A 129461-nucleotide genomic window follows, 5' to 3' on the forward strand; every position below is an offset into this window, starting at 1 on the left:
TCAACTGGATTTTTAGACCCCAATTAATCTCAGACCCCTCCCCACTGTCTTAAATACATAATACTGTATTTAAACAAACAAACAAACAAACAAACATCTTCTTTCCATTGTCTCTCCCTTTACATTTGTGGATTGCTTGAAATGTTTCCTTGTACTGATGTATCTGAGTGTCTTAGTACCCTGGCAAGCATATGATAAGTACCCAAAGAAGGTTAGCTATTATTAGCTTTTCATTTGATAACATTTTAATTTTATTTTCTAACTGTTCAATCAAGACGTTTGCAGAGATCATGGTCAGTATGCTGGTTTTGAGAAGGTTGGGGAAAGTGGGTGGCCAAGGATTGATGAAGGAGGAGCTGTTTTTATCCCGTCTTCTCCAGAGCACTACCAGAGAAGGGCTGTTGGCCTGACTAGGGTTCATAGCTCCAAGTTTTAGATGGGGATGGCTGCCCATGGCGAAGTTGGCAGAAAGATAATGCAGGAGGAACATTCTGGAAAGGGCAAACACAAAGAGAGGCAATCTAATAAATCTGATAGTTCAGAGAATGCTACTTTTCAAAAAGGATGAATAGAGAACCGGTGGACATTCAGATCTATCAGTATAAGGAACCACTTCAAAATGTGCTTGTTAAATTTAGGAGGATTGTATCAGGTAACAGGTTGGACTACGTAAATTCAAAGATGGCATCTAGTCTATCATGCTCCTCTTCCTGAGTCCCCTACTCTTTCAGACTATTTAAGGTTCTTTTCATCTCCTCAGCCCTGCTCTCACACAGAATCAGAAGTCTCACTTGTCTCTAATCTCTGTCCTCTTCCATTTCAATCTACTAGATCTCCATATTCATTTCTCCAGCTTTCTGCATTCTTCACATTTCTCTTTCTTTGTAGACTTCAGTGGTGTCTGTGGCATACTAAGCCAAGACCAAAGAGTTCTCTTGGGCACTTAAGATCTAATTGAATTCAACAGGTTCCCATTTACCTGGGCAACACTTTAGATCATTCTCTATTAAAGGAAAATGCTTTAGTGTTTGTAAAAGAGGCCCCAACTCCCTTTTCTCCCACACCTTCTCCATCATTCAGCATTGACTGATTTGAAATGTGAACTTTGAAGTTCTTTTGACCATTAGCACAAGCCACTCAATTCTCATGCATTAATCTGCCCATAGCTCCTCTCAAATTGTTCTACTCTTATAGAAACTCTTTATTCTAATCTAATGATCGTTTCGCCCATGATCATTCTACTTACCTAATTAGAGCTGCTTAAGCTTTTAAATATCCTTTTCCAAATGGGATCATTGATGAATTACATTCCCTTTGAATATCTGATCTTTATAAGAAGCTCTAAATTTGGGGTCTGTACATGTAAGAGTTTATATTATCAGATTAATCACTAGTAAGAATAAATTGTCCCACTGTTTTGAAAAATAGAAGATCAGGGAAAGAAAGGACTATTTTCTTGACATATTAAAGGACCATTTGATCATGAACAATTTAGCCAAAAGGAAAAAATTAACTTGGATTTGAAATATGTCATTCTCATTCTTAGAACACAGAGAAAGGGCTTATTGCTTGAGATCAAAACTCAGAATGCCATTTTTCTTGCTATTGGTCTATTTTATATTAAATCTTTATCACCAAGTTATTTGTTGATTTTTTTCCTGTCAAAGAATATGCCCATAAACTGATATGAAGCTTTAGATTCCTCTATTGTTTCTCATCTAAATATAAAGCCAAGATTTCAAAGGGAAGTGAAGTGAGTCAATGCCTCCCTAGCCCTTGATTTCATTTATTTTGATTGCCAAAGATAAACAAGAGTAAAATTACTGTGAAATTTCCTTTATAGAAAAACCCATTTTTTGAGTGGCATGCTCCAAAAGAAGACATGAGGATTTATTCAAATACAATAGCCTTAAAAGCCTATTTTAAAAAGTTGTTAAAAGCTTCTTTAGTAAATATCCACAAATTCTCCAAGTAAATAAACTCAACAAATAAATAATTTTGACAATATTGAAGGATGAGTCCCCAGTGGTATGAATCAACATAATTAAACATAAAAAAATCTCTTCTGAGAGTTCCTAGGTGGATTGATTTAATATTACATGTTACTTGGATGGACCACAGCACTCAGCCTTTGATCAAATGCTAGTCTCAACATTGCTGTTATCAGTATTTTTTAGATGAGTTGAACATTAACTCAGCAGACTTCAAGAAAGCAGAAAGCTCTCCACAATGGGCAGGCCTCATCAAATGATTGAAGTCTTAAGAGAAAAATTGAGGTCCCCAAAGAAGTGCCTTAGGATCCAAGACTACAGCATCAATGCTTCCCTGAGTCTCCAGACTGCTGGCGCTGCTCTGCTGTTTTGGATTTGCTTGCCCCTATAATAGTGTGAGCCAGTCCTTAAAATAAACAAATCACTCCACCAGCTCCTGTGTGTATTTGTGTGTTTGTATATGCCCCATTTTGCTACTATGACAATTTATTGTTCCATAGAAATAATATCTAAAATACATATGTATACATAGCTTTTTCTTTTTCTGTAGGGAATCTTAATAGAGTAGATATGTATACTTATAGCTGAGATCTGCAAGTGAGAAAAAAGCTAAAAGTAGTAGTCTTGGGGCTGAGGATGAAGTTCAGTGGTAAAGCACTTGTCTCACATGCATAAGGTCCTGGGTTTCACCCTCAGCACTGTCTAAGTAACTACAATTGGAGTTTGATAAACATAAGATAAATAGGAAAACTTGAAATCAGGCTTTCCTCCCCCAAGTAAGAGTCCAAATGTTGTCCAAATTTGTCCAAAGTTGTCCAACTATGACAGGATTTTTGTTTTTCTCAAAATCATTTTTAAAAATTACTATAAAAGCTTAAATGAAGCCAGGTGTGGTGGCACATGTCTGTAATCCCAGTGTCTCAGGAGGCTATGGCAGGAGGATTATAGGTTCCAAGCCAGCTACAGCAATTTAGCCACATGATAAGCAACTTAGTAAGACCCTGTGTCAAAATAAAAAGTAAAAATAGGCCTGGGGATGTGGCTCAGTGGTTAAGCACCCCTGGGTTCAATCTCTGATACAAAAAAAAAAAAAAAAAAAGATTAAAGTACTGACTTATGCCACAACATGATTAAATTTAAAAACATTATATTGAATTAAAGAAGCTAGACATAAAAGAGGTCAGACTGAATGAATTGTATTCACATAAAGTCCAGAACAAACAAAGCTAATTTATGATGAAAAATTCAGAAAGCAATCACCTTTGTGGGCAGGAGTTAAATGGGAAGTGACACAAGGAAACTCTCTGAGATGGGGAAATACTTTACATCTTAATCTGAGTAGTGGTTACTCAGGAATATACATAGATGGAATTTCATTGATCTGATTATAATTCAATAAAAATAATTTTTTAAAAAGATTGTGATATAAAATCCAAAAACTTAATTATATAATACATTTGAAATACCATATTTCATCAATATTAAGTCACATTTTCCCTACATTTTAACATTTCTGAAGTTAAGACATGCCTTAAGATCAATGTAATAGTTTAATTAGAATTTTTTTCTTTCTGTGAAGTATGCACAATAACAGAACATTAGATTCATTGAAAATTGGTAGCTTCTTTCTAAAATTTTTTATTTTTCAAAATCCTTGTTAAAAGGGTTGGCATTGTAACTCAGTGGTAGTGCACTTGCCTAGCACATAGGTTCAACCCTAGTACTGGGTTCAATTCTTAGCACTGCATATAAATAAATAAAGGTAATCAACAAATATATATATATATATATATATATATATATATATATATATATCTCCTTGATAAAGTCATTGAAACTAAATATTTCTTATAGAGTTACTACTTTATGCCTGAAGCACATACTTGGTCTATTGGGGAATCTAGGTTTGCTTTAGTTTTTTTTTTTCCCCCCTTTGGTACCAGGGATTGAACCCAGGGAAGCTTAACCACTGAGCCACATCCCCAGTCCTTTTTTATATTTTATTTAGAGACAGGGCCTTGATGAGTTGCTTAGGGCCACACTAAGTTGCTGAGGCTGGCTTTGAATTCCAAATTCTCCTGCCTCAGCCTCCCGAGCTGCCAGGATTATAGGCATGCGCCACCATGTCTGGTTGCTCTAGTTTTATGTGCTATAAAATGACATTGTTTTACAACTGCACTTTTGAGTCATTGAAAAAAAAAAAAAAATAACATGGTTGTCTGGCTCCAGCCCAATGTTTCTACAGCTGGGACTCAGCTTGCACTAATAGGTTTAGCCAGGTCCCGACCTTAAGGCCTCACTAAACCAAAGACAGGAGAAACATGAGATCAGTCATGACTCTGCAGTTCAATTACTCTTGCTGCCAGTCCCACTCTGTTCTCATAGTCCTACTGACAAGTTTCAAAGAATGGATGGAAATGTCAAGTGAAGTCTTTATCTTCCCCCAGATTAGTGTGAAACGGACTCTATGTTGACTCACTTAGTATCTTTTCCCAATCTCTTTATTCCACATTATCCTCAATTTAGGAGGTTGGAAGGCCAGATGTTAGCTTTACAGCTTCCACTGATATTTGTGGTAGCCATAGGAAACAGTCCTGCCAAGTGAAACATATTAGAATCTGCTGGTACAGGTGAGGGGAGGAGGGATCTAGGAAAGCTTTTGATTTCTTGCTACTTTGCCTCCTTGTGTCTTACCTTGAACTTAGATGTGGTGGTTAAATCCAGAGACATTCTCCTGCAACTGTTAAACAGCAAGTATGAAAAACCACACTGTCAAGGAGGCAGAACAGAAGAATATGAATAGCTTTGAAGCTGTGGTCAAATTTTTAATGAGTGTTAATGAACATATGGCTATTTTCTTAGGAGTCCTTATCTTCTAGTGATTGATGTAGAAATAGTCATTGGTTAAATGTGATGTCTAGAATTTGCTTCCAAATGGCCCAGAAAGGGCTGGAAAGTAGATGGAAATATAAATGAAATAAGACCATTTATCATTGATGCCACATACAGATAAGGGTAAACTAGACCATTCTCTCTACTTTTGTGTATGTTTCAAATTCTCCATAATAAAAACAGCTGGCAGATATTGCTTCAGTGATCAAGTTTAACATTATCACTTAACTATCACAAGGTTACCTGTTGGATGTGTGGGAGGCCTTACCTTTTGGTTTTATTTCTCCCATTAGGTTTCTCCCCACTGAAGTTAAGTTTCCATCACTGGAGAAGAATATCACATAATTCCTTACCCCTCCCCCTCCTCTCTGATGGGCGCCAAAGTCAAAAGTTTTCTCAACCAATCCCGGCAGAACAAAGTGTCCACTTGCCCGTTCCTGAGTCACCCTGCCAATCAGCATCTGCCAAGTCACCTAAGCAACCCTTCTTAAGCTGAAGCTTGCAATCTCAGGCTGCTGCTCTCTTCCTCTCTTTTTCTTCCCCTTCGGAAAGACCCCCAATAAAATCTTTTGGTTGAATTTCCATCTGGAGTGAGTCACTCGCCTTTCATTACCATCACTAGTGACAAGTCATGTTGAAATTATGTACCCCTCGAGACGATACAATGAGAAGGGCACTCCACTTCTACATTATCCCCTCTCCCCCCAATACACAAGCTCATTTTAATTATGAGGTCTCATCAGACCAGCCCCAAATGAGAGACTTTCTACAAATACCTGACTAATACTCTTCAAAAAATGCCACAGGCATGAAAAACAAAGAGTGAAAAACTGTCAGAGCCAACAGATGCCCAAAGGGACATGAAAATGAAAGCTAATGTATTATCCTGAACTGGATTCTGGAACTGAACAAAAGCATTAGTGGAAAAACTGATGAAATTCCCATTAAAAATTTAATGTACCAATACAAATTTTTTACTTTTGACAAATGTACCAAAGTGAGAGGAAACTAGATGAAAGGTATATAAACGCTTTTTGTCCAGTCCTCATAACTTTCCTGTGAATTTAAAATAAAAAGTTTTTTTCTGAAAATTAGTCTGAATTAATGGAAGAGTAGATTTCTGATTCCTGATGGCATTTTTGAGTAGTGAACCAACACCAGCAATGGCTCACTTCCAAGTGTTCTTGTTGTGTGAGAAAAATAAAACATTCTGGAAAACAAATGTCAGCTAAGTAGTCTGGTACTTGCAGCCAAATAAATATGAACTGATAAAACGTGTTTATTGTTTGATGCAATTAGCTCTTAAAACCCACAACTGAGAACAATAGCCTGTAATCCTAGGGGCTCAGGAGGCTGAGACAGGGAGTTCAAAGCCAGCCTCAGCAATAGCCAGGCGTTCAGCAACTCAGTGAGACCCTGTCTCCAAATAGAATATAAAATAGGGCTGGGGATGTGGCTCAGTTCAATTCCCAATACCAAAAAAAAAAAAAAAAAAAAAGCAAAAAAAAAAGCACTAAGTACTTTACAGCAATTGGATCCAGTTCCTGACCCTCAGTGCTGGCCAGAGGTATCATTTCAGTAGACCTCACAAACCCAACCCCCAATCCACTCCCAATCCCTAGTTCACTGAAGGGAATGACAGGAAGTGAGGAAGAAGTTGTCTCTTTGGGAAACTGCTCAAAGCAAACAATTAATGATGCTGTCAATATGTAGTTGTGACACTAGATCAAGACTTACAAAAACAGCTTTCTTTTCAATTTCAATTCTTCATCTTCAATTCTTCCTTTCCAACATTAATTTTTCAACTAGAGTGAATTAGTAACTATAATGGAAAACAAACCTCATTCAATAGCAACAAAACTATAGAATACCCATAAATAAAGTAATAAAAGTGTGAGATATATATATGAATAAAACTATAAAACTTTATAGGACATGAAAGAAGATTTAAATAAATGAAAAAACCATCATAATGCTTCCAGATATAAAGATACTGCATTGTAAAGATGTCAGTTCTTCTTAAATTAATCTATAAGTTAAATATATTGCAAATCAAATTCCTATATAAAAACTTAAATCTCATAAACTATATAAAAATTAACTCAAAATGGATCATATATCTTAATGTGAAATAAAACTACAACACATTTACAAGATAACAGAAGAGAAACTCTTCATGTTTCAAAGAGTTCCTGGATTCATAAGCACAATCCATCAAAGAGAAAATTAATAAATTAGACTTCACCAAAATTTAAAACTTTGTTGTGGGAAAGACATCATTAAGAGAATAAAAAGAAGCTATGATCAGGAAAAAATATTTGCAAATCATATAGCCAACAAAAAGGACTCATTACCAATTAATGGAGCCCAGTACAAAATGAAAATACAGGACCCCTTGTTGAAAAATTATTAAGAATTCTGAAACTGCAACAGCTGAAAATTAAATGAAGCATGGGGTCATTTTAAAAGTAGGACCCATGTGACTGCTTAGATCATGCTCCCATGAAGATATCCACGCTAACAAAGGACTTGTGTCCAGAATAGAACCCTCAAAACCCAATGGTAGGAAAACAAGCAATGCCTTTTATAAATAGGTGAATGATTTCAACAGAAACTTCACCATAGAGAATATAAGGACAAGAAATAAGCACATGCAAAAATGTTTAATGCCATGGAGATGGAGGAGCTGAAATTCCCATATGCTTTTGGTAGGAATTCAAAATGGTATAGCCATTCTGGCAATGTTTGGCAGCTCTTACAAAGCTGATCCTACATGTATCCTTCAACCCAGCAATTCCCACTCCTTGGTATTTACTGAAGAAAAATTAAAACTTATGTTCACACAAAAGAGTTGCATGTGAATGTTTAGGGCAGCTCTAGCCCCAAACTGCAAACAATCCAAATGCCCTTTAACAGGGAAGAGGTGAGCTGTGGTAGGTTTACACAATGGAATACTAGTCAACAATAAAAAGGAACACATTACTGATATAATCAAAAACTCGAATAAAATCTCAAGGGCATTATACTGAGTGAAAAAAGTCTCAAAAGAGTATTTATGGTATGAATCCATTTTTATATATCACTCTCAAGAAGACAAAACTATAGTGACAGAGAATAGACAGGTTAGGGTTGAGAAAGGTGTGACAATAAAGAGGTGGTAGCACAAGAGAGTGTTTTTTCTTTGCTTGTTTGATGAGGGATGATGAGACTGTTCTGTGTCCTGATTTGTGGTGGTACTTACACAAATCTACACATGTGCTCAAACTCATAGAACTATGCATTTCCCCCCCCCCCAAAAGGTCAATTTTACTACATGGTAATTGCTTAAAGTTTCTAGCATATTTTTTTTAATGGAACTTAACAAGGTAATACTCACATTTAGTCAGAAGAAAAAAAATGTGTAAGAACAAGAACAACCAAAAAACCACTAAAACAAAGGAATTAAAAAAAATTCTGTGTTCAGAGACCTGTTCTACCAGATTAAAAACATTCTTTAAGACTCTACTAACTGGAGCATGGCTTTAGTACAAACAGTTCTGTAGGCAGACAAAAAAAATCATTGGAAGAATTGGAAGCATGTATACATGCAAGTTAATGTGATAAAGTTAATATTTTAGATCAAATAGGAAAAGATGGACTGTAGTCAGCCCTCCATATCCCTGGGTTCTGCATCTATGGATTCAACTAATCACAAATGGAAAATATTTGTTAATGAATTGTATCTGTAATAAACATATAGAGACATTTTTTCAACATTATTCCTGATACAATACAGAACAACTATTTATATAGCATTTGTGTTGTATTAGGTATTATAAGTAATCTGGAGATGATTTAAGGTATAGAGTGAGATGTTCAAAGGTTATATTCAAACTCTACAACATTTTATATAAGAAACTTGATAATCCACCAATTTTGATATCCAGTGGGGGTCCCGAATCCAAACCCCCTTAGATACCAAGCCATAATCACATTTAATAAATAACTGGGAACTAATTTATCTGTCTTTTAAAAGTTTGATTTGATTATCATATTTATAAAAATAAATTTCAATTGCATTAAAAATCATATAAAACAAGATTGCAAAAGTACTTTTCAGGAGTGTGTGTGTACATGGGTATATACAAGAATGTTTGCAGAAGCATTGTTTGTAATAGTAAAGAGAATAGTGTCATGGAGCATGTCCATAATTCTAGCAACTCAGGAGGCAGAGGCAGGAGAATCACAAGTTCAAGTCCAACCTCAACAACTTAGCAAGATCCTCAGTAACTCCACAAGACCCTGTCTCAAAAATAAAAAGTACTGCTTATGCAGCTCAGTGATAAAGCACCCCTGATTTCAATCCCTAGTGTCCACAAAAATAACTGGGGGAGGAGTGGGGAGGGAGAGAGAGAGAGAAGAGGAGAGAGAGAAAGGTATGACCATCAGAGGTTAAATAATATTCATAGTATTTAACAGGTACATCAAATATATGCTGTGACATGGAAATATTTTTAAGCATAGAAAAAAATGTACAGAATAATTTTTTATTATGCAGATAGAATTAGAGCAAATTATATTCCATCCTTGTATAATTATGTTAAAATGAGCCCTAATATTGTGTATAACTAAAATGAGCTAATAAAAATATGTGTATAAAATTTTTTTGTATGTGCCTATTAAAACTGCATACAATTTGATCTAAAGGGCTAGGCTCTAACTGCTAACAGTGGAATGAAGGAGAAAGGAAGGAGAACATTCTCTTTATATCTCCATTGACTTACATACTTAAGTTTATCAATGTATAGAGTTATATATTATTTTTTAATAAAGAGTCCAACTAATAAACTTCACTACCACATAAACAGTACTAGGAAAGAGAGCTGAAAAAGAAGTCTTGGGAAATGGGAGAAGGGCTCTCTCAAGTCTATGAGTCTCCTAAGGGAAAGGACATTTAGAGCTAGGTCATGCCAGATCCTTCTTGGCTAGTAGGGCTTTTTTTCAGGCCAGAGCTGTTCCTTTGCCATCCAAGGCCCCAGTTCCCTAGTATGAAATAGTTGTCCAGGAATAAGGGCACTCTTCTAACTAAGCTCCAGGGTTAGTGTATATTTACTGATTTGTATTTTGATAAGAAAAAGCAAAGCAAAAAAAAAAAAAAAAGAAAGAAAGAAAGAAAGAAAGAAATTGAAAAGAAAGGCAGTGATAAAGTATGAAAAGAGAGTTTCTTGTGATTTTATATATGATGACTTGCCAAGTTAGAATCAGTGTTATGAGGTTTAGCGAGTAAATAGGCAAGACTGGGTCACTGAGATCACTCAATAACCATTTTCCATGGGATTTATACAAGTAAGCCGATAAAAAAAATCAGTAGTAACACAGAAAAACAGACAGATGATAGACAGGTACATGAGAGAGAGAGAATATGTTTTTATTTGCAAAAATCCCCTATATGCAACTTTGCATTTGATTTGTAAAGCATGACAAGTATTATTATCTTGACCTTACATACATGACAATAGAAGCTTAGAGAGTCAAGATTTGACTAGAGTTCCCATACCTGGTCTCAGGATTATCCAGCCATCTCGCCTCAAGGAGGGACTCCTCATAGAACACAAGAGAAAACTTTGCAGCTTCTTCAGAAATATAAAAAGAAAGGACCATCTCATCGAAGCAATGGAAAGAAAGACATGGTTATAAAAATAATCATTTAGTGATTATATGACTATATCCCATATATTTATACCTACACATAAATTCCTCTTGTTGTAGTTTACTGATGATTAAATAATAAGAATTAAAAATTACTTCAACAATGCTGTCACGGTAAGTAAAATTCTGCCGGTGTCTTAAAGTGTTTCGATGCTTTAAATTTTAATTGTAAAACATATTGCTATCAGAATCAAAAAACAAAACAAAACAAAACATTGCTATAAGGAAGAAATCCCTTTAGCTGTTCTCCTGACTTTAAAAGTTCTTTAATATTGCTTGAGCAAATTGGACTTATATTTGCATGTCACAGTGAGTTAATTATCAAAAGGTTGCTGGGTAAAATTATCTTCTTATGACAAACATAGTTTACCATTTTAGGTCAGCTAACATAGCTCTTTAAAAATTTATTCTTTTTAGTTATACATGACAGTGAAATGTATTTTGGCAAATTATACATACATAGAGTATAACTTATTCTATTTAGAATCCCATTCTTGTAGTTGTACATAATGTGGAGTTACCCTGCTGGTGTATTCAAATACAAGGCTAGGAAAGTTATTCTGATTAATTCTAATTAATTACTGTCTTTCCTATTCCCCTCCTCCCTCCCTTGCCTTATTCCCCTTTGTCTAATCCAATGGATTTCTACTCTTTGCCTCCCCTTCCTCCCTTATTTTGGGTTAGCATCCACATATAAGAGAGAATATTCAGCTTTTGATATTTTGGGATTGGCTTATTTCACTTAGCTTGATATTCTCCAGTTCCATCCATTTACCAGCAAATGCCAATATTTCATTCTTCTTTATGGCTGAGTAATATTCTATTGTGTATGTATACTACATTTTCTTTATCTATTCATCTGTTGAAGGATACCTATATTGGTTCCATAGCTTAGCTATTATGAATTGAGCTGCTATAAACATTGATGTGCCTACATCACTGTAGTATTCTGCTTTTAAGTCCTTTGTGTATAGACCAAGGAGCAGGATAAATGGTAGTTCCATTCTAAGTTTTTTGAGAAGTCTCCATACTGCTTTCCATAGTGGTTGCACAGATTTGCAGTATCACCAACAATGTGAGAATATTTCTCCCCACATCCTCACCAACATTTATTGTTATATGTGTTCTTTATAATTGCCATTCTGACTGGAGGCTAACACAGCTTTTTACAAATAATAACAAGAACAACAATATTTAAAAGTGTTCACATTTAACATGCATACTTTTTTCATAAAAACATTTATAGCTTCAAGATTAAAAGTCAACAGTTTTTGGAACTATTAAAACACATATTTCAATATTGCAGGGAGTTGATTTGCTTGTCTTAACAAAGAGACATGGAGATATTAAACATCAGGTGAGAATGCAGAGTATTTGTTGATATCCCTTAAATTTTATGTAAAATGTGCTAATCTGTTTCTGTCTTCCTGCAAGATGTGAGGGCTAGCTGAGGACATCTGATCTTCTCAAACGTGCCTGAAGACATCTTTGATATCTTTTCAAAGCACCTCAATCAACAGGCTCTTATTTCTTCAAGACTTCTTTTGAACTGCCAAATGGAGACCTTTATTTCCATCATCAATGATTATTTTTTGCTAGGGATGAATTAGAGATGATGAGGCTTAAAATGTTCTGATTTCATAACAGCTAACACACTTAGTGCACTGTGCCAAGTGTTTTATCTCCATTGTGTCCTTCAGTGGTCACACTGTTACAGTGGAGGAAGTGACAGAGGTTGTCAAAAGTTAAGTAATGTGGTCAAAGCTACAGGATAATAAATTTCAACAGTAAAACTAGAACCTTTAGGATCCATGTGAATCCAGAGCGCGACTCTTCCTCAGAAAACATGAAAATGAACACCTAAGTGTGGAATCTAATTTTTGAAAAGTAGTAATTCACATGTTTAATTTTGTGTTTTCTTCATCAGCATTCTAAGAAATATTTATTGTGTCCATCATGCTCTAGGAAATAATCTCGCTGCTCATCAAAAATGGTAGCAGACCAGATCTCTTAGACTTTGGTTCTAGAAAGAAGGGCAGACAATAAATTTACAGACAAGAATACAGACAAATAAAAGATATATTGGACAAGGGCTCTGTAGAGCACTAAGGAGTGTGAGGAGGAATTCTAGTTATTTGACTTGCTTGTTCTCTTTATTTATTTATTTATTTATAACAGCAGAATGCATTACAATTCTTATTACATATATAGAGCTCAATTTCTCATATCTCTGGTTGTATACATAGTATACTCACACCAATTTGTGTCTTCATACCTGTACTTTGGATAATAATGATAATCACATTCCACCATCATTAATTACCCCATGCCCCTCCCTTCCCCTCTCACTCCTCTGCCCTATGTAGAGTTCATCTATTCTTCCCATGCTCCCTCTCCCTACCCCACTATGAACCAGCCTCCTTATTATCAAGGAAAACATTCGGCATTTGTTTTTTTGAGATTGGCTAACTTCACTTAGCATTATCTTCTCTAACTCCATCCATTTACCTGCAAATGTCATGATTTTATTCTCTTTTATTGCTGAGTAATATTCCATTGTGTATATATGCCACATTTTTTTTATCCATTCATCTATTGAGGGGCATCTAGGTTGGTTCCACATTTTAGCTATTGTGAATTGTGCTGCTATAAACATTGATGTGTTCTCATTTCTCTTCTGGGTTGTGAGCTTTCTGAAAATAGGAATACCTATTTTTGTATTCTCTGTTTTGTCTTAAATGATTTTCACATAAGAGGATCAACATATCAGTGACACACTATGTAAAGAGCAAAGTATACTGCTCATTTGAATATAAATCATGGTCTTTTGGAAATTACAGGCATTTGTAGCTTTAGGTTATTTTACCTCAATTTAAAGATGGGATGCAGGATTTTCCTTTTTTATTCTGTAGGGTGAAAGAGTGCAGACCATCTTCATTGTAGTCAGAATGTTTGGAAAACCCTGGAGTGCTCTACATGGGAAGCTGTCCCTACAGGGGAAAATTTTTTTTAGTATAATTTGGTGAATATATTTGTGTTTTTAAAATCTGAACTGCTGTCTTGTTTTTCAAAACTATTTCAAAAGACAAATCTCTAGCTGGATTCAGTCATTCAATGAGCCACAAGTGCATCATTTGTTAAATAATTGATGCTTTGGAGTAAATGGCACCTTTGAAGGGAGTATTTATCTTCCAGAGGACTCTTTGAAGTTCTTTCCTAGAAATCATCAGACACTGAAAAATATAGTTGCACATTACTCAATATGTGGGCCTCAAAAGTTATATTTTTTTATTGTACTTAGTTTTAGGGATCCAGACCATGGGTCAGGCACTGAGGCAGGATGGAGACACAATGGTGAGCTAAACTGGACCTACCTTTGACTTCATGGAGTTTACCATGAATTCTCAGTTCTCTGAATTCTACCCTGTGTTATGTGAATCATAATTCTTAGGGGCTTGATTCTCAATCTTCAGTGCATATCAAAATCACAGATTGCTAGGTCTTATGCCTGGAGTTTCTGATTCAGTAGGTTGAGGATGGGACTGGATAATTTGCACTCCACCCCCCCCCACACCCCTCCACCCCCGCCCACCGTTTCTTCTCTTTTCTTTTTTTGGCAGTACTGAATTAAAGAAGGGCCTCATGCATGCAAGGCAAGAGCTGTACCACTGAGCCATATCCCCAGCAATAATTTGCATTTCTAACAAATTCACAGGTGATGCTGATGCTGGTGGTCTGGGGACCACACTTGGAGAATTGCTGGACGAGGACACAAAACTCAAGTGCCTGCAGGTGATTCTGATGTGCGTCTAGGGCTGAAGGCCACTGAAGCACCATGTGCCAATCACTGTGCTGGTTACAGGTGAAGCAGAAAATTACAAAATAAGCACAACTCCAGAGCCTGCTTCCAAGGAAGTTACATTGAGATAGTTCAGTGGAGACCAGAAAGCTGTGGAGTTTTAGAAAGTGAGCAGTCTTTGGACACGTTGTAGGAAAAAAGGAAGTTACCAGGGAAGATTAGCATGGAGTTTCTTTCTTTCTAATACAGTTTGGGCAACAAACTCAAGTACTAGCAGTATCGGTAATCCTGTCACTAAATTGGGGTTCTCCAGAGAAAAAGAATCAATAAGACATCAGAGAGAGAGAGAGAGAGAGAGAGAGAGAGAGAGAGAGAGAGAGAGAGAGAGAGAGAGAGAGAGTTGGCTGGGTTTTATAATCTTTATCCATGGACAAAGTCTTTTTGATGGCAAACTTTTGCTTATAGGTCCTGAGTAACTCAACCAACATCATAGTATTCAATTGAAGACAGTTCCCTGAAGTCTAATTTTCTTATTTCACCTAACTTAATTTATTTTTCTAAGTGCCAACTTAGATCAATTACTTTAGTAAGACCTTAGTGGAGAGGAGCTATCTAAACATGCAGTTACCCCATAATGAATCTGAGTCATTCAAAAAATACAGGTAGCTCTGCCATTCCTGTCCTTCTCCTAACTGCACAAGGCACTTTTTGTGAAGCACTTGCAAGTGTTATTCAGCTTTTTGTTACTGTAACACATATTTGAGATAATCACCTGATTATGAGAAAAGGTTTGCTTTGGCTCAGTTTTGCACATTTCAGCCCCATGATCTGTTCTCCTTATCATTTTGGGGCCTGTGGTGAGGCCGCACGTCAAGCACATTCGCTGCATGACAGGGGAGTGAAGGAAGAAAAGAGGAAGGGGCAAAGTCTCACTGTTCCTTTAGAGGGCAAGCCCCCAATGACTGAAAGATCTCCCAGTAACATTAACTCTTAAAGGTTCCACCACGTCCCAGTAGCACCATGTCGAGGGGAACATTTCAGATTCAAAATATGGTAGCATATATAGACACACATGGCACCCACACATACACATCCAGGCATTTGATTTTCAATCCATTAGTTTTTCACATAATTTCTGCTTTGAAAAAAATTTCAGGATTGATTAACTAATATTTTCCCTCTAGGATATGCTACGTCTTTGGGGGTTTCAATGATTATTTATTTTCTTTTTGCTCAAAGAACATAGGGCTTGAGCCTCCCACAGAAAAATCAAAACAAAGCAAGATTGCCTATGTTCATTGATGGTTTATAAAAGGGAAAAGGAATTAGAAAAATCCATGAAACCTGTTGCCAAGTTTTTAAGATGGTTCAGAAGAGTGACTGGGACTTAGCTTTTGGCTTTTTGAAGCTCAGCCTTTGGCTGTCTTCCAATACATATCCAATCTCAGCTTTTGCTGAGGAATAGTGCTGTGGATGACATTGCCATCCTTTCCTTCAGGGAAAAAAAAAAAAAAAAAAAAAAAAAACTTCCATAAGACCTAAAAATACTCCTGTGCCTTGGAGTGCAGCCTTGTTTTCATTAGCTCCACTCCACTGGACCAGTTGCCCGACTCCAGACAAGCCAAAGCCACAAAGAAAAAGAAGCAGTTTTGAGAAAGATGATCCATATGTGAGTCTCCTTGAAATGTCCAGGTCACAGAAAGCGCAAAAGTCCCCACCCCCAACTCACACTCCTTTTTTCTTTTCTTTTTTTTTAGGGGGGAGGGGGCATATAGATTTGGTTTTATTCCTTGCTTGGGGGATATGATCTTGGCAGGATAAAATAAAAATTATTTTAATTGAGTTTTATTCTTGCAATTGAGATAAAAAATTGGATTAATTAAAAACTTTTTCCAGTCCTCAAAACTGACTTTAAAAATTCCATCATAACAGTGATTTAGTCCCATCAATATTTATAGCAGCACAAACCACAATAGCTAAGCTATGTGTCTAAGCTTGGTGTGCTCCAACAGATGAATGGATAAAGAAAATGTGGTATATATGCACCAGTGATTATTATTCAGCCACAAATAAGAATGATTTTGTGATATTTGCTGGGTAATGGATGGATGAATATGAAGACTATCATGCTAAGTAAAATAAATCAATCCCCAAAAAATCAAAGGTCGAGTGTTTGCTATGTGGAAGCTAACCCACAATAAGGATGGGGGAAGAACAGAGGTTCCGTGGAGTAGGCAAAGGGGAATGAAGGGAAGGGAGGGAGTTGGGACAAGGAAAGACAGCAAATGAATCTGACAAACTTTCCTATGTACATATGTGAGTATACCACAGTGAATCTCAACATTGTGTATATCCACAAAAATTAATTGAACAATAATAACTGCAGGTAAATGGCAGAAAGATCAATAAAGAGAGGGAAATGGGTGGTAGGGAGAGGGAATGGGGTCTGAATTAGAACAAGATATATTCCATGCTTTTATAATTACATTAAAATAGAATCTATTGTCATGTATAACTAAAAGAAATAATTAAAAATTAAAAAAATCTCATCAGTCAATAAAAAATTTCTCAAATAAATATTAGGTTTTATTTTAAACCATTAAATTATTTCAGAGCTCAATGGTATACCATTCTAAATTAATGGCAGTGGTACTTTAGGATTAAATATGCTATTTAAGTCAAACCCTGTGTCTACCATTCAAGGCCCTTTGTGGTCACCTTCTGTGAGTGGGACTGGCAGAGTCATATGGAAAATGGATAGAAGTTATGGTTATTTCTGTTTTCAGAAGCATCAGTGGAAGGAAGGATATTGGTCAAGGAAGAGGGTAAAGGGGTAGTTACCCTGACAAAACAATCAAGTGTGGTTGAGAGAGGAAGTGAATAAGGGCAGAAGAAAAGTCCAATAAGGGGAGGCCTTTGTGCCTACTGCACATCTAGAGGATGTAAAACCAACCTGAGAGTGCAGCACCAAGGGAAAAGTAAAGAACAGGTGGGGGCATAGTAGTCAGTGGTCTGAGGACAAAGGCAAAAAGCAGGTGCTCTGGTCAGCCTTGTGACACTCTGGGATAGAGCATTTGTTCTTAATGAGTTAGTCATAGCAATAGCTTCTGACACATCTCAGCCTAATCTGTCCTTGGACTTCTCCCTTTTACTTATGTTAGACTCTGAGTCAGACAAGACTGCTTCCTTTTCCTTAAACATACTTTTCTTCCTTTCACCTCTGTTCTTTCTGCTTCCATTCTTGCACGTAGGACTTCTTTTTTCCTGAATCTCCACCTATCAAATCCTACTCATTCCTTCATGGACCACCCTAGATTGATCCTTCAACAGATGCTACCTCTTCATTAAGGAAATCTGTATATACTATCACAATGTACTGATTTTGAAAATACTGAGCAAATGGGGTAGCAAAAGGCTGGTGGGGGAGTGGCTATTCCATCCCATCTCCTTTAAAACTTGACATTTAAAATCTTCTGCATTCCAGAATGACTATTGGTATACTTATTATCTTACTTTCCCCAAAATATTGTAAGATTGCTAATTTATAATGTAATAGTCAACCTAAAGGAGTTGGAGCAATTATGAAATAAACACTAGTCCAAGTTACATCAAATAGGCATTAAAAGCAATGGAGAGTAGAGCAGGAAATCTTTGAGTTCCACTCTGATTAGGCATGCCATTTGATACTCTTCTGGATCATGGTTTTTGTCAAGGAAAAAGTGAGAATTCATCTGTGCTATCCATATCTCAGAGCTGTTGAAAAGAAAGAAAAGGTGATTCCTAGAAGATATTTACAGTCTATAAAATGCTATGTAAATACTGGCATTATCAAAATAATGTTCATTTATGTTTTGGCCATTCAACCAACATGTATTAATGCCTACTATTTGATATGCATGAGGATAATATAAACCATACACATACTGATTCTATCTCTTAATTGCATAATTAAATTAACCTAATATAAGCCAGTAAGTGAATACCTAGATCTGCAGAAGTGAATGCATTTTTTCCTATATTTACCATTAAGAAATAACTTGATCATACTGGAATATAGCTTGGTGGTACATGAAGCCCTGGGTTAGATTCCCAGCACTGGAAACACACAATCACAAACACACACACACACACACCCAAAACCCCCAAAAAAACCCCAAACCCCAACTTTTTATCCTTACTTTCACTCTTTTGTTGTTTTTCCCCCCAAACTTCTAGAATATCTATATACCTATATTACTTTTATAGTAAGGAAAAAACTAACAAACATTGGTTTAGTCTTAAGGGGAATTAGTTTTTCTTTTCCACAATTAGTTTGTGTTTTTTTTTTTCACAGAGTTCCAACCTTCCTTAATTACATCCAGATTATGTGTTTTGCGCTGGTGAAACTGCTGAGTGTGATGTTCCTAAGTAAGGTCCATTTTCTTTTCTCCTAAACATTTCACAGGATGATTTATATGCAAGCCTTTGGATTTTTGTAGGATTTTAATACAGCACTTCTAGAAATTTTCTGTACAATTTTATTCATGAGTGTTCATGGATACAAACTTTCCCTCTTCCATACCTATTTCAAATTAGGACTAAATAATGTATTCTTTGAAAACTAAATCTGGAACTATTACAAAGTCATATTATATATTATAAAACCAAATTATAAATGGTTTTTGAATGATCCCCATAATATCCCTTTAAATTTTGAATATTTACATAGTCCTCTTGCTATCTTTTTTTTCTTTATAAGTTAAATCCTTAAAAAATTCTATGACTGGACAATTGGAAGCATAGATTTCTATTGGTGGTATTTTATACGTGTGGATTGCTGATGCAAAGGGACACAATTTGAGTCAGAAAACCAGCATATTTCCTAGAAAACAATATCAGACCACATGTGGACTGACAATGGAGCTGGGATCTAGTTAATGGAAGACAGAAAAATGGCCACTGGAAAACTCACATCTTGGGTCCTGAATCCTCTAGGGCTTAATCTCACATCTCTTTAATTGTATGGTTACATTTCTTTCAGTCCCATCTGTTCTATTCTTTCAATTTGTAGAAGTGTCCATGTTTTGATGATTCATTACCTTTTATTTTTTAAAGTAATAATATATGCACCTAGCACAAAAAGTACAAAAAGGTATAGTAAGAAATGTCAGCCTGGGGCTGGGGTTGTGGCTCAGTAGTGGGGCGCTTGCCTTGCATGTGTGGAGCACTGTGTTTAATCTTCAGCATCACATAAAAATAAACAAACAAAATAAAGACATTGTGTCCAGCTACAGATAAGAATATATATATATATATATATATATATATATATATATATATATATAATTGCTTATATATAACTAAGTATTCTAATATAATAAAAACTTTTATGTATAAGTTTTATATATATAAAAGAAATGTCAGCTTCTCTTCCACCTTGCAATCAAGCATTCAGTTCCCTTCTTCAGAGATCACCAGTTAATCAATTTTCCATCACCCTTTCTTTTCCATTTCCACCACAAACTCCCTAAATCAAGTACTAATTTCCTCACAGAATATATTCAAGTAACAGCTGAAACAAGTTTGTGTTTCTTTCTGGGTCAAACTAACTTTCTTCTACCAGATAGAATAACTCCAAATACAAAAATGTCTGGGAGAGACAAGGGAAGTGCTGGAAAGTGACACTGGCCAAATGATATTGTTATATTGTGCTCATGTATCAATATGTAACAACAAATCACCATTATGCACAACTATAAGGCACCAAAAATTGTGGGGAAATGTCTGGGTAAGATCTGAAGTGGATTTAATGTACATAAGACAATTATAGAAAGATATTACATAATGTCAGTGGAAAGCTTATCTGAAGCCTACTATATAGCATAATATTCCATACATTTTTATTAAGTCATCGAAATGGTCAATGAACAAATATGTCACATTGTAGGGATCAGAAGGGAAAATAGTTTCATTGCAAAATAGAGTTCAGAATAAGAACTAACGAAATATGGGGGCCATAGTAATCTCACAATTGTTAATATCAAATGAATAAGAAATATATGCCAGGTGTTGTCATAAACTTCTAAGTACTTTTATTATTTATTTATCAATAACTCCTAAGAGGTAGCATTTTCTTATTTTATACAGCAGGAAACTGTATCTTGGGAAAGATTACAAATTTCCAAGGATATCCAGCTTATGTGTAGTCAAAAGTTAAATCCATTTTCATTGTTGTGAACAAAGATAAAGAAATCTGAAGCATTCTGGAACTTGTAAACTAGAATTTGGGGGTGCTAACAATATGGTAGCACCATCCAAGGTGTTAATAAAGATCAAAGAAATGCATTAAATATGGCTCCTTCCCTGAAAAGGATTTATTTGCACACAATAGTTTTTCAAACTTGTTATCATTTTGTTTTGAAGGTGACTTGAGCCTTTTTATTAGTGCTTTCTTGATTTCTCATATTATAACCCTCCTGAAGTACACAGGTCAGTTGCTGCTATTTCCTTTGAATCTTCTTCCATAGACTAAGATTAACTCTTGAATTTTCTCTCTTTCTGAATTATCACCAGTCTTAAATGTGACAGATATCCTAGGAGTGAGCAATGGAAAGTGTAAGTCCCTGACTCATTAGAATAGTGGTAAAAATATTAGTAAAATCAAGAAAAAGTAAAGCATATCTTTGACCTGTTTGCAGAATGGGAAAGTACATTATTCTGACTGATGTAGTCCTTGATCCCCAGTTCTTGGAAAACATTTACCAGTCACAAGTCATGAGCCAACTGGCATAGGGAAAAATTAAGGTGTGTCTCTCAACCACTAGAAATGAGACTTCACCTTTTCTTCTTTACATTCGAAAATAATACAATGGACCATTTCATCCTCTAGACTACAGTATTCCCTAAAGTAGTTTATAAACTGAAGAAACAGAATATATAACCAAGAGAGGATTTAAAAATGAATATAATTTCATAAACAACATAAAATAGGAATATTTAATAAAGCATAAGGACAATTCTTGCAGGGAGCAGGCATGAATCAAGAGAATATAAAAAAATATATCAGACTGGGCTCTAAAAAGGACTATTTTGTGGGGAAATAGCACCAGAGTTCACATCAAAAAACAGTTACAGATGTGCCACAAAATGATGATCCCTTTAATCTCAGAATGACTGGATAGGGCTGGATTCGGGGCAGAGCCTTATCTCCAGGTATGAGAAGGTTGAACAGGGGATTCCTCCAAGTGTAGTTTGGCCTATGTATAAAACTGCCCTTGACAGTTTATCTTCTAATCATCAAAGGAGGCAAGCACAATGGTGGCTTTTGGCATGTGCTAAGTGGAACCAAGAAGGACTTCAGCAGCCAGCTGAGAGTGTGGTGCTGCTTTCTGTAGCCAAGAGACCCCTGGAGTTGTTAGGAAGGTGATGTTCCAGGATGCCTGGGGCTGGGCATGAAGCCCAGAGTGCAGCCAGCCAGAGGAAAGGTGCTGGACGGCTGAATAGTATGTCCCAGTGAAGGCAGCTCTGAATGATAGCTCCAAATCTTGGACTTTGAATATTTCAAGCACTTCCGCATATCTGTGACTGATGTGCCCTCTGACCAACTTAGCAACTAGACTCTTTTTAGCACATGGATTTTTTGAAGATTAGACCTTCATCCTCTTTTGAAATATTTGGTATGAAAGTGTTCAAATAAATGGGTTAAAATTCTATTCTTATTACCCTAAAAACCCCCACAATATTATATTTTGTCAATGAAGGAAACAGAAGAGCCAGCAAATTTTTGAAATATAATTTCAAATTATAAAAAATGTCCTTTTACGTCTTTAGCAGCTTCTTGGGCAAAGATTGCCATGATAATTATCAGTGATTATCAAAAATACAGATACTATATTATTAAAAACACTTGGATCTGGAAATATGTGTCATATTTCAAGTATAAAACCAGATATAAACAAGTTTAATTGTGGAATCTAGCTCTAGTTTCTCCCTAAAAGTTTCAAAAAGATATTACTTGGACGTTTAAGATACATTCTGCATTTAACATTTTCCTTAATGCTGTGTATATATTTGCTATTTCGTGTTACATAAAGAAAAGTAAGAAAATGTAAAAGAAAAAAAACAACTCACGAAGTCATCTATATATACTGCCAAATCTCTGTTCCCTGTTCCTCTAGCATGCTATATTAATATTTGCATTATTTTCTTTGTGTGCAATGACATAAAAATACTGGGAAGTATTCTAAAAAAATCACCTTTTATTACTAGAAAATATTCAACCTTTCCTATCAAAGGCACATCAAATGAGGAAGGGAGAGGAAATGATGTGCTGCATGGAGGCAATAGACAAAAGCAGTTGTAATAAAAAACAAAAACAAAAATAAAAAACCCTGCTTTTTCACAAGAGCCAGGAAATTCCTAGAACTATAATAATACTGTGGGGAAAAAAAAAAAAGAGTACTTTCTCTTTTTAAATTGTGGAAGGCACATAGCTTAATTTTGCGCTGTTGGAAAAAAAAGATTAACAAGTGAAAAAGTAAGCCTCGTATAATTAAAATAAATATGTGTATTTTATTTGTATTATTTAACATGTGAGACATGCAAAAGTGATGCAAGGCAATGCTGAATGGTATGCCCAGTAAGGTCAAAAATCGGTTATGAGAGAAGCCAGGTAACCTGGCTGCCCAGCCAATGCGGTTATCCACGAGCCTGAATCTTCCTTTCAGATCATCTTCTCAAATTATCCATAGGAGATTTATCCACATACTCAATAAGAAAAATATTTCTAATTATATCCAACCATTCTTAATATGAATGAGAATTATGCAGGGACGCCAGATTGCCAACAGGGTTTTTGCCAAACAATTCCTTTTGACTTAAGAAAGAAGAGGCAGCTGCATTGTTTCCATAACTATCCATATAAAAGAGCCCTCGGAATGAAGCTGACTCGTCCTGCTTTAAAAAGCTCCAAGGTAAGTGGGAGCAGGACTTTCAAGAGGGACACTGGGGACACTGGCTACATCGCCTGAGCTTCGGCTGCTGGTTCTGGTACTGCTGTCTTGCTACTTGGCCTTTTACACTTATGAATTCTGTTGCTTTCTGCTTATAATAGCAAGCAATTCAAATAGGATCCCCATCCCTCTTTGATTAACTAAGTGCTTTTCCTTTTTCTTTTACAGAACTGCCTTACTTTCAGGTTACATCTTTTCACTTGCTAATAAGGTAAGATTTGGACTAACCAGTTCTTAGAGGTGAATGCAAAAGGCTCTTGGATGGGTTTGTGTCACTTAGCAACCTTTTGAGAAAATGCTTACCTCAGTAAATACCTTCCAGCAACAGTAAAGGGATGGAGAGGGAGAGAGAAGGAGGGCTTTCAAACTCTTGTTTATGACTCAGGTACTGGTGAGGTGACATTTGAGCTAGAGAATCATTTATAATAGAAGATTATTTTACCTCCGAAGGAGAAGGACACAGCACTCAAATTCCCTTGCTAAAATGCTCAGATTTGATTAAAATGTATCCTGCTACTAGCATTCATTCAGTAATCATGATGCCCAAGAAATAAGAAAAAAAGTATCCAGGAAGATGCTCCTTTAAACTTCTTTAAAGCCCTTATAAAAAGTTACTCTGTGCAATGCTGAGTGCTATATTAAATGAAAAAAACTGTAGAATTTTAGTTTTCAGTAATAAAGGCATTAAGCGGCCCCATTACTACACTCTGCATTTCTAAAGAGAGAGACTGGAATAGCAGATTAAAATGATTTCAAGTAATTTGATCATGCAATGACTGTAGTGGCATTCTTTGCCAAACCAAGCATTCTACTGATGCCACTGGCAACCTGCAGACAGCACAGTCTAAAGCAACCAAGGCCTGCATTCTTTAGAAGGAAATTCATAACAGCAAAGAGAGCAGTGCTTTCGGTTTTATCATTAACTAGTTTAACTGGGTTAAACTGATTGACTGGATTTGCTATGCAAGGAAATTTTGTTAGAGTGACTCTATTAAGACTCCACTAAAAGGGAAAACAAAGGTAAATAAAACTATAATCCCCCCAAATCCACTTTGAGCAAGTTTGTCTATACATCTAAAGGAAAAAATAAAGTTTTCTTCTTTGCATGGCAAGACGTGGCATTTTTAGTGAAATTATAGTAGATTGACATTTTATACATCAATGATAGCCTAAGCTATTTCAAATTACTACTTGTTCAGTAGTAACTTGTTTTTTCAAAGTATCATCATGATATCTCATGGGCTGTGAATTAAGAAAGAGATATTATAATCCCTAAAGACAATGAGATCAAGTGACTTATCCAAGGACACAAGCAACTTAGCAGCAGTTTTGAGACAATAACCCAGTTTCTTGATTGGAATGTGAGCCTTGGAGTATGAAAGAAGATAACGGATGTCAAGCTCTAAATACAGTATTGCATGCATAGAGATCTTTGATGCATTTCAGTTTTGGTGATTACGTTTTTTTTCAATAACTCGCTGGTGTACAGTAGAAATGCCTAGTGGAAATTCCAACTGGGCCCATGGAATACAACCAATATGAAGATCTACTGGTATAACAGCCCTTCAGAGTCTATAGTGTGAAATGTTTTATCCCTTTAGGACCTCTGAGATCAGTAGCCATGAGTTCAGACTCAGAAATGGCTGTTTTTGGGGAGGCTGCTCCTTTCCTCCGAAAGTCTGAAAAGGAGCGCATTGAGGCCCAGAACAGGCCCTTTGATGCCAAGACCTCAGTGTTTGTGGCAGAGCCCAAGGAATCCTTTGTCAAAGGAACTATTCAGAGCCGAGAAGCTGGGAAAGTGACAGTAAAAACTGATGCAGGGGCGGTGAGTAGAGACCCAGGAACCTGCCATATTTCATTGAATTGGGGGAGGGAGGGTTTGGTCACTCGATTGATGTTAATGGTCATCCTTCTTGTTTACCAGACTCTGACAGTGAAGGATGATCAGGTTTTTCCCATGAACCCTCCCAAATTCGACAAGATCGAGGACATGGCCATGATGACCCACCTGCACGAGCCTGCTGTGCTGTACAACCTCAAAGAGCGTTATGCAGCCTGGATGATCTATGTGAGTGTCCCCTACCAGGGGTCTTTATTACCATCACTGCATACCTTATCAGCCCATGGCCTCCACTGCAGCATAAAGAGTCCCAAGTAGTAACATATTTTCATTTTCACTATTAGCATAACTAGTTAAGCGTTCATACTATTATAATGAACTACATAATAAATATTACACTTTAGTAAGGCACAGTGCAAACACCAGCCCATCTTTTCATTCAAAGCCAAGGAAGGACATTATCTTTGTTGACTAAATTGACCACAGATCTATAATTAAATATTTGAGCAGTTACTGATTATATCTCAACTATCTGCCTACATCTTCCCCACCCCCCCTCTCCACATTCCAGTTGCAGAATCATTCCAAGGAGGGAAAATATAAACTTATATTTTATCACTTAAAAATGATTTTTAGGGACAAATTTCACTCATTTTCACTCTGCCCAAATAACAGTAGTTTGCATCTATGTGTTCTGGTTCCTTCTATTTGGAATGCCACCTCTTCTGTGAAAGCTTTCCAACTTCCCCAGGCAGAGTCTGGTGGTGTGTCCCATTGTTTCGGTCCCTGCAATCACATTGGCCATGTTTTTCCTGCATCATTCATTATATCACTGTCTCCTGCGTTGACTGGGAATTCCTCAAGGGACACAATCTCATTTATGTTTTATTTCTACTGCCTGGCAGGGACCTGGAACATAATTCACTTTCCAATAAATATTTTAAATTCAATATATTATGTTACATTCATACTTTTTTTAACCAGTGCTGATATTTAGCTGGGTGACACCTATACAGGCGTATCTGGTGTTTATGGTCTGTTTTAACTGGTTGTTCTGTTCTGGACTAGTTGTCAAATGTTTTAAAACTCCTCTGTTGTAATCATAATATATTTACATCATTTTTTCTTGTGTCTTTATAATTTAAAATAGTTTGAAAACTATATTCCCAGTGTTGTTATATACTGTCACGTTTACCTTTTTAAAGATTAGAAAAATAAAAAACAAAAACATGTTTTATGTTGCCTTAAGATTTACTACAGTTCACCTAATCACTTCCTTATTGTTAAACATTTAGCTAATATCCAAATTTATGTTGTTATAAATTTGAATTATCTTAATTCTGCAAAGGAAGTATATGACTTTCTTTAAAAGAGTACAAATGTCTCATAGAACACATTTTAAAACAATCAAACAGACAAACATGTTTTTACAGTTCCTGCCATGTAAAAAAGCACTGTGACAATTTCTGAGGGGAGAAATAAGAATTCTGAATTATGGTCCCTTCCCTCAAGGATGTTGCTATCACATTGCTGAATCCACCAACTAGTTTTCATGTTGATGCCTTAAAGAAATGTAGAACATTCACTTTAATTCCTCCTTTTTGTTACAACCCAATTAATTATGGAACTGAGCAAATAACAGAAAAGGCCTTTGGATAGTAATTCTTTCTTTCCTTGCAAAGACCTACTCAGGACTCTTCTGTGTCACTGTCAACCCCTACAAGTGGCTGCCAGTGTACAACCCAGAGGTGGTGACGGCCTACAGAGGCAAAAAGCGCCAGGAGGCCCCACCCCACATCTTCTCCATCTCTGACAACGCCTATCAGTTCATGCTGACTGGTGAGTTGGTCAGATGTTTTGTGTGTACATAGTATTTCTAGAGCAGAACCATAGAGGAGAGGGTGGGGGAGAGAGGGAGAGAGAGAGATTTTATAACCAAACCAATTTCAACATACTTCAAAACTATCCCCTCGAGGTGAGACAGGCGTATTTATGAGATATTATATAATGGCTAATGATTTCTTAAATGTTTAAACTTCAGTAAAGGTTGTCCATGATTAAATAATTTACTTTTGAATGACTCAGAAATTCAAATAAATTTGAACAAAAATAAAAACATATCTGTGCACATGTACACACATGCACATTCAGACACAGAATCACACATACAAACTGGATCTCCACTTATCCTAAGCCAAAAAACAGGAGAGTAAACCTTGCCTCTGGGGTTTTATTCTCAATAACATAAATTGTGACCAATGAACATAAATTAAACATGCCACAAATGCTATTTCTCTTTCCCCGGTGCCAATTTGAACAGTCCTAATATTTTAAAGTATATAAGGTATTAAGACAGTTATGTTAATCTGTTTTTTACAATATTGTCTCAGATAGACTTATCATAAGTACCCAGAACTCCTCTGGAAAGAGCTTCAAGAATTCCTTGTTAGAATAAAACATCGAAACAAACTTTTATCCTCCCCTGAAAAATATGACTAAACCCATGAGTACTTTCACAGCAACCTGCTTTTACTATTTTTCTTACTTTTCCACATACTAAAAATATCTCCAACATCCATTTTTCATTACTTCTTTCATCCACAAAAAATATGTAACTTAACTAAAGTTGTCATCAATACTCAAATCATAATTTCAAGTCCGCTTTTGTTATTTATTTAATGGTAGAGTATTAAAAAGAAAGTCTGACGCTTCAGGAAAATAGAGCCATGTGATTATCAATTATACTCTGGCTTTCAAACATTTTCTTTCATCCCAGAATCTTCTCCTCAAATGAAATATTTCTTGAAAGACTTGAACATAAGACAGATAAAAGTGGCAGTGTTAATTTTAAATGGGTGCATGTGTGCAAAAGCGGGGGAGAGAGTAGAAAAGAGAGGTACTAGAAAGATGGTAGACCCAGTACCCACAAAACCCAAAGGATTGCAAAACCCAGGCTTAAAAATATTAAGTTCATTCCATTTTATTTTGTCATTCACAAATGTATAAGAAAACAGTACTAAATGTCTACATTTTCTCTTTTGTAGACCGGGAGAATCAGTCAATCCTGATCACGTAAGTAGATTTTATGCTTTCTTTTCATGAATGTGACAGCTGCTAGCTTTGGGACCTCATTTGATTTTGTTGTGATTTGACAGTGGAGAATCTGGTGCAGGGAAGACTGTGAACACCAAGCGTGTCATCCAGTACTTTGCAACAATTGCAGTTACTGGAGAGAAGAAGAAGGAGGAGGCAACCTCTGGCAAAATGCAGGTGGGTCTGGCTGCCATGGTCAGAATTCAGGCTCTGTTAGGGCTCTCAGGTATGAAATTCTTGAGCCCCAGATGCAAGAACTGCTCTCTCCTTTGCAGGGGACTCTGGAAGATCAAATCATCAGTGCCAACCCCCTACTGGAGGCCTTTGGCAATGCCAAGACCGTGAGGAATGACAACTCCTCTCGCTTTGTAAGTCTCTTGGACGCTATGATTGGCTCTGTTCACAGGTCAAAATTGATGGGATGCTTGTGAATACATTCTTTGAATCTTTTATTAACATTATATTACACTGACTTTTTTCTTCTGAACATGGATCAAAAATCCTGTTTTAAAAGATATGTGCCCTTTTCTGAGTTCATTCTTACCTGTCATTATATTATTATTCACAATTAAATTTTTCATTTATTTTCAATTGATGATAATTGATTACCTTTATGAGGCAGACAATGATGTTTTAATATATTTATACAGTATGAAATCAAACTAACGTATCACCTAGCATGTGTATCAAATGTACAAATTTTAAGATAAAAGAAAATTCTTTCACTTACAAAATAGGTTTTTTGTTTGTTTGTTTGTTTGTTTTTTAGTTCTAGACACAAATTGTCTCTAAATTGATTTAGTATTAAAGCCTTACCATCTCAAGTGTTTTGGAGTTTGCAAAGATTTGATATTATTGAAAAATAAGAGAATAATATTAGTTTTCCTTTCAAGGGTAAATTCATCAGAATCCACTTTGGCACTACAGGAAAACTGGCTTCAGCTGATATTGAAACATGTAAGTGCTCAAATATCCTTGAAAATAATTTCTGTTCCTTATGAGCTATAAAATTAACCAAAAACCAAATTTTTACATCACAGGAATTTTTATACTTTACCCGTGTATTGTTTGTTTTCTTCTAGATCTGTTAGAGAAGTCTAGAGTTACCTTCCAGCTTAAGGCTGAAAGAAGTTACCATATTTTTTATCAGATCACATCAAACAAGAAACCAGAACTAATTGGTAAGAAATATCATATTTCCTTTTCAAAATTCCTATAATATTACCTCTGAATTTATGTCTGAATTTTGTTGAATTTATACATACTTTATTTTAATTTTTGTGATACTAGGAATGAACCCAGAACATTTTGCCACTGAGCTACATCCCCAGCCCTTTTTATGTTTTTATTTTGAGACAGGATCTCACCAATTTACCAGGCTGGCCTCAGATTTGTGGTTCTTTTGCCTCAGTATCCTGAGTAGCTAGCTGGATAAAAAGCATGTGCCACTCCACCCAGCTTGTTATTTAATTTTTAAAAGAACTTTGCAGGCTAGGGGTATAACTCCACGGTAGAATGCTTCCCTACTATATGCAAGGACCTGGGTTGGATTCTCAGCATGGCATAAATAGCTTGTAACTTTGTTAAAATGTGTATGTGCTCACTAAAAGAACTTATAAGAAAGAAAAAGGAAAACTGAAATAACACTTCCAATTTCTATCACTATAGTACTAAAATATTATTCTAGTCATTTTCAATATGTAAATCATAACATGGATACACACATACAACTTACATAACTGAAATAATAGTTACATTCCCTTTTGTAATTTTTTGCTGAACCTATCATGGTTTTCTCTATGTCAATAAATATAGATTCACATTATTACTTTTAATGGTTGCATAATATTCCACTCTAGAAATAAGCATAATTTACTTAATCATATCATACATTTTAATGATATTTAGGTTGTTTTCAAAATTAAATTGTAAATAGTCAACACTGTTACTACTACTTATAGATACAACTTTTTTCATATGTAATGATTTTTGGATTATAATGGTGTTTAAAAATAGGGAATGATAGGAGATACCCTGACAACAACTTTAAGGGATTTGAGATGGTGTTAAATATCCTTTAAGAGTCCCTTCACTGCCCATCAAGCATCTTTTAACCAAGCATCATAAAGTGATCTTAGAATTTGTCTAGAAATCTCTTGCTTTGATGAAGAAGATTATTATGCTTATCTTTGCTCTTTTCTATGTATTTAGAAATGCTTCTGATTACCACAAACCCATATGATTACCCATTTGTCAGTCAAGGGGAAATCAGTGTAGCCAGCATTGATGACCAGGAAGAGCTGATGGCCACAGATGTAAGTAGAACACACAAAAACTGGAATTACTACATTGGGTCAGAGCAATGGTCCATTTAGATAAATATTTAGTATCCCATGGAAATAGCAAAGACTGAAGTGTTAGGAGCATATGCATGCCTCCTGGAGTCTATGAAAATGTTAAGATCTGCCTCTACAACATTTTAATTTACCTTAATAGTCTAAAAATTTATTATTTTGGAATTTAAGCAATTTAACTATTTTTATGTCTATTTTCTATGGACCAAACCACCTTCAAAATAACAAGGGCCTTAAATTTACTATCCTTGTTCCCTAAGTTTACTTTTTGAACCCTCCGATGATACACACCTAAAATTAGATTGCTCTGTGCTGGTTTTTGATTGACCAAACCTTTTATGCCCAATCTAAGGAATTTCTTGCCCCCTATTCATACTGGTAGTTTCAGTTTGACCAATAAGTCAGGAGTGGGAATGTGAACTATAAATAGCAAGTGTGTGGACTATAACCTAACAGTTACATTATTGATTATTTGACAGAGTGCTATTGATATTTTGGGCTTCACTAATGAAGAAAAGGTGTCTATTTATAAGCTCACGGGGGGCGTGATGCATTATGGGAACATGAAGTTCAAGCAAAAGCAGCGTGAAGAGCAAGCTGAGCCAGATGGCACTGAAGGTATCAGCTGAGTTGATGTCATATTTGTTTGACTCACATTTTTAACCTGTTCCTGTGAGTTTTCCTAGAGAAGACAAATTCACTTTTAAGAAGTGTTAATTTATACCAAAATAATATATTGTGTGAAACATGGGCATTAGATAGTTTCTATCATTTCTAAAGTTCTTTAGGGCAAACTACCCATTACCAACGTCTTTAACTTAATGAAAAAATGGACAAGAAAGTTCAAAAAGTTATACATAAAAAACTGTACAAAACACATGTAGCTTAAAAAATTTAAGGAAGTGGGTATCTTTGGGCCATAATAAAATTGTTCTACCTTGATTCCCATTTAGTTGCTGACAAGGCAGCCTATCTCCAGGGTCTGAACTCTGCTGATCTGCTCAAAGCCCTCTGCTACCCCAGGGTCAAGGTCGGCAATGAGTATGTTACCAAAGGCCAGACTGTAGAGCAGGTAGGTACATAATTCAAATTCATCACCAGGACAAAGAACATTTTTATAGCCCTTACATAACTTTAAGAGCTCTGTCTTTGTCTTTCAAGGTGACCAACGCAGTGGGTGCTCTGGCCAAAGCCGTGTATGAGAAAATGTTCCTGTGGATGGTCACCCGCATCAACCAGCAACTGGACACCAAGCAACCCAGACAGTACTTCATTGGGGTCTTGGACATTGCTGGCTTTGAGATTTTTGATGTAAGTATGTAGCTGGCTGGTGAAGAGATTTTTATAGTAGGACATGGGAATAGTAACAACAAAGAATTTATGAATATCATGACCTTTTCTTACAACTGTCAGTTATATTAAGACTTAGATTGATTTGGCAGCTACAAATCATTTATTGTAGTGGCAATTCCACTTCTATGAGAAACAAAATGCTTAATGACAACCTGACTTGCTAAGTGATCCAAAGGGAGTTATGAATTAATCTGGTGTTGTGGAGGGAGAAGGATTCTAAAAATCCCACAAAGCAAAATGAAGCTAATGTAAAAATATCAAAATAAACCTTGTGATTAAGTATGCTCTGAAAATATAGTGGAGAAATCATTTGGAAATACTTAAACAGATAATAAAAGCTGAGAAAAACTTTATAATTTAGATTCAGCATTCATAAATGAAATTAGCTTTTAATGCTCATTAATGTGATATAATGAAATAAAAGTTCATATTTGATCATGAGATACATTTTTCCTGCTTATAGTTTTTAAGAAGTTTATCTTCTTCCTAATTATTAAAGTAAGATTTGGACATTACATAAAATATAAAAAAGTCAAGGGAAAAGATTCCACATAATTGGACTTTATATCTAGTTAATGTTAATGTTTAACATTTTGGTGGAGTTTTAAAATATAAGTGTATATTCTCATACTGCACATGATTTTTGGTATTATGATTTTTTTCATTTCACATTAAAGAATAGAAGTGGTAATTATTGCTCACTTGAAGTGCTGACCAAAGTGAATTCCTCATAATGTAGACTCCTAGACAATTTCTCAGGGGTTGCAAGTTGGCTCGTAAGTCCACTGAAAACTAGGAGCCCTCTAAAAGATGTAGAAGATAATGGGAATAAATATGGGATGATTAAGTAGGAACTCAAGAAAACACCTGAGTAAACTTTAGCAAATGCAGGGGAAAATAATACTAATAGGATTTTCTATAAAAACGGCAGTAGGAGAAATAGTAGATTCCACATGTCTTCAAACCTTCCATACATTTTACTTTTTATTTCAAAGGAATCTCTTTGGTCCAGTGATTTTCACATCTATCATCTAAAGGCTATTGGACAAAAAGTTTTAAATTTAAAAGTACTGTATTTTTTTAAATGCTCAATTTTTTTTAAGAGAGAAGTAAACACATCTATTTATTTAGTTCAACAGCCTGGAGCAGCTGTGCATCAACTTCACCAACGAGAAACTGCAACAGTTCTTCAACCACCACATGTTCGTGCTGGAGCAGGAGGAGTACAAGAAGGAAGGCATTGAGTGGACCTTCATTGACTTTGGGATGGACCTGGCTGCCTGCATTGAGCTCATTGAGAAGGTAACCTCCTCTGTCTACTTGGTCTCTACTGCCCATGTACTCTGCTTTTCACATTTACCCACATGCCTTTTACCTCGTCTTAAATTCAGCCTATGGGCATCTTCTCCATCCTGGAAGAAGAGTGCATGTTCCCCAAGGCAACAGACACCTCCTTTAAGAACAAGCTGTATGAGCAGCATCTTGGAAAGTCTGCCAACTTCCAGAAGCCTAAGGTGGTCAAAGGCAAGGCTGAGGCTCACTTCTCCCTGATCCATTATGCTGGTACTGTGGACTACAACATCACTGGCTGGCTGGACAAGAACAAGGACCCCCTGAATGAGACTGTGGTTGGGCTGTACCAGAAGTCTTCATTGAAAACTCTAGCTTATCTCTTCTCTGGGGCTCAAACTGCTGAAGCAGGTAATGCCCAAAAGTCTAACATTTTCTGTAGATATTACAAAATGAGATGTTAGATTGAGGCTGGAAAACTCATAGTCCTGGCAGAGTGTTTGCTGGCCAAGCCCATTATTCCCCTAAGCATTGAGTAGGCAGGCTGGTCTATAATTATACATGTGTGGCTGGAGTCACTACAAATAGGGGTCCTACTTGCAAAGAGTGAGAAAGGAGGAACTATCATACTCTCAACCAATGAAAAGCCTCAGCTTCTATGATTGCTTCTGCTTCTTCCACTACACTGAATAGCTGGAGATATTTAAGATAATGTAGTGACCAACTTCTGCCTCTCTATACTTGCTTTATTGATGATTTCTGAAGTTAATATATCCTAAATGTCCAAATATCGGGGTGTCCATTTCTATATGATAAAGGGAATGGCCTTCACATTATTTCCCAATGAAGAATGAATCACAGAAAAGTGGATGCAAACTTAGTTAAAAATGCAATTCAAACAGAGGCACCAAGAGAGTGAGGAAATGCTCCATTTGATGAACACAGAAAAGCACAGACATCTGCAAATTGGCAAGGATAGCCCTGTTGATTCAGAACCACACTGAAATGATACTTCTTCTTTTTCTCCAGAGGCAAGTGGCGGAGCTGCCAAGAAAGGTGGCAAGAAGAAGGGCTCCTCTTTCCAGACTGTGTCTGCCCTTTTCAGGGTAAGGAAGAAATTGTTTTTACATTTCCCAGTCACTTTGGGAATTTTGTTTTTCTGGTACTAGGGAATGATCGCAGGGCCTTGCATATGCTAGACACTGAGCTAAACCCCTAGCCCATAAATTCATTTTCAGAAACATAAGATCTTCTTTTCAAGAGACATTAGGAAAGAATTGACATTAGCTAATGACTTCTATTGATTTAAATTTGGAGAGAAAGGATTTAAATTACTCAGAAATGGTTATCTCACCTTTCATGCTAAGTCAAATAGTGAAGAATATGTGATAGGAAATTTCATAAAACTTAATGCTCTATATTCATAATCTAGTGAGTCTGACAAGGAACAATGACATGTACACAGAGAGACTAACAGACATTGGCAAGACTAATGATATCTAGCAGATAACTTACAACAAAGCTCACATGGTGTCCTTGCTCTTAAATTAATTCTCAATTATAACTGGTAGATTTGCTTACTTATAGATAATCTTATGTCCTAAAATTTTACAGAGCTGGAAAGAGGGAGCTATATTTATGAGAAAAAGTTCAATTGTGTGCAGGCTTGCATTTTTGTTTTGAAGAACTATAGAGTTTAGTAGAAGAGAGTGTGATCATCTAGTATGGGTAGCAGTGGCCTTGTGTCTGTGGGTGGCCAAGAATGTAGGTAGAAAGAAGGACAGTGCTGGTATAAACTGAAAAGAAGCACATTTGGTTGCTGTGAGTAACTCCTGCCTACCTAAATTCAGAAAAATGTACTGAGGAAGAAACCAATCTCAGGAGAAGCATTTGAGTTATTCTTTTAAATGAAAACAGTCCATTCAGGTCATTCAACCCAGCCATAAAGACTGGCTTTATAAACACTGCCAACTGTTCATTACCATGTCCACAGTCTGAGATGACAGGATTTTTCCTGGTTTTATAGGAGAATTTGAACAAACTGATGACCAATCTCAGGAGCACCCACCCTCATTTTGTGAGGTGTATCATTCCCAATGAAACTAAAACTCCAGGTAAGAAGTTATAGAATGAAAGAAGAAGACATTATTGCCACACCCCCTTATTCAGAACTCTGCAGTGAAATATATATGTATTTTTTAGGTGCCATGGAGCATGAACTTGTCCTGCACCAGCTGAGGTGTAATGGTGTGCTGGAAGGCATCCGCATCTGTAGGAAAGGATTCCCAAGCAGAATCCTTTATGCAGATTTCAAGCAGAGGTCAGACTGTCCTAATTATGGCATATCTTGAAGTTTTATACAAATAAATTTAGTACAAGAGAACAATTTAGTGAAAAAATTTTAATTAGCCAAAAAAGTAAAAAGTGTACACCTCAAATATATCTTTAAGGTATTTAATAGGTATATTATATTTTAACTACTGTGTAGAATTTTCATTGAATTTACCAAGCTCCCAACTAGTTTACAGATATGTGTGCATTAATTTCAATTTAGTTATGAGAACTATCTTTTTGAATACTTAGTATGTTTGAATTATCTCATTTAATCATTATAAAAACATAGTAAAGGTAGGCACTAACATGACTTCATTTTATAGATGAATAACCTGAGGTGTAGAGAGATAAGTTATTTGCCCAAAGTCAGACATTTAGTAAGTGGCTGAGTTGGTAACTTTCCCATGCATGTATAACTTCAAATAATTCCTGTTCTATTGCTTCCTTTAATTGTATCTATCTTCATTTTTCTCTCATACATAAGCTTCCAAGTGTTTCGCAGAAACAGAGGGGACATGTCACAATTCCTTAGATCCTTTTTCTCCTTCCTAGATAAGCCTGTCTTGTAAATCCAAGAATAAGCTTGGGTGGCAGCTGCAGGGAGCAGGTCTCTCCTAAGTCCAGGTCTGGTGGAATTGGACAGAGAGCTTCAGTGCTCAAGACTCGATGCACCCCTAAGTTTGATTTTAAGTGTTTAGGGCAGCTCTCCATACCTGAAGTATCTTCTACCAGATTTTTCAATAAAAAGCACTCTTGGACTCAGGATTTTAAAAAGCAAATTCATTAAGCAGGGATAACGTTATATTTTATAGGTCATCTATAGCTTAATATGAACAAGATTATAAAGTTCTTTTCTGAGAACAGGGTCTGATGAGGCAGAAAAGAAAATTGCAACTCTTTAAGAGATGGTAAAATGGAGTACAACTTGATAGCCAATAGGCTGACCATCCATGTAAGCAATGTCATCCCTCTTTGAACAAAGAATAATATTTTTAAGAACTTTTATTTTTAAATAAATCATTTAATATTTAGATATTATTTGTTTTATTAGTAAACCAAGCATTATTTTATTTTTTTAAACTGCATTTGCTTTACAGATACAAGGTACTAAACGCAAGTGCTATCCCTGAAGGACAGTATATCGACAGCAAGAAGGCTTCTGAGAAGCTCCTTGCGTCCATTGACATTGACCACACCCAGTATAAATTTGGTCACACTAAGGTAACATTCTCTAAATCCAATCTGATACCATTCCTGTTCTTTTGAATTTGATGCAACATTTCCAATCTGGAACACTGCCCCCACACAGGTCTTTTTCAAAGCTGGTCTTCTGGGGCTCCTAGAGGAGATGCGAGATGACAAGCTGGCCCAACTGATTACCCGCACCCAGGCCATGTGCAGAGGGTTCTTGGCAAGAGTGGAGTACCAGAAGATGGTGGAGAGAAGGTATAAAAATGTACTGTTTATTCAAGTCTTTCATCCTCAAAAACACACTTGAGTGGCTTACAGACTCAACTGTGCTGAGGACACTGAAGGAATGGTAAGAGTCCCATAGAGAAATGAAGGAAAACTTAAAGGATCATCACCATGAAATATATTCTGAGTGTTTGGGTAAAGAACTGAGAAGCATGAAGTGTTCATAGTTTTCATCTAACAAGAGAAAATGCATCAGTGAGAAAGCAGAGACAAATTTTTACTGTAGCACTTGGTTCTAATATGATTTATTAGGCAGATGATTAAAGAGAGGACATTGAAATGTATAGCATTTTCAAGAATGGTTTTATACAGGTTATAATCCTGTATTAGCCTTCCTCCATCTGATCATTTCTATTATTGAACTATCATGATTTAAAATATTAAGGGCATTTGTCTATGAAAGACTTGTAGTAAATTAATACAATGTCATCAAGGGATATGGCTTCCTGGTGATCTAATTTGTTGAAGGGACAGAATTCAAAGACTATAGTGCTAGGCTTCTCAGGCTGCAGGATATACATGACCAGGACCTATAGTGATATATGCATTTTACTTTGCCATTCTATGTATATCCACACATATGTGTAAATCTATAAACAATTTACATAAAACAAATTTTATTTTTACTATTTGAAATTATGCTTAAACTTCTGTGGTATTCTATTTTACTACAAATAATAAATTTGGGTCATATATACACACACACACACCCACACACACATATATGTAAATAATTGTCTATAAATGAGGGTAAATAATTTATTCAAATAACCTAAATTAAAGCAAATGTGGTATTATAGAGTATAATGCAAAATTCACACCACATTAAAATATAAAACTAGAGATTGTCAAATAAATTCTAGCGTCTTTAATCAGATACTCCACAATCTTTAAAGGTTGTGTTCACCTCCTGCTTCCCTTATGGTATTTTAGTAAGAATGTTTGAGAGGCACTGAGGCATAGCAGTACTTCTCAAAGTGTAGTCCATGATTTGCATTATCACCATCCCTTGTTAACCTGTTAAAAGTGCACAATTTCAGGTCCCACCCCAAATCCTCTGAATCTGACTCTTTGGAGGTGGAGTTCAAGAATCAGTGTTTTATCATTCCCGTCAGGTCATTTTTATTCATTCCAAAGTTTGAGAAGCAATGAGGTAGAGGAATGAGTAGAGGAATGGCAAATCCTCAACTATCACCCCCAAAATATCACTTGCTTAATCTGTGCATTTCAAAGAAGGTGAGGATTAGAGTGGGGACAGAACCTCCAACTCTTGCTGCCTAAATTTCAACTCATTACATCATCCACACAATACCTAATTTGCAGTCATTGAATTTTAGGGAGTCCATCTTCTGTATCCAATACAACATACGAGCCTTCATGAATGTCAAGCACTGGCCCTGGATGAAACTGTTCTTTAAGATCAAACCTCTGCTAAAGAGTGCAGAAACTGAGAAGGAGATGGCCACCATGAAGGAAGAATTCCAGAAAACCAAAGATGAACTTGCCAAGTCAGAGGCAAAAAGGAAGGAATTAGAAGAAAAGATGGTGTCACTGCTAAAAGAAAAAAATGACTTGCAGCTCCAAGTTCAGTCTGTAAGTTGGGGTACCATGTTGGGTATTGCTAATCAGAATGCAGGTGCTAGAACTCTGACCATTATGGGCAATGGACTGGATAGTCAGCAGGGCAGACAAGCATTGGAGAGAGAAAGGTGAAGCCCTCCATGTATCCCTTCATTGCCTGTTGAATCCCTTCCACACAGCACCACAATAATTAGGTAGAAATGTTCATCATCTTTCATTCTACAATTTTTTTAAACTCCAGGATTTATGTCTTTTCCTTTTGAAGAAAGTCCTTGGAAGCGATTTTAACATGAAGTAATCCCAGATAAAATATTAAGGGGAGGACATCACAGAGGGAGATTTTTTTCCTGAAGCTTCCTTGAACACTTTTTTAATGTCCATGAGTCTTAAATTACAATATTGACAGCTGGAAAATGGCAGCATTCAACACCAAATTTTATTGAATTATTGTTAATTATCGATATAAAAAATTCTTATCTACTCTTTACAATCTATCACCATAGTCAATACCCTATTACATCCACACCTAGATTGCTTCATCAGTATCTAAATTGCTCTGCCTACTTACAATTCTCTCCTATTCTTTCCAAGCTCCTCACTGCTCGATCTTGGGCCAATCATTTTAGAACTGCTTCCATCAACTTGGAAATGTAATTTATAGGACTGTTTTTCATTTAGAAAGAATTGAATTGGTCTGGTATAATTTACTCATCACAAAATCATATTTTTTTTCTGATAAGATTAGTCTCTGCTGTCAAGTTTGGGCAGTACAATAACTCCTTCAAGATTACAGTAGGAAAAAAGAGCCTCCCCTTGCATTTTTTTTATTGCTGCTACCCCCTTCAAATCTATTCCAAATTTTTTTCTGTTCTCCCCAAAGATTTACTCAGAATCTGTTCTACACCACTACATTCACTACATAGCTATACAGAGAATATATTCTTCTGTGTATTCAAAAGTTGATATGGAGGATCACTGGTGAATATAAATTTCATGTTTCTCTCATTTTCTGCCTGCTCTGTTCCCATTAATTGGAAACAGTGGGTTGCCAGGAATTTTTTGATTACTTTTTGCCTCAACTTGAATTTAAAGCATCATAACCAGGGTCATCTTTCAGAACTACAAAGAAATATGTTTCAGTAGCAGTTGCAGGTGGAAATTTTCTGGCAGGAATGCTTCCCCATCCCCCACCATGACTTTCTTCCTGATAAGTTGATTTCTGCAAACCCAAATACTATCCATCTCTCAAGACTTAACTCAAATACCAATTCTTTTATTAAGCCAAACTTGGCCCAACTTCTATGTTCTCTGATGTCATTAATTGCTTTCTACATTAATGGTAGCCTTTGAGAGAGAGGTTTTCTAATCTATTATGGAATATACTCTTCTAAAGGAACAGGTCAACTACCAATACTTTTTGGTTTTTCTACATATGAAAATGTACTGCATTTTAGTAAGTGGTCATGAAACAAAATCTGTGAAGACATAAACAAGTGAATACAGGAAACCCAAGAAAAAAAACTGTAAACATTTATACTTTTATCAGTGTAAAGCATTTTATTCTTTCTTCTCAATTGTAATTTCAAGGAAGCTGAAGGGTTGGCTGATGCAGAGGAAAGATGTGACCAGCTGATCAAAACCAAAATCCAACTTGAGGCCAAGATCAAAGAGGTGACCGAGAGAGCTGAGGATGAGGAAGAGATCAATGCTGAGCTGACTGCCAAGAAGAGGAAACTGGAAGATGAATGCTCAGAACTGAAGAAAGACATTGATGACCTTGAGCTGACACTGGCCAAGGTTGAAAAGGAGAAGCATGCCACAGAGAACAAGGTATGAAACATACTCTGTTGCACTGTATCCAGGTTCTTCTCAGTCAGTAGCAGAGGTCACCTCTTTCTTAACCCCTATAGGTGAAAAACCTCACAGAAGAGATGGCAGGCCTGGATGAAACCATTGCTAAGCTGACCAAGGAGAAGAAGGCCCTCCAAGAGGCCCACCAGCAGACCCTGGATGACCTACAGGCAGAGGAGGACAAAGTCAACACCCTGACCAAAGCTAAAATTAAGCTTGAACAGCAAGTGGATGATGTAAGTCCAGCATTATCAAGGAAATTATTTCTTCTAAAGGAAACTGGGAATTCTTAGTTCCTACTCAACATAATTTATATTTAGCTTGAAGGGTCCTTGGAGCAAGAAAAGAAACTTCGTATGGACCTAGAAAGGGCTAAGAGGAAACTTGAAGGTGACTTGAAGTTGGCCCAAGAGTCTATAATGGACATTGAAAATGAGAAACAGCAACTAGATGAAAAGCTCAAAAAGTAAGTATGAAAGAATAGCTCAGGAATTTGCTTCCACTGCAGGGTATGAATTAAATTATTGCCATTTGCTGCTTTTCCAAAAGGAAAGAGTTTGAAATGAGCAATCTGCAAAGCAAGATTGAAGATGAACAGGCACTTGGTATTCAATTGCAGAAGAAGATCAAGGAGTTACAGGTAAGTACATGATCTCCATCACTTTAATTCAACAAGAAAAATAAATGACTGATACAAGGTACTGAGTTTGTATTTTTCACCATTTCCAGGCCCGCATTGAGGAGCTGGAGGAGGAAATTGAGGCAGAGCGGGCTTCCAGGGCCAAAGCAGAGAAGCAGCGCTCTGACCTCTCTCGGGAACTGGAGGAGATCAGTGAGAGGCTGGAAGAAGCTGGAGGAGCCACTTCAGCCCAGATTGAGATGAACAAGAAGCGGGAGGCTGAATTCCAGAAAATGCGCAGGGACCTGGAGGAGGCCACCCTGCAACATGAAGCCACAGCTGCCACCCTGAGGAAGAAGCATGCAGACAGTGTGGCTGAACTTGGGGAGCAGATTGACAACCTGCAGCGGGTCAAGCAGAAGCTGGAGAAAGAGAAGAGTGAGATGAAGATGGAGATTGATGACCTTGCTAGTAATGTAGAGACCATCTCTAAAGCTAAGGTACAACAGATATGGGAAAACTGACATTAATGACACTAACCCATATGGACACATCATAGTTCACAAAGGACACATTATCCACATTAAGTCATTTATTATTTGCAGTTATCCAGGAAGGTAAGCATAAAATAAATAAAGCCTTTTTAATTATTTTCATTTAACATATAAATAAACAAAAAACCAAAGCACAGCAGCATATCACCCCATTTATAATAACAGTGCTAGCTTTGGAAAATAGGTCATTTGTGTTATTCAGTCCCCCAACTGGAGAGTACAACTCTCCCATGTTTTCAATTATCCAATAGCAAGGTTTCAGTGTATAGAAAGGCAATGCAGTAGTTTTTAATATGCCTTTAGAGTATGTACCATATAATTCTTGTGGAATCTTAAAATTGAAACCTACTATTTAACTTTTATATTAATACTGCACATAGCTTCATGACTAGCTTTTATAAAATAAAAATAAATAAATTCTTCTATATCACAGTGCATATTAGATAATTTGACTTATGAATCAAAACAATTATTAGATATTTCATTTGGGGAGAATTCTTAGCTGCTGTAAAGATCACTATCTTGAAGGGTCTCCACTTCCTTCTTTCGCTTTTTATCCTGTAGGGAAACCTAGAGAAAATGTGCCGAACTCTAGAGGACCAAGTGAGTGAACTGAAATCCAAAGAAGAAGAGCAGCAGCGGCTCATCAATGACCTGACAACCCAGAGGGGACGCCTACAGACTGAATCTGGTAAACCTCCCCTCTTGTTTGGTGCCTAAGAGTGGTGGTGATGATGATATGGTTAAGAACAAATGATTTGGTGGCAGTCTAATAAAAGCAACTGAGATCATGTGTGATTCATTGAAAGGCTCAGACTCTCCATCTAAGTGCAAGGTCATTTGGGGACAACACTGGAATAAATATTTTCATATAACTAAACTAAGCTCTGCTCCAGAAAGGCCTTGAATATTTATTTTTCACAAAGGGGATGTTGGAATAGAGGTCATTCCAGCATGGGTTCAGGACTTCTTTGTCAAGACACATTTTTTAAAAAAAATTTGTATCAACATTAAATTAACGACTAGGGCAATGGACAGGCCTATCTCTCAAAAGTCTATGGAAGTGAAACTATGTAGAATTGGACATTTTATCTCCCTTTTTGACAGCCTTCAAAAGGTTTTGCAACATATAAAAGGCTAAAATAATTAGTTATGGAGAGGACAAAAAATTTGAGCTATATTTATTCATATGGATTGATACGGAAGTTCTACCATAAATACCCAAATTTAGCATTGACTATGAAGATGCCAATATAGAATTCAATAATCTGAGTATTCATTTGGGGGGGGGATAAGGATAAAATTTATTTTTAACATGGGTTTGCAGAATATTTTCTTTATTTAAAAAACAATGTGCCATTTCTTTGTCTAGGTGAATTTTCACGCCAGCTTGATGAAAAAGAAGCTCTGGTGTCTCAGTTATCAAGGGGAAAACAAGCATTTACTCAACAGATTGAGGAATTAAAGAGGCAGCTTGAAGAGGAAGTAAAGGTAACAATTATTCTGAGTTGAACATAAACAGATCCAGTTATACCAACTTTTAGACGGTTTTGAATTGAAACTTAAAAATTAAACAATTAAACATCCAGTAAAATGAAGGCATAACTATCTCCACAGGCCAAGAATGCCCTGGCCCACGCCCTGCAGTCCTCCCGCCATGACTGTGACCTGCTGCGGGAGCAGTATGAGGAGGAGCAAGAATCCAAGGCGGAGCTGCAGAGGGCGCTGTCCAAGGCCAACAGTGAGGTTGCCCAGTGGAGGACCAAGTATGAGACGGATGCCATCCAGCGCACAGAGGAGCTGGAGGAGGCTAAGTATGTGCACAGCACTGAAAGAATGTGCTGAAAACTTGGCACAGTCAGTGAATTAGTTTGACAATGCTTAATTAACTAGTTTCTATTTGCCAGTCACTACCAGGTCCTAAGAATGATTCATGAATAGAACAAACAGTAGTTCCTACTGCACAAGACTAAAATCCAGTTAAGAAATCAAAAATGGCAAATGATTACTAATTACAGAGCTTAAACCATATGCCAAGCACACCAAGCTCATCGCTGCTTTAGGGTTTTGTGCAGTTCCCTCTGTTTAGAATACTTCCATACTGGTCTCCCTCTAGCTCATTGTGACTTCTTTCAGGTGTTGTGTCTTGACTCAGATGTTATCTCCCAAGGGAGGCCTTTCCTGAATACCTGAAGTAGTTGCCCATAATGTACCCTACTTTACTTCTCTTTGTCATACTTATATCTGAAAGTGTGGTCATGGATTTTTCTGACTTGCTTATTGTTTATCTCTCCCACTAGTTTGTAAGCTTTATGGCAGGGAACATTTTTGTCTTATTCATTGTTGTCTCAATGACTGGTTTATAAAAAGAGCTTGCTGATGTTTGTTGATTGAACTAATAGATCACGTTAGTGTGAAGTTTCCAATATGCTTCAGTGTGCTAACAATTCGTGATTGTTATTATGTTTATTTCTCCCTAAAATTTTATATAATTTTTCAGGAAGAAGCTGGCTCAGAGGTTACAGGCTGCTGAGGAACACGTGGAAGCTGTGAATGCCAAATGTGCATCCTTGGAGAAGACAAAGCAGAGGCTGCAGAATGAGGTCGAGGACCTCATGCTTGATGTGGAGAGGACCAATGCTGCCTGTGCAGCCCTGGACAAGAAGCAAAGGAACTTTGATAAGGTGATGTCTGTAGCATTCACTGCTCTCTGTGACTTTTCTCTGCCCTATACAGCAGGTAACCACTCTGGATTTTTCAGATCCTGGCTGAATGGAAGCAGAAATATGAGGAAACACATGCTGAGCTGGAAGCATCCCAGAAGGAGGCCCGCTCCCTTGGTACTGAGCTGTTCAAGATGAAGAATGCCTATGAGGAATCCTTGGATCAGCTAGAAACCCTGAAGCGAGAGAACAAAAACTTGCAGCGTGAGTCCCTTTCACTTTCAATAATATTCATGACTTGGAGGAATCTCTCTCTCATGCATGTGTTTGACCAAGTTCTTACCTGTCTTTTACCCAAACAACAGAGGAGATTTCTGACCTCACGGAGCAGATTGCAGAGGGAGGAAAACGTATCCATGAACTGGAGAAAATAAAGAAACAAGTAGAACAAGAGAAGTGTGAACTTCAGGCTGCTTTAGAAGAAGCTGAGGTACAGATTGAATTGTATCTTATACACCAACAAATCAGAAAAAAATTAAATACATCTCTGTAGGTTGTAAAAAGATAGACAGAATAAAATTAATGCCTTGCAGAAAAAATTCAGAATGCTTCTTGCTAATGTCATCTTTTGCGGTCTTTAAGGCATCTCTTGAACATGAAGAGGGGAAAATCCTGCGCATCCAGCTTGAACTGAACCAAGTCAAGTCTGAAATTGACAGGAAAATTGCTGAGAAGGATGAGGAAATTGACCAGCTGAAGAGAAACCACATTAGAGTCGTGGAGTCAATGCAGAGCACACTGGATGCTGAGATCAGGAGCAGGAATGATGCCATCAGGATCAAGAAGAAGATGGAGGGAGACCTCAATGAAATGGAAATCCAGCTGAACCATGCCAACCGCATGGCTGCTGAGGCCCTGAGGAACTATAGGAACACTCAAGGCATACTCAAGGTAAATGGCTTCAAAAGATGGACCCAGGGGGCTGGGGATATAGCTCAGTTGGTAGAGTGCTTGTCTTGCATGCACAGACCCTGGGTTCAATCCCCAGCACTGCCAAAAAACAAAAAGATGATTCCAGGACAATTGTAATGACTGCAGCCTGGGAATGTGATATCTCAATGATCTCTCATTGCACAGGATACCCAGCTGCACCTGGATGATGCTCTCCGGGGCCAGGAGGACCTGAAGGAACAGCTGGCCATGGTTGAGCGCAGAGCCAACCTGCTTCAGGCTGAGATTGAGGAGCTGCGGGCCACACTGGAGCAGACTGAGAGGAGCAGGAAAATCGCAGAACAGGAGCTCCTGGATGCCAGTGAGCGTGTCCAGCTCCTCCACACCCAGGTGGGATTTAGAACAAAGAACTCCCCTGTTGGTTGATGTTTACAAGCCCAGAATATACAGACCTGAATTTTTTATATGACGGCCAGGTTTTATACTTTCATCATTTTTTTACTGTATTATTGAGAAAACTTCCACTATTTTATGTTAAACAAATATTATTGACTCACTTCCTATAATAATCTAAGGCTAACTCATTGTCTATTATTTTTTAAGTTTTACTGACTCTTCTTCTTATTTATTGTGAAGAAATTGAATCTTGTGAACATTATTATTTTATCCCTGTGAATGGTTTCACTGGTAAATGATAATTTTAATATTATACAGCTATTTAGTCTGCTTATGAAGTATGTTCTTGAAGATGTTCAATATTCTATAACATTTCTATTTTATTTATTTGCACTACATAACAAGATTCCTTAATACTGAAAGCATTTCTTGTAGTTTTTAACCTAATTTTTTTTTCAAAAAATGGTACTTTGATAGCATAATAAGAAGATGTATATGTTATTTTAAAATAGAACACTAGCCTGATCAACACCAAGAAGAAGCTGGAAACAGATATTTCCCAAATGCAAGGAGAGATGGAGGACATCATCCAGGAAGCCCGCAATGCAGAAGAGAAGGCCAAGAAGGCCATCACTGATGTGAGTAGCAGGCATAGTTCTCCATTAATTTAGCAGTACGACTGCCTACAGCAATAGTTTTCTTGATTTTTTTGGTTTATTTGCTAACCAGGCTGCCATGATGGCTGAGGAGCTGAAGAAGGAGCAGGACACCAGCGCCCACCTGGAGCGGATGAAGAAGAACATGGAGCAGACAGTGAAGGACCTGCAGCTCCGTCTGGATGAGGCTGAGCAGCTGGCATTGAAGGGTGGCAAGAAGCAGATCCAGAAGCTGGAGGCCAGGGTGGGTCTCCCAATATCTATTTCCTTCTTCTTCCAGCGCCTGATTTGATTAAAGTTCTTTCTAAGAGCCTACCTATTTGCAGGTGCGTGAGCTGGAAGGGGAGGTTGAGAGTGAGCAAAAGCGTAATGTTGAAGCTGTCAAAGGTCTGCGCAAACATGAGAGGCGAGTGAAAGAACTCACTTACCAGGTACAGCATTAACTTTTATCACCTAAGCATTCTTCCAAATCAATGTGAAATGCTCATATACAATGATACAATAGTGCTTTAGAAATAAGGTCCTATGGTGTGTATGATCTTTCAGACGGAAGAAGATCGGAAAAATATTCTCAGGCTTCAGGATTTGGTAGATAAACTTCAGGCAAAAGTGAAATCTTACAAGAGACAAGCAGAAGAGGCTGTAAGTATCTTTAAAGTAGAAGGGAAGAATGAAGTCCTTGGGTTAAGAAAAGCTAATAGGTATTTAGATTCATTATCCTGTTCATTTTTGTAGTTTTATTTCTTATCATTTGTAATATCAAAAGCTTGGTTTTAAAAGTTAACTTTCACTTAACAAAGAAACAAAAATTTAAAAGCAGAAATAACACAGGCCATAATCTCTGGTCATTGTCTGCTAAAATTTCCAAGTGAGGGCTGGGGATATGGCTCAAGCGATAGCATGCTCGCCTGGCATGCGTGGGGCCTGGTTTCGATTCTCAGCACCACATACAAACAAAGATGTTGTGTCCGCCGAAAACTAAAAAATAAATATTAAAATTGCCAAGTGATGAGAAAATATAAACAAAAATCCCTATATTTAAATGCTAAAGAAGAAACTTTCCTTTATATTTCTTTAGATAAATTTAAAATAAAAATCATAATTACTGAATAATTAATTATAAATAAAACTACAAGGAAGATGCTACTTTTACAAACCTACATAATGAAGTCAAAGCTATTGACTGAAAGTTACTTCATTGCTGTATGTGCTTTCATTATGAGTCAAAAATAAAAATAAATTAATAAGTGGACAGTGTAATCCAGAAATTATGAATAACAAAACAATGGAAATAAGAAGCACTATTAAAAAAGGTATAAATTGATAAATTGATTAACTAGAGTGTAATATTTTCTAATTTGACTATTTTAGTTATATCTAATAACTTTGGGGAATTGATATACTTTTGAGTAGTTTAATCAAGGGGAAAGTGAGAGAAAATATAAACTCACAACATTATAAATAAGAAAAGAAATAAACCATGGACATAAAAAAAATTGGTGTAATTACTATGTAAACCTACCAAAAAAATTGAAATCCTGAGGAAATTTATGATTTTTTTAGGAGAATATAAATTACCAATTTGGCTGGATAAGTTATTTCAGAATTACTTCTGAAAATGGACCCAGGACCGGATAGGTCTTTCAAAATTTCAAGGGACAGATAATCCCCCAGCTATGTAAGCTGTTCAAGATCATGGGAAAAGACAGAGAGCTTTCCAATTCATGTTAAGAAGCCCGCATAACCCTCATACCAGAACCTGTCCAAGAGAGAACAGGGGGAAGAAAATACAGGCCATTTTATTCATGAGTGCAGTTGTAGCATGGGTAAATTACTAAGTTGTAAGACCCTTACTTTATTAAAGAAAATTTCTATTAGTATTTAAATAGGCTTAGTTCCTACAATGTAAGGATTACTTTATATTAGGGAGTCTGTCAGTACAATTTTTACATCCAAAGCAGGAAGAAAAAAGTGAATGTATTGTGCCAAAACATTCATAGCAAAATACATCATTTATTTCAATTTTAAAAACTATTATTAAATTCATCCTTAATATGATAAAGAATACTTAATTTTAGGGAACAGTCATCATCTAACATCAAGTATTAACAACTTTGACTTTAATATTCTTTCCTTCTCCTCTAATCTTAACATTTTTTATTATTCTATTTGTGGTACACATCTTTTAATATGCTTTGGTTTAAAAATTAAGGATGTGATTATTTATGAGGCACCAAGCCCCAGTTAAATCACAATATTAATTTCAGTGATAAGCAAAATCTAGGAGATGGTAAGATTCTGCTTATCTATAGATGCCAAATCCTTTCATCCCTTAAGTCTTTAGTCTAGAAAGATGTGCAGTATGGGCTTCTTACAATTCCATTTTTATTCTCAGGAGGAACAATCCAACACAAATCTATCTAAATTCCGCAAGATCCAGCATGAATTGGAGGAAGCAGAGGAAAGGGCTGACATTGCAGAGTCTCAGGTCAACAAATTGCGGGTAAAGAGTCGGGAAGTTCATACAAAAATTATAAGTGAAGAGTGATCAAGTCCGGATGCAATGAATGACCGAAGAGAGGCACAAAATGTGAAGTCTTTGGTCATTTTCCTCTGTAATTTTGTCTATTCTACCCTATTGTGAAGGAAATAAAAAGTACAGAATACTTTGCAAACCATATCCTTAGGCTTTGTTTGTTTTCTCTCCTAAAATGATGTGAAAGTTTAAATAATCTCAAGCCTCTTAAGCAATCACATTTAACCTGCCACTATGATAATACTTGAAAACTATGAAGCTGTCACTTATCAGAGAAGCCAGTTCTGGTGAACAGAAATCTGGATATAATTTTTCTTTCTAACCTTTCCTGATATTTGGGGTATAGTAAAATCCTAGAAAGTTCCTGCTTCCTCTAATTTTTCAGGTCTACGCAAAGAATGGCCCTAGCTGTATTTTCACATGGGCAATTCAGACTGAACCACATCATTAATTCTCCTTGCTTAATAACTGATAAAGAACACAAATGAAAAGTATTAGTTAGTTGGTACATGAAGATTTCCAATATTAATACTAATATGCTGTGCACATAGTGTGGGTACAGTTTGATATGATGAATGAGATGTGACCTTTCTCCCTACGAAAGACACAGGGTAGCAATCAAGACTGGAGCCCTAGAGATTATTACTTTATATATTATAATATTTCCAGATTTCATGGCCTCCTAGATTATCATGTAAAGAACCAAAATCAACAAGAATATCAATAAAATGTATACACACATAGTGATGAACATGAATTTGGTACAAAAAGTAGATATGGTGGCTATCTAAATTGAGAGAAAATTTCTTGGAAGATTAAGATTTTTAAAATAGATACAGCTGAGATACATAAGCCAAAAATATAAACTTCCTGGACAGTATTAAAGAAAAGCTAAATGCTAACTTCCTGTAAAAATAGAAAGCAAGAATAGCTTGGCTTCAATGGCACCATGTGAGAATGATTTAAATTAGACCCGTGGAGGCAATTTAACAGGTAAATTGGATTCATGCTGTAACACCAGATTTAGGAAGGGTGTGGGATTGCTCTTCTCACTGTATCCGTCCCTTTTTCACTTTGTTCCTATATCACCTGTGAATGCTGAAGTGCCTCTTAACTTGGCAGTAATTACCAAAATAAAAAAATAAATAAATAGTCTTGCTTTCCATTTACTGAATAGTTTTTCTAAAGTAGAACAAAAGTCTGTCTAAAATTCCCATCAAATCCTACTGAGAGCATTATTAAAATGTTCTCTCTTCCTGAGAATTATTAACTACATTTTACAGATGCCTAATAAAGAAACAGACATTTAAGAAAACAAAATGATGTACCTGTAGTAACAAAGCGAGTTAACAATTGACTACAAAAGCCCCTCTTGGACCCACATCCTTTGCAAGTCTCTTCCTGATGGCTTTAATTGACTCCAGATAGAAGAATTTCACCAGGAAGTGTTTGGGACTGCAAGTCAGATGACTGGGGTCTGGACTGCTGTGTGATTTGTGGAAAGTTTCTTCTATTCTTTGAATTTCAGTTGCTTTATTAGTAAAATGACTAGATAGTCTCTTAAAATAATAAAATAAAATGAGGATTACTACCAGCATCTCCAGAAATCTTTTTCACAAGGCAATCCACCTACTTCCATTACAACAATTGAAGTATAAGGACAATAGTACAGATATGGGTGCAAACGGGATACAGTGGGTCTCAGGACCAGTCAAACAATGTTGACAGAGATGCAAAGTCACAGAGACAATAAAACAAACATGTTTTAAAATCAAAAGTTAAAATAGAAATCAATGTCAAGATATTATTTTCAAGCAAAATGTTAAATATATACTTTAGGTATCCGATGGAAAAGAATTCATACACACTCATATTTACAGGGAGAAATGCTCCGTTTTAAATATTTTTCCTATGTTCAGTTTCATAGAGGAAAAAGGATTTAATAAACAATTTGCATTTTTAAATATGAGAAAAACAGGACATTTTCTGCTCAGTAAGGCAGTTCAATTTTGGAACAAGTCTGAAGTGGGAATGGAATGATTTCACGATGAATAAAAGGTGAATGACTGTAGGAAACAAAAGAAGCTGTCTATCTTTGGCTGCTCCTTGTGAAGCAAGTTTTAAAATAAGTTCTGAGGCATAATTGGAAAAGCACAATGCATTGCAAAAAAAAAAAAAATCTTTTTGGGAGGAACCAGCAAACTCCTTCTGATATTCTGCTAAAGAGCAGAAACTTTCCTCCCTGGTATAATATTACAATTGTAAGGCAGTTGAAAAGACTTTACTCAGGCTGCTCAGTGAAATAGAAGAGCAGTAGGCAACAAAGTCCAGGCATTCCAGAACTTGGCTGTCTTTGAAACAACACCTTACATTATTCCAAGGGCAGATCACTTTCAGATTGCCAACAACTCAAATTATTTATAGGAGATTGGTTCATATACTTAACCCAATGTGAGAGGAAATATTTCTAATTATATCCAGACATCTTTAATATGAGGGGAATTAGGCTTGGAGACCTTCTTTGCCAAAAACATGTTTTGCCAAATATGTTTTAAGAAAGAGGAGGAGGTTACATGTTTTCCATATTTGAGCCTATAAAAGTACTCTTGGAATGAGTTGACATGTCTTTCCTCATAAAGCTTCAAGGTAAGAGTGTGTGAGGACAGAGCTGTGTCTGGAGGACGTGAAGGGATGCTGGCTGCTTGCATGCATGCCACACATCCTGGTTCCCACTGTCCCTGGCAGCCTTGCCAGTGAAGCATCAACCTACCCCACAGCAATTTTAATTAGATGTTGTAGTCTTCCCAGTAACTTCCTGGTTCCAAATTAAGAATTATAATAATATTATTAGTAATTATTAGGATTTAATCAGAAGAATTTTATTCTTTTTCTTACAGTTCTGACCCAGTTCAAGGTTGCATATCTAAAGGTAAGAGCCTTCCCCCCTCCCCCATTCCTCACAGAGTGCAAAAGATTTTCTGCAATGGTTTGGATGGGGCATGGAGTGGGTGCTAAAAAATGAAAGTGTTTCAGTTTCACAACTGATCATACTTCTTTTGAAAAACTCTAAGGGGACTTTATAAATCATTTCTAATTAACTCAGATCCTTTGCAATATATGAAAATGTTTTTTCAGTCTTTGAGAGTTTCATGTAGAGTTTTTTTCCTATTTCTAGCATTGTAGTTTGTCTTTTAAATGATTATAACATGCAATGCAATACTTCAGAGGGGTATTCATTTATAGGGAAAATGTGAACTTTCCATGCTACAGTTTTTACTCAGAACTATATGATATAAAAACTGAGATAATATCTAAATGGATGGGCAGAATGGTCTAAATCCTTGCCTTGGAAAAGCTGCTTAACTCCATGTTGTTTCACAATGTGTAAAATGGAAATTTTAAAAAATATAGTGTTAAAATGGTTTTCAGCAAGAAAAATCATTTTAATGTGTTAGCTGAGTCATTATAATTTGAATGAAAAAATGTGAAATAGTTTATTCAAGTGAGCTTTCCTGGAAAAGGTATCTTTGTTATTACAAAATATATATGATGATCAAGGACAGTACTTATTAATGTTAGTTAAAGCAGCAAAAGATGAATTTGAAAGGAAAACGTTTGTAAAATTTTTATGAGAATATTAGTAATAAGGTAAGAAAACATGTGTAATATATTTTATAATAAATCTTTGAGAAAATACTAAAGACTGATGAAGAAGCTGGGTTTGTCAGAATTAAGGGGACAAGATAAATTGATGTATAATAATTTTTTTCCTCAACAGAACAATGTGAAGCATAGCTCTTCACAATTCCACTTTCTTATATATTAATCTTTGTAACTCCCAACTTTATAATAATAACATTTTTACTATGTACAAAATAGTTCCTAAAATTTTGCAACATATGCTTCTCATTCTTTTACCTCAGAAAGCCAGCCCTGAGCCCTTCTCTGCATCCAGCATTGTATTTTTAGAGGTACAAAGGATGTGTAAAGAGAAGAATACTCCCTGCCTGCAAATTGCTTATAATCCAATAGGGAAAATAAAAATCATGCCTGAAAGACCCCATAGCATCCTGCTGTCATCTTGGCTTTGGGTTCTGCATAAACCAGTGATAGGCAGCTTATAAAGATCAATATATAACAAATGAAACACAGACAGCAGTCAGGATAGATCTCCCAGTAGGTGAGCCAGAAACAAGCGTCTCTTTCCAAATGCATGATTGAGTAGCTGTCAGCACTGGCGCAAAACAAGGAGACTGATATTCCACCTTCAACTAAGCCAGAGAGGTGGTGATACCCAATGCAGTGCTAAGCACCCCACGGTCAGTGAATTTAAAACAAACAAAAAAACTCTTTTAAAATGTGATGAATCTAATGGTCTAGTTTATGAATTTCTATAATTTCCTTTCTTTCTTTGCCAGGAGGCAGGGTTCTTAATTGGGCTGCCATCAATAACCTACAGCCATGAGTTCCGACGCTGATATGGCCATTTTTGGGGAGGCTGCTCCTTACCTCCGAAAGTCTGAAAAGGAGCGCATTGAGGCTCAGAACAAACCTTTCGATGCCAAGACATCAGTCTTTGTGGCAGACCCTAAGGAGTCCTTTGTAAAAGCAACAGTGCAGAGCAGGGAAGGGGGGAAGGTGACAGCAAAGACCGAAGCTGGAGCTGTGAGTAAAACATCTGCAGTTGATTAGACTGTTTGAACTACGCCTTATTTGGGGTTAGGTTAGCTGACCATTATTTTCTCATCTGGTTTCTCCTGTTTTACTGGGTAGACTGTAACAGTGAAAGATGACCAAGTATTTCCCATGAACCCTCCCAAATATGACAAGATAGAGGACATGGCCATGATGACCCACCTGCACGAGCCTGCTGTGCTGTACAACCTCAAAGAGCGTTATGCAGCCTGGATGATCTACGTGAGTTCTTATGGCCTTCAACTCATAGGGAGCTAATATATATTTTTTAAAGAGTAAATGATTAAAGTTCTTGACAAATAATTATACTTCTTTAAAATATGTATTTTCTTTACTTTTTTGGTGCAGACCTACTCAGGCCTATTCTGTGTCACTGTCAACCCCTACAAGTGGTTGCCAGTGTATAATGCAGAGGTGGTAGCAGCCTACCGAGGCAAAAAGCGCCAGGAGGCCCCGCCCCACATCTTCTCCATCTCTGACAATGCCTATCAGTTCATGCTGACTGGTGAGTGGCTCGATTGGTTTTCATGTAAATTATTTTATCACAAAATGTTAGTGTTAAGAAGATATTCAGAAATAATCCAACCCAATCCTCTGGTTGTTAAGAAGAGGTGACCAAAGCCCAGAGAGGTATATGCTATCAACACTGGGACTAAATCTCAACTATCTATCCCCATGATTCTATCCCCATGAATTTACCAGAACTTGCTAATGCCTCATCTCTGTTTCATTTGTTTATAGGCTTCTTGCTTAGAAACACATAACAGATTTTATATATTTAAATAACAAGAGCAAGTCTAAGTAATATCTGAATCATATCCTGTCTGAATAGAAAAGCAAAATACATTTTAAATCCTTTTATTCCCTTTTTTATTGTTGATTATCAATTATATACTTTTAGAAGTATTAATTATCTTTTAAAAGCCATCAGAGTATATCTCAGGGGTGATAGCCTCTCCTTGAATGAAGATGATGTTTTGGGGTCACATGCGTACAAACAGAAGTTGTTCTATTCCCTCATAAAAAGATTTCCTTTTGATTGAGACACTCTTTCTCACCTGATCTTTCTTTAACACAATGGTACACTTTTGGGAAGGCCAATCATATTAAGGTTCTAATCTGTGCCATAAGGGGGAAAAAAAAGTTTTTCTTTGTGAGGCCAATTGCCCCATTTAGAAACTAAATCTCAACACTGGCTTGAAGAATGCTATTTCAGCATGTCAGATCATAGTTCAAACCCATAATATAAAATGAATTTTTCAGTATCATGCATTAATCAATAGACAGCAGGCCATTGAAATCTACAGATGGCAACTCTGGTAGTGTCTGGCTTTGGGGTATGGGGCTCTTTATATTAAATCAACAGGATATACTTCTTGTATTGACTTAAAGAATCTAAGATATGACAACATTTTATGTTTCTCTTTCCCAACTTAATTGGCTTAAGAGTAATATCATGTATAACATGACAAAACATTTTGGAAATACCATTGAAAATATGACACTTATATACTCAAAGCATGCCATGTTTCCCTATAGAAAATTTTATTTATGTAACTAATACATATGCTGATTGCTCACTATTTTTCTTTTAGATCGGGAAAATCAGTCTATCTTAATCACGTACGTATTCCTATTCTGAGACTTATTGGTATTTTTTTCTCACTAGAAAAATGACAAAAAAATAGTGAATACCCTCATACTAAAGCAATGGCAGGATCAGTAAGAAACTAGATATCAGTTTAGCTTTATTGTAGGATGTAGACTGAGTCCAAATGTAAAATAAAAATGCTCCAAATTATCTCATTTGCTAGTTTAGTCCTGAAAATCCCACAGGACTTCCCTGGAAGTTGGATATATAAATTACCTTCTATGATCTTGACTAGATCCTAATACAGGGCAGAGAAGAGCCCACAGCCTTATGGGAGGAAGAGTTGTTTGGAAATATACCAGTGACACATTTGCAAGTCCTACTTAGGGAAAATCTGTCTCTTCATAGATATAACTTTCACCTCATCTGTAGTCTAAGGAAGCTGAAGAACAAATGCACATTCCATACAGTTTTTTACTTAATGTTTTATTTACTATGTAGTTGTTGAGTGGCTGCTTTGTGTATCCCTCATAACCAGATCTAAAAACCTAGAAATGAATAAGGAACATTTTTAAGCACTCAAGCAATATGTGTTAAAATGAATAATGAATGGATTTCTCTATTTGTCAGTGCAAAGCAAGAGAAATAATATGAGCTATTTGTAGGCTGAAAAAAGATCTAGAAGATTCTCTGACAGAAACATATAAAAACATCTAGATGCATGAGGTAGTAAATGCTAATGGTAGACATTATTTCATTTATCACAATGCATATTTTCTCATGTATGTTGGTCCTTGTGGACAGTGGAGAATCTGGTGCAGGGAAGACTGTGAACACCAAGCGTGTCATCCAGTACTTTGCAACAATTGCAGTTACTGGAGAGAAGAAGAAGGAGGAGGCAACCTCTGGCAAAATGCAGGTGGGTCTGGCTGCCATGGTCAGAATCCAGGCTCTGTTAGGGCTCTCAGGTATGAAATTCTTGAGCCCCAGATGCAAGAACTGCTCTCTCCTTTGCAGGGGACTCTGGAAGATCAAATCATCAGTGCCAACCCCCTACTGGAGGCCTTTGGCAATGCCAAGACCGTGAGGAATGACAACTCCTCTCGCTTTGTAAGTCTTTTGGTCATAGAAGGGTATTCTCGGTCTTTAGATACCAGAGGAAGCATATTTAAATTATTCCAAACACATTTCTCTTGTCTACCTCCAAGTTTAGTATATAACATCATCTTTTTTTAACTTACAAGGGTAAATTCATCAGGATCCACTTTGGCACTACAGGGAAACTGGCTTCTGCTGATATTGAAACATGTGAGTAACAGAACCTTCTAAACAGAATTCAAGAATGATAAATGATGATTTGGAAGAACACTGCAGCTCCTGCTGAGAGTAAAGCCTATAAAACCCTAGTCTTCTGCCAAACATGCCTGTGATTAGTGCCAGTCTTATCTTGAGCCCACATGTACTTTACCCACTCCAGGCATGAGCTAATTATTCTGTTGAAATCATTGGGAACTAATGGGATTGTCTAAAGTATCCTGTTATCAAACTATTTTCACATTTTGCCAGGAAAAAAAAGTAACATTAAGGGTAAACGAATTGCCTATGGGTGGAAGTCAGGTTATTTTTTCCTCATCTGAGCCTTGATTACTACTGCTCTTAGTAGCCCCTCTGGCACAGAATGACAAGAGACCTTGGGGAAGGAGCAGTCTTGAGACTCAATTCATTCCAAATGTCAAGGTTCTTCTGTATGAGAAGTGAATGATGTCTTCAGCCAAGTATGTATCACTGCCTTTCTGGAGATGATAGGAGAAACTGCAGTGGTATTTGTAGAGACATTGTATGTGGTACCTCATGGGAACACTCAGCTGAAATCTTAAGGGGCCAATAAGATTTAACTGATGACCTCAAGCTCTAAAAATCACTCCAGAGCACTTTTTAATTTTCCCCAAATTCAATGTTTATTATCCATTGCAGATCTTCTAGAAAAGTCCAGAGTTACTTTTCAGCTAAAGGCAGAAAGAAGCTACCATATTTTCTATCAAATCATGTCTAATAAGAAGCCAGATCTAATTGGTAAGAAAAAACTTAAATACATAGCCTAGAAGTTAATTGTTGTACTAATATTATCTAAAATAAAACTTATATCCTCAATTCTGTGTGCTCAGAAATGCTCCTGATCACTACCAACCCATATGACTATGCCTTCGTCAGTCAGGGGGAGATCACAGTGCCCAGCATAGATGATCAAGAAGAGTTGATGGCCACAGATGTAAGTTACACATTATGTATAAGAATGACAATAATAGCCCACTGTAGGTGTGGTTAAGAATAAAATTCTCCTAAATAAGTTAGTGTCTTTCTAACTTTTATCCTTTCATCTCTCCTGGTAGAGTGCCATTGACATTCTGGGTTTCACTTCTGAGGAAAGAGTATCCATCTATAAGCTCACAGGGGGTGTCATGCATTATGGGAACATGAAATTCAAGCAAAAGCAGCGTGAGGAGCAAGCTGAGCCAGATGGCACTGAAGGTACCAAACCAACCTCCATCTGAGTTTAATGAAAGAATATAGGGCAAAAAGCTGAATCCAAACTTGTCTCCTTTACAGATGATCTTTGGATGAACATATACAAATTTACCCTCACACAGACCTTTTATAATAAAATATATTCACTACTCTCTCCCTATGAATTGTGGGACCCAAGAGTAGGTCATATTTTGTACCTGAATTATGTTTCTGCAGTTGCTGACAAGGCAGCCTATCTCCAGAGTCTGAACTCTGCTGACCTGCTCAAAGCCCTCTGCTACCCCAGGGTCAAGGTCGGCAATGAATATGTCACCAAAGGCCAGACTGTGCAACAGGTAAGTGCATGATCTCAATGAATCACACCCATCCCAGGCCTCCATGACATGTTTTTGATAATATTAACAAACATTACTGTTTGTGAAGGTGTACAATGCAGTGGGTGCTCTCGCTAAAGCTGTCTATGAGAAGATGTTCTTATGGATGGTCACCCGCATCAACCAGCAGTTGGACACCAAGCAGCCCAGGCAGTACTTCATTGGGGTCTTGGACATCGCTGGCTTTGAAATCTTTGATGTGAGTTAGCAGAAAGTTTGTAGCAGAAAAGTTAACAAATTTTGTTGCTGTAGTCATACATGGAAAAGATCTATAAAAAATATCTGCACTATAAACTTAATTCACACATGAAAAAGGTTCAAAAGATCATAAAAGAGCAAAAACTTTGAAATAATACAGAACTAAATTTAAACTCCAACTCTGCAATTCCTAACTATGTGATAAGGGGAATGGTATTTAATTGATCACTGAGCAATTTCAATGAAGACCCATAGGTAAAGCATCTTGCATTTCAGATAATACATTCATTCATTTCTGAGATCTTTTTTGCCAGTAACAAGATTTCTGAATTTAAAGCTACTAGACAGTCCCAAGCACATAGTGTTTAAGATGATTGTGATTGAGAAGATGGTGAAGGCAAAGATGGCATCAAAGAAATGGTAGAAACACAATGAAAAAATTCAAAGAAAGACTTTAAGATTCCTATATGACTAATTAAGGGAAGTGATATTTAAATACCAAGGTATAGAGAATGGAAATGGCATCGTAAATAAATTCAAATTTGTCTGCCTAGGAAAGAATACTACATAGCATAGGAAATAAGGCTACTCTTGGTCCTCTACCTGACATCAGTATTTTCTAAGGTACTATCTCATCTAGAGGACCCATTTCTAAACTTTTTCTATATGTGGACTGATAGAAACTGGATGAAATTTCAGTCAGGGCTTACCACAGGAGGACAAAACCTATCACCCTAAGAGGGAAGTCAGCCTACTCAACTGAGAAAGCCCCTTTCAAAGATAAAACTTTTGTTATAAATTTAACTTTAATTTGTTTTTTCCACTTACTTAGTTCAACAGCCTGGAGCAGCTGTGCATCAACTTCACCAACGAGAAACTGCAACAGTTCTTCAACCACCACATGTTCGTGCTGGAGCAGGAGGAGTACAAGAAGGAAGGCATCGAGTGGGAGTTCATTGACTTTGGGATGGACCTGGCTGCCTGCATTGAGCTCATCGAGAAGGTTGGTTTGCTTTTTTTTCAGACCACAGATTATACCACTGTACAGTGTGTAAAAGAAACTCATAAAACCTTGGTATTTTCTATGATAACATATTTTTATTTGTACCATGATAAAATATTTTTATTGGATTCTGATAAAGCTAATTTTCAAGTCATGCTTGGACAAATATTGTTCTAAGGCCCTTGGCATAAAGACACAAATGCCCCAAAAGCACAGCCCTCATCTCTCTTATTCTGTCATGTTCCAAAACCTGATATAACACCTTATTCTTCATAGACACTCAATAAATATTTGTTAAATTAGTGACATCTGACCAAAGAGATAAGAGTTCATTAACTCTGTGGAATTAAAGAATGAATTAGTCAAATGGATTATTAATGTCCCATGTTGTTTCTCCAAGCACACAGAATTCATGCAGCATTTGTTTCTTTTCATTCTCCCAGCCCATGGGCATCTTCTCCATCCTGGAAGAGGAGTGCATGTTCCCCAAGGCAACGGACACCTCCTTTAAGAACAAGCTGTATGAACAGCACCTTGGAAAGTCTGCCAACTTCCAGAAGCCCAAGCCTGCCAAGGGGAAGGTTGAGGCCCACTTCTCACTGGTGCACTATGCAGGCACTGTGGACTACAACATTGCTGGCTGGCTGGACAAGAACAAGGACCCCCTGAATGAGACCGTGGTTGGGTTGTATCAGAAGTCTTCAATGAAAACTCTAGCTTATCTCTTTTCTGGAGCTGCAGCTGCTGCTGAAGCAGGTAATTTTCAATAAGTCAATCTTTTACATAAAACATAAGCAAAGAAAATGTGTATTATGATTGCTTTGTGCTTTCTTTGCCCCACAGAGTCTGGTGGAAAGAAAGGTGGCAAGAAGAAGGGTTCTTCTTTCCAGACCGTGTCTGCTCTCTTCAGGGTAAAAACTTCATTTTCTCTCTAACTGAATATAGGACATTAAATTTTACTCTACTGTGTGGAGAAGGGGATATAAATCTTGCAAGAATTTTAGAACTGAGCATGACTCAGGGAAGCTGGTCAGTCAACAGTGGTCGAACTGAGTTTTAGGGAGCATCTGGATAGTTTGGAAGAGAAGCCTCAATAAATAAGAAAGGAGAGCCAAGAAGTGATGCAAGCGAATGACAAAAATATCAGGTGGCCAAATTCAACTTTGGGGTTTGGGAAGGTCCCCAAGGGAATAGGATTTAGTGTAGCATGAGACTTGCTTGAGCCTCTGGGAGCCTCCAAATGATTCAGGTACTTAAGCTTATATTAGGATAGCACTGAAATGAATAGATTTTGAAAGCCAAAGACAGATGAATAGTGGTGGGAACTGGAGGGTGAGTCAAAAGAAAGAAATAAAATAAAACAGACATGATAAGAAATGGCTCTTTAGGGAAACTTTACTCTTCTTTTGGCAATTCCATCCCAAATAACTGAAGCTCTGTTATTCCAACTGGAGGATTTCTATAGAATGGAAAACTTTTTACCCTGGGTAACATGGCCTTTGGTTTTCTGTCAATTCCCAGAATGAGATATTAAAAAGGCTACTTTCTACGGAACCAATAGGGGGACACAACTCTGAATCTACAACATAATATATGATAAAGGAATAAACATGTGATAGAGAGGTAGACAAAACTGAAAGCTGGGTAAAGAGAGAAATGGGAGAGCTGGAGGAAGACAATGAATTATTACTAAAACCAGACCATATATCTAGGCAGAAGACTAGGTGGAGTATATTTCCATATGTTTAAAGTGTCATACTAAATTTACAGCATAAGCTAGAAAATTCAACAGCATTGAACAACCACTTCGAAAGCTAATAGGAAACATATATAATGTACAAAAATACCAAATCAGATCACATGTTGGGAAAGTGGAAATTCCAGAGATAACTCTTTTGAAAACTCTAAACACTATTCAATAGAACTGAACCAATGCAAAGAATGGGATCATTATGTCTGTATATATAAAGGTACAAAACACTGCATTTTAAAATCAAATATTCATGACTCTACAGGAGAATTTAAATAAGCTGATGACCAATCTGAGGAGTACTCACCCCCACTTTGTAAGGTGCATCATACCCAATGAAACCAAAACTCCTGGTAAGAGATTTCCAATATCTATCCAGACAAGCTCCAACATGTTTGCTGTAGTCCATGAGATATGGCACATGCATTCTTTCTTTTAGGTGCCATGGAGCATGAACTTGTCTTGCACCAGCTGAGGTGTAATGGTGTGCTGGAAGGCATCCGCATCTGTAGGAAAGGATTCCCAAGCAGAATCGTCTATGCAGACTTCAAACAGAGGTCAGATGTTTTCATGTGCATAATTTAAGAAATTTCTTTAATTTTTCAATGAAGAATCCTTTATGCCTTCTATTAAAATTGAATAGAAGAGAAAAACTAAGACTATTTATGGACATATAAAAAATATAAAATCCTTTGAATATACAGAGAATAGATATAAAAGTAGATATGATTTCTTGTTTAAGTTAGACCACCCAATGGCTATGTTGTTCCTATGCTAGGAAGATTTCTTGTTGGTGACAATAAATATATTTGATATTATTTATTTATTTGGCTTAAACAGATACAAGGTATTGAATGCAAGTGCTATCCCTGAAGGACAATTCATTGATAGCAAGAAGGCTTCTGAGAAGCTCCTTGGGTCCATTGATATTGACCACACCCAGTATAAATTTGGTCACACTAAGGTAACATTCTCTAAATCCAATCTGATACCATTCCTGTTCTTTTGAATTTGATGCAACATTTCTAATCTGGAACACTGCCCCCACACAGGTCTTTTTCAAAGCTGGTCTTCTGGGGCTCCTAGAGGAGATGCGAGATGACAAGCTGGCCCAACTGATTACCCGCACCCAGGCCATGTGCAGAGGGTTCTTGGCAAGAGTGGAATACCAGAAGATGGTGGAGAGACGGTATTAGCAAAGATAATGTTACCTAACCTATCATCCTAGCATTTTAATATCTGATTCTTGTTATAATCTAATTTTGAACATTTCTTTTCCTATCATAGAGAGTCTATCTTCTGTATCCAGTACAATGTCCGTGCTTTCATGAATGTCAAGCACTGGCCATGGATGAAGCTATATTTCAAGATCAAGCCCCTTCTCAAGAGTGCAGAGACAGAGAAGGAGATGGCCAATATGAAAGAAGAATTTGAAAAAACTAAAGAAAGCCTTGCAAAGGCTGAGGCCAAAAGAAAAGAACTAGAAGAAAAAATGGTTGCTCTAATGCAAGAGAAAAATGACCTGCAACTCCAGGTTCAATCTGTGAGTATCAGAACTCATTTTTCCCCCAATATCATGCTAAAATTTCAGTTCAGTGATCACTAAGGAAAGATCTAGATTCCACATAGCAGAGTGACTTGTTATCAGTCTTTTCTAACTCACAATTTCTTTGAATGTTCTATAAGATTTCATGTACAACATTGCTAAAAATCAATGTGGTAGGGATTCCTTGTTGTTCAGGAAGCAAAAATAAACAAACAAAAAAAATTTTTCCTTTCCTCTAGTTGTCCTTCCTGGAAGAATCCTGGATAGAAAATAAAATCTTGGCTACCTAAAATTTTCCCTATTGAAAAAAATGCAAATAAAAACAGAAAAATTGACCAATATAGTCAATGAAGAGAGAGAATTTGTAATGAATTATGTGCACTTGAAAACAGTGTTCTGAGCTTTTATATCTCCTGTCCCCTACAAACTTTCTGCTCAGTTTTATTTTTAGAAACTTTCTACTGCCTGAAAGAGTAGGAGTGTATCAAGGATAATGGCAAGGCTTTCTAGAGATAATGTCAATTTTTATACAAAGCATGAGACACAGAGCTGATAGTCTCTTTCTAAAGACCCAATAAATATTCAGAGGCTTGAGGAAAAATATTTGATGAAGGGCCATTGTCTAATCTACTATTAGGCCCCAAACTGGCATCAAAATCAATAAGAGAAACATTAAAGTTTACACCCCAGTTCTCTGAATTCAGAAGAGAAATCTATTGGGCCCTTGGGTCTATAGATTTTCTACACATAGTTTAAAAATTGAAAGAAAGATGAATTACAAAACAACTAGGTTGGTCTATAATTTTCTTGCACTTTGAATAAACTAGAATTTTCTAAATTGAGAAGAGGGTCATCATACTTTCAAGAATCAAGAGATAATTAAAGGGAATATGTAAGTGTGATTCATGTATTCTCTTCTTCTTTGGGTACAGTATGACCTCTTTTCAACAATACTCCATCAAATACCAATTCAGTAAATATTTTATGTATTACAAATACTAGGGATACAACTTTGAGCAAGAAATATTTTCCATGGTGTCACAGATTTTGTTTTTAAACTCTTCTTTTTTCTCTTGAGCAGCACACCTATTACTTACCAAATATCACAGTTTAACATGTCCCCTTCTCCTTCATTCTTCCGTGTGTTCTCTTTAATTCCAAACTATTCTGTCACTGGAGGACAAATCTTCTCTTTAAGTCACTTTTCTGTTATCACCCTTTCCTCTCAGCTGCTTCCTAAATACTCAAGCCTTTTGTTTACTGGTTCTTCATATTCTAAAGTTTTCTTAAAATAAACATTAAACAAAGAAAACTGATCTGAAATTATATGCCCCACATTAAACATAGGTCATAGCAAATATAACAATATCAAAATTTAATCAGGAACCATGATTTAAATTTCTTTTTAATCTCCAATTAATAATTAATGGCCAATTAGTGTTTTCTTAATGGTGAAAAGCTAAAAAAACAATGCAATGCCTTAAAACGTAATTTGCTTATTTGGGTTTATCTAAGAAACCCAAATCTAAAAGTGTCTATTGTCTCTCCATAGGAAGCAGATAGCTTGGCTGATGCAGAGGAAAGATGTGACCAGCTGATCAAAACCAAAATCCAGCTTGAGGCCAAGATCAAAGAGGTGACCGAGAGAGCTGAGGATGAGGAAGAGATCAATGCTGAGCTGACTGCCAAGAAGAGGAAACTGGAAGATGAATGCTCAGAACTGAAGAAAGACATTGATGACCTTGAGCTGACATTGGCCAAGGTTGAAAAGGAGAAGCATGCCACAGAGAACAAGGTATGAAACATACTCTGTTGCACTGTATCCAGGTTCTTCTCAGTCAGTAGCAGAGGTCACCTCTTTCTTAACCCCTATAGGTGAAAAACCTCACAGAAGAGATGGCAGGCCTGGATGAAACCATTGCTAAGCTGACCAAGGAGAAGAAGGCCCTCCAAGAGGCCCACCAGCAGACCCTGGATGACCTGCAGGCAGAGGAGGACAAAGTCAACACCCTGACTAAAGCTAAAATCAAGCTTGAACAGCAAGTGGATGATGTAAGCCTAGCAGCATGTAAAAATAATTTTTCATTTTATAACTAAGCACACATGAATTTTAATTCTTATGATTCAATGAGTACTCACCAAGTGCTTCCTATGAATAAGAAGTATAGAACATAATCCTCACTGCAAGGGCCAAGATATACACACAAGTAATTTTACAAAGTCAGTAATGATAGTTAGCTATGAGTAACATATAATATGGTTAAAAAGAGTTAAGGGGAAGAAAGGTTAGTGTGTTCATCAAGAAAATCTGTACAAACAAAAACAGATATTTGGCTAAGATTGAAAGGCTAATGACTATGGAAGGATAAGGAACAGGACTGTATTCTAAGCAGGGAACACAGTAAAGAAGAAATAATGGTCATTAAAGTTTAGACTATTAAGAACAAAGGGAACTCTAAATAAATAATTTGGAAGATAAATTTGGCTTTAAATGTGATCTGATATCTAATAAAGAACCAATTGAAAATGCATGAGAAAGGGAAACATTAACAAGAATCACTGTTTGAAATATATTGCCATGGTCTCCATCCCATATGGTGAGGTATTGATTACAAGGGATTCGAATGGGGAGAGAGATACAGAAGACATGATGTCTCACTAGTAGTTTGTTGTATAGTTCAGCACATTTCACCTTTTAAATGCTGAATCCTTGGACTAGGTAAATATCAACAAGCATGGAATTGATGGGATAATTTTCCTAATTCATATAACAACCAAAATAATTTGCTGATAAGATATGAATTAATATTTAAAAGTTCAACCTGAGACAAAAAGTGATGCATTCTAGGAACTATATTCATATATTACTAACTTTTAGCTTGAAGGCTCTTTGGAACAAGAAAAGAAAATCCGGATGGACCTAGAAAGGGCAAAGAGAAAACTGGAGGGAGACCTAAAATTGGCCCAAGAATCCACAATGGATATAGAAAACGACAAGCAACAACTAGATGAAAAGCTTAAAAAGTAAGAAGCAAGTGACAAAAGTTTCAGGACCTGAAATTACTATTAGTATTTCTGTGATTGACATAAAGTGTTCTTCTAATAGGAAAGAGTTTGAAATGAGCAATCTGCAAAGCAAGATTGAAGATGAACAGGCACTTGGTATGCAGCTGCAGAAGAAGATCAAGGAGTTACAGGTAAGTACATGATCTCCATCACTTTAATTCAACAAGAAAAATAAATGACTGGCACAAGAAACTGAGTTTGTATTTTCCACCATTTCCAGGCCCGCATTGAGGAGCTGGAGGAGGAAATTGAGGCAGAGCGGGCTTCCAGGGCCAAAGCAGAGAAGCAGCGCTCTGACCTCTCTCGGGAACTGGAGGAGATCAGTGAGAGGCTGGAAGAAGCTGGAGGAGCCACTTCAGCCCAGATTGAGATGAACAAGAAGCGGGAGGCTGAATTCCAGAAAATGCGCAGGGACCTGGAAGAGGCCACCCTGCAACATGAAGCCACAGCTGCCACCCTGAGGAAGAAGCATGCAGACAGTGTGGCTGAACTTGGGGAGCAGATTGACAACCTGCAGCGGGTCAAGCAGAAGCTGGAGAAAGAGAAGAGTGAGATGAAGATGGAGATTGATGACCTTGCTAGTAACATGGAGACAATCTCCAAATCCAAGGTATAATTATGATTTAAGTCTCAAGGAGGTTTTTGTAGGACAGAAACTTTCAATAATTGGGAAGAAGAGACTTGGGTGTGAAACTTTCAATAATTGGCAAGAAGAGACTCGAGTAATACAAGCTGGGGCACTTGGAGTAGGGAATTAACCCCAGCTTGCTCACTCTTTAGTCAACAATAGACATACCCAAATAATATGGAGGCTGAAAACTTAGCCAATTTCAAATAAAAAAAATACATCCAACTTGAGATTTTTTAAACACTTCATATTGATTACTGAGCTTTTATTTTCCCCTTAGACACAATATAATTTGCTATTCACAAACATCTCATGAGCTGACTTAGTTGTTATTAATCTCATATCAGTGAATGCAATTTACTAAAGATGTTAAATTCTTTTTAAAATTTTTTAAATACTTTTTTGATTGTAGATGGACATAATACCTTTATTTTATTTATTTTTATGTGGTACTAAGGATCCAACCCTGTGCCTCACATGTGCTAGGCAAGTGCTCTACCAGTGAGCCACAACCCCAACTCAAGATATTAAATTCTCAAAGCAATTTTTCTCCTCCTCCTCCTCTTCCTCCTTCTCCTCCGTCTCCTCCTCCTCCATTTCCTCCTTCTCCTTCTCCTCCATCTCCTCCATCTAAGGTCCTTGTTGTTTTATTTGTTTATAACAATAGTTTATTCTCAAAGTAAATGATTATTGCAGGTATGTAAGTTTCAGATTACCGAAATTTTCTTGGGGGCAAATACTTGCTTGAGATGCCTTCTACTACTTTTTGAATGCAGGGGAACCTTGAAAAGATGTGCCGTACATTAGAAGATCAAGTCAGTGAGCTCAAGACTAAGGAAGAGGAGCAACAGAGGCTGATCAATGAGCTGACGGCACAGAGGGCACGCTTGCAAACAGAATCAGGTGGGCCATTTACTGTTGCTTATCTAGAATGCAGATTTACCCTGGCTATGTTACTCTAGATCATATATTACTGCTCCTGGAGGTATTTACTAACATGAACAAATTATTGACCACTGGCATGTACCTGCTTTCTTTCATAGATTGATGAATCAATTGATGGTTCAATCATTTCAGGTCCTTTGGTTTGGGAACATTTTAAAGCAGATTTGGTTTTAATCAAAAAGTTATCAAATACCAAGAGTATCCCCACAGTAACCTTATCACCTTTTCAAAATGCTTTCACAAACTACTTGTTTGTTTTCCTCATTAACCTGTGTAATGTTACCTCTACTGTAAAGACAACAGATTATGGAAATGATGAAGTAACTTATCCAAGAATACTTACTCCTGTGTTTTTCCTGAAGTCTTGCCAACTGCTGATAACTAGCACAGTCAGGCAGGGCAATATTCTGGATAACAACTCAGCCACATAGAATTCAAGTAAGATTGTGTATTTTTGATTAACAAAATTGGAAAGTCTCTGTATTTACTCTTTTTACTACTAACTTGTCCAACTTTCTACCAAAGATCTACCTCCCTAAATAAGAGGTAACATGATGGAAATTGGGGGTAATTTCAGTTTTCAGAGAAATAGGCAGGTGAAAGTGTTGGAGAACAACTTGACTCTTTCCCAATTATGCAATTTTTGGCAGGGAGGGGTACCAGGATTGAACTCAGGGGCACTCAGCTGATGAGCCACATCCTCAGTCCTATTTTGTATTTTATTTAGAGACAGGGTCTCACTGAGTTGCTTATTGCCTCACTTTTGCTAAGGCTGGCATTGAACTTGTGATCCTCCTGCCTCAGCCTCCCAAGCTGCGGGGACTATCATGCCCATCTTAAATGTTTTTTATAACAAGATTCAAAGTAAAGTTTTTAGTTATAAAGGCAGGAAGTACATTTCCTGAAAATAAAAACTATATTCTCAAAGAGTCAAAAAAGCTCCTTGTGTTTTTTTCATTCTTAATACATGTTTATTCCTAGTAATAATTAATTGCTTATTAGTAAGTCAATAATATGAAAGAAATAAAACTTGTGATTCTTATTAAAGTCAAATGAGATGTTTTCCAAGTGACTAGGTTAAAAAAAAAATGGTGCTGAAGGTTTTCCTCCTCTTCTAATATAATCTAGTGTATATTCTGAATTACAGCACTTAAAGAATTGAAGACAAATTTAAATGCCATTTCATTTAGGAACTGATTAGTTATTCAGAACTAACTCATCCTGGGCTTAGGAGGACCACTAATCATTTATTAATATAAAAATGCTTCCAAACTTTTCTTTTGAGCATCACTTCTACTTATAGAATCAATTGTTTAGAGCCTCCTACATTTCATAGAATAATTTTTGTTTGTTTGTTTCAATAAACTTTCAGTGGTCAGAAAACCAACACCACTGCCTCAGGTAAAAAGCACTGAATGTTTCGTTGGTTTGATTTACATTTCTTTTCACAGGTTTCTTCATCACTTTCTACTGTGATCATATAATCTTAAATGTCAACTGAAATCTTTGGGGTTGTTCATAAGCATGTAATATACTTTGAAGGTCTCCATACTTCTTATTTTTCCATAGATTTGCTCATCAGGGTTGAAGCAGATATTGGTGTTTTTTGTATTCATTCTCTCCAGCATGTAAGTCAGGTTGAGTTTTCTGGATCTTGGTGTTCACAGGCGAATATTCACGTCAGCTGGATGAAAAGGACTCATTAGTTTCTCAACTCTCAAGGGGCAAACAAGCATTCACACAGCAGATTGAGGAACTGAAAAGGCAGCTTGAAGAGGAAGTAAAGGTAAATCCTACTTGTCATCAGTATAGTTGTTTTTTGGTTGTTTTAAACTTACTTTTACAAATTTTCTACTGGTGACCTATAGGAGCTTGGGGAATAAACACTACTTTAAAGATATAAAATTAGGTTGCCAATCTGTATATTCTCAGGCAAAGAGTGCCCTGGCTCACGCTCTCCAGTCCTCCCGTCATGACTGTGACCTGCTTCGGGAACAGTATGAAGAGGAGCAGGAAGCCAAGGCTGAGCTGCAGAGGGCCATGTCCAAGGCCAACAGTGAGGTTGCTCAGTGGAGGACTAAATATGAGACTGATGCCATCCAGCGCACAGAGGAGCTGGAGGAGGCCAAGTATGTTCTGGATTTAGTTAAAATGGAAATACTTCTGTTAACAAAGTACATCTGTTATGAGTTCTAAATGGGCAAAGAGGATCCCTGCTCCCTCCCACCAAAACATAAATACAACCCTAAGCAAGAAATACAAGCGCCCTTGGATAGGGAAAGAAATGACAGTAGCGATTTGGAAGAGAAAAGGATAAAAGACAAGAGGAAGCTGAATAATTCATTTTTAAAGGGGGAACTTTGGACCTCATTTCATCTACACAGGAACTAATTGAATAAAAGTTACTTGTATTCTGCCATTTTTCTTCCCTCTCAACCACTAATGGAATAATTGGTCCAGGGTAATGGGTGTAAAACTTTAAAGCTCAGTTCTTTCTTTTTAGATGTAAAAATGTGATTAAATGTACATTTATTTTTTGTAGGGGAAAAGTAGAGATATGTTGTTAAAGACCAAAATGTATAAGAAAATGCTGTAACAAGAAAGAAAATATAGTATTTAAAAAGGAGCAAATATTCAAATAATTAAAAACTAAATTATAGTAAGAAGAATATGGACAAGAAAGGACCAACAGATTTGACAAAAGTTTAAGATGACATTGAGTCATTTTTTGCTTCTGGAATGAATGTGCTTAGGAGAGATTCTGAGATGAGTTTTCAAAGCAAAATATATATTGAGTTGGGAAAGCTTCTTTTAATTAGTGGATTAATAAAAAGCCAGTAAAACATAAGGGATATAATTAAACATACAAAATCAAGTGTATTTCATTTGAATCCAATATACCCAACACTTGAGTCCTTAATATGTATGACAGCTCACAAAGATACAAAGATTGGTATGATACAGACTCCACCTGCTTGGGATTAAAATTAAGTAGAAGCAGGCATGAATAATATTAATTCAAGGTAGATGTGAATATTCTACAAAGGAAGAATAAACCAGCTACCTCGAAGATGCCTCAGACTTGTCATGGATAGCCTTAATGGCAGACTCTGTGTCCAACAAAATTGAAATTTGAAAGTTTTCAGTATTTGTTGTAGGGTAGTAGCAATGGGTTAATATAGAAGTGGAAGCACAAACCAAGCCTGAGAAGTGAAGTGTTAAAGAGGTCTGCCCATGGGAGTTGCTCACTTGTCCCCACTTGAAACACACAAATCTGTTGGTAGTGAATCACTATCAATAGTGATTCACTTCTATCATTCGTATTTCACTGTTTAGGAAGAAGCTGGCTCAGCGTCTGCAGGATGCTGAGGAACACGTGGAAGCTGTGAATGCCAAATGTGCTTCCCTGGAGAAGACAAAGCAGCGGCTGCAGAATGAGGTGGAGGACCTCATGATTGATGTGGAGAGAACAAATGCTGCCTGTGCAGCCCTGGACAAGAAGCAAAGGAACTTCGATAAGGTATTCTATCGCATCTGCTTCCATATTCAACACATGATTAACCAGAGACTGTGACCTTCCGTGTGCCTCATTCAAACCACCTGAGGGTTGTTCTCAGTAGCTTGCTTCTCTGGTTCGCGGGTGTGAAGGAGATGTTCCTGTGCTTCCTATTCTTCTCGGTCACAATTAGTTTTCAGTCCCAGATCACTTCAATTCTGGCTGGGAGCTGCCAGAATAGATGGCTTTCATTCCATCAAACTTTCTCCCTAAGTTTCTGGATCATTTCTTGCCCTTTAGATCCTGGCAGAATGGAAACAGAAGTATGAAGAAACTCATGCTGAACTGGAAGCTTCTCAAAAGGAGTCCCGTTCCCTCAGCACAGAACTCTTCAAGATTAAGAATGCTTATGAGGAATCCTTAGACCAACTTGAAACCTTGAAGCGGGAAAATAAGAATTTGCAACGTGAGTATATTTTACCTGTTCTTTAATAAAAGATTTGAAAGAATGTTTCCCCTCTCAACAAAATTCTCTATTTGTTCACCAACAGAGGAGATTTCTGATCTCACTGAACAGATTGCAGAAGGAGGGAAACGTATCCATGAACTGGAAAAAATAAAGAAGCAAATTGAGCAAGAAAAGACTGAACTTCAGGCTGCTTTAGAGGAGGCAGAGGTAGACATTTTATTTTACACTCTAAAAGGAGTTAATTCATTTCTTTTATACTCTAAAACAATTACAAGAGGAATTAAGGTCTAGTGAATGCAAGGATTATTGAATCACGAGAAATGAAAAGTGATTTTTACTCTGTGTACTATAAAGATGAAGATGAAGAATTAAATATGTATAAGAATAAAATAACTATACATTAAGAACTGTGCTAGAGAATGAGAAAACAAAGATAAGTAAGTTAAGTAATGGTCCTGCACTCAAGGGCATGATCTAACTGTGGAGATAGAGGCATACAAAACAGTAACACATTTGTAGACATTTCTTGAACAATGGAATAAAGATGTATCATGGCAGCACAAATATAGGAAACTAATTCCTATTTCTAGAATATTACACACTTCTATACCCCTGCTAATGTTACTTTTTGCGGACTTTAAGGCATCTCTTGAACATGAAGAGGGAAAGATCCTGCGCATCCAGCTTGAACTGAACCAAGTCAAGTCTGAAATTGACAGGAAAATTGCTGAGAAGGATGAGGAAATTGACCAGCTGAAGAGAAACCACATTAGAGTCGTGGAGTCAATGCAGAGCACACTGGATGCTGAGATCAGGAGCAGGAATGATGCCATCAGGATCAAGAAGAAGATGGAGGGAGACCTCAATGAAATGGAAATCCAGCTGAACCATGCCAACCGCATGGCTGCTGAGGCCCTGAGGAACTATAGGAACACTCAAGGCATACTCAAGGTAAATGGCTTCAAAAGATGGTCCTAGGACAATTGTAATGACTGCAGCCTGAGAACGTGATATCTCAATGATCTCTCATTGCACAGGATACCCAGCTGCACCTGGATGATGCTCTCCGGGGCCAGGAGGACCTGAAGGAACAGCTGGCCATGGTTGAGCGCAGAGCCAACCTGCTTCAGGCTGAGATTGAGGAGCTGCGGGCCACACTGGAGCAGACCGAGAGGAGCAGGAAAATCGCAGAACAGGAGCTCCTGGATGCCAGTGAGCGTGTCCAGCTCCTCCATACCCAGGTGATTATAATACTAGAATGGTAAATAAAGTACAAAGGAGGGGCTTAGGGTATAGCCCAGTGGTAGAGCACTTGTCTAGCATGCATGAGGCCCTTGGTTCCATCCCCAGCACCACCAAAACAAAAAATAAAGGAATGAAGATGAAATTCTTGCTCAGATCTTAGTGCTACTTAGAAATTTATTCATAATGTGTTATGGAGAATTAAGTTTAATACTTCCAATATTTTTGCATAACAATATTTTTGCTAATCTGAACTAAGACATACAGAATTATCTTTTAAAAATATATTTAAAAATTATCTTTTAAAAATATATCAGATCCTTTATGGAACAACAAAGGATACTAGTTAACTAAGAGTTCATTAGAGCATTGGACATGCTAATTTTGCTTTCATGTACTTAATATTTCTAAATTTGATATTTTAACCAGAACACTAGCCTGATCAACACCAAGAAAAAACTGGAGACAGACATTTCCCAAATCCAGGGAGAGATGGAGGACATTGTCCAGGAAGCCCGCAATGCAGAAGAGAAGGCCAAGAAGGCCATCACTGATGTGAGCAGAGGACAACACATTGGTGGGTAAACTTGAATCCCACTGTGCTCTCTCAGCTATTAACTGATTCCGTTTTACTACTAACCAGGCCGCCATGATGGCTGAGGAGCTGAAGAAGGAGCAGGACACCAGTGCCCATCTGGAGCGGATGAAGAAGAATCTGGAACAGACAGTGAAGGACCTTCAGCACCGGCTGGATGAGGCTGAGCAACTGGCACTGAAGGGTGGCAAGAAGCAGATTCAGAAACTTGAAGCCAGGGTAGGTCTTTTCAACATGTATTCCTATCACATTCCCAACCAGCTTATAACTCTGAATAACTAGTATTGCTAGATGATGAGGGCATCCTAAGATAAAGGAGAGATATTCCCTACAGTCTGAGAGCTCATAATGGGGCAGTTGGATGAGGACATCAAAATCCGCATATGAAGGTGATAAAAGAAATATGTGGATCATTTGAAGAAGTAGAAATTCATTGAGTAAATGGATGATAGTAAGTTTTTCTTTTCTTTTTTTTTTTTTATTGTCCACTTTCTTTCAGGTACGTGAACTTGAAGGAGAAGTTGAAAATGAACAGAAACGCAATGTTGAGGCTGTCAAGGGCCTGCGCAAACATGAGAGAAGAGTGAAGGAACTCACTTACCAAGTAAGGAAAATGGCCTATCTCGGTTCTTACCCAACTACAATAGATTAAAAACTGTGTACAACAAAAGATGATGATATTGATAGTTTCAAGAAATTCACTCCTTAAAATATTATTTCAGACTGAGGAAGACCGCAAGAATATTCTCAGACTCCAGGACCTTGTAGACAAACTACAATCAAAGGTGAAAGCGTACAAGAGACAAGCTGAGGAAGCGGTGAGTTTAGAAGCCCTGGGCAAGAGTGACTGGGCAGCCTCTAGTTCTCAGATGTTACTAGGCTGATTTAGTCAAAGGGATAAAATAAAGGATGAGTAAAATGAGGAAAAAAAAATCAAAGAAAAATGATTGAGTGAAGGCCTGACAATGAGATGAAACCAAACATTTGACAAGTCAGAGAAAATGTTCTATGGAATATGTAACTCAGTGGTGGAGTGTGGGCTTGACACATGGGAGGCCCCAAGTTCTATTCCAAGTATATGCAAGAACCCATACACAGACGCACACAACATTTCTAGGAAGGGGAAAGAGCAAATGCAAAACTTTTTTTTTTTTTTTTTTTTGTACCAGGGATTGAACTCAGGGGCACTCAGCCACTGAGTCACATCCCCAGCCCTATTTTATATTTTATTTAGAGACAGGGTCTAACTGAGTTGCTTAGTGCCTCACTTTTGTTGAGGCTGGCTTTGAACTCGAAATCCTCCTGCCTCAAGCCGCTGGGATTACAGGTGTGCACCACCACACATCAAACTCTTTTGAATGTAAAAGAGTTTGATTCAAGAAGCAGAAGGATAAGGAAGAGAGCAGCCTTAGAGGGGGCTGGAGAACTAGGCAGAAGGCAGATCACAGTGTCTTCCAGACCATAGCAAGACATCTGGATTTTATTCTAAGTACAATGGGGTACTGGTTTTCACCTGGGTCAGTCATGACTTGATTTATATTTTTTTTGAAGAATATGTGGAGAATACCATATATCCTGAGTAACATCAGTGGGCACAGGGAGACATATCAGGAGGTTTTCCAGGTGGTTTTGTGGCTTGGATAATATAGTAACAGAGCAGAAAGAAAGAAGTAGAAAGATTCAAAATATGTTCTGGAGGAAACACAACACAAGATATGGTAACAGGTTGCACTTGTGATGGTGAAAGAAAGGCAATCGAGGGAACTCATCAAGTTTACAGTATAAGTAACCAGGTGGATAGCGTTAACAATGGCTAAAATGAGGAACTAGGGAAAACCAGATTTGCAGGGCAAGAAGGAAACATGAATTCTGTTTTAGATACATTAAATGTGAAATGCCATTATACATTCAAGTCATGCCAACTATAGAGTTGAATGTAAGAGTCTGGAGCTCAGAGGTCTCAGTTATGTTCAAACCAGTAGATTCTTGGGGCTCCACCTTCTCTCATTTTCCCATCCCATAATTAATCTAAAATAATAATTAAATAATGCCAATTTCCTAAATACAAATATACATATCTATATATCACAAATGAGTTCTTCTGGTTGTTGATTGTTTTTATTTTTTTCCCAGGCCTCTAATGTCTGAGAGGAGAGAGAGGGTGGGGAAGTGTGTGTGGTGGGGAGACAGGGAGAGAGAATAAAGAAAGACCCACATGTGCACATTCACACTCATACCTTGGACAAATTGTTTAATTTTTAGTTCCTCTTTCCTCATTTGTAAAAGGATGATTGAGGTGTTGTGTTTTTTTTTTTTTTAAGGTATGCTATTTAGTGATTCTAAGTTTTATGAATGTTCCAAATTTGAATGTCACATCTGGGGAGGATTCTCAAAGAGACTTTTAGAAAAACAATGAATTATGGAGAATAAACTAGAAGTGGTCTTCTCAAATTCTCTGCTATATACTTAAGCATAATCAGAGACCACTCAGACTTTTTTAGGAAATTATATACTTGTTTAATTTGTAAACCTAATTAAGTGGCAACAATTTATATTCAAGGCTAGCATTTTGTTTTAAAATAGATTGCCTTCGTGCATTTTTAAAAGGTTTGGTGTTCCATTCTCAAGATCCTGGGGAAAAAGAAAGAAAGAAAAAGATTGAAAACCTGGCATATTTAGTTATAGTTCTAACATGTTTAGCTTTTCTTAAAGTTCAGAGAAAAAATATCATTTGCCTTTCCATATTATTTGAGTTTAGGAGAATAAAAGTAACTAATACAACAACAAAAAAAAAAATAAAAAGCATTTCTCTAGATTTCTTTAAAAATTTTACTAGTGAATCACTTTTAAGTAAAAAGAAGTTCAAATCACATTGACTTAAAAATCTAGAAATTTGAACATTTCTTCCTCATAAATGCATTCCCATTCACAGGAGGAACAATCCAATGTCAACCTTGCCAAATTCCGCAAGATCCAGCACGAGCTGGAGGAGGCCGAGGAACGGGCTGACATTGCTGAGTCCCAGGTCAACAAACTACGGGTGAAGAGCCGGGAAGTTCACACAAAAATCATAAGTGAAGAGTAACTCATCCAAATGGTGAAAGTGACCAAAGAGGCACAAAATGTGAAAATCTTTGTCACTCTGTTTTGTACTTATTACTTTTGGAGATAAAAAATTTATCTGCCAAGAACTTGTGAGTCAGTCTCTCTCTCTCTCTCTCTCTCTCTCTCTCTTTCTCTCTCTCTCTCTCTCTTTCTCTCTTTACTTCCTGTCAATTATCTTTTTTTGTGACCTATTTTTTAAAATTTATTTATTTATTATAATTAGGTATGTATAACAGTAGAATGTATTTTGATGCATTATACACAAGTGCAGCACAACTTTTCCTTTCTCTGATTGTACACAATATAGCGTTACACCACATGTGCAGTCATACATATGCCTAGGGTAATAATGTCCATCTCATTCTACCATCTTTCCTGCTTCCATACCCCTCCCCTCCCCTTCCTCCACTTTGCCCAATCAAATTTCCTCCATTTTTTCCCATGCTCCACCCCCTATTATGGAGCAGCACCCACTTATCAGAGAGAACATTTGGCCTGTGGTTTTTTTGGGGATTGGCTTCCTTAACTTAGCATGATATTCTCCAACTTCATCCATTTACCTGCAAATGCCATATTTATTCTCTTTTAATGCTGAGTAATATTCCATTTGTGTATGTATGTATGTGTGTGTGTATGTGTGTGTGTGTATATATATATATATATCACAGTTTTCTTTATCCATTCATCTATTGAAGGGCATCTAGGTTGCCTCCAGTTTAGAAATTATGAAATGACCTGCTATAAACATTGATGTGGCTGCATTACTATAATATGCTGATTTTTAAGTCCTTTGGGTATAGACTGAGGAGTAGGATAGCTGGGTCAAATGGTATTTCCATTCCAGATTTTCTAAGGAATCTCGATACTTCTTTCCAGAGTGGTTGCACCAATTTTCAGTCCCACCAGCAATGTATGAGTGTGCCTTTCCCCAGACAGCCTTGCCAACACTTATTGTTGTTTGTATTCTTGATAGCTGCCATTCTGACTGGCATGAGCTGAAATTTTAGTCAATTATTTTTTTATACACCAAGAAAAGAAAAAAAAATTATTTTGCTTAAATTTTATGGAAAAGTGCTTAAGTAAGACATGATAGAGAGTGGTTATGCCAAGCCCAGTAATTATCACCATGACAGTATTAAGTACTGTTAAAATATTTAAAACTCCTCACTATAACTACATGAATTATTAAGCTAAAATTAGGATTCCTGGAGAGGGACCATGCTCTGAATATTTACTGGTTCTCTTTAAATACACTAGACTTGAGGGGTTTTGTTAACTACAGATGTTCAATTGTTTTATTGCATCTTCTCCCTAGTTATCATGTTAGAATAGTAAAGAGGGAATAAGAATGAATGTTCCTAATATTAATTGTTCTCTTTAGAAATTTCTATATTTGATAAGTTTTTTCCTAGTAGTTTTGATAGCAACAGGTAAATTAACATATAAATGTAATATATAAAGCATATATTTTTGAAATTCAGTCCCATACTCTCATTATATTTAGAGTTTGATATTGTGCTTTTCTAGAGTTCAATGACAATTATTATCATCATTATTGTAACTACTACAGGTTTATATGTGCTATGGTTAGCACAGGCCTTCTATTTTTGTCAACTTTAATAGATAATATAAAAATTACAAGCATGATACCTATTAGAAATATAACAAAGGTCTTGTGAGAATAATAATCAACCTATTGAAAGGAACAATATATAATTAAATATTTTTTATATTACCATCCAGTAGGTTAAACTATTCAGACCTCCTCTCCTATGGAAAATTCCCTTCTGGTTGTTATGTGCTTCATATCATTTCTGTTAATCACTGAAGTCAACTAATTATTATAATGCTATATCTTTTTTTTTTTTTTCATGGTGCTGGGGATTGAACCCAGGGCCTCATGCATGCAAGGCAACCACTCTACCAACTGAGCTATATCCCTAGCCCTGTAATGCTATATCTTGAGCTAGACTTTAAAATAATTTACAAATCAATTTTTTGACAGTTTTTAATATCCTATTTTCTACCAAAGGTTTCTACCTAAAAATTCCAATTCCACATTGCCATTTCATTTAATTGTTGACTTAATGAGTACAATGGATATATAAATGGACAAATGTTAGGTAAAGAGGCAGGAAGAGAAGGACCTGATTATGGTAGCAATTCTTAGCTGTATCTTCTCTTATTATTGACCTTCGTGGAAAACACAAGATCCCTGTGTCCCTGAGAACACCTACCCAAGCCCTTGGTTTAAATTGAAATCTGCCTCCCCTGATTACAATGCTTACCTCTTAGGAGTGACCATTATCCTCTCATGTTTTAAGAACTCCTCAGTTCTTATCAGAAATAACCTCTCTCTCAATCTCACTACTGCTTATCCTCTGGTAGAAAGATCTTTCTTCTTTGAGGTTTATGCTAGTTAGCTCTTCCACATAATTATTTTTGCTATCTACTGAATTTTTATTCATTAAAGATTTTAGCACCTGCCTCCCCTCTCCACCCAACGCTTAGCACATTCCTAGGAGATTTTAATGTCCACAGGCATGATTCATCCAATGCACTGACTCCCACCTCCATCACCTTCTCTTCTACTCTATCTCACCCTCAATAGTTCTCTATAAAATATCCTCAAAACTGCCCAACCTCCAAAATCACAAAAATAAATATCTCTGTCCTGATTTTCTAGCTTTCTTTTTGGACTACTCCCAACATAAAACTTCTTCAACTCTGCTGGCACCTCCAACAGAATTGGACTCTCTTGCTTCTTCTATATTTATTAACCCTTATTTTCTTTTTCTTTCCAATTAAGCAAAAATTCATAGCCTAACTTTAAGGCCACTTTCTTGATAAATCCTTAAATTTCTTTGTCACTCTCTACCCTCTTGTCTCACCTAAGTGGAAATTGTACAATTATTGGTTCCCATTTATTCCCACTTATTAAACCTACTGGTTTCTCAGGGATAAAGTTATATAATCAAGTATCTTAGTCACTCTCTTTATTTCTATTTTAATTTTTCTCCACTCTCTTTAAAACTTATTCCCCTTTTGGTCTCAGCAAATGATCTCACATCCTGCCTAAAAGAAACACAGATCAGCAAGTTGGTGGAATAGAAAATCCCCCAGTCTTATCTCCCAACAGCAACAATAATTCTGCAGCCATCTATGGATAAAAGTGTCTTTTTGAGAGCTGTGGGACTCAGGTAGGAGAATGTGAAACCCTGGTTATCCCAAGACTTGGGAGGGGGTTTTGAGAAGCCAGACTCACATTCAGGAAGCAGACTCACTGATCATGGTCCCAGCTGCACACTTGTGAACTGGTATATGGTCCCATGTGGCTTTGACACTGCTACCAGAACCATCTGCCAAAGGACTCAGGAGGGATAGACTCACCAATCTCATGGATCCTTAAATAGAACTGCAATTTGGCTTCATTAGCTCTCAGCTATAGTCTAAGAGTTGTCCTGTCTATCCAGTGACTCATCTATAGATGTCTGAAGACCTCAAGCTCTGTTGTAGAATCCAAAGTAGCCTGTGACTCAGTTCTAGCCCTTCTTAACCACTATCCAGAGCCAGCACTGAATGTTCAGGGAACCTCACAGTGACCCATCAGGAGTACTTACAAGAACTCAAAGCCATATTTGTCCACATACCTGGTAACAGGTCCACCATTTGTGAACCCTGCAGTAGACCTTCATCCCAGTACCAGCCTGGCTTACCAAGGATCCCAGAGGCAATCAGTCTATCCAGGGACTAGATAGACCCATGCTGCTTGAAACCCTCATAACAGACCCTCCAACCACAGATCCCACTGCAGACCTTAATGCAGTCTTGTTATCAGTTCCAACCCCACTCAACCACAAACCCAGAGGTAACCCCATGAACTTGGGAGGACCAACAGGTGAAGGTCTTTACTTGCTGAAGTGCATCTATAAAGACTGGAAGATGTATTTGCCCCTTCATATGCATAGATACCAATGTGAAGCTACAAAGATAACAAAGAATAATATAACCACAAAAAGAAACTAATAAAGCTTCAGTAATCACCCCCTTCCCCAAATACAGATGAATGAATTGTCTGAAAAAGAATTCAAAGTAATTTTATAGGAATTCAATGAGATGCAGGAAAACAGAGATAAAAGACTACACAAAATTAGGAAAATAATATATAAACAAAACGAGAAGTCAACAAAAAAAGTAGAAACCATGAAAAAGAACAAAATAGAAACACTGGAGATGAACAGTACAGTGATAGAATTGAAAAATTCATGGGAGAACTTCAACAGCAAACTCAATCATACAAAAGAATTAGTGAACTCAAAGGTTTGTCATTTAAAATTATTTACTGAGGAGTGAAAAGAAAAAAGAATGAAGATGACATAGATACTATGGGAGACCACCAAGCATACAAACACATGAATTATGAGAATGCTAGAAGTAGAGAGAAAGTGGAACCAAAAGCTTATTTAAAGAAATGATGGCTGCATGGAAGATGGAAGGAGACTCTCATTGTTATACAAAATTACATATAAGAGGATGTGAGGGAAAAGGGAGAAAAAGAGAGAGAGAGAGAGAGAGAGAGAGAGAGAGAGAGAGAGAGAGAGAGAGAGAATGAGTTACAGTAGATGGGGTAGAGAGAGATGATGGGAGGGGAGGGGAGGGGAGGGGGGATAGGAAGGGGATAGGAAAGGCAGCAGAATACAACCGACACAAGTATGGCAGTATGTATAAACGTGGCTGTATAACCAATGTGATCCTACAATCTGTACACGTGGTAAAAATAAGAATTCATACACCATGTGAATCAAATGTATGATATATGATATGTCAAGATCATTGTAATGTTTTGAGCAACCAATAAAAAAAAAGAAATAATGGCTGAATTTTTTTCAAATCCTGGAAAGCATATGGACATCCAAATTCTTGAAGGATCCCAAGAAATATTAGACCAAAGAGTAATACTTCAAAATATATTATAAGCAGATTGCCAAAAGTTAAAGATAAGGCAATGACTGTGAAAGAAGCAAGAGAAACGTCACTTGACACACAAGGGAACATACATAAGGCTAATACTGGATCTCACAGTAGAAACCAGCAATGTTATCCTTCAGAAATGAAGAAGAGAGAAAGGCATTTCCAGACCTACAAAAGCTCAGAGAGTTAATCACTATACAAGCTAGCTACCATACAGGAAGTGCTAAAGAGAATTCTTCAGGTTGAAATTAAAGGACTCTAAATAACAGAATGAAAGCATATGGCAGTATAAGCTTACTGTTTCATTTCCAACCCAAATGGTAAGAAACTAGAAATAAATAATAGGGAATTTTGAAAAATTCACAAATATGTGGAATATTAAACAACACACTCCAAAATAACCAATGTGTCCAAGAAGAAATTTTTAAATAGTTTCTTGATAATGAAATGATAATAAAAACATAACATAAAAAACATGGGATGCAGTAAAAGCATTTCTAAAAGGGCAATTTATAGCAACAAATATTTATAATTAGAAAAAATAAATGATTTCATATATGCTACACCTCAATGAGTTAGCCCAAAGTCATAATAAATAAGGAAATAATAAAGATTAGAGAAAAATAAATGAAAGAGCTAGAAAGACAATAGAATAGATTGACAAAACTAAGAGCTTTTATTTTTGGAAAATATAAACAACACTGACAAATCTTTAGCTGGATTAACCAAAGAATAAAAGGACTCAAATACTTAAAATTATAAATGAAGGATACCACAGAAATAAAAAAAAGGACTTCTATGAGCAATTATACACAAACTGAATAATCCAGGAGAAACAGGTAATTTCCTAAACATATACAACTTCCCAAGACTTAATCATGAAAAAAAAAAAATAGAAAATCTGAACAGAGACATTTGTGACAACATAGAGGAACCTGGAGGATATTGTGTTAAATGAAATAAGTCAGGCACAGAGAAAAAAACACCATATGTAATTTATGTGTGAAATAAGAAAAAATAGAACTCATGGAAGCAGAGAGTAGAGTGGTAGTTACCAAAGGCTGGTGAGAGGTGGAGTAGACAGAGAAAAGGGAGACCTTTGTCAAAAGGTACAACATTTCATTTAGATAGGAAAATGGTGACTACAGTTAATAACAATTTGTTCCATGTCTCAAAACAGCTAAAATAAAGGAATTTTTTCACCACAAAGAAATGACAAAAACTTGAGGTAATTAATGAATGTGCTAACTAGTTTGATTTGATCATTCCACAGTGCATACATAGAAATGGCCAACAGGTATATAAAATGGTGCTCAACACCATTATTATTCAGAAAATGCAAATTAAAATCACAATGAGAGATCACTTCATGAATGTTAAGATGGCTATTATAAAAAAGACAAGAAGAAACGTGCTTACAAGGATGTGAAGAAAAGGGAACCCTTGTACACAGTTGGTAGGAATATAAATTGGTATACTCATTATTGAAAACAATATTGAGATTCCTCAAAAAATTAAAAACAGTACTGCTACACAATTCAGTAACATCACTTCAGGGTATATATCCAAGAGAAATAAAATCAGTATCTTGAACATATATTTGCACCCCCATGTTTACTGCAGAATAACTCACAATAGCCAAGATATTAAAATAACCCATGTCCATTAAAGAATAAGTTAATAAAGAAAATGTGAACACACTCAATTGAATATTATTAAAAAGGAGATCCTATTATTTGTAACAACATGGTTAAACATAGAGGACATTATTCTAAGTAACACAAGACAGACCCATAAAGACAAATATCACGTGATTTCACTTAATGTAGAATCTAAAAAAGTCCAACTCATAGAAGCAGAGAGCATAATGGTGGTTGCCAGGAGCTGAGATTTAGAAGAAATGAGGAGATGTTAGTCAAAGGATATAAACTTTCACTTACGAGATAAATAAATCTAGTGTGCCATATATGTGGTGATAAATGTGTTAACCTGATTGTGTTAATCATTAGAGAATGATACGTATAGATAGCAGATAATCATGCTGTATACTTTGAATATATGCAATTTTTTATTTGTAAATTACCTTTGTTAAAATTTAAGCGAAAGATATGTCATCAAATGGAAATGGCCTCACATTTTTACCAAGCAAACTTCTTTCCAGTGAGGAGGCAACTATCTCTATTTTAGGGCCACCTCCTCTGCTTGGCATTAAATCTCATCCCCTCCAACCTTCTTGGAAAGTCATACAATGGAGTATCTTTCTCTTTCATTTACATTTCTAATCTCTCCCATCCTAACTAGATCCTTTATTAAACTCTCCCTTGATCTTATTTTCTCCAGCTATTATCTTTTTCTTGACTTTCCTTTATAACTATATATAAACATATACACATACTGTCTCCATTTCCTCATTGCCCAACTCTTCTCTCACTATAATCTGGTTTTTGCTCCCTCTACTCCCCTTAAATGGATCTCACTATGATCCTCAGTGATTTCTTTGTTGCTAAATAAAATGGACATTTCTTGATCTTTAATTAACTTCCCCCTGCATATTATAATCTGACCATCTTTCTTTTTGGAATTTTTTTTTTCTTGATTTCCAGAACTCTGCCCTTCCCTGACTCTCCATTCTCTTCTTTCTCCTTTATCAGATCATTTTCAATTGGTGACTTCCCCTACTTTTCTCAAAATTTATGTATATTCTGATCCTGTTTCTATCATAGTGGATGGCAACACTATCCACTCAGTTGCTCAAGCCAAAAATCTAGAATCTGCCTTGTCATCTACATATTCTTTATTCCCCCATATCCAGTCCATCATTAAGTTCCTTTCTTACTACTCCTAAACATCTTTCAAAACCACCAACTTCTCTCTTATTTTTTCAGCTATCTTTCTCATTCAAACTACCATCATTGTCTGGTCTCTCACATACCTATGCTTCCATCCCACACCTAAGACATTCTTAGCTACAGCCAGAAAGAACTAAAAACATTCTCTAGCCAAAATTCCAAAGATGACCCTTGCTCATTCTATAAGCTTCACCTTGTGAAACTCTCCTCTTTCCTTTATTTTGTTTGAGCTGCACTTGGCCTCCTTTCAGTTATATGAATCAGAGACATAGCATGTGATAGTCCCTCAGCCTCAAGATCTCTGCCTCACCTCTTACCTCCATATTTTGATTAGCTAAGGCCTGTTCTTCCTCCATACCTCATTTTAAATTACACTTCTTTAAGAAGTATAATTTTCAGTCACTACATACTCCAATAAGTATGAGGTATATACACAGTATGTATATTTTCCTCACCCCCCCCAACTCTTCATCTCACTATAATCCAGTTTTTGTTCCTTCCACTCCCCTTAAATGGATTTCATTATGATCCTCACTGATTTCTTTGCTGTTAAGTCAAATGGACACTTCTTAATCCTTAATTAACTCTACCTTACTACTGTATATTATGCATCTAAACATATTCCTAGACCCTTCAGAATAGCTCAGGTTTCCCTGTGATCTGTTCTCTTCACCTATCACTTACCATAACTATAATAAATAATTTTTTCCCTCATTAAAGTGTAAACTACATAAATACAGGTTTGGGATCTTGTTTATTCTTCCCTAGTAGAAAGAAAAACCTTTCTAGAACAATTACCTGATATTTTCTCCTGTCTTATCTTTCTGGTTTAATTACTCCATCCTGATTATCTCTTCCATTCAGTAACTGCTTCCTGTCTTAACTTTACAGTTCTGATATTGCATACGATCTTATCTCTCAGTTTTATTTAATGTATCCAGTCTTATCTCCCATGTTCAGTTTTCTATTCTGTCTTATATTTCCCTACATTTATTCCATTTCACCTTATCTTTCTCATTCATTTTTATCCTGTCATATCTTGCCTGCTCATTCATCATATCCTCTTTTATCTCTTTAGTTCAGTTATCCCATCCTGTCCTGCCTCTCATGTTCATTTAGCTCATCCTGTGTTACCTCTTCTTCTTGTTTTTTACATTGTCTCTACCTCTCCCCCCTCCCCTGCCCCTCTCTCTCTCATATCTTTTCTTATCATTCATCCTTAATCACTGCATCTTGACTACTCTATTTCACTCAAGTGAAATGCTCTTTTCTCTCCTGTCAATTATTCCATACTGTCTCATGTTTTACCTTCAGTTACTGCAGCCCATCTTACTTCTCCTCTTTGATTACTGCATCCTGTCTGACCTCTCCTGTTACTCAAGGCAAGTCCAGATTCTAGGCCAATGTTTATTTTACTTGCTTAAAAAAAAGCAGCTGTATTTATTCAAATTTTTCCTCTGAATTTTCCACAACCACAACATATATTTAAGAAAATTTTTATTTTTCCTATCTTTTAGTTTCAGTGCCTTCAAAATCAAGAGGCTATGTTTAAACAGCAAATTTATAGAAATACAAAGTACCCACAAAGAATTTGTAGATTAAAAATGAAAAATATTTATTTTCCATCACAGCTGCCTCTTACGTCTTTATAGTCACCTCTTTTTGATATCCTGCCATTGGGATATTGTATTCTCCTACTTCTAGTTTCAATACTGTAGGAGATGTCAGCTGTCAACAGAGACAGCAGCAATAGTCCAGATTTCTTTTCTAGATTAAAGATACATTAGTTCAACCACTCTATTTCGTTCTTCAGAGTCTCATTGAATAGGCCTATATCTATTAAAGGAATTAAAAAATAATTAATCATTTTCTAATAAAAAATCAGGCTCACAATATTTCACTGGTAAATTCTTCCAAACATTTAATAAAGAAACTATACTGATTCTTCAAGATATCTTCAAGAAAACGGAAGCAGAGAGAACATTTTCTAATTCATTCTATGAGCATGACCCTATACCAAAACCCAAGTAAAAGACATTACAAGAGAAAAGAAAACTACATATCAATATCTCTCATGAACACAGATTTTTAAAATCCTTAACAAAATAGCAAATCAAATACAACAGAATGTAGGAATTACACACCACAACCGAGTGGCATTTATGTTAATCATTCTCTATCCAATACTTCCTCTTCTTACAACTTGCAGACTCAAAATTTCCTATCCTTGTGGTTCTTTGACAACATCAAGAACTTCTATGGATTGACCTCCAGAATTTCCTCATTTTTCTTTTTTCTTTTTTTTTTTTAGAGAGAGAATTTTTTTTAATATTTATTTTTCAGTTCTTGGCAGACACAACATCTTTGTTTGTATGTGGTGCTGAGGATCGAACCCGGGCCGCACGCATGCCAGGCGAGCGCGCTACCGCTTGAGCCACATCCCCAGCCCTCCTCATTTTTCTTATATGCCCATTCTCTTTATTCTCACCTCCTTAAAACTTCATGGTCCAATATATAATTATCACTTTGTCTTAGTTATATTGCACTTGGCTAACAAAATTGTACCTCTGTTAAAACCCAACTATTCCCCTTTTCTGTGGCCACACCTAAGCAATTAAAGTTGATTGAGAAAAACACAACTTTGCCAAACTGATTTCACTGTAACTTCATGATTTTGACTCAGTATTTTGGACAGGTGTGGGACACATCTTTCTCTGCAAAATGAACGCTTTACATCTTCTCTCTGTGTATACACTACATCCACTCCATCAATGACTTTACCCCATACTTCAAGGAGAAAACAGAAGCAAGCAAATAGGGACTCATGCATCCTCTTTCCATCAAATCTGCCTACTATCCTGAGTCTTGCCTTCGCTCCCAGTCTTCTTTTCTAAAACACAAAATGTCCCTGCCCTCATTACAGTCCAATTCTTCCATTTGGCCTCTGAATTCCATCCCTTTTGCCTTGTCTTCCACAATTTGCCCTCCCTATCTCATGTCTTCAATTAAATCTAACTATAGGATCCTTGTCATTAATAATAACACACCTTGTCTCACTCTTCTTTCAACAATATGTCTGGTCTCTACCATCTTGATTCCTTATCTGCCTCCAGATACCACTTCATTTATTGGCTTCCCTTCTCAACAATTTTTTTTCTCTGACCTTTCTTAAGGGACAAAGTATTTGCTGCTAGCTGTTTAATCACCCCTAGGTTTTGGGTTTTCAGGATCCTCAGATATTCCAGAACCAGGATTGCTGTGGTTTTTGTTTTATTCAGATTCCAAATTCCTAACTCACAGAATCCAGGTACATAATAAAATGATGGGTTTTAGACAGTATATTTGAGATATGTGGTTACATGTCACAGTAACTGGAACATGGTCCAAGCCATCATTACATTCCATAAGCACTGTTGCAATATCTACCTTCCCTAACCCTGCTACCTACCCTGGGCCTATCCTTGCTGCCTACAATCTACACTCAACACCAAGATCAGAGTGGTTCTTTTTAACCTTCAGATTACATTGCTCCTTTCCTAAAACTTCATTGGCTCCCCACATCACTCAGATTAAAAGCCCAAGTCCCTACATTATCCTATAAGGTCCTACATTAATCTGGTCCTCCACTTCATCTTTTGCTACTAACTGCTTAGTAGTAGATCATGGGGTACAACATGATGTTTTAAAATATTCATACATTTTGAAATGGCTAAATCAAGCTAACTAACATATATGTTACTTTTTTGTGGTAAGAATACTTAAAATTTACTCTTTTGGTAACTTCAAAATATATAACACATTGTTATTAACTAGCAGCCATGTTGTATAATAAATCTCTTGAACTTATTCCTCTTAACCTAAATTTCATATCCTTTGACTAATATTTATTCAAGCTCCACGCCCACCTCTCAACCCTTGGAAAACACCATTGTATTCTGTGCTTCTATGAGTTCAACATTTTTAGATTCCACTATAAAAATGATAACATGAATTATTTGTCTATCTATTCCTGGTTTATTTCACTTAACATCATGTCATCCAATTTCACCCATATTGTCACAAGTTGAACATATTGAGTGTATTCTTGTTTCTGGACCTCTGCACTTCCTATTCCCTCTATCTGAAATATTCTTCTAGACTTCCATGTGGCTTGCTCCTTCACTTCTATGAACTTCTGCTCAACTTCTGCCACCTTAATATAGAAGTCCTCAGATCTTTCACTCAGTGTAATTTCATTTCCTTTCCCTCTTACTCTACTTTGTTTCCCTTTTAGTGCTTAATACTCTCTGATATACTATAAATTTACTTATACATTCATTTATATATGTCCACCCCCATTGACTATTATTGCCAGGAGGGCATGAACTTTGCCAGTATGCCCTGTGCTACAACAGTACCTGACACACAGTGGACAGTTGATAAATATGTTTTAAAAGACAAATGAGTGAATAACCTCCCCACAAGATGTAAGGAGAGATATGTAGAACACAACAAATAGTTGACTTGAAAATGAATCTACAATATCTTTTCAGTAGTGATGACTCTTTGGAACTCAGAGAAATTTAAAATAAAAGAGCAGTTTGTCTCACTGAATGTCAGGGGTTTTATTGATATTCTGTGTTGCTGGACATCATAGAAGTTAGAACATGAATATCTCCTGCCTGCATCCCAATTTCAATTTCTTAACAAAAATTATATAAATAAAAAAGTAACAAACAACCAAAATAATCTTGTTCCTTGGATATTTCCCAACCATCATCTAACTTCAGCCTTTTACTATCACTTTAACTCCTTGGGAGAAGGGGAGAAGTAGCATTCCATTGTGATCTTTCACAATTATTAAGAAGTACTTATCTTGGCGCCCCCTGGTGATACTGCCTAAGCAATTTACACATAAATGTGTGTATGAATAAAATAAGATTATATATAAAATCCCGTACATATTATAGTAATCTAAAATATATATAATATCATTCAATTCATACAATCATGTTATTTTAAAGTATATTATATTTCTACCAGATTTATACTTTTGATAAATAAAGAAGTTCAAGATCACAGAAACCTGTATTTCCTAATTTGTGAGGACAATAGGGGGGAAATGCCAGAGAGAAACTTTTATACAGACTGCTTAAATATAGTATTCATAATAACTCTCCTAATCTCGATGAATGTTGTTCTTCCCTCTCATATCTAATCATAAAGTACCACACAAATACAAGAAAGCTTATTACTCATTTCCTGTATTTTCTACTTAGACAACCCTAAGAGAAGCAAATATAAGGGAATTGTCTCCTTCCTCATTCAGTGTTACTTCTCTTCTTTCATCTAAAGCTCTGCAAGATTCTCTGATAAGCTCCTGGTGGTCCACACTAGTTGCCACTAGAACGTCATTGTCTTGTTTCAGACTTTTAAGATCTGAACGATTGGTCTATGTGCATCTCATCAAAGATCTGATTTCAGGTAGAGAATCCTTGTTAGCTATATTTCTGTAATTCACCCTTTGGGTCTTGGTCTCATTCAAATATTTCTCTTTCATCTTTCAGTACAAATGTAGTATGTTTAGTAAACAGTCATGTCTATGACTATATATCAAGTTCCAAAAGAAGTAAAAATAAATGAATTATGAAAATCTTAGCAAAAATCTAAACAATTTTCTTTAGGGAAGTCAATAGATTTATGTGAGTCACTTCCATGAAGGTTTTTTAAAAAATAGGCTGACCACCTCTTTCACAATATTGTATCAAAAGAAACTTAAAGAACATAAAAGATTCAATCTATCAATGTGTTAAAGAGAAATCCTAAGTCAATAAGACTATAAAATCAGTGATCTCATTAATCAGTAATTTAAGCTAGCAGATGATATCATGCCAGACCTCAGGGACACACTTAAGAGTAGGTAGATTTCCTGTCATATTCAGCAAGACTGTCAAAACTATCAAACCCAATTTATGAGTATTGTGGGCATATGTGATGATCCACCCATTCTCTCAGTCCACAGGAAGTTTTGTGGAGAGCATGTTCTTCCCCCAACCAAATAAAAATATGCAGTACCCACCTCATTAGAGCTACATCTAGTCAAGAGGGTTTGCCCATGACCTAGGAATGCATGTTTGGCTCTCCCTCCATTATGCAGTAGAAACACGCATGGAACTTCACACCACATCCAGTTATCCCTTCAGTGAAAACAAACGAGCTGGAAATATCCATGGTAAGTCTTCCAGAAAAGGTACAGAAGTGTTTATATTTATTCTAAATCCCCCAGGCCTCCCTCACTGGTCTATCACCACTGCCTAATCTAAGAATTCACTTTCTACTTCATGTGTAGACTTTCAGACTTTAAAAGAATCTATCACCAGTCTTTCTAAAATCCAGACCTTGGCTAGGAATTTTCTCTCTTAATATCCATCACTCACTGCTTCCAATCATAGTGTCAGATCCAAAATTCATTTAAGACTCCTTAATGGCTCTAAGCACTAACAAATCAATTAGTCCTAAACTCCTCATGTTGAGCCATACTGTTGGACCAATTTTACAGGCAGGAGAGTGAGCAGGGACCTGGCTTTAAATTCTGTGATGAATGATGCAACAGCCAAGCTGGAGAAACAGTCTCAGAAGCCCTGAATCCCCATCCCCTATCAAATGCCTAAAAAGAACCCTAGATCATCCTCCGTCAAATTATTTATAGGTGTCAAGAAATATTTCTAATTATATCCATTCACAGCCACAGACAGTGAATATTGTGCAAACAGATTGCCAAAAAAGGTTTTGCCAAGTAGGTTCCCAACTAGGACAGCTGAGGTAGCTGCTGTGTTTGCAAAACGGCCTCTATAAAAGTGGAGCTGAGATGCCTCTGTCCTGTCCTTCCTCAAAATTCTTAAAGGTATGTATATGTGAAAGAACATGGTTAATTTTACATTCCTGATATTGATTTTTCATTTAAGGGAAAAGACTACTATTTCCCAATCCAAATTTTTCTTTACATATCTCTAAGGATGACATTGCGCACAATATAGTTACTGAGTTTTGTGATTAAACACAAACAAACAAACAAAAAAACAACAACAAAAAAAAAACAATCCTGCATTCTCTGTTTTTTCTTTCAACAGTAGTTGTCTGCTTTGAACCTGCCACCTTCTTCATCTGGTAACATAAGAGGTAAGAGGAATTTATTATTATACTCTAAAGGACAAAGGGATCTTTATATTGCTACATCTTAATGAGTTACCATTTAACTTCCTAGATTAGAATTGGATATAGGACACAAGAGCAGTTGCTCTTGAAAATGACCTCTCATAAAATTTTGACTTTTCAGGCCATTAGTCCAAACAAAATTTAATTAAACTGCTCTTTTACATTTTGTTGGAACTTTATAAAGAATGAAACCATCATATGTACTATTTAATGTGAATTACTACTCCCATTTAACCAATTATACAGGTCACATGGTAAAATAAAAAATGTGTCAACTTGCAGTCAAAAATCTCGAGGTGCCAATCCAGGCTTTTCTAGTTGCCTGGGCTCAAGCCAGTTATCTTTTATGTATCTTCCAACACGGTGTATTGCAGTGGAATTAACAATGAACTCAGGTTTAGGAGAACAGCTCTTATGTCTCATCATTGCCACTTACCACCTCTGTGACACTGAATGACTCTTCACCTTTCTGAGCTTTAGTTTCCTCATCAGTAAAATGAAGAGGTTGAATTCTGCTAAGGTCCTTCCAATTCTTGCTCTATATGATCCCAATCAGTGGTATTAAGGATCCCTGTACAGAATGACAACATCTAATGATCTTCCCAAATATTCAAGTTGAGACATGTACTTTTAGTATTATGTTAAGAATATAAATAATGATGAAAACCTAGTATGCATTTAACAATGATTTTAAATGAGTTTCTATTTAATATAATAGCCATATTCATTTAAAAATTTTAAAACATGTTGATGTGAAATCATTGCTTGCTTAAATTTAAGGCAGTTGTAACTGTGTGGATTCAAGGATTCCCTACAACAAACATGAGGCTCCTTGGGGGCTTGTGACCACAACTGATCTAAGATATGAGATAGAAAGATTACATCTTCCCTCTGTTTCATAGATAGACTGTACCACAGTAATTTCTGGATGGTATTATATTATAAATTCAAAATTATTTAATGTAAAAACAAACACAGACACTTGATGTAATAGAATAACATTTCTCCTCTGAAGAAAAAAAAAATCAAATGTTCTAGTATCTGTCCCCTGGAAATACATTTAAATTTCACTGAGTCACCTGGAGACTTTGTAGAAATGATTGATTTTTGAGACAGAGTTTGTGGCAAATTCCATATCTAACATTCTAAGTCGAGAGGAAGTTTAATGTTGATGACACAGAAGACTAAGCCTCTTTCTGCAAAGCCTACAGAAGGTTGAGGGTGTTATTGTTGTTATCATTGTTGACATTGGCAACCAATGCACATCTCCCTATAAACCATCTCCTCTTCCACTTAACAGAGGTCCCTTTCTTTGAATCTAGTCAGAACAAAGTGATTTATTTTATATTCTCATAATTTATTAGTGGGGAAAAATTAAGTTCATTCTGACTTGAAACTGTATACTGGCTATCAATTTCTAAAAGATTTATTTTGTTTTTTTAAAAAAGAGAGGGAAAGAGACAAATATGTAACCTAAAGTAATAAGAATTAGATTTAAAGAAACTGATATGCTAAAATCTAGTGAAAAACTAAAAAAAAAAAAAAATGGAAAATACACAACCACTGTAAAATTTTAGTAAAAATTTACATGCTGTTTTTCTCCAAGAACATTTTAAAGTTACTTTCACACAAAATAAAAGCTGATAAAAGAGGCTTAATTTTGATTTAAGACAAAATCATCTATTGGATTTTTAGCTTTTATTGGACTTATTTTTCCCTTTACATACCTAATACCTGTCAGCTAACCATCAGAATATTTATGTTTAGTAGGTATCTTAAACCTGGACTTAAGTCCTGAAAGAAAAGATGAACATTTTAACATCCAAATTTAACTTTTACATTTAAGTTTAGTAATTTGGGGAAGGAGGAAAGTATGCCTAAATCTTTGAGCTTTTAAAATAACTTCATTTAGATGATGATACCACTTCTCTGTATCATCACAATGTTAAAAAGAAAAAAAAAAAGAGTGGTTGAAAAAAGGAAAGGAAAAAGAGCAAGTAGAAAAGAAAAGATTCCGAACACACAGGGACATAACAAATGCTGCTGGTTGAATATCAACCCTACATATTTCTCAACTAAGGTTCACATACAGAGGAAAGAAGGGAGGCTTAAAATGTTATTGTCACAAAAATTAAGCCGCCAACATAGGGCTTTCACCTCCATGAGTTGATCTCAGCACCTTGACAGAGTAGACAGCAGTAATCTCAAAGGCAGAGGCCAGGAAAATAAGCGTGGAAATGCAGCATGTTAAAGTGCACTTAGCTCCCACTCCGGCCCTCAGTAGTCACCTCATTCTGTTTTTTCCTCCAGGTGCACCTAGCCCTGAGCTGCCATCAATAACCTGCAGCCATGAGTGCCGACGCTGAGATGGCCATTTTTGGGGAGGCTGCTCCTTACCTCCGAAAGTCTGAAAAGGAGCGCATTGAAGCCCAGAACAAGCCTTTCGATGCCAAGACATCAGTCTTTGTGGTGGACGCTAAGGAGTCCTTTGTAAAAGCAACAGTGCAGAGCAGGGAAGGGGGGAAGGTGACAGCAAAGACCGAAGCTGGAGCTGTGAGTAAAACATCTGCAGTTGATTAGACTGTTTGAACTACGCCTTATTTGGGGTTAGGTTAGCTGACCATTATTTTCTCATCTGGTTTCTCTTGTTTTACTGGGTAGACTGTAACAGTGAAAGATGACCAAGTCTTTCCCATGAACCCTCCCAAATATGACAAGATAGAGGACATGGCCATGATGACCCACCTGCACGAGCCTGCTGTGCTGTACAACCTCAAAGAGCGTTATGCAGCCTGGATGATCTACGTGAGTGTCCCCTGTGACATCATTCTCACCAACTCCACATACTTGATGTGTTTGTTGATTCAAATTGAGGACTTCATTTTCAGATTTTGCCATTCTATTGCAATATTCTCTTAAGACCACTCATTTGGTTAGTGTAAATTCTGATTGATTTGAAATTGTACGTGCTGGGAAGCCATCTGCTCAACTGCATTAGTTGGAAAACTAAAGCAATCTGTGCAATAGCAATGACAGAGAGAAGCAACAAATGAACCCAAACCATTAAGCTTCTTGAGAACCAACCCAGTTCTTAGGTCTCTCTCCCCTAGCCCTTAAGGAGTATTTCCAATGTACAATCATGAGGTAATTGCTGACTAAGCAGCCCTATCCTTTCCCACAGACCTACTCAGGCCTCTTCTGTGTCACTGTCAACCCCTACAAGTGGCTGCCAGTGTATAACCCTGAGGTGGTGGCTGCCTACAGAGGCAAAAAGCGCCAGGAGGCCCCGCCCCACATCTTCTCCATCTCTGACAACGCCTATCAGTTCATGCTGACTGGTGAGTGAATCCATCACAATTCTATAGGTATTGGAAAATACGTGTGAACTGTTAACAAAGAAAATATCTGGACAATACTTTAAGAATAAAACATTCAATACAAACATGATAATATCAATAACAACAGTGGTAAAAATGGATTTAGAATAATATGCACTGGTTTCAAAAATATAGAAAAAAATGCTTATATTTCTACACTGAAATCCAAATTAACTAAAACTAATTATAGATCAAAATTAACCAAATGGAGGTATTAGCTCTGCCTTTTAATTATAGGTAATACACTCTCTCTTCTAAAAAGTAAGCTTTGAAGTTTCATAGTGACAAGTTATCACAAGCATTATAAGAAAATGTGGATTAGACATTAATGTGAAGAGAATTTTAAACTATGAACCAGGTGACTGAATGGCACATGAAATAGTTATTCATCTGACATTGGCTGATTATTCTGATGAATAAAATGGTGAAATAATGCATTCCAAACTATCACATTATGGCAATGGGAGTGTTAATGGATTAATGAACATATCTTTGCCACTTATTTTGAAAAGACTTGTAAAAGTAAAGCATACATTTATATAGTTCTTATTTTGCCAATGGAGAATTTTAAAAGGCAACTTGGAGTTTACAGGTACTGTGTTCATCTAGGTGGTAAGTGTGTTATTTTTTCTTGTTCGTTCATTAATTTTACACAATCTTTGGTTTCTCTTTCACAGATCGTGAAAATCAGTCAATCCTGATTACGTAAGTAGATATCATGCCTTTCTTTCTTTTGAGTTCTGATCTTTGTAGTGGTTATTACCACCTTACATTCTGATTTCCTTCTATTTGGTCTTGACAGTGGAGAATCTGGAGCAGGGAAGACTGTGAACACAAAACGTGTCATCCAGTACTTTGCAACAATTGCAGTTACTGGGGAGAAGAAGAAGGAGGAGGCACCTACTGGCAAAATGCAGGTGGGTATGATAATCATCTGAGAAAGAAAGAAAGAACAAACAGGTTTTAAAAGATGTGATCATAGTACTCCAAAACCACAGTGATAAACTGTATTGGATACCAGAATTTGGAAAATAAATCTTGAATGGGCTTGTGAGAATGAGATGAACAAAGCAATGAATCAGCAGCTTAATTAGGCAAGAGTTCCTACAAACATTTAGTAGGAGCAAAAGATGGGCCTGAGAGACACAGAAATCAAGGCCACATCATTGGAACATCTCATTCCTGGATTTGTCATCCATTCTACTCTCTTTACAAAACCTTACCTCAAATTTCAGAATGCTATGAAGGGGCAAGGTGAAAGGGAAGGAGGTCAAAGGGAAGTTATTTTAGTACATTGCATCTCAGCTTTCCTAAATTTCTTTATCCATCTTATTCATCTTTCTTAAGGGGACCCTTGAAGATCAAATCATCAGTGCCAACCCCCTACTGGAGGCCTTTGGCAATGCCAAGACCGTGAGGAATGACAACTCCTCTCGCTTTGTAAGTTTTTTGATCTTCCTTTTCCTTGTGAGAATCGGCACTGGCATTCTATACCTGCAGTGTCGATATTTCTTTCATTTATTTGGTCCATGGCTAACAAAAAGTTTCTGCCTTTTAATCAGTGCTCCTTTGCCTTCTTAAGGGTAAATTTATCAGGATCCATTTTGGTGCCACAGGCAAACTGGCTTCTGCAGATATTGAAACATGTAAGTCAATAAATACTATTGATTGAGAATCTTTGAGGGGTGGGTGTGGAAACTCTTTTTATGTAAGTTGTGTAAAATTTTCAATGCTTAATTTTTCACTGTGGCTCTTTATTTTAAATTTGCTTAATCTGACTTTCCAGATCTGCTAGAGAAGTCCCGAGTCACTTTCCAGCTGAAGGCTGAAAGAAGCTATCACATATTCTATCAAATTATGTCCAATAAGAAACCAGAGCTTATTGGTAAGGCACATCTTGATTTATTTCTACCAAAGAAGAATAACAGCTTGTCTATAACAACCCTTTGAAATGTTTTTGATGACCAAAGTAACTCTTTCTGTATATGGTTCTTTTCCCTGTGTTCAGAAATGTTGCTGATCACCACCAACCCATATGACTTCGCCTTTGTCAGTCAAGGTGAAATTACTGTGCCCAGTATTGATGACCAGGAAGAGTTGATGGCCACAGATGTAAGTAATTGGAAGAAAGTAGGAAAAAGCAAAGTAATATTCCAGTATATATCATTCTCCTTCCTATATTAGGGTGAAAAGCATTAGCAGAAAATCTATGACTAGGCAATACTACTATCTTTTAGGCTTTCTTGCCTCTTGAAGAAAATTACAGTATATTTCAATGTCCTTCCACACTTGTTAAAAAAGCTTTAAATGCCTGTGATAAACGTTAGTTCTTTGATACCCCTTACTTAATTGGTTTTTTTATTCTTTCTTATCATTTTTGGTCAATATTTCTACCACAACATTGTTGTTGTTTTTCTATTTTATACCAGATCCTTTACCCAAGAATCTGGGAAGGAGCTACAATATTTTCATGTTTTAAAATAACAAAACATGGAATTTCTAGTCACAGATGTAAACACAAAACTTTGGTTTGAATAAATGTCTGTGGCCTAACAGTACAGTCCCTTGCCTTCCCTATGTAGCATTAGAAAAAATGGTTGTCTATCTCAAAAATATTCTTTGGGGGACTCTTTGAGCCTTGCTATTTATTTTTGAAACTATAAATTCCTTCTTTCTCCACATCTTTTTTCTAAGGATTATTACTTTGGGGCTTATTTTCTTTACATATAAATTTTGTACATATTTTGTATTTTCCTTTGAATTTCTGGATAACTTTTGATTGCAACATTTTTAAACTTTAACATCCCAACACCCCCAAAATAAGGTTGACAGTTGCTTATGAAAATACCTTCTTTCAAAAAGTTTAAAATCTACTTGTGTGCCTTTATCTTATAAATGTCAGACTTTATTCCTTATCTATATACTTATTATTATGTTCATATGTCCAAAAGTGATATGGAGTTGAAAAATACCCACTAGTTTAGGAAGTTAAAAAAATGTAAGAGTCTTATTCTAGGACTTCTGGATGGTCCCTTTTCGTGCGTGTAAGGACATGAGAAAGTTACTTAGCCTCTCTGAACCTGGGTTATCGGTGTGCCCCATGGACATGCAATACTACTGAGCTAGAACTGGAAGACACTAATTCTGTGAAAGAGTCTTGGAAAATAAGAATGGTACATAAACATACTTTCCTCGACCTTCTCTAATCTCTGCCCACATTTATAAATCTTTGCAAAGCCTAGCATGGTAATCAAATGTGATAAGAAAAAAAATAATTCACTGGAATGAGAAACTTCTTTTCATAAATGTCTCTTCCCTGCATGAATAGTGAACAACCAGATTCATTTCACTGCCAAGCATCTCATGATCAGTTGAGCTATGACTTTATATCAGAGAGACATATGGAGAAATACTTGGCACAATTGTTGTTTTCATATCCTCTTTCCAATTGAATCATCCATGCCCATTAGGATGGGAAGATAGACAGTGATTGCATATTAGTTTAGGAAAATATAGGAGAAGAAGAAGTAAAAGAGATTTAGGAGCCTGGAGATGAGAAACAAGAACCAAAACCATAAGAAGCATGTGCCTGTGCAGCAAGGGCAGGCTGAAATAGATGGTGAATGCCCTGGTCTTGGCATCAGTGGTTATGGGTCTGAGTCTAGTTGAGTGAGTGTAGAGAAGTCATACAACATCCTTACAGTTCACATAACTCAAACAGAAAGACTGATATATGTCTGTTGGTGTTGCTATGTGGATCAAAGAGTTAAGAAAATGAGTGCCTTCTGAAGTATAGGCAAAGTGTTAGTGAAATACAAGTCAAGGCATAATGAAGAAAAAGTATGTAGGCAGATTCTCAGTGGCCTGAGTACATCAGCATAGTGATAATTGGAAGGTGAGTAAATTCAACTCTTCCAACAGAGCGCTGTGGACATCCTGGGTTTCACTAATGATGAAAAGGTGGCCATTTACAAGCTCACTGGGGCTGTGATGCACTATGGGAACATGAAATTCAAGCAAAAGCAAAGGGAAGAGCAAGCTGAGCCAGATGGCACTGAAGGTACCACTGCTGTGGATAGCTTTCATTTGAAAGTACACATGTCAGGAGCTTTGCAGAGACAGAGTCCATTTTTTTACTTTCTTTGACCTATCTCATGAGAGGCAAAATTATATGGAAAGGGAAATGACACAGTGTCTGATGTTTGTAATTTCTGTCCAAAATTCATTCTTCACTGACTTTTTAAAAGTTTTTTAATTTTTTATTTGTTTCTTTTAGATATACATGACAAAAGAGTATATTTTGACATATCATACATACACAAAGTATAATTTCCCATTCTTGTGGTTGAACCTGTTGTGGAGCTACACTGGTCGTGTATTCATGTATGAACATTGGAAAGTAATGTCCAATTCATTCCTGTCCCTTCACTCCCCTTTGTGCAAACCAATGAAATTCTACTCTTCCCTCCCAACTGGTCTAATTGTGTGTTCGAATCCATACAGAGGATTCATTGACTTTTTGTAAACTACTTGGTTAAAAGATGTTTTATTTAGTGAATAATGTTTGCCCACATGCACTGGGGGAAAAATTGAGATCTGAATTTCCTTGTCACTACTAGGTTAGGTTTTTAAAATTATTTCTATGTGTGATATAATTTTGCCATATTTTAAATATTACATAGATTATCTGATTCCTCAAGCTCCAATGTATTCTTACAAAAATAACAAATGAACATGAACAGTGGGAATGCTTTTGAAACCATATAAATGAATAGATTTCACGACATTTGCACAAATTACTATCTAAGCAAAATTCTTTTTTTTTTCCCCCATCATCATCCTTCAATTCTTAAATTGTGTAAGCCATGTTTGGTTTCACCATCTTCACTTTGTTCATGCAGTTGCTGACAAAGCAGCCTATCTCCAGAGTCTGAACTCTGCTGACCTGCTCAAAGCCCTCTGCTACCCCAGAGTCAAGGTTGGCAATGAATATGTCACCAAAGGCCAGACTGTGCAGCAGGTAAATATGATTTCACTTGAACCACAGGAGACTCAAGAATTCATTATTGTGTCCAGTTCAAAAAACTAACATCACAACTCTTCTTGAAGGTATACAACGCAGTGGGTGCTCTGGCCAAAGCTATCTATGAGAAGATGTTCTTGTGGATGGTCACCCGCATCAACCAGCAACTGGACACCAAGCAGCCCAGACAATATTTCATTGGGGTCTTGGACATTGCTGGCTTTGAGATTTTTGATGTGAGTAGTGAATTGACAAAAATCACCAAATGCAAATCAGTAATAATTTGACCAATCTTATTAAAGAATTCAAAATTATAAATGTATTTTACAAAAAGTACAAACTATAATTCTTGCTGAAAAGAGTCTTTGAAGAAATGTGAATTTAAGTAAATAGGTAAGACTAGAAAAATAATTCTATTCTTTCACATCTAGAAGTCTTGAAATATGGTCCATGAAGGGTTAAAATATTCAAAATCTATCCTGGACCAAATCAGAGGAGTATAAAAATACTTTTTAAAATTATTCAAAGGGAGTAGCATCCCCATGTAACAGCATTTTGCCTAGTATGCATGATTTCATGTAGTCACTTGGAAAGTGTCTGAGGAGTCAATTCTTTGTTAAGAAAATAATACTTTAAGAAAATAATATGAAGGTTTATAATGTAATTGACCAAAATACTTTAAATTCAGAAGAAAATATTAGTAACTACACTGTAGATACAAATACTTAAGTTATGATTAATTTCCTATATTTATCCCTTCCTATAGTTCAACACCTTGGAGCAGCTGTGCATCAACTTCACCAATGAGAAACTGCAACAGTTCTTCAACCACCACATGTTTGTGCTGGAGCAGGAGGAGTACAAGAAGGAAGGCATCGAGTGGGAGTTCATTGATTTTGGGATGGACCTGGCTGCCTGTATTGAGCTTATCGAGAAGGTTGGCATGACCTTTTAAGTTTTCAAAACAAGAAAAACAAATTGCCCACCTACCTATGTTTAATTACAATCCCAATTCTCAAAGAACAAGCAATGCTGTTCCCATGACACAGTTGTGCAGTCTTAACAGTTATGAGATGTGAGACAAGTGATTCATTATTAATCAATAAAGAACAGTAGTTTATAGAAAAATGACAATAATACACACAGGTTCACATTTAAAACTCTATAAACTTCTTCTCCTTCACTTTTATTCCTACATGATTTTATAATTATAGGAGAAAGGAATAAAATTACAGTTAGTCCTCTGAGTACTGTAATTAACACTGGTGTACCCACGACAGTGTATTATGCTTATATTATCCCTCATGTATAATAAGGCAAGATATATCAAGATTTCTTAAGCCAGGTGCAGTGGTGCATGTCTGTAATTCCAATTGCTCAGGAGGCTGAGGCAGGAAGATCGAAAGTTCAAAGTCAAAGCCTCAGCAGCTTGGTGAGCCCCTGAGCAACTCAGTGAGACCCTATCTCTAAATAAAATATAGAAAAGGACTTGGGATGTGACTCAGTGGTTAAATGCCCTTGGGTTCAATCCCAGTACAAAAAAATATATATATATCAAATGTCAGATAATTAGCCCTTCAACTGTTGAAGTCATCAATTTACTCTCTACTCAAAATGACTACTGAATAAACACCAGACTTCTAAACGACCTCACCTAGAAATAAGCTCTGAATTACAAATTATTAAGTGGGTATAACAATAGTTATATCAGATTTGGATATATTAAAACTTATTGAGCAAAAAAAAATTATCAAGCAATTTTTAAACACTGTCAAAACAATTGAGTTCATCATTTAGCTCCACTGATACCAATGAAGTACATGTGTGAACTCTACCCTAAGCAGTGTAAAGGAAGAAAAAAAATGAAATTGCTCTCCAGGAAACCTTCAAATACTCAGTTCAAAATTCACAGAAATGTGAAAAAGAAGCATATAAAAGCAGACTAGAACTGCACAGTTAAAAAAAATGTTAATTTAGTGACATAAAATCTCCATTATTCATGAGAACTGTACAGAAAGGCACTTATTTTCTTCTCTAGTATTTGAGTTTCTGCCTCATCAAAATGGTTTTTGGGAAATAATTTGTGAATTTGTGATATCATCAAAGTTGAATTACTTTCAGTCTTTCATATCAAATTTACTACTGAAAAGCGTCAAACTGCTTAGAAAGCAAAACCAAATTACCATTACTTAACTCCATTGTGGTAGAGGACATAGTTTAAAGTACATAATTTTAATGATACAAAACAAGATGCATTTTTCTCGTCATTAGTTCATTTTTAGTCATCGACATAATCTTTTCTCTTTATACATTTGTCATGTCTAGATTTGGGGTAAAGGAAGTTCCACTGCCAGTAGAAAAGAAAGTATGAAATAAGAATTATTTTAAAATGATACTTGTAGAATTTAATTTTATATACTTAACATGAAGTTTGCCAAATGGCACATATAAGATTTTTTTTAACTCATTCTTTCTAGTAAATATATTTACCTTACATCCTTTGACACATAATGATTGTTACACATTTTGGCAATTGAGAAGCATCATTAAAATAGGATCATGCCTATTTAACATGTCATTCCAAGTCTTTGAAACATTATATTTTTAGGTTTCCACCAACTGCATTAACTGCTGGAACACAATTTTCTCTCGGGGACTCATCATTAACATCCTTTTTTTTTTTTTTTCTATTGTTAGCCCATGGGCATCTTCTCCATCCTAGAAGAGGAGTGCATGTTCCCCAAGGCAACAGACACCTCCTTCAAGAACAAGCTTTATGAACAGCATCTTGGAAAATGCAACAACTTCCAGAAGCCCAAGCCTGCCAAGGGCAAGGCCGAGGCCCACTTCTCGCTGGTGCACTATGCAGGCACTGTGGACTATAACATTATTGGCTGGCTGGACAAGAACAAGGACCCCCTGAATGAGACTGTGGTCGGGCTGTACCAGAAGTCTGGACTGAAGACTTTGGCTTTCCTCTTTTCTGGGGGACAGGGTGCTGAAGCAGGTAATTTTTTTAATATTATATGTTCTAAGAGTCACAAAATAGAAACACACCATTTCAGAACACTTAGGAAAATCTAACATGAAAATACTGGCCAATATGGGTCTAATGAAAGGAAGAATATTTAATAACTGTAGTTCATAGTTAAGACTTGCAGAACTCACATTAGCACTATGGATCATTTAGTCTACAGCCTCATTTTATCAATGGGAAAACAGAGACACAGATAGGTTAAGTGACTTGCTCAGAATTATACAACTCACTTTTACCACTTTTACAGTAATGTTCCTTCAAGGATCCAGCTAAATTGGAGATAAGGAAATCCTTTGTCAGTCCTAGCACTTGGGGAATTAAGGTTTTGTTCTCTTAAGTACCACAAGACCAGATGTGCAAGTAACAACATGTAAGCACAGGCAAATAGAAAATAAGACTTCCCTGCAGATAAGCAGAGGCTCACCAACAGACAACTTGCCTGTCCTGGGGGAATGTGTGCATTAACAAGGCCTTCCTATTCTGTCTCCTGGCTACATCCTTCTGGAACAGGCATTGCTGATTTAGAGTCAGGGAGTCCCATACCCTTTACATATCTAACTTTTTAACTCACATCTTTTTTTTTTTTCCCTGAGTGCCTATAATGTGAGTCAATGATTGTATCTTCTTAGTCTACAATTAAAGGAGGAGAGACATGGAAATAAAAGGAATAAGTGCAAATTTAAATTCCATAGGGGATTTTGGCAATGTAATGTCTGTGGATTGTACTTCAAAGACTATTGAAAATAATTTTTTATTTTATTTTTCAGAGGGTGGCGGTGGTGGAAAGAAAGGTGGCAAGAAGAAGGGTTCTTCTTTCCAGACAGTGTCAGCTCTTTTCAGGGTACAGTATAACTATGAATTCCAGAGTAATACTAATATTAAAAAATTAAATTATTATAACAGGAACTTCTAAAAAGTTATCTTAGGTAAAAATGAAAAAAGTAGTGGTGTATTAAAGAAAAAAATCTGAGAAATACCTCAGGAAAATTTTAACAAAAAGAAGACATATTGTGTATCTCTTCACATCAAACATTTTAATAAATGAGTCACTTTCCCTAAGCCCCAAATCTAAGAGATCTGGTATTAAAAAATTTCATATGAAATCAAACATTCTCCTAAAAGCATCCATTATATTCAATTACACCTGCTCCATATGATCAAAGTCTCCATATAAATTTTGTCTGTCCAGCAGTGCTTGAGAAAAACTGAAACTGACTGATTTTGTATAATCAGGAATTTCCTATGTATATTCCATATGGATGATCATTCTTGGTGATCATGATTAATTAGAAACAGCTTATTAGAATGTGAAATGGAGGTTAAATGAATTACAGAGCATTGACCAGGGACTCTCATATAGATTCATCTATAATTACTTTAAAAATTTTCATATGGTTTTATAGGAGAATTTAAATAAGCTGATGACCAATCTCAGGAGCACTCACCCCCACTTTGTACGGTGCATCATCCCCAATGAAACCAAAACTCCTGGTAAGACACTTCTGATATCAAAACAAGACTCCAATGTGAATTCTATTTAGACTATTATATTGAAAATATACCCTTTCTTAGGTGCCATGGAGCATGAACTTGTCCTGCACCAGCTGAGGTGTAATGGTGTGCTGGAAGGCATCCGCATCTGTAGGAAAGGATTCCCAAGCAGAATCATTTATGCAGACTTCAAACAGAGGTTTGTGTCTCATCTTCTCAAGTGTTGCATGAAGAAATGTTTGGTTTTTAAATGACATTTTATTCTCCAAAACTTAATCTATCCATGTTTTCAATACTACCTACTGAGTGTTTTTTTTTAAATGAAGAAAAACCACCTTTTTATATTGCTTTTATTTTGACAGATACAAAGTTCTAAATGCAAGTGCTATCCCAGAGGGTCAGTTCATTGACAGCAAGAAGGCTTCTGAGAAACTTCTAGGGTCTATTGACATCGATCACACCCAGTACAAATTCGGTCATACCAAGGTACCACCCAACCCAAATTTCTATCATAATTTCATCACTTTTGGACTTTCTCAGGAGTGAAAACCAAATATTTAACTTTTCCTTGGCAAGGTTTTCTTTAAAGCTGGCCTGCTGGGGACTCTAGAGGAGATGCGAGATGAAAAGCTGGCTGAGCTCATCACACGCACCCAAGCCATCTGTAGAGGGTTCCTGATGAGGGTGGAGTTCAGAAAGATGATGGAGAGGAGGTGAGGGACAAAGCAAAAGTTTCTTCCTTTTCCACACCTTATAACTGAATTCAGTGAAGTCACTACTTTTGCTGATGCTGACTTTCCACATTCTTCTCCATTTTCATCTGTTTTTTCTTTTCAACAGAGAATCCATCTTCTGCATCCAGTACAATGTCCGTGCTTTCATGAATGTCAAGCACTGGCCATGGATGAAGCTATATTTCAAGATCAAGCCCCTCCTCAAGAGTGCAGAGACAGAGAAGGAGATGGCCAACATGAAGGAAGAATTTGAGAAGACTAAGGAAGAGCTGGCAAAGTCAGAGGCAAAACGGAAAGAACTGGAAGAGAAAATGGTAGCTCTGATGCAAGAGAAAAATGACTTACAACTCCAAGTTCAATCTGTGAGTATTATGCATTGCACAGTTCAGCCATATCTGACTAAGTATAAGAGTTTGTTTTCTATTTGGGGGTAGGGAGTACCAGGAATTGAATTCAGGGGCACTAGACCATTGAGCCACATCCTCAGCCCTGTTTTGTATTTTATTTAGAGACAGTCTCACTGAGTTGCTTAGCGCCTTGCTTTTGCTGAGGCTGGCTTTGAACTTGATATCCTCCTGCCTCAGCCTCCTAAGCCACCAGGATGACAGGCGTGTGCCACCATGCCCAACAAGAATTTTTTTCCTTAAAAATGAAAAGGTTTCCATTGAAACATTTGTTATGATTGCTCATCCTTTAAAAATATTAAGACTCGGACTGAAAGAAGCAATAGATGCAAAGCCATATGTGCTACATATGTTCATATGTGCACTTATACATAATTTGGTTACCAGTCCTAAAATATCCCTAGACATGTTCCTTTCTTTATGAGTTTAATCTCTTAGTTTATATCATTCTCTACTTAGCAAATATTTTTGTGCATAAAATATAAGTTACATTGTTTCTTCTAGGCAGAAAAAAAAAAAAGACTGGGTTAACACCTCACCCTTAAATGTGAAAAAATAATCCTGGAATGAATAAGTGACTTTTCCAAAAATAGCAATTTTTGTAGACTTTTTTTAATTAAAGGGATAGTTTTCCTGATTTGACCTTCCACACATATATTTGCAAGAAATGTGTGACTATTAACCAGTAGACTGGTTAAAACAATGTTACAATATTTTGTCTACTAATTTTTTTAAAGTTGGCAATTTTATTGGCATATCTGTTGACAAAATTGGTAGTCACTGAAGTTTCTACCTTTTAATAAATTGTTGTGTGTTTGTAGATACAGCTTAGACAAATGAAAATGTTTAATTTCTTCCTTTAGGAAGCAGATGGCTTGGCTGATGCAGAGGAAAGATGTGATCAGTTGATTAAAACCAAAATCCAGCTTGAAGCCAAAATCAAAGAGCTAACTGAGAGAGCTGAGGATGAGGAAGAGATCAATGCTGAGCTGACCGCCAAGAAGAGGAAACTGGAAGATGAATGCTCAGAACTGAAGAAAGACATTGATGACCTTGAGCTGACACTAGCCAAGGTTGAAAAGGAGAAGCATGCCACAGAGAACAAGGTACAAATTGTTATCTATTTTAGAGTACTTACAAGCATTAACTTGTTACTGATGTATTTTAATTGAAAGTTTAATTTTAAAATTATTGAGTATGAAAGAAAAACATGATTATGTCTTCTCTTTAGTCTTCACCACCTCTATCATATTTGCCTTTGCCTTTATCTCCTATTGTATTAAGCCACATAAGCCTAGGTTAAACTTCTGGTTTCTATTTTCCTTGTCAGGCTAACATTGTCCTAAGACACTACCATCCTTTTCAAGACAACAGATTGTCATTAGCATTCCTATTACCTGTTCAAATCTATAGGTGAAAAACCTCACAGAAGAGATGGCAGGCCTGGATGAAAACATTGCTAAGCTGACCAAGGAGAAGAAGGCCCTCCAAGAGGCCCACCAGCAGACCCTGGATGACCTGCAGGCAGAGGAGGACAAAGTCAACACCCTGACCAAAGCTAAAACCAAGCTTGAACAGCAAGTGGATGATGTAAGTGTGAAAATAAAATATTTCCCCTTCAGATGAATAAAATAAACAACTATGACATGCAACCATCAGTGATGTCCATAGCCTTTAACTGCTGGTTTGTAAATAAAATTCTCAAGATATTTGTTTGATCTTTTAGAATTTTCTTGAGTATCAGGCCAGTGGCATGGGTTAAGTGCTAACAAACTTAATAATACCATTATGAATTTAGCTTGAAGGATCTCTGGAACAAGAAAAGAAACTTCGCATGGACTTAGAAAGAGCCAAGAGAAAATTGGAGGGTGACCTAAAACTGGCCCAAGAATCCACAATGGATATAGAAAATGATAAACAGCAACTTGATGAGAAACTCAAAAAGTAAGTTTAGTTCAGCAATTAACCTGCTCAATGTATATCAATACATATGAAATGTATGTTTAAAAGGTCTCCAAAACATTAATTTATGGCATGTAGAAAAAAAGGAATAATGGCATCTTTGATTTTTTTTTAATTAAATGAAAATGGCACATTATAGATATGTAAAACTGTCCTACTTCCTCAACACTAGTGGTATAAAGAAGTTTAATTATACATGGAAAAATAAAGATTGGTAAGAGAATTGCCTACAAGCTAATGTGCTACTCTTCTACTAGGAAAGAGTTTGAAATGAGCAATCTGCAAAGCAAGATTGAAGATGAACAGGCACTTGGTATGCAGCTGCAGAAGAAGATCAAGGAGTTACAGGTAAGTACATGATCTCCATCACTTTAATTCAACAAGAAAAATAAATGACTGACACAAGAAAATGAGTTTGTATTTTTCACCATTTCCAGGCCCGCATTGAGGAGCTGGAGGAGGAAATTGAGGCAGAGCGGGCTTCCAGGGCCAAAGCAGAGAAGCAGCGCTCTGACCTCTCTCGGGAACTGGAGGAGATCAGTGAGAGGCTGGAAGAAGCTGGAGGAGCCACTTCAGCCCAGATTGAGATGAATAAGAAGCGGGAGGCTGAATTCCAGAAAATGCGCAGGGACCTAGAGGAGGCCACCCTGCAGCATGAAGCCACTGCGGCTGCTCTTCGTAAGAAGCATGCAGACAGTGTGGCTGAACTTGGGGAGCAGATTGACAACCTGCAGCGGGTCAAGCAGAAGCTGGAGAAAGAGAAGAGTGAGCTGAAGATGGAGATCGATGACCTTGCTGGAAACATGGAAACTGTCTCCAAAGCCAAGGTCTTTCTTAATTTGTTACCTTTTAAATCTTTATTTGCAATAATTCAAAATGGCTGACTTTACATCTGTGTATATGTAGTCAATTTGCACAAATATTAGATGTTACCTGAATTTCAGTTTTTTTCTTAATAGATATCATAGTATTAAACTGAATCACTTTAGTTTCATATCTTATTTGTAGAAATCACTTTAAACTTTGTAGCTATTATCAAGAAAGATGCAATTACAAAAAAGACATCTAAAAGTTATATTCTACATGATGTAGGATATAAATGATGTTCATGCTTTCCAAAAGAAAATAATCTAATTTTGACAATCATATGTTCATTTGTTTAACCAAAATTATGTTCACCTACTGTTTCTTCTAAGCCCCTGCCTCACAAGATTCTAATAGAAAAGTAAATACAATTCAGCCCCTTTCCACAGTAGTTTGGATCTTCAAATCCCAGCTTTCTAAGTAGAAATGTATTGTCTTATTTTCTATTTCCCACCACAGGGGAACCTTGAGAAAATGTGCCGCACCCTGGAAGACCAGCTTAGTGAGGTGAAAACGAAGGAAGAGGAGCAGCAACGCTTAATAAATGAGTTGTCAGCCCAGAAGGCACGTTTACACACAGAATCAGGTCAGTAAATGGGTATCCTTGGCTCTGGGAGAGATATAAAATGAAAGCAAGCCTCCATCCCTGAAACACAAATCATGCTTTGAATGATGGACACCCATTTGCTATTTCATCCATTTACTCCTTCACCTTTTTACCAAGAATTGATAAAACACGGAGGTTCTAAGCTATAACTGGAGAAAAAAATTAAGTTCCCTGGGTTCAGGAGATTTTTGTTGCCTCAGCATTACTCAAAAATCTCACATACTAAAATGTCAAAGAAAGCTCATACATCTTAGAGGAATCAAGAAATCACCTTCTCAATATCACTAAAATTAAGTCTTGAGGTTTTGTTTGTTTGTTTTTTTTCATCATATGAAATAAAAAGGTTCACGTGTTATTCCATTCTTTAAATTATTCTTCGCCTCGACAACAAAGCCAAATCACTCATGTTGTCTTCCACAGGTGAGTTTTCACGACAGCTAGACGAGAAAGACGCTTTGGTTTCTCAGCTATCCCGAGGCAAACAAGCATTTACACAACAGATTGAGGAATTAAAGAGGCAGCTAGAAGAGGAAACGAAGGTGAGAATTCTCGACTTGCTTTTTTTCAATCACTTGAACTGTACAACATGACACACGCATAAAACGTAAACTTATACTATACATTTTTTGCTCGGTCTAGGCCAAGAATGCCCTTGCCCATGCCCTTCAGTCAGCCCGCCATGACTGCGACCTGCTTCGGGAACAATATGAGGAGGAGCAGGAAGCCAAAGCTGAGCTTCAAAGGGCTATGTCCAAGGCCAACAGTGAGGTTTCCCAGTGGAGGACCAAATATGAGACAGATGCCATCCAACGCACAGAGGAGCTGGAGGAGGCCAAGTAAGGGGTTTTTGGTGAGGGCAGCAAAAAGAAATGAAAGTAAAAATAGTGAAAAAAAATCAAAGAGAATATTTCAGGCATGCAGCTAGGTGAAGAATTTTATTATTGGGAGGTATATTCTACCACATCCTCCTCCTTATAGCCTGGTATATGGCCCCACCTCCCCTCAGGCTTCTGTTACAAAGCATATTACATTTCTTTCCACCAAAATGGGTTGTTATTAGCTTACTCTGTATAAATTTAATTTCCTTTAAAATAAGAAAAATGCAGATTATCTAGCAAATTATTATGAATATTATAATTAATAATGGTCAGATTTTCCTTAGCTAGAGTGTTGAATGTTCAGAACAAGATTATCATAACCACCAGTGTGGAAGGACTTATTCATGAATTACATATACTGTTTGTGGAATAAAACTCATGGAAGGGAAAAATCATCATACTCTTAGTGAAGGAAGCCTTCCTACATTTCATTTATCTCACAGTAGTTAGAATTAAACCAAATGAGAGGGTCTGGCACACACTTTCAGAGAAAGCATTCTAGATAAGAATGTACATGATTAGAAGAGGTCATGAATTGGGGGAGCTGGTAAAGGGAGCAGTAAATATGACTTTGAAGGCTATTTGAGAAAAGTATTAATGGAAGAATACTTATTTTCTGGCATCATCAAATCCAGAAAATTACTGATTAATCACACTACTTTGAACATGTCACTCTGGATCAGTTTCCTTATCTGTACAGTAAAGAGGACCATACTAGAAACTGTCTAAAAATTCTAGTCAATGCTAACATTCTTTGATGAATGTTACCATTTCTTCCTTATCCTCACATTTTTCACACTGCTTACTCAGCTTAAGTGCTGATTCATATCCTCTCTGTCTCTCAAAATGGCTTAATAAATATGTGTAACAGCTGAGATGACGAACCCAGGAGAGAAAAGAGTTCTAGGAGAGATAAAATGGGTACTAAGAAGCTACTTGAGAAAACTTAACAACTTGTGGTCATAGGGGTAAAAAAATGTTGGAGAAAATATGCTTTCCTAGTCAACATATTTATAGTTTCTTGTGGTCACTTTGATTCTTCTCTTGGTTACTCACATGGACCATTTTTTCAGGAAGAAGCTGGCTCAGCGTCTCCAGGATGCTGAGGAACATGTGGAGGCTGTGAATTCCAAATGTGCTTCCCTGGAGAAGACAAAGCAGCGACTCCAGAATGAAGTGGAAGACCTCATGATTGATGTAGAAAGATCCAATGCTGCCTGTGCAGCTCTCGATAAGAAGCAAAAGAACTTTGACAAGGTGGCTCATCATTCCCAAGGGGACATCAGCATAATTCTTGTTTTCAGAAGCTAACTATTGATGCACTTCTAGGTTCTGGCAGAATGGAAACAGAAATATGAGGAAACTCTGGCTGAACTTGAGGCCTCCCAGAAGGAGTCCCGTTCTCTCAGTACGGAGCTGTTCAAGGTGAAGAACGCCTACGAGGAATCTCTGGATCAACTTGAAACACTAAAGAGGGAAAATAAGAACTTGCAACGTGAGTCATTGTAATCATTCTATTTCAAATATGGGAGAGATCTTCTCAGTTTTTCCTTCTCCTGAACTGAATTTTGCTCTTTTATTATTGAACTACAGAGGAGATTTCTGACCTGACTGAGCAGATTGCAGAGGGTGGAAAACATATCCATGAACTGGAAAAAATAAAGAAACAAATTGATCAAGAGAAGAGTGAATTGCAGGCTGCCCTAGAGGAAGCAGAGGTATATTTCATTTGCTCACCTATGTATTATAAATACATTGAAAAATAATACAACTGAGATCTATTATGTTTCAAGTCTTGAGAGGATAATGCATATAATTCAATGAAAAATGCTGAATAATACCTTGGTAATTAAAAAAGACTAATTGTCAAAATTAAGATTTATGGAAGTTTGTAAAGTTTTTTTAGATGTCTCCTTGGAGAGATCATCATAATATGGGGTAAGAAAAAAAGCTCTTTAGTTAACCTAAATGTTATTCTTCTTAAGGCCTCTCTGGAGCATGAAGAAGGCAAAATTCTTCGAATTCAACTTGAGTTAAATCAGGTGAAATCTGAGATTGACCGAAAAATTGCTGAAAAAGATGAAGAAATTGATCAGCTAAAGAGAAACCATCTCAGAGTCGTGGAGTCAATGCAGAGCACGTTGGATGCTGAGATCCGGAGCAGAAATGATGCACTGAGGATCAAGAAGAAGATGGAGGGAGACCTCAACGAGATGGAAATCCAGCTGAACCATGCCAACCGCCAGGCTACTGAGGCAATAAGGAATCTTAGGAACACACAAGGCATACTTAAGGTACATTGGGGTAAACACACCTGGGGTCATACAATCTGGTGCCATTAGAAAACTCCAATTTTAATAGCTTATGAGGATTATGGGTAATACATCACCTAAAGGATATGGTAATCAATTAAACTTTCTAGTCACATCACTGGAAAAAAAAACTACTTTTTGTCTGAAAGGCCCAGGACAGTTTGCTTTGTTATTTGCAGAGAAGACAAAGTGGTGAGGGTTGGGAGACAGAGAGAGTGATGAGAGAGTTTAGCCACATGCTAGTGCATTTATCTGGACTTTGCTTATTTAATATATAAAATAACACAATTAGACTAGCTGATCTTTAAGGTTACTTTTCTGATTCCAAATTTTGTAGATTTACCATGGTGCTTTTTATGATTCAGGATTGAAAATAATATGTCTTTTGAGTGCTACCTTAGGCTTCCAAGAATTTGTCATTAAAGGTTCTTGTAGATTGTTCCTATCTAATAATGCTCTAAGTTATTAAGATCTACGTATATTCATGACCCTAAATTTGTATCCACTTTAATTGGAACATGACTAAGAGTCTTTTTTTTCTTTCTGTATAGGATACTCAGCTACATTTGGATGATGCCATCAGAGGGCAAGATGACCTTAAAGAACAACTGGCAATGGTTGAGCGCAGAGCTAACCTGATGCAGGCTGAGATTGAAGAGCTCAGGGCATCCCTGGAGCAGACTGAGAGGAGCAGGAGAGTGGCAGAGCAAGAACTTCTGGATGCTAGTGAGCGTGTGCAACTTCTGCACACTCAGGTGAGGTTCAGGACTATTGTTTAGCAGACATGCTTCCAAAGCTAAAGACAATTTGAGAGGATAAGTTTGTTTATGAAATAGGGAATTATCTTGGCATGGATCCATTCCTGAATTTCTAGTACTGAGATCTAGCTGGTTTACAAGAATTTTCATAGATTGGCATATTCATGTTGACTTGAAATATTCCAGAGTTTTAAACTTATATAATTAAACACAGGTGCCAATCTATGAACAGTGTTGGTGATCATCTTGTCTTTTACAACTCTAATCTGTAAACAAATAGGCACACAAAGTAAAGACTAAACTATCAGATATTATCTGTGTATTACATATGCACATAAGGTTAATCTCATGGGATATAAAAAGAAGTTCTTGAGTTCAAATTCATGGCAGTCATCATTCCTGCTAGTTAGCATTGGTTGTTGATAGTGGATTTATTAAATAAATGGTGGTATATCCTCACAATGGCAAATATGTAGTAATTATAGAACACATTTATTGCAATGGAAAGAGGTTCGTAATATAATAAGTGAAAGAGCAACTTCAAAGTGATATGGACACATGATCTTCTTTTGTTAAAAATATACAGAAAATATTCAAGAGGATTAACAAAAGTGTTATGAATGGTTATCTCTTGTTAGTGAGAGTACAATAATTATTTTTCATCTCTTTTTGGCTAATTTTTATGTTCTCTTTTTTACAATAAACATATTATTTACTTATGAAGTTGCAGTATGTAGAAAGTCATTACAGAAAAGTTAAAACTGCATTCTATTTTTTTAAGAGAGAGAGAGAGAGAGAATTTTTTGATATTTATTTTTTTAGTTTTTGGCGGACACAACATCCTTGTTTGTATGTGGTAGCTGAGGATCAAACCCGGGCCGCAAGCATGCCAGGCGAGTGCGCTACTGCCTGAGCCACATCCCCAGCCCAAAAAAACTGCATTCTAAAAATAACTTTAAAGTCAAGTTAATAGGCAACATTTTTCTTACTCATTATGAGTACCTTGAATTGATTGGATATTTCAAATACTATCAATTTTCCAAAACAAAAGAGATTCTTGATTCAATTTCTGTACCAATAATAATGCTATTTATGCACTTGTGATATGGAGCTAACAATATGAATGGCTAAAAATTAATAACTCATTTTTCATCAGCTGTGTGGTGTAAATACTACATAGCACATTAAATTTGGAGGGTTTAACTTTATGTTTACAGACAGCCACTGATAACAGTTAAATATGTTTGGTATTAGAAAAAACTTTTACCTAGAATAAGTCAGGATAAGTTTTATGAACAGAGATACAGGTAGATAGAAGGAAAAGCAAAAACTTAGACTTCTAATTTTTTTTATTCTGAATATTTCTGATGTTTAGCAACTTATGTCTGTGTATGCTAGTTCAAACAATAATGTAAGTGGTATCATATAAGTTAATGTGATTTTCCTCTTATTAATTTGCTACAGAACACCAGCCTAATCAACACCAAAAAGAAGCTGGAGACAGACATTTCCCAAATCCAGGGAGAAATGGAGGACATTGTCCAGGAAGCCCGCAATGCAGAAGAGAAGGCCAAGAAGGCCATCACTGATGTGAGTAGCAGGCATAGTTCTCCATTAATTTAGCAGTATGACTGTCTACAGCATTAGTTTTCTTGATTTTTTTGGTTTATTTGCTAACCAGGCCGCCATGATGGCTGAGGAGCTGAAGAAGGAACAGGACACCAGCGCCCACCTGGAGCGGATGAAGAAGAACATGGAGCAGACAGTGAAGGACCTGCAGCACCGCCTGGATGAGGCTGAGCAGCTGGCATTGAAGGGTGGCAAGAAGCAGATCCAGAAACTGGAGGCCAGGGTGGGTGTCCACACGTTCATTTGATTCCCAATCTGTTCATGTGGCTAGTTACAGCCAAACTGTTAAGTGCCTTTGTTCTCTTCCAGGTGAGGGAACTTGAAAATGAAGTTGAAAACGAACAGAAGCGCAATGTTGAGGCTGTCAAGGGTCTTCGAAAACATGAGAGGAGAGTGAAAGAACTCACCTACCAGGTGACTGGCCTTTTCATATTTTCCAGGGCTATGGCTTTCAAGAAAAAATTTTAAAAATAAGATGTGTTCAAATAATGGCACTATCTATTTACTAACTCTTTCAGACTGAGGAGGACCGAAAGAATGTTCTCAGGCTGCAGGACTTGGTGGACAAATTACAAACTAAAGTTAAAGCTTACAAGAGACAAGCTGAAGAGGCTGTGAGTATCTCCACAGTGAAAGAGAAAGGTTTAGGGGTGTAGCTCGTGCCTTAAAGTCTCTAGAACTTGAGGAGCTTTCTTTATGGCAAAGAACACAAAATTGGGAATGCAAAATTTGGTAGAAAAATAAGTATTAATTTAAAATGAAGTTGGGTGCAGTGGTGCATGTCTGTAATCCCAGCAATTCAGGAGGCTTAGGCAGGAGGACTGCAAGTTCAAAACCAGCTTCAACAATTTAGTGAGATCCTAAGCAATTTAGAAAGACCCTAAATAAAAATAAAATAAAATATAAAAATAAAAAGATCTGAGGATGTCACAATGGAAAAGCACCCCTGAGTTAAACCCCTAGCACCAAAAGTAAATAGATAAAATGAGAAAAACTTGACACAAATTACTATAGCTTTGGAGTTTCTGGTTCATTTCTTCTGAGACCAACAAATTTCCCTTCCTATCCAAATTCCAGCATTCATATGCAAATAAGGATCTGAATTGTAAGCCTTATTTAAAGTCATGATAAATCCATCTAGGGAATTTTTTTTTCTTTTCAATTTGTCTTATCTTGTTAATTCTGAAATCTTCCTTAATTTCTCTGCACCCACACCACTACACCTATTTTTCAAAATTTTGTTTTACAGAATCAAGATTCAATCGGATTCCCCCACTATTTTGATCTCTCTGTTGTCATTGTAGCATTTTACTTTGCCAGGGAGAGTCAAATGAAAGACAGTGAAGAGGGGGGTTGTAAGCACAATTATGTATATAGGCAAGTTTTCATGATGCCCTGTCCTCATATAAGTGTGTCATAAATATCAGAACTTTTTGTGTTTGCATTAATGAAGCAAACCCTGTAGCTGCTTTTAGTAACAAAGCAGTAACAATCAGCAAATGTCAAACTTTCTTGTTCTCTCAAATGCAATTCTATTGACAGGAGGAACAATCCAATGTCAACCTTGCCAAATTCCGCAAGATCCAGCACGAGCTGGAGGAGGCTGAGGAACGGGCTGACATTGCAGAGTCCCAGGTCAACAAACTAAGGGTGAAAAGCCGGGAAGTTCACACAAAAGTCATAAGTGAAGAGTAATTCATTCTACTGCTAAAAGGTGACCAAAGAAAATGCACAAAATGTGACATTCTTTGTCACTGTTCTGTATATCAGTGAAATAAAATCTGCAGAGAATTTTGCAAATCTAAACATGCATTTGTCTGTTAATTATAAGGTTTACAATGTTATTAAAACGAATTCATTTATTCAACATTTGTTGAGATACTACTATGCACAGAGATGAAAAAATTATTATGGGCAGTGACCCAACTTTAATAGAAGACCAATGACTTAAAGTACTCTGAGGGTATGCCAGAGTGATACATGTACCCTTAATTCATTCAACCAATCTTATAGAGTATCAAGTTATGTTTCTGGTATAAAATGGGCACCGAGGAAATGACGATCATCCCTATCTGTGAGGAGCTCAGTTCACTGAGGGGGACAACAATTCAAACAAGTATGATACAGCACACACAGTCTCATAAAAATATAAAAACCAAGTGTGGCAATGATTAAGTGAGCTGCTAACCTGGGTAGTCTAGAAAGCTCTTCAGGAGAATAGAAGCTTATTACTCAAAGATAAGCAGATAGATGATAGAGAAAAGAGGACCGTCGTTCTAAGAAGACAAAACAAACATGAGAATTCAGAGCCATTTAAGCATAGGCTTCATCAGCAAAGTGTAGCAGATGAGCCCAGATGTGACTGTGAAGGGTGGCTTCATATGCAATACTCAGGAGTTAGGACGTGCATGAAACAAATCCAAATTTCATGAGGAGAGGCGATGCAACTCTGGCCGTGGTATGTAGGACTATATGAGTAAGACAAAAAGACAGGGCCTGAGAAGACTATTAGAAAAGATGATTCTAAAATTAGAGGCAATGGTGATGGAAATAATAATATAGAGTGAAAGCAGGGTTCTAAAACCATGTAAAGAATGGGCTCCACAGCCAGGAACGCTCTGAAGAGGCTAAACAGTTTCAGAGCAATTTAAAGCTTCCAGTTACTTTGTAATTACAGAGTCTATTTCCTTTAGGGTGAAATTCTTCCCCTCTGAATATTTTCCCCTCCAAGAAAAATGGACAGAACAGTTTAGGTAAATCTTCCTGTTGACCTTCTACTTTCTACAGACAATTCTGCTCATCAAGAAATTTGACTTTTCTCTGTACATTACATATTTTAAGGAGGAACCAGAAAAGGAATCAACTTCTTTTTTTAAGACATTTTTTAAAAATATTTTTTAGTTGTAATTTGGACACTCGATTTCTTATTTTCATAAAAGAATATGACTGAAATTTTATCGGAGCTCTTGCCAGAGTGATTTTCTTTTGATATTTCTTGGAACTTCAAATTTGGCTTCATTATATAGATACAAAAAATAAGATAGTAGAATACCAAGTTATTACTTTACAATGGTGGATATCCCTTTCTAATGAGGAGGCTGCTTTGAGAAATCTCCTTCCTCAGTGTAGAAATCCTAATTAGTAATGAGGAGCTTGCTTCAGGAGAAGAGAATGTCAGAGGGATAGAAAATAATTATGAGGAATATTTCACCTAAGCCATAAAGACTAATGAAATATCCTGCTTAGAGTAGGCATTTATTATCAAATTTTAATTAAGCTCTGTAGAGTTAACCTATTAACCTTAGAAGCACTGAGCAACTGCTTTTTTTATTCTGTCTCCTAACTATTTAAATAATTGCTTATATAGAGAGTTGAGAGTGGATTCCATTATATATGGGTCAATTATTCTTGGTTCCCTGATTAAAACAATAAGCATACTGTGTCACAGGTATTCTGATTAATATTCTTCCTCATCTTCCTAACAGATTAGGGATTTGTAGACTTATATTCTTATCTACTAGAACAGAGCCATGCACAACAATCTCAGATGGCTTATAGAATTCTTTGCTTTTTCTTTAATTGATATGAGTTACTATTAAGAAATGTTTCTAACCTACTAATGCTGGATATGAGAGCCCAAACAGGATGCAGACAAGGGGAAGAATGAAAAAATTTAGTAGTAATGGAGATAGTTTAAGTCTAATTTCTACCCGATCACAGCTCTAACACTGTGATGGAAAGAAACTGAGATTGGGAAGAAGACTGTGAAATGTTATTAAAAATAAGGAACTTTTTCTCTACTTATAAAATTATTTAAAATGTATGCACACAGATGACTAAGCTCTAAGCAGAGATGACCATGCTCTGGTGTCTTTGGTAACCAGGTATCATGGCACTAATAAAACTTCATAAGAATCTCTTATAATAAGATCAGTTTCTTTTCTTCTCTATGTTCTGAGGATTTAAAGATCATGGTTACTAGAAGCCAATTCTGAGACTACTGCCATTCTGATACTTGGAAATATCATGAATCCATCCATCCCTCCCTGCCTTCCTTCCTCCCCCCACCTTTTTTTTTTTCTTTTTTGCACAAGAGATTGAACCTAGGGGCACTTTACCACTGAGCCACATCCCCAGTCCTTTTTTTTTTTTAATTATTATTTCTTTATCTTTTGAGACAGGGTCTTGTTAAGTTGCTTAAAGCCTCACTAAATTGCTGATGATGACCTCAATCTTGCAATCCTACTGCCTCAGCTTCTTGAGCCCCTGGGATTACAGGTGTGCACCATCACGCCCAGCATCAATCTTTTTCTTGTAATTCAATTCACAAGTGTTCAAATAATCCATCAGATATAAATAACAGGAAAAAAATCCCAACATCACCCCCACTTGAAAACATTACTATCCAAATCTTTTGTGATTACAAACTGAATTTTTGGGACTTGGAAGTATATTCACTTTAATTAATTTCTTTATAAATTGAATTGCACTAATTTCAACTAATACCCTAACTGGGATTATTGGCTAATCAACAATGAAAGCATCTAAAGAAACAGGTTTCTTGAGATGTGCCTGCAGGGAAGGTAGCTCTCGGGCAGAACAGGGTGGAGGAAACAGAGAAATTGCATCTATAAAGGTCACTTGCTCATATTTTTGTTGAAGGCTGAGCCTGAGCATTAAGTTTTCTGGTGTTAATATTAAAGAGTCAAGGGATTAGTGAAATCTCCCCATCAGTGCTTCTCAAATTCAGCATGCATTAGAATCACCTGGAGGGCTTATTAAAACACAGACTGCTGGGCCCCATCTCTAGAGTTTCTAATTCAGAAGTTCTGAGTTGGGCCCAGAGAATTTGCATTTCTAACAAATTTCCAAGTGATAACTACACTACAGTTCAGGGATTACATTCTGCAAATCACAAGCTTATATAAAATCGCCAAATCTTTCACAAAAAATTTTGCAAACTATAGTGTATAGTCCTACATTAACACCTAGAAATTAAGCCACAACAACTCTAGGCCTCAGTTTCCTCATCTGTCAAATGAAGAGGTTGCACTGAGTAATCTCTAAAATATAACCTAAATGTTTTTGATTCCAAGCAGATTCCAAGCACTGTTGGTACCAGTGATAATACATGCAGCATTTTATATCTACAGCACCATTTGTTTTATTTGAAAAATGTTTTCATTTGCAATTTGTCAGTCTGGATTCTCACAACCATGTGAGATGGACAGAATCCTTTTTGAAACTGAGATACAAAATGTACAGTATACCTAAATAAGCGATAGAACCAGACTTAAGTAAGATCATCTAATTCTTCCTCTAGGAAGTTAGACAGTGTTCTGGATTTTCCACCCTACCTTGACCCATGAAAGGTTGTGATGACATTCGTCTCTTAGAAATAAGATCAGCAATCTAATCATTTCACCAAATCAGGGGAAGAGTCTCTGCTCTTCAACTGGATATCCATTTGACTACTTCCATAATATCTGGAGGATTCTAGTCAAATTACACTTTATTGTATTCCATGACTACCCAGTATCAAAAGATAACTATTTTGCCCTGCCCTGCTCTACCAATTATACTTCTTAACTCCTTGATTTGCTTTATTTCTGTCTATGCACTTATCACCACTTGGTTATTAATTAAGTTTTTAAAATATGTCCCCCTCTGCTAAAGTATCAGTTCTACAATAGCACAGAGTTTGTTTTGTTCACTGTTGAGTACCTGAGGAACGTTAGAGCGTGCCTGGTGTTCAAAAAAGTATTTGTGCAATGAATGAAAAAGCTTAGTAAAAACAATTTGTGCTATGCACCATGCTAGGTTAATTTAGATGCATTATCCTAAAATAAACCTTAAATGAGAGATTATTATGGCATCTCTTTCTCAATAACTGATAGAACTACCAAATAATAATAATAATAATAATAATCATCATCATCATCAGTAGGGAGTCTTTTACTTCTAGGAAAACATAGTAGTTGTGCTTTCACCTAATCTTCCCATTAGGTACAAATAAAGACCTTGGACATTATATATAAAACTAACAAAGATGGAGGGAAGAAGATGGACCAGCTAGGTACCTCAAAACCCAAGGAACAATGTGGTGGTAATTTCCTTCGGTTTTCTTTTTGCATTACATGCCCAAGACATGAAGCTGAAGCAGCAGACAATATGGAAATACCAATGAATACAGACAAAATTAAAATAAAATACAAAATCCTTTATCTCTATGCAGAAGTCAAAGAAATGGGCAACATACTAACATAGAAAATTTTAATCAATAACTGCTCTATGCAAACCAAACAACTCAGAAAAAATGTGGCCCCAACAAAAGCTGACTGGAAAACTATACTTCCACCTTTATGAAGCTATACTGAAGTGCTCAAAATCACACTAAAAGGGTGTCAAGGGAGGCCAAGTAGAAGATGAATTTTTACCCCTGCTAGTCAGTAACAAGCTCTCACCAGTGCTATCAGTAGAAATAATATGGGCATCCTTGACTCTTTCCCACCTGGGAGTAGTACAACACCTCTTGTCTTTTCCACTGTTAGAAGACACCTAGAATAAAGTAATCTCTTTTATCGCTGCCCAGTGGTAATAAGATCACCACACCCAGGATTAATAAGGAGACCCCCCCTTGAGATTCAGCAGAAGAGAATCTGGACTTAACAAGGTAGAACTACCCTCCTTCTCTTTCCAGGGCAGTGTTACAAAAATAAGATCTGAAGCCCAAGTACATGATGCAAAAATTATTCAGGTTTCAATTGGAGTCATTTATCATGTTAAAAAATATTACACTGAATGAAGAACAGATAATTTATATCCACAAAAAATCACAGGTGACTATGTAATTTAAATAGTCTAACATAAATTCATATTTCTCTTTCTTACTTTATTTCAAAGCAATTGTATAAAATAACATATATAATATATTATTGGACCTATAACTTAAGTAATGTCAAACGTGTAATATATTTACACACAAGAGGTATATGGGAACAGAGTTGTATTGGGCTAAGAAAATGACCACAGATAGGAAAATAAGTTTAATACTGTAGTCTTGGGTTTGTAACATCAAGAGATATACTATATATAAAAATTAAATGTAAATATCTTAACAAAGTTTGGCAAATCAAATCCAAAAATATCTAACAATATATGAAAACAACAATGATGACAACTTAATAATAATAAATCATGCCCAAATGGATTTATCATAGGAATGCAAGGTAGATTTAATATTCAAAAATCAAGTAACTCATCATAGAATAGAAGATATCATATGATCACCTCAACAGATGCAGTAAAGCACATTACAATATCAAACACTCATAATAAAAAATAAATAAAAACTCAGCAAATTATCAATAAAAGAGAATTTTCTCAACCTAATAAGAGTCATATACCAAAAAAAGCAGAAACAAAATACCTGCTTAATGCTGAACTAGTAAACACTTTCTACTTAAAATCAGGACTAAAACAAGGATGTCCACTTTCCCCACTTCTAACTGCACTAGAGGTCCTAGTTAATGCAATAAGTCAAGAAAATAAAATAAAAGGTATAAAGATTGAAAAAAATAAGTATTACTATCTTTATTTGCAGAGGACAAAAATATATATAAAAACATTTAAACCAATCTATAACAAACTAAATTGAGCATGTCTAAAATTGCAAGGTCAATAAATTTTTAAAATTCTATTTGTATTGGCAAGTGGAAAATGAAATTTTAAAATAAACACCATTTACATCAAAAAACCCCACAAAATTTTCTAAGATACTCTAAGAATAAACTTTAAAAAGTATAAAAAAAAATCTATTGCTGAAAAAAAATTAAGAAAAAAACTAAAAATCATTGCTGAAAGAAAATTAAGAAAAAAACTAAAAATCATTGCTGAAAGAAAATTAAGAAGATATATTAGACAGAAAAGTTGGAGAAGTAGGTAAGAAGAGAGAGAGAGAGAGAGAGAGAGAGAAAGAGGCAGAGACTGATACACTCTGCTCTTGGACTAGAAAATTCAATATTGTGAATCTGTCTGTTCTCCACAAACTGATCTTTGGATTTAATGTACCCCACTCAAAATCCCATCAGATTTGATGGCATGGGGTTGGGGGAGTAGAAATGAAGATGTTATTAGAATGCACATGGGAATATAAAAAATCTCAAGTAACCAAAACAATTTTGAAAATGTAGAAATTACTCAATAGACCTTAAAAATTAGTATAAACCTACAGTAAATAGGATAGTGTAGTATTGGTATAAGGGTAGAAAAATACAGTGTAACAGAATAGAGAGTAAATAGAGTTTGACAATAGATCCACTGTAAATATAGTCAAATATATGACTTTTTACTAATTTGCTGATGTAATTCAATGTGGCAAGAAAAGCTTTTGTAAAAATTATGTTGGGTCAATTAGATATCTATATGGAAAAATAACAGGTAATACATAATAATTAATCCAAAATGAATATAAATACTCAAATTACAAATTTCCAAGAAGAAAGCATGGGAGATAAACTTTGTGATCATAGGTAAAAATTCTTAAACAGAACGTAACAAGCACTAAATATGACATAAAAAATGATAAACTGGTCCCATTCAGAAAATAAAGTTTGGTCATTTCTCAAAAATTAAAAATAGCCACCATTTTATCTAACAATTTCACTCCTTGTTATTTAGCCAAAAATATTAAGGTTTGTCCACAAAAAAATAAGAAAAATATCCATCAGCAAGAGACTAGATGAACAAAATGTAGTATATTTTCATAATGGAATATTATTCACCAATATAAAGAAATAAATAATAGATACATGCAAAAATATAGATGAATCTAAATAAACATTCATCTTTGGCATGAGTCACATGTAAGTCAAGTTGTTTTCCTTTGGTTGAAGAAAAGATAATTACAGAGTTTCATAACAGAAAAAGTAGAGCTGTCTTAAGGGGTTGTAATTCATGTACTTTTACTCACTGGAGAGAGAAAATAGAGGAACTCTTATGGCAGAGAGAATCTTAGGAATTGCAAGCTAATTTCTGGTAGTGACTCTTAGAGCAGAAGGATCATTAGAAATCGTAACTTAATGCTTCCCTGGACTTAGTTGTAAGGGGATACTAGCAAGTAGAGCAAGGACAAGGGATATATGCCAGACCTTGGAAGAGTCTTTAAACTTAAAAGAAATGAACTGTCACACAAGAGTTGTGTAAGAAATATCTGTATGATGGAGAAGGGTTAGAATATAACGATACTTCAGCATTAGCAAATATACCTTGCAGTTTAGTTTTCTTATATACTACTCACTAAACTCCTTACTTCATTGTTTAATGCTATTTAAAATAAGCGTTTCAGTATTACATCTCAAAGAGAACCAGTGGAAAATGCCTTACACCGATCCAAATCTCAGATTAAATTGAGTGCCAAGTTCCAACCACTAACCGCATCATCAGATCACCATCACTTAACAGGTGGTCATCTAATTAAACTACAAAGTAACTGAATAGACATTTAAGCTGTTTCCAAAATTTTGCTATTAGAAGAAATGCTAATTTCACAATCTTGAACATACCTTCCTAATTTATGTATTTCTGTAGGAAAGAGGGTGAGAAATGAAATCATGAAATTTTTAATTTCAAAGCTACAACAAATTTCCCTGGAAATTTTACACACTTCCTCATAGTGTATTTATTTCCCCACACTACTGCCATTTGCTATCAACAAAAACTTTTCTTTTTCTTTTTTGTGAACCTCATGGGCAAAAGGCACTAGCTCTGTTATTTGATCTTATACCTCTTGAGGCTGAATATGTTTTCAAGTTTATGGCCATTTATATTCTTATAAATCTTTTTTATTTTTTTCTATTTGCACATATCTCTTTTTTGATTTACTTCTGAATATAACTTCTTTGTGATATATGTTGCTAGTAGTTTTTTTCCCAGCCTGCCACTTATCTTTTGATTTGTTTATGAAGTGTTTTTTAACTCATTGAGAAATATTAAATCTTAATGTACTTGATCTTATGAACATTTGCTCTTTTCGCCATATTAAAGACCTCTCCTACCCATAGGACATAGACATACTCTCTCATATATTCTTCAGTTACTTTTATAGTTTAGCTTTGTTTTCATGGATAAAACTTGAGTTCATCTAGAACTTACTTTTATCAATGGCTTCAGGCAAAAAAGTAATTGAATTTTTCTTTCAAATGGTTATGTCTCAACCCAGTTCATTGAATTGCTGTCCTTTTACTAATAATATGAAATGTCATCTTCACAATGTATTACCTTATTATACACACAAAGTCCATTTCTGGACTGTGTTATATTCTACCTGTCTTCATACTAATTTTACACTGTTTAAATTTCATATTTTAATATGTGTTTTGATGTGGCAAAAGCTTTTTATTTCTGGAAATTTGCTCTGTTTTACTAGGAATTCTACTGTTGCAATTCTCCACCCAGGGAAATAGCTCTATCCTTTGTTTGTTACTTCCAAGTCAATTCCCTTCCATGACAAACATTAGCTGCAATCATAGGAAATTCCATTTATTTCTAATTATCTTACTGTATAACCAATTTAACTAGATCCTTAATACAAAAAGTTATTTTCATTTAGCCAACAGCAAAGGCAGTCAAGTCTCCAACGTATCTCTTGATTCTTCTCCTTCCTTTTCCAAAAGCTATTGGCTTAGTTCCGGCTTGATTCTTTCCTAAAATAGCATGACAACTGCTTAAGGAGGTTCTGCATCTCTGTTTCACTCCTCCAATCCATCTTTCATGTTGCTATCATGATTATGTTTAAAACAAATCTTAAGGTCAGTTCTTTATTTATGATATCCCTTCATTCACAAGATATAAACCCTGCCTTTTACATTATTTTAAGCACAGGGATAATAGGCAATATTTAGTAAATATGATTGATGTTGCCAGGTACATGCTAAATGCTTTACATATCTTACACTAAATATATGAGGTGAGAAGAAATTATGATTGTTCCCCTCAACAGATTTTTTTAAAATTGCTACTTGGTCTTTAAAAGTTACAGAAATATGGGCAAAGAGGAAGAGAGGGAAAGATGAAGTACTAGGAACTAAAACAAAGCAAATTATATTCCATGCAGGCTTGATTATGCTAACAGGAACCTATTTTGTAGGATTATAATGCACTAATAAAAACATTTTTAAATATTTCTTTAGTTGTTGTTGGACCTTTATTTTATTTATTTATATGTGGTGCTGAGAATCAAACCCTGTGTCTCACACATGTGAGGCAAGCACTCTACCACTGAGCCACGACCCCAGCCCAATAAAAACATTTTTAAGAAAGTTAGATGCAATAAAATAATTCAGAAAGACTGAAAACTATGGTAGGGTAAAAGATAATTTATATATATGCTACCCAAAAGTAAAAGCAAATATAGCATTGACATTAGATGAAATAGAATTCAAGGCAAAAATGGTACTAAAAGAAGTATGGTAGTTCATATTGTATTTTTAGAAGATATGAATCACCAGAAAGATATAATGGTCACAGATTTTTATGGGGTTAGCAATTATCTTTTGATTTATACAAACCTAGTAAATCTGTTTGTATAAATCAAAAATTTAAAGAATTCAAGTGTGGCACTTGTACATAGTAGACTATTACTCAGAAAAGAAAGAATAAAGGAAGGAAGGAAGGAAGGAAGGAAGGAAGGAAGGAAGGAAGGAAGGAAGGAAGGAAGGAGGGAGGAAAGGAAAAAAGGAAGAAAAGGATAAATGACTGATACATACAACAACAACATGGATGAAACTTAAAAACATGTTAAGGTAAAGAAGTCAGACACAAAAGGCAGCACATCAGCAGAATTCTATTTATGTGAAATTTCCAGAAGAGACAAAAAACTATGGAGTCAAAAAGATCAGGGGTTTGGGGTTGAAGTGGGAACTGATTGGGGAAAAAAAAAAAAGCACAAGGGAACTTTTTGGGTAGATCAAAGTGTTCTAAAATTGGGTTGTGAAGAAGGTTGTACAACTATATAAAATGTGCTAAAACTCCACTGTATACTTGAAATGGATAACTTTTTCCCTTTATTTGTTTGTTTATTTCAGTACCAGGCAATTAGATCACAGATGCTCTATCTCTGAGTTACATTCCCACTCTTTTTTTTTTTTTTTTGTACCAGGAATTTAACTCAGGGGCACTGCACCACTGAGCCACATTCCCAGCCCTATTTTAGAGACAGGGCCTCACTGAGTTGCTTAGCACCTCACTTTTACTGAGGCTGGCTTTGAATTAGCAACCTTCCTGCCTCAGCCTCCCAAGCCACTGAGATTACAGGCATGTGCCACCTTGCCTGCCTCCCCAACCCCAGTCTTTTTTTTTTTTTAATTTTTTATTTTTAGACAGGGTCTTGCTAAATTGGCCAGCCTGGTCTTAAACTTGTGATCTTCCTGCTTTGGACTCCCAAGTCACTGAGTTTACAGGCATGCACCACTACACCCAACTCCCTTGGATGACTTTTAAGGTATGTAAAATTCCATCTAAATAAAGTTATTAAGAAAAGAAAAAGGAACTTACCCATACACAAAGCCATGAAAGAAATCTCCACTAATTTGCAAACAAAATATCATACATGTGACAATTAGCATGTAAAAGATAAATGTAATTAAATTAAATTTAAAACCATAGCTGGGCATGTGGCACATGCCTGTAATCCCAGTGGGAGGATAAGGCAGGAGTATTTCAAGTTCAAAGCCAGCCTTAGCAATTTATCGAGACCCTAATCAATTTAGTGAAAACCTATCTCAAAATGAAAAAGGGCTGAGGGTATGGCTCAGTGGTTAAGTGCCCCTGTGTTCAATCCCTGGTACAAAAAAAAAAAAAAAAACTATAGAAAACAAACTAAGAAAACTGAAAAATTGTTCTATAGTAGAATGAATTAATAAATGATTATATTGTCATATAATATAGTACTGTACAGCAATGAAAATATAGTTACAAGAAACTTCATGGGAAAATCCTCACACCAATAATTTGGGTCAGTAGAAGAGAGACACTAAAGAATAAATAAAGATGTATTCAGGACTGGGGTTGTGGCTCAGTGGTAGAGTGATTGCCTCTCATGTGTGAGGCACTGGGTTAGATTCTCAGCATCTCATATAAATAAATGAATAAAATTATGGTCCATCAACAACTAAAAAAATACTAAACAAAAAATATGTATTCATATGAAGCTCAAAAACAGGCAAAACTAAATAACATTACTTAGGGATACATATTTAAATATTAAAATTATAAAAAAGTAGAGAAATTATTATGATTTCTAATTATCTTTGGAGGGAAGGGAAATAAGAATTATAATAAAAAGGATTACAAGAGGTTTGTATGATGCTGATAATGTTCTTACCCAGATAATATCACACACAAACACAAACACAAGAACTAAATCCCTCATTCCTAGTGGGCTTACTAGGATATAAACTGTAGCCCCAACCCCCCACCTACCCACTACAAAGATTTTTAACAGATATCCCTCCCAACATCCAATTTTATACATATGGAAGTTTAACATTCAAACGTGATTTAAATAATTCTAGGATTAAAATGAAAATCAAAATTTTGAATTAATTATTAAGAAAGAAAGCCCAATAAAATAGAATAAAGGAAATATTTACATTAAAAGCAGAAAATAATAAGTTAGAAAACAAAGTTATTCAATAATGGTAAATTAAAAAGACAACACTTTGGCACATATGGGAAGCTGAAGTAGGAGGGTTGCAAGATCAAAGCCAGCCTCAAAAACTTAATGAGGCCCTAAGCAACTTAGGGACCCTGTCTCAAAATAAAAAATATAAAAGGGCTAGGATGTGGCTCAGTGGTTAAGTACCCCTGGGTCCAACCTCTGGTGCAAAATAAAATAAAATTAAAATAACAAATTAAACAATAAAAAGAATAAAAAAGACTAAGATGACTACAAGCATTTTTTTATTGTTATTATAAAAAGGTGCACAAGGGCTGGGGCTGGGGCGCAGTGATAAAGCGCTTGCCTCGCACCTGTGAGGCCCTGGGTTCGATCCTCAGCACCACATAAAAGTAAATAAATAAAAATAAAGATATTGTGTGCATCTACAACTAAAGCATCAAACATCTAAAAGTTCACATGAAATGAATAATTTTCCAGGAAAGTATGTTATAAGTTATCCAAATGAGCCAAGAAAGAAGTAGAAACTCTAAAACAAAAGATTTATGCTTCAAAAAGCTTACAGGCCAATATAGTTTCACAAAAAAAAAAAAAAAAAAAAAAAAAAAAAAAACTCTATCAAATCTTTCAGGAACAGACAAGTCACACCCCAAACATACTAAATGGGAAACCACTTTATTTACCTTTACAAGACTAACATGATGCTGATATAAAAACCCAAAAATGATAGCACAGGAAAAGAAAACTTTGACTTTGTCATATATGAACTCAGGAAGAAAAATCCCAATAAAAATTGGTTGACTGAAAAGAACAGAGAATTTCTGTCATATCAATAGGTTTATTTCATGAGTTCCAAGATAGCAAAGGTGAGAAAAATCTGCCATACACTTCACTACAATAACAGGTTAGCAATAAAAACTAATAACCTCAAAAGATAAAGAAAAACTGATAAAATCAATGTATTCTTCTTAGATGCAATTCACTGCCATAAAATTCACTATTTAAATTATAAAATTAAGTGATTTTTAGTAGATTCACAAAGTTATTCAATTATTAAAGTTATACAATTATTAAGAAATTCCAGAATACTTTAAAAATCATCCTAAAAAGAAATTCCATGTCCATTTTTAGTCACTCCCCATCACTCCCCACCCTCTGGCAATCACTTGTCCACTTTCTGTCTCTATGTGTTTGCCTATTTGGGACATTTTATATACATAGAAACATGAGAGATGGATCTTTTGATTCGAGCACTTTGTATCTGGCTTCTTTCACTTGGCATTATATCTTTGGGGTTCATCCATTTTATATTATCTACCAACATTTCATCCCTTCTTATGGCTGAATAATGTTCCACTGTATAAAACAGATTTTATCTATCTGTCAAATGATGAATATAAAATTGTTTTCCACTTTTTGACTATTATGATAATGTTTCTAAGAACTTCGTGTACAAGTTTTTGTATAAACATGTTTTTTATTCTCCTGAGCATATACCTAAAAATAGTACTATTTAACTCACTTTCATGAGCAAAATTACCATAAAACTAGATATAAAGT

At 36.3% G+C, this 129461-nt stretch overlaps 3 protein-coding genes across 4 annotated transcripts; all 3 read left to right on the forward strand.

Annotated features, from left to right (window-relative positions):
- Nucleotides 1–23280: 23280 nt before the first annotated feature.
- Nucleotides 23281–49051, forward strand: LOC113183987 (myosin-2). 2 transcript variants are annotated; one of them, XM_026390548.2, is made up of 40 exons: nt 23281–23321; nt 23529–23571; nt 24962–25185; nt 25285–25428; nt 26883–27039; nt 28245–28272; nt 28356–28470; nt 28569–28661; nt 29187–29250; nt 29376–29474; nt 30505–30608; nt 31127–31265; nt 31601–31719; nt 31809–31958; nt 33132–33302; nt 33392–33701; nt 34320–34396; nt 35317–35404; nt 35493–35610; nt 36722–36845; nt 36934–37070; nt 38438–38693; nt 40269–40511; nt 40592–40768; nt 40853–40998; nt 41082–41172; nt 41262–41651; nt 42270–42396; nt 43078–43196; nt 43323–43519; nt 44206–44389; nt 44467–44632; nt 44734–44858; nt 45011–45319; nt 45506–45709; nt 46228–46353; nt 46445–46615; nt 46698–46802; nt 46918–47013; nt 48767–49051. In XM_026390548.2, the coding sequence occupies exons 3-40, from the start codon at nt 24982–24984 to the stop codon at nt 48917–48919; spliced, it is 5826 nt and encodes a 1941-aa protein (XP_026246333.1). In that variant the 5' UTR covers nt 23281–23321; nt 23529–23571; nt 24962–24981; the 3' UTR covers nt 48920–49051. The 2 variants fall into 2 exon arrangements, with proteins under 2 accessions (XP_026246333.1, XP_026246334.1); XM_026390549.2 differs by lacking the exon at nt 23281–23321 and adding an exon at nt 23338–23397.
- Nucleotides 49052–51486: 2435 nt separating this feature from the next.
- Nucleotides 51487–76222, forward strand: LOC113183989 (myosin-1). Its single transcript, XM_026390553.2, has 40 exons — nt 51487–51553; nt 51805–51836; nt 53326–53572; nt 53681–53824; nt 53951–54107; nt 55198–55225; nt 55998–56112; nt 56211–56303; nt 56438–56501; nt 57168–57266; nt 57359–57462; nt 57584–57722; nt 57936–58054; nt 58143–58292; nt 59124–59294; nt 59738–60050; nt 60138–60205; nt 61310–61397; nt 61484–61601; nt 61885–62008; nt 62097–62233; nt 62332–62587; nt 64143–64385; nt 64466–64642; nt 65469–65614; nt 65697–65787; nt 65877–66266; nt 67061–67187; nt 68897–69015; nt 69162–69358; nt 70566–70749; nt 71026–71191; nt 71277–71401; nt 71837–72145; nt 72232–72435; nt 72866–72991; nt 73080–73250; nt 73531–73635; nt 73754–73849; nt 75964–76222. Exons 3-40 carry the CDS (start codon nt 53369–53371, stop codon nt 76114–76116), a joined length of 5820 nt encoding a protein of 1939 aa, XP_026246338.1. The 5' UTR covers nt 51487–51553; nt 51805–51836; nt 53326–53368; the 3' UTR covers nt 76117–76222.
- A 14582-nt stretch (nt 76223–90804) lies between these two features.
- LOC113183988 (myosin-4) lies at nt 90805–116032 on the forward strand. The gene is made up of 40 exons (XM_026390551.2): nt 90805–90839; nt 91066–91114; nt 93461–93703; nt 93812–93955; nt 94332–94488; nt 95205–95232; nt 95330–95444; nt 95875–95967; nt 96110–96173; nt 96314–96412; nt 96536–96639; nt 98449–98587; nt 99429–99547; nt 99637–99786; nt 100317–100487; nt 102248–102557; nt 103355–103428; nt 103991–104078; nt 104160–104277; nt 104441–104564; nt 104655–104791; nt 104919–105174; nt 106080–106322; nt 106630–106806; nt 107015–107160; nt 107436–107526; nt 107616–108005; nt 108502–108628; nt 109070–109188; nt 109289–109485; nt 110601–110784; nt 110857–111022; nt 111121–111245; nt 111513–111821; nt 112391–112594; nt 114062–114187; nt 114279–114449; nt 114536–114640; nt 114745–114840; nt 115769–116032. The coding sequence occupies exons 3-40, from the start codon at nt 93500–93502 to the stop codon at nt 115919–115921; spliced, it is 5823 nt and encodes a 1940-aa protein (XP_026246336.2). The 5' UTR covers nt 90805–90839; nt 91066–91114; nt 93461–93499; the 3' UTR covers nt 115922–116032.
- Nucleotides 116033–129461: the final 13429 nt, after the last annotated feature.

The sequence above is a fragment of the Urocitellus parryii genome, chromosome 7 (genome assembly GCF_045843805.1).
Source record: "Urocitellus parryii isolate mUroPar1 chromosome 7, mUroPar1.hap1, whole genome shotgun sequence".
NCBI lineage: Eukaryota > Metazoa > Chordata > Mammalia > Rodentia > Sciuridae > Urocitellus > Urocitellus parryii.

What these genes read in the sequence shown, in the direction of transcription:
- LOC113183987 (XM_026390548.2), top strand. Translation starts at nt 24,982, where the DNA reads ATGAGTTCAGACTCAGAAATGGCTGTTTTTGGGGAGGCTGCTCCTTTC. An exon ending in AAGGCCAGACTGTAGAGCAG is followed by an intron (nt 31,720 to 31,808) that starts GTAGGTACATAA and finishes TTGTCTTTCAAG; the next exon opens with GTGACCAACGCAGTGGGTGC. An exon ending in TGCAGCTCCAAGTTCAGTCT is followed by an intron (nt 38,694 to 40,268) that starts GTAAGTTGGGGT and finishes TGTAATTTCAAG; the next exon opens with GAAGCTGAAGGGTTGGCTGA.
- LOC113183988 (XM_026390551.2), top strand. Translation starts at nt 93,500, where the DNA reads ATGAGTGCCGACGCTGAGATGGCCATTTTTGGGGAGGCTGCTCCTTAC. An exon ending in AAGGCCAGACTGTGCAGCAG is followed by an intron (nt 99,548 to 99,636) that starts GTAAATATGATT and finishes CTCTTCTTGAAG; the next exon opens with GTATACAACGCAGTGGGTGC. An exon ending in AGCAAAAGAACTTTGACAAG is followed by an intron (nt 110,785 to 110,856) that starts GTGGCTCATCAT and finishes ATGCACTTCTAG; the next exon opens with GTTCTGGCAGAATGGAAACA.
- LOC113183989 (XM_026390553.2), top strand. Translation starts at nt 53,369, where the DNA reads ATGAGTTCCGACGCTGATATGGCCATTTTTGGGGAGGCTGCTCCTTAC. An exon ending in CAATGAAACCAAAACTCCTG is followed by an intron (nt 61,398 to 61,483) that starts GTAAGAGATTTC and finishes TCTTTCTTTTAG; the next exon opens with GTGCCATGGAGCATGAACTT. An exon ending in AGACAATCTCCAAATCCAAG is followed by an intron (nt 66,267 to 67,060) that starts GTATAATTATGA and finishes TTTTGAATGCAG; the next exon opens with GGGAACCTTGAAAAGATGTG.